The sequence below is a fragment of the Equus caballus genome, chromosome 10 (assembly GCF_041296265.1).
Source record: "Equus caballus isolate H_3958 breed thoroughbred chromosome 10, TB-T2T, whole genome shotgun sequence".
In the NCBI taxonomy this organism is placed as follows: Eukaryota; Metazoa; Chordata; class Mammalia; order Perissodactyla; family Equidae; genus Equus; species Equus caballus.
Window position 1 is genome coordinate 28,642,206 of NC_091693.1, and position 133,659 is coordinate 28,775,864.

Sequence of the window (133,659 nt, forward strand, 5' to 3'; positions counted from 1 at the left end):
AATGAATGTTTTGGTTTTGTGTAGAGATAATAAATAGTAGTTAATTGCAGAAAACAGGATCATTAACCTTATGCTCTATAGAATGGAATGCTAATAAAAATTCTTGTGCTCGCTTTGTACTTCCTTATCTCTCTGAGAATATTTGTAGAGCTATTTCTGTACTAATCCTGAAAAATATAAAAATGACACTTGTGCACAGTAAAGACAGACTTGAGTGCACCGACTCAAGTCTCACGTCTCTTCCTTCACTGCGCCGACTCCGTCCCTCCCTCAGGAACCTGGACTCGGCTGGAGCAGGACTCTGGCAGTTAATCAGGTTGCTTATATTTCTTATTATAATTTGTTGTCTATTTCGTTGTTTGTTTTCCACATGTCAACAAAGTTTCACCTCCTGGACCACTTCTCATCAAATGATTCTCTCCTCTCCAGAGGATCTGTATACCTTGTCAGCCTTGGACTCCACGGGCACAATCTTCCAGTCCACTGAACTTCTTGCCTATACCCCTATGGCCCCATTTAGGGACAGCACTATGACCTTGTACAGCTGGAAGTAGTTACAGAAGATTGACTATCATGGAGCTGGCCCCGTGGCCGAGTGGTTAAGTTCGCGTGCTCCACTGCAGGCAGCCCAGGGTTTCATTGGTTCGAATCCTGGGCGCGGACATGGCACTGCTCATCAAGCCACGCTGAGACAGCGTCCCACATGCCACAACTAGAAGGACCCACAAGGAAGAATATACAACTATGTACTGGGGGGCTTTGGGGAGAAAAAGGGAAAAAAATAAAATCTTATAAAAAAAAAAAAAAAAGAAGATTGACTATCATCCATATCCCCAAAGGATTTCGGGGCCAAATGGGTTCCGGGGGGGTTATGATGAGGATCAAGGCTGCCCCAGGGAGAGAAGCCCAAGGCGTCCTGCCCTACATACTGATCTATATCATCCTCTGGGAAGCATAGGACATCCTGACTTAATCTGATCTGATTCTTATCTAAAGTTCTAGGACCACCCAATAACCAGACCCCACCTGCACTGATACCATTTTAACGATTTTTTCATGATCTTTCCTTTGTCTTGTAAAGAAATAACTCACATATCTATGTCTGATAAAATTAGCTCTAACCCTCAACACATTGCAGCTCTTACTGACCATGGGTCCTGTCCCTATGCTACTCCACCCTATTCTCTGAATAAAAGAGCATTACTGTCAGACCTTGAGAGTCCAAGAAATCTTTCTTTCAACTCTCCACTCACCAAGCCCGCATCACAAGGGTAAGGTTGTGTTTTTTTTTTCAAATATCATGTCCATTTCCTCATGTTTCTATTTTTTTAATTTTTTTTTTTTTAAGAAGAAGGTTAGCCCTGAGCTAACATCTGCTGCCAGGCCTCCTCTTTTTGTTGAGGAAGACTGGCCCTGAGCTAACATCCATGCCCATCTTCCTCTACTTTATATGTGGGATGCCTGCCACAGCATGGTTGGCCAAGTGGTGCCATGTCTGCACCCAGCATCCGAACCGGTGAACCCCGGGCCACCAAAGTGGAATGTGCGAACTTAACCGCTGAGCCACCGGGCCGGCCCCAAGGGTAAGGTTTTCATGCAGATTTAAGTCACTGTCTTCTCCACCGATAAGAGTTTCTAGACACTGAGTCAGCCCCTTCTTCCTGGTACATCAAGGGAGACACCCTTACAAATGGAGATTTCCCCTATAAATGTAAACATCTTTTACAAAAGAGTAAGTTCTCAGTTTTCAGAGCTTCTCCTATGTCTACAGTTTCTTAAAAATAATCAGCAAAATAACCCTTATGCCAAAAAGACATATTTTGGGGTGGCAAATTCTGCCCCCCTACATTTGTAACAGTGGTAGAGCAGTGCCCGGCACACTTCAGCACCATGCAAGTGTGTACTACTGATGAGTAAATGTCTAGCAACAGGGCACTGGAGTAGATGAGGAAGCCATTGGTCTAAAAGTAATGCAGCCTGACGTTGTTTTTCCAAAAGGGCCTGATGTGGTTGTTGAGCATACATTGTACATTTGCTTTAAGTATTTACTGTGTCCCAAAGACAAGAACCATACCCTTAAAGATAGGGATGTAGCTTTGAAGACGGTGCTGCGGCTTACTGTAAATATTCAGTAAGATTCCCTTCAACTTTGTTATGAAAAGAAATTAATCTTGTCAATTTGCTGTTTTCCTGTTTAACCTGAGGGGTAACTCAAGGGTCACAAGGATTTCTGAGCTTGTTTTACAGACAAAAGAGAATGCTTTCAAGGATCACCAGATAACAAGTCCTGAGCTGTTGATGCCCAGAAGTCAGATTGTCCAGGGGCTTATCCCAAGTGAAAAAAACACCGATTACCCCTTTGTTACTCCGAAACTCCTCCTGCTCCACCCCTTAGCTCTATAAATCCCCCTGCTTTCTTCTCTGGTTAAAGTGTATTTGAGAGAACACATGCTACCCTGACCCTAACCTACTCCTACCCCTAACCTAAAAATAGCAATAAACTCCCGCCCGTTATGCTTTGTCCTTAGTGCTGTGCGCTGGGGTCACTTCCCGGGACCTCAGTTTCGTTTTTGCACCTCCAGAGTTTAGCTTCGGGGACCGCGTGGGTGGCGCTGGAACCCGAGGACCCCGCGCGCAGGACGCCCAGCCTGGCGACCCGACCCGTTCGCACAGCAGCTGAGTTACGGCCAGCGGACTCCCGGCGCCCGGCGCGCTGATGCTTGGTGTTGCCGTGGAGATCCGGAAGGGCACCAACTACCGCGCCGGAAAGCAGGCGGGAACTACGTTTCCCAGAAGGCTCTGCGTGTGCGTCTGCAGCGCGCTTTGGGCCAATGAGGGCTTGAGGGGGCCGGACTTCCGGCGTCCGGGACTGTCACTTTGCTGCCGGGCTGCGGGCCGCAGTGGCGTTGGGGGCCGGCGAGCGCGGGGTCGTGGCGGTTTCTCCCGTAGGCTCCAGAGACCCGAGGCGGGGGCAGCGGGGACGGCGCGGCCTGAGGGCCTGCTGCGCGCGCGCGCCGTGGCCGCGGGCTGCCGGCGCCGGCGCTCCAGCCGCGGTTTCTCCGGTGCGGCGCGCGCGGCCCCGGGGGGCGGTCGGGCGGCGCCCGAGCCACGTGCTCTCCGCCCTCTGGGCCGCCCCGGAGCACCGCGCGGGGCGTCTGCGCCCTTGACGGACGGGGAGACGGAGGCCGAACCCGGCGCGCGGGTCGCCCGCCCCAAGTGCAGGCTCCGATGGCGGCGGCGGCGCTGACAGACCGGGCGCAGGTGAGTAGAAAGTCCCGACCCCCACCCGCCAGATTCCAGCTCTTGGACCCTAGCCCCGACCGAGGGAGGGACTCCACCCGGACGTCCTGTCTTCCCTCTCGGTCCGTCCCGGGCCCCGGTGTCCACGCATGGGGCGTGCGCATGTGGGAGACTCGCTTCTGGCGGCCGTGGGGCTGAGTGTGGAGGGAGGTTCCAAGGGGAGGGTCCCGCACGCGCGGAAGCCGGGAGGGCCGACCGAGCCAGGTGCTGACGGACCTGGGCTGCTCGGCGTGGAGCTCGGGGGAGAAGATACATGGGCCTGAAACGCAGGCCGAGGAGTTAAGCTTTGTCCCGAGGGCCCTGGAGCCCTGGAAGGTTTTGAACAGAGACTGGACATGCTTTAGTTGGGATTTTTAAAGTGTCCCACCGTTTGCTGAGTGGGAATAGACGCAGAGGGGGTGGCGGCGGTGTGCAGGAGGAGGCCACTGCCTCAGTTGGGCAGGTGGCAATGGCACCTGAACCAGTCTGGGGCAGTGGAGGTGGGAAAAACGCTTGGATTCTGCATGGATCTGCTGATGCATCAAGTGTGGGGTGTGAGCGAGTGTCCTGAGCGAAGGACTGTCCCAAGTTCTTCGGCCTGAGCACCCAGAAGAATGTAGTTGCTGTAGACAAACAGGAGTTTGAAGGGAAAGTAGGTTTCAGGAGAAAATCAGGAAGAGTCTACAGTGTCCCAGAGTGGAGGGATCAGGTGAACCTGGAATCGTAGATGACCAAGGACAGAGTCCTGGTATCCTGAGCCGAGGCAGGATCTGGAAGTCAGACTTAGGAGGAGGGGCTCTCATGGACTCAGCCAGGGTTGCCACTCTCTGGGCCTCTCCGGGCAAGTCTGGCAGGTGGCTGAGGGAGGGAACGGTGGCAGCCAAGAGAGAAGGGAGTAGAGGGGCCATGGCTATAGAGGCAGGAGGGAACTGGCTTCCTGAGTGCCCCCTGGATCCTGGGGGCCAGCCCTGTGGTGACTGGAGGGGATCAGCCAGTCTTTCAGGCTGGAGGAGCAGCTTTGAGATGTCAGGCAAATCCAGCAGGGGAGAGCATTCCTACAGGGATGGGTGTGCCCTGGGGGGGTCCATAGTTGGGACTTGTATAATTGCTTATTGCAAGAGCAATAAAGGCACATCGGGAGAGGATCATCTTGTGTAAAGGCTGCAGCCTGAGTGGATGCCTGGGGCTGCTCTTGGGGTGGCTTGTGTAGAGTGGCCAGTGGGGAGGCCGAAGAGGCATCTATGGCAGGCAGGTGAGGTAAGTTCCATCTGCAGAGCTCCGGCGGAGGAGGGTGAGCATCTGAGGGACATCAGGAGAGGTAGCCACTGGGACAGGGAGCTGCACCCTGGGTCACACGCTCATAGCTTAGATGGTGTCGTCTTCCCCTGCCCACTTTTGTAGGGTCTGATGGCCTTTGAGGACGTGGCTGTGTACTTCTCCCGGGAGGAGTGGGAGCTTCTGGACGCAGCCCAGAGGGCCTTGTACCGCCACGTGATGCTGGAGAACTTCTCACTCGTGGCCTCGCTAGGTAAGGCTCTGGGTACTCCATGGGAAGTTCAGTTGTTGCCAGGCTGGGCTGCCAGCACTAACTCCTTATCTCCTGGTGGCCCCTGAGCAGCCCCACACCCACTGGCTGAGTGTCCCTGTGCAGCTACGGCGCCTCTGTCCCCAGGCTCAGTCCCTTTCCTCTGGCCCTGCCAACATGATTCTCCTCACAGGGACCACTGAGCTGTTCCTGTGAGCCCTACCCTGTGGTGGAAACTTCCGGTCTTCTCGGTTGCACAGATGATGTTGTCTATGTCCCAGGAAGCCCTAACTCCTGTCCCCTGTTGGGTGGTGGGTCATCCTGAGCTTGGGCTGGCCCCTTGCTTATCTTTTCTCACAGGACTCTCTGCCTCCCGACCCCGTGTGGTCATCCAGCTTGAATGTGGCGAGGAGCCCTGGGTTCTCAGTGGGATGGATGTGACCCCAGTCAGGAATGTCCAGAGGAGGCCCAGCCTTGGTGAGTCGGGGCTCAGGGTGGGTGAGCTTGCTTGGGGCCAACCTATGGCCAAGCTTCTGTCCCCCCTTCCCCACCCTCATGGACACTCCTTTCCTGCCTCCCACCCAACTCCCTTCTGTTCTCCTTTCACCATTAGCCTCTTCTGGAGGCAGTGGCCTTGGCTGTCCCTGAAGGGGGAGCTCTCAGGGCACCCCCAGGCTTGGTGAGACCTGCACAGGATCCCACCCTCAGCCAGGCTGTGTGGCCTCAAACCCTCCTGTCTTGCCTCACCCCCTCACCTGTGTGTGGGGCCATTCCTTCATTCGTTCATTCATGTCTTCATTGTTTCTTGAGCACCTGTGATGGTCAGGCCCTTTCCAGGCACTGGGGACACAGCCTTGACCAGGATGTTCCTGGTCCTGCTTTTCTGGGGTTGACTGTGCTGGGGGAGAAGCAGTTGGTAAACAGTTCATAAGTAGAATCTATAGTATCAGGTAGCCATCAGAGTAAGGAGTAAAAGCAGGCTGGGGAGTACCCCCGGACGGGAACCATGTCTGGCCCCTGCTTTTCTCCCCAGCCTCACACACCCAGTCCTTGGGGTCCCCCTTGCCTGCCGACTCGGCCTGCCCTGGTCATGCCCTCCTGGCCAGGATGACCTAGGCATCCACAGTTTTTGTGCCTTCAGGTTGCCACCGTCTGGCAGAGGACAGAGATGTTTCTGGAGAAGCAGCATTGCCAGGGGCCTTCCGGGATAACTCCCCTCTGGCACCTACTAGGATTCTTCCCACCACTGGTGCCTCTGAACGTGGGAAAAGCCTGCAGGGTTGGCGTGGCGCCTCTCCATCTCAGGAGAGAAAACCCACGGGGGTCTCCGTGATCTACTGGGAAAGGCTCCTGCTGGGCCCAGGCAGCGGCGAGCCTGGCGTCAGCCTGCGGCTGACCTCCCCGCTGAAGGCTCCGGAGGGTGGCGCCCCCAGGGAGAAGGCTCTCACAGACCGCCCTGCGCCGGCCAAGCAGCTGCGGGTATCGGAGCGGCAGAAGCCACAGGCGCGGGAGGCTCCTGGGAGAGCCTTCCCGGGCGTCCTAGACCTCCAGGCCGCTCACGCTGCAGGGGAACAGGGAATGGGCGTGGCTTGGCGCGAGCTTCCGAGACTCCCCGCCAGCCAGGAGCCCCCGACCTGGGATGAGCTGGGCGAGGCCCTCCATACCAGCCCCGTCCTCCTCCCCGGGGAGAAGCCCTTCGAGTGCAGGGCGTGCAGCAAGGTTTTCGTCAAGAGCTCCGACCTGCTCAAGCACCTGCGCACTCACACCGGGGAGCGGCCGTACGAATGCGCACAGTGCGGCAAGGCCTTCAGCCAGACGTCGCACCTGACGCAGCACCAGCGCATCCACAGCGGCGAGACGCCCTACGCGTGCCCAGCCTGCGGCAAGGCATTCCGCCACAGCTCCTCGCTCGTGCGCCACCAGCGCATCCATACGGCCGAGAAGTCCTTCCGCTGCGGCGAGTGTGGCAAGGCCTTCAGCCACGGCTCCAACCTCAGCCAGCACCGCAAGATCCATGCGGGCGGCCGGCCCTACGCGTGCACACAGTGCGGCCGCCGCTTCTGCCGCAACTCGCACCTGATTCAACACGAGCGCACGCACACAGGTGAGAAGCCCTACGCCTGCGCGCTCTGTGGCGCCGCCTTCAGCCAGGGCTCGTCGCTCTTCAAGCACCAGCGTGTGCACACGGGCGAAAAGCCCTTTGCCTGCGCGCAGTGCGGCCGCGCCTTCAGCCATAGCTCCAACCTCACGCAGCACCAGCTGCTGCACACAGGCGAGCGGCCCTTCCGCTGCGGGGACTGCGGCAAGGCCTTCGCCAAGGGCGCCGTGCTGCTCAGCCACCGGCGCATCCACACGGGCGAGAAGCCGTTTGTGTGCACACAGTGCGGCCGTGCCTTCCGTGAACGCCCGGCCCTCTTCCACCATCAGAGGATCCACACTGGCGAGAAGCCCATGCGGCGGCCTAGGGCGGGCCTGCGCCTCCAGGCGAGACCTTCGGGGGCGTCATCAGAAGGCACGCTGGGGAGAGAAGCCGGGCCCACTCCCACCTCGAGCCCAGCTGCAGCTCCGAAGCCGGCTGAGGCCTGAGGTGGCAGCTCGGACCTTCGCTGGCCTGTCATGAGCCCCTTCCACGGATAAAGGCCGTTTCCGCTGCACATTCACACTTTGGAGAAGCCCTGTGTGTGCACTGCCATCCTATCTGCATGTGGTCACAAGATTTGCCACTTCAGCCACAGCTCACGCCTCCATCCCCAAGAGGTCATGCTCCAGAAAGATCAGGGGGATGGACACGAAGGCTAGGATTTTCGTGAGTCAGAGCCTTGGCAATCAGAGCCAGTAGGAGGTCAGCACGGTGGTGCCACTTCATGCCTATTGTGACCAGGCGCTAAGGTGAGGAGGGGTGGTGCAGGGATGTGGTGGAGGTGGTCCAAAAGTTTCTGACTTCCACACATAAACTGGCCCCGGGGTGGACGCTCAGGATGCCTACTCACTCTACCCCCACGCTGGGCCTCAGTTCATCCTAGGCTTCCTGGGAGTGAGCCCAGTGGACAGGAGGTCATGTGGGGGTCGGGTGCTGGCCTCAGGCAAGTAGCTGGGCTCTGAGCCTCAGCTGCCTCCTCTGGAGAAGAGAAAAGACAGATTCAGTTCTGCAGAGGGTATTTGCAGCACCTTGACAGGCAGTATCTTGATAAGGACCAACACATGCCAACTGCCAGCCGCTGTTCTGAGTGCTGCAAAGTGTCTCCTGACAGCCCTGTGAGGTGGCTAGTATCCTCACTTCTCAATGAGGAAACTGAGGCACAGAGAGGAAATGTAAGTTGTACACAGCAGAACCAGGACTTGAACCCAAGCCTCTGGCCCAGCATCCAAACAGCTCACCACCACACCCAGATGCTCTAGTCTGCCAACTGTGAGCGCTGAGTGGGGCCTGGCCTGGCTCCCAGCACATGGCAGATTTACAGGAAGTGGAGGAGGTGGAGGTCATAGGGAGAAAGCCAAAACGATGGCTCCCCAGCCATGCTCGTTTATTCAGGTTCTCATCCAAGCCTCAGCATTGGTTGTGTCCTGTCGTTACCAAGGTCAGTGGTACAGGAGCCTTTCCCTCCCCACTACCCTGACAAGAGGTGACATAATAATAGATATCAGATGAGACAAGATGGGGCTGCTTGATTCTGCCAGGTCCGGTGGCCATGTGCCCACCTATTCTCTTCCCTCACTTGGAAGGAGGACTTGCCCCAATGGGACTCGCTGTTACCAAAGGCTGTGTGTGGTACCTCCATCCACCAGTGTGACACCCCCACATGGTGGGGACACTGCAGCAGACGCGTAGGGTGGGGTTCTAGTTTGCTGCCTGTGGCCCTCAGCGGACCAGGGCCCATCTCGACCTCGGGCCTCATCCTAGGGAATTTAATGGTTGGTTTACTGTGGGGGGGGAAAAAAAAGACTAGTAGTTAAAACTTGGAATGGACATACATTGTAAATTGTTGCACAACACTGGAAGGCCTCAGCCTCTGCTTCCAGGTCATGGTTCAGAAAGTTTTAATAACACGAGTCCAAAGAGGCTCCTTGATAAAGGTTTCTTTTTAAAATGTGTGCTGACGCCTCTTTCATCCTAAAACAATGCAGACATGCCATCGAGGTGTGTCATTATCATAGAGCTCTGGGGATTTGGCTTCAACCTGGGTCCCGTTGAGAGGCCATAGGATAGAGATGCAGCCTGTCTGTGGCCCACAGAGAGGCTGAGATACCTGTGTCCCCTTGGCAGCCAGAGGTGAGTAGGGGACAGCCAGGAGACCTAGGCAGGGTGGATGGGGTGGGTTTGCCCCAAGCAGCAGCTCTACTAGATGAGCCTGTGGATCCAGGCTGTGGAATCTGAGGCAGGGGTCATGTGAGATGACCTGAAAGGTTGACCCCAGGCCCAGTGGGTTCTCTAGGCCCATTACCTCTAAGACTTGGCAGCCATCTGCCATACACAATAAGCTCAGACATGATGCCCCCACTCCCCACCTGCCAGCAAGGCCAGACGTAATCACCTGGCCCTGAAACCTTATAAGTTCCTGCAGGGAGGAGAGAAATGGAGATGAGGAGAGGAGTCATGCAGAACCTTCAAGAGCAGGTCATCCAAGCCATTGTCCACTCCTCCTAGACTCATCTTTCCTCTGCTCCGGTCCACATGCTGGCCTCACCCCCATCTCGCCTTCCCCCAGGCTGACCTACAAGAGGGAGCCTTAAGAAGGCTCATCAGCCTCGGTCTGCACAGCTGTGAAATGCAGACAGCACCACCCCCCCCTCGCCCCGGCTGACAGAGGACTCTTCTGGGGACCCCCATGGAGTTTAGGAGCAAAGACATTTATCAAGCAGCAAATGGGTACTGAGTCATATGCAACCTTTTCTGCACCTTGAACAGAAACTCCTGGAGCCCAGTTCTCACCTTGAGCTCTCCTAGTCCCTCAAGCTGGACTGATGCCCTATCCTGCCTCCTATGTCCCCTTCGCCCCCCTGGCCGCCTCCCTGCTTCACTTAGCCTCCCACCTGTGTGCTTGGACCACGCTATCCCTGAGTTCCTCCACCCTCCTTGAATCCACAGGTCCCCATCCCAGGACTGGCCAGTGACCCCCCCCAACCCCTGTTTCTATGGGAACACCAACCATGAGCACCTGCCTTCCCCCACATTTTAGCCCCTAAGTTGTCCTCCCCCAAACCTCTGTGGTCATGTTGGGCCCTGTCCTGCCAGGTTGGCCCTTCTGCTTTTAATCCTGAACAGGCTGTGACTATAAAAGTGTCCCTGTGCTTTCTGGATCAAGATGATGAAGGAGGAGTCGACAGCAATAGCATTCTGAAGCTAGGAGGGGATGGGGAGCTGTGACTGATTTAGGGAAAGCCAAATACTGAGTTGGCACTGGGAGAAGTGGAGGAAGGTCCCACCAGGCTTACACTGCAGAACTCCAGGAGGCTTGAAAACCAGCAGCCCCCTGGGAGGGGAGACTTCAAACAAAGATGGCTGGGGAGAGCTACTGGAGAAGCTGTTAGAGCCCCAGCTCTCTCCTCACACAGTGGATGTCGGTAGAGTCATTTCTGGGGCATCCCCACAGTCCCAAAGAAAAGACCTAAGCCCCCACAAAAAAAAGCCCAATCTGATGATGTTACTGGGAAGAGGACAAGCCCCAGCCACGCACATGCTCAGAGCTTCCCATCAGTGTTTAAGATCACTGCTCTTCATCAGGAGCTGGCAGCCAGGGATTCCTAGGCATCCAAAGAAACCAAAAAGGCAGATGCAATTTAGGATTGAATAAGTCATGGTTCAGCCACTTGATGTTTGGAAGCAAAACTGAGCCCGTCCTACAGTCAGATTTTAAAAACGATAACACTGCCTATGGAGATAATCTAAAAATAAAAGTCACCCTTACTTGTTCTGGTCCCCAAAGTAAATGAAAGCTTGAGCACATCCCATAAACCTAGACCAAAACCTGCATCCCTCACTTTGCAATACTGATATCTGAAGACATGTCTGAGATTCTGAGGGTATAAATAATGGGACAGTCTCCTCATCAGTAAATGGGTGCCCACCCGAGTCTCTGTGTCCCAGCAAGTCCGCAGGGGGCTCAGCAGAGGAAGAATGAAGGTCCCCAGCACCCTCCTCACTAGAGAAATTCCCGGAGATGGAGGAGGAAACCCACGGATCAGGCCCGCCTTCCCGGCCAGACGTCGCTGCCTCCTGGGACCATGTGGAGGCGTCTCGAACTACACTACCCAGGCAGCCACTTCCGTCCTCCCTGGCGGACAGGGCTACGCTCCGGCCGTTGCCTTGGAGATAGCGAGAGGCGGGCGGATGTGCTCTGACGGTTACCAAGGGGACTGCTGGACGAAGAGAAGGAAGCCTCGGGAAGAGCGTCGAGGGAGGAGCCTCGGCGGAGTACCAGCTCTGATTGGCCGAAGGGACACGGTACTCCCCACTCCTCCCCTCGCCCGCCAATAGGAACCGGGTCCGTTGTGCACATGCGCAGGATTCTAAGGTACCGTCCATCACGGCAGTCGGTGAGTCGAAGGGCTCGGATATAAAGAAAAAGCGGCCACCAGTGAGGGGAGGGAAATCCCCAAACTCTGCGATTCTGCAGGCTCCTCTAAGAGGGACGGAGCGCCTCTCAGTCTTGAAAGGCCTCTCAAAGCGACCGTCCGCTGGCGGAGGCCACGACTGTCCTTGCTTGCTGAGGCTCATGGGAAACGTAGTCCAAGGGTGTGTGTGTGTGTGTGTGTGTGTGTGTGTGTGTGCCTTCGGAGGCCACGACTGTCCTTGCTTGCTGAGGCTCATGGGAAACGTAGTCCAAGGGGGGGGGGGGGGGGGGGGGGTGTGTGTGTGTGTGTGTGTGTGTGTGTGTGTGTGTGTGTGTGTGTGTGTGTGTGTGTGTGTGTGTGTGTGTGTGCCTTCTGCGCAGGCGCATGATTGGCCAGGGCGGTGTCGCCAGGGCAACGCGCGGAGGGGCGGGCCGGTGCGGTCTGCGGAAGGCGGGCGAGGGGGTCGCGGTGCCACTCACCGGAAGTGGCCTCAGGGCGCCGGCGCGGCGGTCCAGGTGAGCGTAGGCCTCGCTGGGCTGGGCGCGGCCTTTCCGACCCCGGGACCCAGTCGGCCCTGCTCCCTGCGCTACCTCTCGACGTGCTCTGTGCGCCCGGCCGCCGAGCCTTTGCCCAGGCCCCTCCTCCCGCCACAACACTATTCCCCCTCCTCCGGGAAGACCTCCTCCCTCCCTTTCCTTTGGGAGACAGACTCTAGAGGTCAGGCCTGGTCCAGTCCGTCTGACAGTCCCCCAGGTGGGCGCGTTTCACTCCAGACCGTCTTCGGGCTCGGGACCCAGTTGTCCACTTACGCGTCCACGCAACTCGTGGCTTCCGTATTGTTTTGCTTTTCACGTGCACGGTCCGGACGGTGTGAGTCATCCTCGGTCCTCTGTGGTCAGGCAGCGAGCAGGTTGTCCCAGGGTCCGCATCAGCCCTTGCCTCCACCCACGGCGGAGAAGTGCCTGTCCCTGCAGCCAGCCGTTCGGTGCCCCGTTTCAGTCAACATGTGCCGGAGACCTGGGCACAGACATGCCCCGCCTGGCCCCATGTCCTGCTGCTGACCTTCCCGTCCTCATGGCTCCGCCCATGAGATCACAGCCCCACCGCCTTCTGGCTGTCCCTCAGCCTCTTTCCGGATTACTGCTTCCCTCCCTGCTCTGCTGGGCGCCCTCCGTGGCTCCTCAGCCTGGACGCCCGTGATGACTCCCCTCACCTACCTCTCCACCGTCGTCTTCCAACAGTCCCTTGTTGTACCCAAATGTTTGCAGTTTCCTGGAAGCTCCACTGGGCAACTTGCTTCCAAGAATTCGTCCACAAGGCTCCCTCCTGCTCTGTTTCCTTTAGTAGCCAGCTCCTGTGACCCCTCCCTCCGTGAAGCTTTCCTGGCCTCACCCATCCCCAAGCAAGGGTCCTCTCTGTCCTGGTCCCAGCCCCCTGGGGCTGGGCCTCTGCACGTGTCTGCCTACCTGGCCATGGTCTCTTGGCCAGTACCCTGATCCTTCCTTTTCTGCAGGTCCCTCTTGGTGGCTCCAAGAAGACTTCTGGTACAACAATGCCATCCCCACTGGGCCCCCCATGCCTGCCCTCCGTGGACTCCTTGGCCACCCTGGAGGAGCCTGAGGCAGCACGCCTGCGTTTCCGGGGGTTCTGCTACCAGGAGGTGGCGGGTCCCCAAGAGGCCCTGGCCCAGCTCCGGGAGCTTTGCCGCCAGTGGCTGCAGCCAGAGGTGCGCTCCAAGGAGCAGATGCTGGAGCTGCTGGTGCTGGAGCAGTTCCTGGGCACCCTTCCCCCTGAGATCCAGGCCTGGGTGCGGGAACAGCGGCCAGGCAGCCCTGAGGAGGCTGCAGCCCTGGTCGAGGGCCTGCAGCATGACCCTGGGCAGCTGCTGGACTGGGTGAGTGTGGCTGGTGTTGGTTTCTTGGAGGAACACAGCAAGACTAGAGCCCCCATGACTTGCCTCTCCCCCTCAGATCACAGCCCATGTCCTGAAGCAAGGGGTGCTTCCAGCAGCACAGAAGACAGAGGAGTCTTTGGGGAGCCCCCCCACTTCAGGGACGGTGGAGGCCCTCAAAGCAGCCTCTGGCGAGGAGCCACAGGACGCCCAGATGGAGGGATCTGCCCAGCTCAGCTGCAGCGTGAAAGAGGAGCCTGATGCTGATAGGCAGGAGATGGGTGAGAGGGGGCCACAGTGGGGTTGGTGGGCTCCTGGAGGGAGTGTGGGCATCCCCTGATAGGGTGAGGATCCCAGGAGATGCTGTGCTGGGACGGGGGACAGAGGGGGGGTGTGCTCCTAGAGGGAGTGTGGATGTCCCTAGGTGGGATGGGGACCCAGGAGGGTCTGCAAACTGCAGACCCTCCCCTCTTGGGTCCCCGGGTGGTAGGAGGAAAGGGTTGGCTGGCTGGCTGCCTGTCATGTGACTGGTACACATGGTGGCCTCCTGCCTGCTGGCCAAGGAGGACCAAGGCTGCACCACCAACACTAGCTCCTCACCTGCCCTGGCTCACATGGGCAGCCCCTGACTCCCATCTGCCTCGCTTCCTAGCACCCTCCAGTCCCCCAAATCCAGCCCCATCCCATGAGGGGCGCCTTGAACACTGGGAACTGGCCTCTGCGTCCTTCCACCCACCCAGGATTCAGGTGAGCAGTCCAGGTGGGAGGTACAGGACCCCAGTGGGAAGGGAGTGTCCCTGGTGGCCACTCTCTGCCTGCCAGTTTTCCAGTCTCCTTGGCTAGTGGTTCCTGTGCTCTTTGCTGCCCAGAAGTGGAGTTGGCATCAGGGTGCCCCTTGCAGGTCCTAGGGGACAGAGGAACAAACCAGTGGTTTCTTTCTGGTTGGGAAGGATTTTTGCCTCAGGCCATGGCTTTAGAGTGACTGGAACCATGAGGCTTGGCTTCCTCACTTACAGAGAAGTCTGGGGAGAGGGTGGGGTTCCAGCTCCCAGCAGTCCTGAGCTGGCACCTGGGGATTTGAAGCCTCATAGGCAGGTGGGGAGGGGACAAGATGACCAATGCTGGCAGGAAGCCTGAGCTCCACACAGCAGTCTGGTCTCCCCAACACACCTGAGATCAGAATGGAGATGCTCTTTGTCAGCAATGCCTGCAACCCCCTTTCTCCCAGGGCCTTCCTCAAAGGCCAGCCTGCCCCAGCTGCAGCCAGCTGGCCATAGAAGCTCAGCTGAGGCCCCTGCTATCTGGAGCGCATGTTCCTGAGTGTGGGGAGCAGGAGGCCTGTCCTCCCCTAGCAGCTCTGCTCCTAAACCATGCCACTCAGGAGCATCCCCGGCGGAAGAGCTGGTTGAGATATGCTTGGAGGCTGAGAAGTCCCCCAGGCTCCCTCTACAGCCTGATGGCACAGAAGGAAACCGAGGGGGGCAGGAGGCCACATACCCTCCAAAGCCTCCTCTTCTCCAGCAGCACCATCCGGGCTGTGGCTCTGTGTGGCTGCCGCCTTCCTGCCCTCCTTCCTGCCCCTGGAGTCACTGTGGCATGTCTGTCAGGATTATTTTTCCCAACCCAGCAAAGCCAGATGATGGGATTTTGGGAGGTGAGGAGGGCAGACCCCACGGGCAGGGAGTGAATCTCTTGGTGAAGCTGAAAGGTCCTGCGACCACAAAGCCTGGGCCCAGCTCACCCTCTGGCAATAGGTAGCAGCCAACCCACGCACCTGGTCCCTTCCTGGTCCCTGTCCTGAGCTGTGTGGCCACACCTCCTGACTCCAGTGCTCCCTGGTCCCTCCACCTCCCCATCTCCCCACAGCCAGGTCCCCACCTCCAGGAATGCTGAGGCCCTGGGAAGCTCCCCAAGGAACATCTGTTACTCTTGTAATGTGGGCTTGGCGAAGAGGTGGCTCGGGTCTCCTCGACTTCCCTGGCCTTTTGTTCTCGGTGCAGCACAGATTATTCAAGGCACAGGAATGGGGTCAGCACATCTGTTCTTGCCTCAGCCGCCCACAAAACCCATCCAGGGGTCCTCACTTTCAATCTGTCCGGCCAGCATGTGGGGTGGGGCAGCTGAGGGGACTGTGCTGGCAGCATGCTCCATCCAGGTGAGCTGAAGGACAGCTCTCTCCCCGGCCCTGCTTCCCCAACAGCACACAGTCTCATCTCAGCTTCGTCTATAGCCTTAGATAACCTGCCCGCGCCCCCAGGCCGTAAGGGTGTGACCACGAGTCCGAGGGGCACGCGGGTGATGGGCCGCGTCCCCGCAGGAGGAGTGGGGGCTGCTGGACCCGTCTCAGAAGGAGCTGTACTGGGACGCGATGCTGGAGAAGTATGGCACGGTGGTCTCCCTAGGTGAGGACCGGCCGCGCCCCCAGGCCCTTCCCTGTGCGCCTCCAGCGCGTGTTCGCGTTCCCCCGCCTTCCCAAGGGCGCCCTTGCCACTGGCCAGTGCCCCGACCCGCCCCGGCCGGCACTGGCGCTGACCGCCCCGCCCGGCAGGGTTGCCGCCCCCGCGGCGGGAGGCGCCGGCCGAGTCGGAGCCGCGGGCGCTGAGTGCGGGGACCGAGGGCCCAGGAAGCCTGCGCACGGGTGAGTGCGGCTCAGTGTGAGCGTTCCCGGGGGCGGGGGCGGGGACAGGGGCTGGGCCCGCCCTCTCGCGCCTGGGGGAGGGACTGGCCAGTGTCGCGGGCCCGGGGCCACCCGGTGCCGCCTCTCCTTCCCCAGGAGACGAAAGCGAGAGCCCCCGCGAGGGTCCGGCCGGCCGCCCGGAGGCCCGGCCGCTACGGGGCCCCGCGTCTGGCGCCTGGGAGGGCCCGTCCGGGGCCGCCGCGCCCGCCCCGCTGTCGCCGGGGCCCGCTGGCCGGGGGATGCCCCCGGCGCGCTCCGCACCCGCGGCCCCGGGGGCGCGGCCGGAGCCGGGCGGCCCGCGAAGGAAGCCCTACACGTGCGAACAGTGCGGCCGCGGCTTCGACTGGAAGTCGGTGTTTGTCATCCACCACCGCACACACGCGGGCGCACGGGTGCCGGCCCTGGCCGGCGGGGCCTCGGAGAAGCCGCCGCAGAGTCCCCGGGAGCCGGGCGCGCCCCGCCACCCCCGGCGCGCGCCCCCGGGCCCGCGGAGCTACGCGTGCGAGGAGTGCGGGCGCAGCTTCAGCTGGAAGTCGCAGCTGGTCATCCATCGCAAGAGCCACGCCGGCCAGCGGCGCCACTTCTGCGGAGACTGCGGCCGCGGCTTCGACTGGAAGTCCCAGCTGGTCATCCACAGGAAGAGCCATCGGCCCGAGGCCCCCTGAGCCTCGCCTCAGGGGCCCGCTGCTCGGCCTCAGTCTGGGAGATTGGACTCAATCAGAGTTCCCGGGGGTCCCCTGCCCCTGGCTCAGTCTCCCCCAAAAAAGCCACCTGGGTGCAAAGAAAAGAAGCGCCCCGCCCCCCCTCCCAATCTAGAGTGAGGCCTGGGTTCAATCCACCGCTGACCAGTGGCAGCCAGGTGACTTCCAGGCTCCGAGCTCCCCACCTGTGACATGGTGCAGGCTGACGACTCTCCCTGCCCCTGGGACCTCCCTGGCCCCTGGTGGATGCTCAAAAACTGCCCCTTCCCACACCTGAAAGCGGCTGGGCCAAGGTCTGTGTGTGGAAGGTGCCGGAAAACCCTGGAGAGCATGGCCTGCTTCTGTTTGCAGGCAGATGGAAGACTAATGGCCCTCTATGTGCGTTTTAGATTTTTAGCAAATACCACTTTTATAATGAAGTTTTTGCATAAGAATCCTCATTTCTGGCTTCTGCTGATCACAAGATCAGCTGGAACCACAGAGCAGCCATACCCACAAGAAGGGCCCACAGTCCTGGACCCCCAGCCTACCTTGTTCCTTGGTTGCCCACGTCACTCCCTGGTGTTCTCTTTTGACCTCTCAAATCCCAGCTTGAGTGGACACTAAGGGAGCTTCCTTTCCAATATGGATGGACAAGGGTGGCCTCTGAGAAAAGGGGCCATAAACGTGTCACTTAGCCATGCACGCCTGCGTGAGGGCTGCACCCCCACAGCCCACGCAGTTGGTCAGTCGGTCACAAAACAAGAGAACAAAGGATCAGCTGCCTACTGCCCACAGAGGTCGGTCTGGATTTCTGGGCAGTTGTTTGGGACTTTGGCCAATGCCCTGTATTAGTTTCCTATTGTTGCTCTAACAAACATGGTGGCTTGAAACAACACAAATTTATTATTATGTTACAACTCTGAAATGGGTCTCACAGAGCTAAATCAAGGTCTCAGCAGGGCTGGTTCCTCCTGAAGGCTCTAGAGAAGAATCCATTTTATTGCCTTTTCTAGCTTCTAGAGACCACTACCTTCCTTGGTTTATGGCCCCTTTGTCCATCTTCAAAGCCCAACAGTGAGTGGTCAAGTCTGTCTTAATGCTCCCATCTCTAGCTCCGACTCTTTTGCCCCCTCCTTACAAGGTCACTTGGGGTCACATTTAGGGCTCACCTGGTAGTCTGTGATAATCTCCCTGTCTCAGGGTTCTCCATCACATCTGGTCCAGTCCCCACCCTCACACTTGATCTCTTCAGCAAAATTCCTTTTGTGTCTGAGATAACATATTCATGGGTTCTAGGGATTAGACCATGGATGTCTGGGGGCCGTTATTCAGCACCCTTCCCCATCTCCTTTCGACTCTAAAAACTAGGGACATTTTCATGAAGGATGGTTTCCAGAAACAGGTGCACACAACGAAGGAGCCCTCTGCAGCCTCGGGCACACGCATGAGGGGAGTGGGTGTTGAGGGTGGCTGTGGCCATGGCTACCCAAGCAGGGGAGGGGCCGCCTAGGGGGATCACCTGGCTGGGGGTCTGGACATTGTTGCAGCCTAAAGCTGGGAGGGATAAGTCTCCATGGGGTTGGGGGGAGAGGGGGCTTGTCCCCAGTCTTCTGAGGACCTACTCATCTGTTGCTTGGGGAAGCATGGCCAGACTGGAGGTGGAGCTGGGGGCAGGTGATCTGGTAGGTAAGCAGGAGGTGAGATCCGTGCTGGGGACATGGAGGAAGAGGATGGAGCAGTGCCCATGGGTTCAAGCCACACCCAGGCCAGAAAGGAAAGTGGGGTGGGGGGCATGGCAGGTGGTGAAGGCTCTGAGAGGGTGCAAACCCCACAGGGAAGGCGGAGGGATGGAGGGGAGCACTACACTGAGGAAGAGTGGGCAGGCAGTTGTTTAATAATGTTTTTCGTAACTAAAAGTAGTTTATATTCACTTAGAAAAAGTTGAAATATACCAGAGAGCAAAGAATATCATGAAAATGGTCCCTAATTCCACTGCCTCATGGCAGTGCTCATTCTAGGTGTTCACACTCAGGGTGTTTGTCTTATAAAGCTTCCAGAGAGACTATGTCATTTTGAATCATGCTCTTCTCACTCCCTCATTTCCCTGTGTTATTAAAAACACAACATGTTTTTTAATGCCTGGGTGAAAAATTCCATTTTCTCGCAGGCACTGTCACTTCTGCCGAGCCCATATAGTTCCTTGTTCCCCCCACCCCCACGGTGCCCTGTGCTGTATGAATGCTCCTGAGCACACATTTCGGATGCAGCTCTGGCTATTTCCTCAGAATAAGTCTCCCAAAGTGGGATTGGTGAGTTTAAGGGAGCATGGGGTTTTTCTTTTTAATTTTTGTTTCTGCTGTAAAACGACAAATTATTTCATAGTTCTGGAGGTCAGAAGTTAGACAGTCTCACTACGCTAAAATGGAGGTGTCGGCAGGGCTGCGTTCCTTCTGTAAACTCCAGGGGAGAATCCATTCCTTGCCTTTGCCAGCTCTAGAGTTGGCCTGTGTTCCTGGGCTCATGGCCCCATCCTCCGTCTTCAAAGCCAGCAGCAGCCAGTTGACTCTGTCACACTGCATCACCCATCACCCTGGCACTCTTCTGCCTCCTGCTCCCATTTTTGAGGACCCTTGTGATGACACTGGGCCCACCTGGATACTTCAGGATAATCTCCCTATCTCGAGGTCAGCTGATAGGGCATGGGATTTTAAAATTCTCGATGGCTACATCAAAGCATTTTCCAGAAACATGGGGCCAGTCTGCCTCCCCTCCAGAATGACTCCCCAACAGTTAAGACACCCTAGATTCTTGTTTTCTACTGTCCTCTTCAGTTCCGGAGGCAGAACATGATTGTAGTGTTGTTTCTGTGGATGTGGTCAGGCTGAGCCCTCCTTCCCACATTCGCTCATGTTGCCTCCTCCTCCACGAAGAAAAGGGTATGTGCCACCCCATTTGTCACTTCCTTGTGCATCTGGTCATTAGTGGCTTGAATTTTCATGTATTATATCTGTTGATGTCTTCCATTGCTTTTCTTAGACAGTTTGCCCATTGCGTTCACCCGAGCCAGCTCAGCAGCCTGTCAACTTCCAGGATAGGTTCCAGAATTTACCTCTTCCCATTGGAACTGGGCCAGGCCACCCCTACTGTGGGACCCACTTGCTGCTTCCATTCCCTGGGCTGAGACTGGGCAAAGGCCTGGGGGAGGTGTCTGCCTGTCCCATTCCAGCTGCTTGGGTCCCCGTCGCATCTTATCTGATCCTCATGATGACCTCAGGAGTCTTTCCTCCTCCCCACCTGGGTCTTCCTTCAGGCCCCTTTAACTTTTTTTTTTTGAGGAAGATTGGCCCTGAGCTAACATCTGTTGCCAATCTTGCTCTTTTTGCTTGAGGAAGATTGTTGCTGAGCTAACATCTGTGCCAATCTTCCTCTATTTTGTATGTGGGATGCTGCCACAGCATGGCTTGACGAGTGGTGTGTAGGTCTGCTCCCAGGGTCTGAACCCATGAACCCCAGGCTGTAGAAGTGAAATTAATCAATAAGCCACTGGGCCAGCACCCCCTTTACCTTCTTTAGCCACTACCCCTTGGTTAAGCCTACTTGGGGCCAAGACACACTCCACCACCCTCAGCCCCAGAGATGGCCTGGTGATTAAAGAGCCAGGATTTGACCTGGGTCTGCCTGACTCTGGAAGCATCTGTGGGTGTAGTGTCTAAGGGCTAAAATTAAGGCCCAATATTACGTGCTGCCTTAACACCTGAAACCAGGAGAGTCTCGAAGGGCAAACAGCAAACTCCCCTCCCCACCTTGCTCCTACAGAGAAGAGCCCCATGTCAAACAGCGCTCCTTGGCCAAGGGACTGGGCGCAGTTCCTGCTTATCCCTGAGCAGCAGATTTCAGTTCCCTCTCAGCCTGAAGAATTATTCAAACAGGCTAGTCACATCCTGCAGCAGGAACCAGGGGCCACCTTGGCCTCTTGTTACTACAAAGCCTGCCTCCTGTAGTCTGTTCACTTGGTTCCCAAATGCAAGCCCCCTATGACCCTGCATGGCATGAGGTGTCCTCTTCCCCAGGCTGTGAGTTCATACATCTAATAGACTGCTGTCCATTTCATCTGTCCAAGGTCACGTGTCGTGTATTCATCCATCCCCAAAACCCTAGGGCCAGATGAATAGGAGGTATTATAATGGTGGGCCCCCTTGGTGCAGGCTGACCACTGTGGGAGCCATGATACCAGATGAAGGCACTCCAGACGTAGGGCACCACATGCCCCAAGGTTTTGAGCAGGGCTGGAGCCTGAGTGAGGTAAGCAAGGCACCGCCTGAAGGGATGCCAAAAAACTCAGCCATCAAGACAGATAACAGTTTAGTGCAACATTCTAAAAAAAAAAAATTAATGCAAATATCATAAAATGTTAAGTTTTAACGTAGAGATTTTTTTTTTTTTTAAAGATTGGCCCCTGGGCTATCAACTGTTGCCAATCTTTTTTTTTTTTTTTTCTGCTTTATCTCCCCAAATTCCCCCGTACACAGTTGTATATCTTAGTTGCAGGTCCTTCTAGTTGTGGGATGTGGGATGCCGCCTCAATGTGGCCCGATGAGTGGTGCCATGTCCGCGCCCAGGATCCGAACCCTGGGCCGCTGCAGCGGAGCGCGCGAACTTAGCCACTTGGCCACGGAGCCGGCCCCTAACGTAGAGATTTTTAGCAGCTTTATAGAGATATAATTCACATATCATACAATTCACCCATTTAAAGTGTACAATTCAGTGGTTTTTAGTATATTCACAGAGTTGTGCATCCACCATCATAAATTTAGAACATCTTCTCACAACTCCTCCCAACTTACACCTATTAGCAGCCATCCCCAACTCTTCCTCCCCTCAGCCCCCGGCAACCACTAATCTCCTTTCTGTCTCTGTAGATATCTCAATGTTTCATTCTTTTTTTTGTTGCTGAATCATATTCCATTGTATGCACTTTCCACATTTGTTTATACATTCCTAAGGTGATGGACATTTGGGTTATTTGCACTTTTTGACTACCGTGAATAAGGCTGCTGTGCACATTCCCGCAGACGTCTTTGTATGGACATGTTTTCATCTCTCTTGGGTATAAACCTAGAAGTGGAATTGCTGGCTCAGACATAACTTATGTTTAATCTTTTGAGGACTGTGTTCCAAAGCAGCTGCACCATTTTACATTCCCACTAGTAGGGTACAAGGGTTTCGATTTCTCCATATCCTCCCTAACTCTTGTTATTGTCTGTCATTTTTATTATAACCATGCTAATGGATGTGAAGTATAATGAAGAGATTTTATGGGATCCACCTTTCTAATCATAATCCAATAAATTTAGAAATAAGATGACAAAAAAGTAAACTATTTGACAATCAAGATAGTCTCCTGAAAAGAACTCTGGATCAAAGAAGGGTATCGATATTTCCCTACAAATTGACTCTTGCCAGGTGAATTTGCCAGGCCAAGAAGAAAATCCCAAATTAGACTGTGTCTTGCTGTATAATCTATTTGCTGGTTTTTGTCTTCCTGACAGCCAAAATTGAGTCTTTTGGGAGCTACAGAATTTGCTTTTTTCTCTTGTAAATGTATATTAGGGCTCTCAGGCCCAAGTCAATTTTAGGGTGTAGGAGACATTGTAGTAAAAGCCCAAAGTCATGAAACAATGGCAGAGTGAAGATGAATGTGGTTCCTAAATCATGTTGCCCAGCAAGTTCTCAGGCCTTTTCCTCTCAGAGCGAGGTGAGCTCAGTGGCCCATTGAGTGGAGAGCCTCTATGGACCCCATCTCTCTCCCAGCTCTGGCAGCTTGTTAATGCAGAAGTTTCCACAGGCAGGGACAGTACACAAACTTAAAAGCCCAATCCATGGGTTGGCTCCGTGGCCGAGTGGTTGGGTTCGCGCGCTCTGCTGCGGTGGCCCAGGGTTTGGATCCCGGGTGCGGACATGGCACCACTCATCGGGCCACGTTGAGGTGGCATCCCACATCCCACAACTAGAAGGACCTGCAACTAAGATATACAACTGTGTACAGGGGGAGTTTGGGGAGATAAAGCAGAAAAAAAAAAAAAGCCTAATCCAATGACACAGAAAACAAAAGACCCAAAATCTAGCACTCTGAAAAGACCAGTAAATAAAATAGATTAAACCATTTTGCACCTGAGTGAAGAAATGAGAGCGGATGCTAAAGCATATGAGTCTAAGAATGAAAAAGGAGTAATATGTACCCACTGAAGAGATTTACATCAGAGATATAAGAGATACACATTCATTTATATTATGAGCAACTCTATGGCAACACATTTAAAAATCTAGCAGAAATACATTTTCTACAACAGAAGCCCAAGGGATACAGAAATCCATCTAGTTATTTTATGAAGCTGGGATAATCTCATGTGACTACATAAACTCTGATTTCTGTATAGCAAAGAGATACATAAACAAGATCAAAAGAGTCTGCAACAAATCTGTACATACACCACGGTTAATATCCAAAAAAAGATAAAGAACTCCCATAAATTGATAAGAACAAAGCAAATGTTCAAAGAAAATTGGCAAAACACAAATGGACAAGTCACAAGGAGGAACAACCAATGTCCCTGTCACTTGAAGCCTAGACATGGGATTTAAAGTGGCCATGAGCTGTGACTCTACCTGACCAGGTGGCAGAAAATTGTAATGGCAGCAAAACTCCTTGCTGGCATTGACAGTGGACTGTGACCTGCTGCAGCCTTTGGGAAAGCAAACTGGTGGTACCTGTTAACATTTTTAGGTTAACTGACTCTCCAATCTAGCAACATTTCTTGGACTGTATCCTATTGAAATACATCAGTACAAAAGGATGTATTCAGGGATGCTAACTGCGACCTGGTTTAGAAGCAAGAAAAGACCCAACTTAAAAAAGAAAAACACCTGGGGGACCGGCCCCCTGGCTGAGTGGTGAAGTTCGCACGCTCTGCTTCAGTGGCCCAGGGATTCGCAGGTTCGAATCCTGGGCATGGACATGGCACTGCTCATCGAGCCATGCTGAGGTGGCATCCCACATACCACAACTAGAAGGACCCACAACTAAAAATATACAACTATGTACCAGGGGGCTTTGGGGAGAAAAAGGAAAACTAATATCTTTAAAAAAAAAAAACAAAAACCTGAATGCCACCTTTATAGGAATGGCTGTTTAATTGGCGGACAGCTGCACCTTGGAATGTCATGCAGCATTTAAAAGGACTCGGTCTAGATCTAATGAGTTAGAGAGGTTCCCTTAAGATATGATATTCTGTGGTCCAATTTTGGGAGAAACAAACAAATTCTACATATTATATAAGTATGTCTGTTTGTGATTGTCAGGCCAGAGAGAAAGAAGTGGCATGGCACACTCGCACTCATTTGTTAAGGAAATAAAGGGATGAGAACAAAGGGTGCAAAGGTCTGTGTACACTGCAGGTGTTGTTTGTGACGGGGGAAGAAAGGACAACCCTAAGTGTTAAGTTATAGGAATTTCACTAAAATGATTACAGTACTTCCTGTACAATGAAATCATTGGCAGCCTTAAATGACAGTCTGCAAGTGTCACAACAAGGAATGCGCATAAAAGACCTGACTCTCTGGAGCCATATAGTATGTTCATGGATCAGAAGATGCAATATTAAATATGTCCATTCTCTCCAAGTCAACCTATAAATTAAGTGCAACTCCAGTTAAAAATCCCATAGGGTTGGGACCAGCCCAGTGGCACAGCAGTTAAGGTTGCACATTCTGCTTCGGTGGCCTGGGGTTCGCCAGTTTGGATCCTTGGTACGCATCTACACACCGTTTGTGGACCCGTGCTGTGGCAGGCATCCTACATATAAAAAAGTAGAGGAAGATGGGCACAGGTGTTAGCTCAGGGCTAATCTTCCTCAAAAAAAAAAAAAAAAATCCCATAGCGTCTTTTTTTAAATATACATAATCCAAAAAAATGAATCTAAAATGCATGTGGGAGAGTCCAAGAATTGCTATGACAATTTGGAAAAACATGACAAGTAGGGAAGGCTTGCTTTACTGGGTAAAAACATTGTTAAGTTACATAATATTAAAACAGTGTGGTATTGGTGCAGGAGGTGGACAACTAGACCAATCTAGAAACAAACCCTTTGGAATTTGGTGCATGTGAAGACAATCAGGGAAGACAACGTAGACTTTCACTAAATGTTGGAACAATTGGCTTCCCATATGGAAGGAAAATAGATTCTCACCTCACACACTCAAAACTAAATTGCAGATTTTTTAAATACCAGGATGTTTTTAATGAGATATATATATATATTCTAAAGATTATTTTTTCCTTTTACTCCCCAAAGCCCCCCGGTACATAGTTGTATATTCTTCATTGTGGGTCCTTCTAGTTGTGGCATGTGGGACGCTGCTTCAGCGTGGTTTGATGAGCAGTGCCATGTCCACGCCCAGGATTCGAACCAACGAAACACTGGGCTGCCTGCAGCGGAACGTGCGAAATTAACCACTCGGCCATGGGGCCAGCCCCACTTTTTTGGGTTTTTTTAAAGATTTTTATTTTTTTAAATGATATATTTTTTTAAAGATTTTATTTTTCCTTTTTCTCTCCAAGGCCCCCCAGTACATGGTTGTGTATTTTCAGTCGTGGGTCCTTCCAGTTGTGGCATGTGGGATACCACCTCAGCATGGCCTGATGAGTGGTACCATGTCTGCGCCCAGGACTTGAACCTGCGAAACCCTGGGCCGCCGAAGCGGAGCACGCAAACTTAACCACTCGGCCATGGGGCCGGCCCCTAAAAATGATTTCTTAAACAAAACACAAAAAGCACCCAGATCACTAAAGAAATAACTGATAAGTTTAACAAATTAAACTTAAATGTGAGAAAAGATACTATGAACAGAGATAAAAGATAAGAAAAATACTGGAGGAAAACATTTGCAACATAAACAAAAAAACAAAATATTTTTTAACTCCAGATCAATAGTAAAATGACTAAAAACCTGATAGAAAAGTGGAGGAAGGCTATGAATTGGTAATTCACATCAGAAGAAACTTGGCTGGCCGACAAACCAGTGAAGACACACATGCTCAGAAGTAATCAGGGAAACACCTGCACAGTGAAGGCAGGGCCTGCCTGCCGCGTTCACATACCCCGTTCCTGGCATTCTGCTCAGTGTTCATAACATGGCCAACATGAGTAAGTATGATACAAATTAAAACAACGTGAACGGGGCTGGCTCCGTGGCTGAGTGGTTAAGTTCGCGGGCTCCGCTGCAGTGCCCCAAGGTTTTGCCGGTTCGGATCCTGGGCGTGGACATGGCACTGCTCATCAGGCCATGTTGAGGCAGCGTCCCACATGCCAAAACTAGAAGGACCCACAACTAAGCTATACAACTATGTACAAGGGGGATTTGGGGAAATAAAGCAGAAAAAAAATAATATTTAAAAAAAAAATGTGATGTATTGCTCAATCTTAAATAGCAAATAAAACCCCAACAACAAGCATTGGTGAGGAAGTTTGGAATTGGGACCTGTGAAAATGACCAGCTATCATTCCTGTGATTAAGTTATGTTATTTGGCATAATTGACCTTAAAAGAAGGGAGATGATCTGGCCCGGTGGCCTAATCACATAAGCCCTTTCAAAGCTTGGTGTATTCTCCGGCTGGTTGCAGAAAAGGAAGTCAGAAAGAATTGCACGAGAGGGATTTGATGCACCATTGCTGGCTTTGAAGATGGAGGGAGCCACAGACGGCCTCTAGAGGGTAAGAACAACCCCTGGCCAACAGCCAGCCAGGGAACAGAGACCTCAGTCCCACAACCACAAGGACCTGGAATCTGCCAACAACCTGAATGAGCATGGAAGCAGATTCTTCCCTGATCTTCCAGATAAGAGCCCAGCCCTGCCAAAGTCTTGAGTTCGCCCTTGTGATATGCTGAGCAGAGAACCCAGCTGAGGTCTCCCAGACTCCTAACCTACAGAACTGTGAGCTAACAAATGGCTGTGGTTTCCAGCCACTGAGTTTGTGATAATTTGTTACACAGAATAGAAAACTAACACAACCACATATTGTTAATAGGCTTAGTATTGTTCATGGCCCAAAGCATAAAACTGGCCTGTAGGTTGTGATGAATGAAATGTGATAGACAGTTTTTCAATAAAATTATTATAATAAGAAATGGAGTAGGGGCCGGCCCTGTGGGCAAGTGGTTAAGTTCATGTGCTCTGCTTCGGCGGCCCAGGGTTTGGGCGGTTCAAATCGTGGGCATGGACATGGCACCACTCATCAGGCCATGCTGAGGTGGCATCCCACGTACCACAGCTAGAAGGACCCACAACTAAAATATATACACCTATGTACTGGGGGGCTTTGGGGAGAAAAAGGAAAAATAAAATCTTTTATAAAAAAAAAGAAATGGAGCAAATAATGACTTTGGGAAACTTTGACAGTATCTACTAGGCTAAACATATGTACACTCTGACTCAGCAATTCCACTCCAGGGAATGCACCCAACAGAAACGAGTGCTTATGTGCACCAAAAGACATGGCAAAATGTTTACAGCAACTATATATAAAAGCGAAAAATCTGAGAACAACCCAAAGCCCACTGCATCAGTTATCAATTTATTTCCTTTCAGTTCCATGTCTACCCTTGTTACCTGCTCTGTGGTAGTGGGCTGGACCCTGCAGGCATTTCTCCCTTGCAGTCAGCACATCGTTAGCTTTGTCAGAAGACGGCACCAGAGGGAAACCACAGGAGAAGAGAGTCTTCCTGTTTCTCTTCTCTTCTTCCTGCTACTGCATAACAGCAGCAGGGCATGTGGAGGACGTCCAGAGGTGCTCTGGCCAAAGCAAGCGTTCTCTTGCAAGCTCGCAGTCTTGGCCCTGGCCTTGTAAGAGCCTCACTGCAGCCCTCCTGACACAGATACTGTGCACCCCAAGCTGCCCTGCTGGTGAGCAGGTTCCTAATGGCCTCCCATCAGACACATCATGCTGTAGGCCTTGAACCTGCAGGGGCCACCTTAACTCCCTCTGCAGGCCTACGTCTAGCCTGGCCCACTGCCACACCAAAGTGGCATTTTCTGCTTAGCCTGGGCAACCCAGAGAATTTCTCTGCCACCCAGTGTGCTGCAAACACACCTTCTGAACCCCAACCTTGAGGAAAGAGCTCCCACCTTTAAAGTTTACTCCTACCTTGGGCACTCTCTCTCAGCATTAATTCCCCTGTTATAATTAATAGTTATAGTTAATAACTTCCTATATCAAATTTACCCTGTTCAAATTACTGTGTGGCTTCTGCCTCCTGACTGGACACTGACTGATACACTTACCCAACATGGATAAATAAACTGTGGATATCCATGCAGTGAAATACCACGCACACAGCAATGACAAGTCACTGCTATGTGCAACAACACTGTTGAATCTCAGATGCAATAGTCCACACTGTGGAATTCCATTCATAAGTTCAAAAACAGGCAAAAGTAATCCATGGTCAGAATAGTGTTACTTTTGGGGGATACCAACTAGAAGGGGCCCAGGGAGTCCAGAAGTGGGTTAGGTGGCTGGAAATGTGTTCTATCTTGTTCTAGAGGTTGGAAGACTCCTCTGGGATTAGACAAAGGACAGAGGCAGTGAGGTGGGGCTGCCGCTGGAGAGAAGTGAAGACAGGAGGGGGCTTCAGGGGAGAGGGAAGGATGCCAGGGCCTACAGGTGCTGAGAGTCTGGGGACAGCTATGGTGGGAGGTACCATCTCAGCTGGAAGGGGAGGTCAGAGCCTTGAACCTCCTGAGTGATTTATCTTGTAACAGGTGAGCCTACCCTTTACACATTTATTTATAATAAATAAGACCAGATTTGTCTGGTTTCAGTTTGGGCATCTTATCCTACCATAGTTCATCAATTCTAAGACACAGATTGTATCACGTGTTTTTTTTTTTTAAAGACTGGCACCTGAGCTAACGTCTGTTGCCAATCTTTTTTTTCCTTCTTCTCCCCGAAGCCCCCCAGTACATAGTTGTATATTCTAATTGTGAGTGCCTCTGGTTGTGCTATGGGGCACGCCACCTCAACATGGCCTAATGAGCGGTGCCATGTCCGCACCCAGGATCTGAACCAGCAAAACCCCAGGCGACCGAAGCAGAGTGTGCAAACTTAAGCACTCAGCCACAGGGCCAGTCCCTGTATCACGTTTTAACATCTCTAAGATCTGGATGTAGTTTAGGACCGAAAGTGTGTCCTAGATTAACTTTCTGCCCCTCTCAGTGGTACCTGAAACAACAACAAACCGTCTAACCAGCACGTCTCAGTGTGGCAGAATAGTGTGCTTGCTTTCTGGTTTTAAGGTATCTTTTATTACTTTTATCCACTTTGTGGCCTATGTTTTGTTCTTGTGGTTCTTATTCTGTGTTTGGGTTTTCCTTGTAATAATTTGGAAGATACATGGTCCACTTCTCCCAGTGGATACCACCACAGACTTTCAGAAGCCAGGGTGATGATAGCAGATGGAGAGCAGAGCTTGGAGAAATTGAGCCTAGCCGGTTCAACCAGTCACCCAGCGTGCCCAGGTCTCTAAGGCCATCCTCAGGCTCGATAGTTCACTAGAAGGAGTCACAGGACTCAGAAAAGCTATTATACTCATAGATATGGTTTATTACAGTGAAAGGATACAGATTAAAAGTTAGCAAGAGGAAAGGTGTATGGGGTGAAGTTCAGGAGAAAGCAGGTATGAGCTTCCAGGTGCCCTGTCCTAGTGGAATCTCACAGAGAGCACTTAATTTTCCCAGCAATGTGTGACATGTGCAAAGTGTTGCCATCCAAGGAAGTTCACCTGAGCCTTTGTATCCAGGTTTTGCTGGGTTCAGTCACGTAGGCATGGAGTGTTGCATGGCTGACCTTAGTTATTTAGTTTTAAGCTCCCCATGCCCAAGAGTTCACACTGATACAGCCCAAGGCTTCAGGATACAAAACACTCTTATCAACAGGTTACCCAGGATCGTGGTAAGGGCACCAAGTGGAGGGAAAAGTACCTGCAAAGGGCCAGAAGCAGATGGTGGTGCTGCAAGCCTGGAGCCCAGGGCAGGTGCCTGAGGAGAGCGAGCAGGCTCAGAGATAGGCAGCCAGGTCCACACGGCACTTCTGTCCTCCATCCTTGGGACCTAGAAGCACAAAAAGCCCCCTGACCTGCAGAGCCAGCTGCTCACCCACTACTTGTTTGGGAGACCATGAGAGGGTGTGAGAAGATAATCACCACATCCACCAGGTACAGAGTCTCTTTCCAAGCCTGTCAGCAAGACGCAGTCGTCAGAACTCAGACAGATGAAGAAACCCAATGCAACTGACAGAAGAGAGAGCCCAGCCATGGACTCTCACACAAGTGGGCTCTTTTTTTTTTTTTTTTTTTGAGGAAGATTAGCCCTGAGCTAACTGCTGCCAATCTTCCTCTTTTTGCTGAAGAAGACTAGCCCTGAGTTAACATCTATTACCATCTTCCTCTACTTTATATGTGGGACGCCTGTCACAGCATGGCTTAGATGAGCGGTGCCATGTCCGCACCCAGGATCCAAACTGGCGAACCCTGGGCCGCCAAGAAGCTGAACGTGCGAACTTAACCGCTACGCCATCAGGCCAGCCCCTACAAGCGTACTCTTGTCCTGTGCCAGAGTAAGCCCTGCAGAGCTTGAGGAAGGAGCAGCTGTTTCATAAAAGGGACATCCACATAAAGAGTTAGGTGTGAAAGGAAAACAATGAGGCCTTTCATGGCAACACAGGAGGCTACCTTCATGATCTCAAGGTGGAAAAGAGTTTTCCTAGTCAGACTAACACTCAGCATAAAGGGAAAGCTTGATAAATTGTAGTGCCAAGAGTTAGGAGCATCTGTTCATCAAACGTAAACAGAGTGAAACAGGCAAGCCAGAATGAGGGAGAAGATATGCACAGCTAGCATCCAGAGCAAATAATAATTCCTACCAATCCATGAGAAAAGGCAGGTACCCCAAGAGAAAAATGGGGCAAGACTTTTACAAAAGAGGAAATCCTGATGACAATATGCACATGAAAAGGAGCTCACTATCATGAGTCATCATGGAAATAAAAATAAAAGCCACAATGAAATGGAAAAATACTACTAGGCACTGACCAGAATGTATAAAATTTAAAAGTATGACAATACCAAGTGTGGGTGAGGATGCTGAGCAACTGGAACTCTCACATATGCCTGGTGGGAATGTAAAACAGGACAGCCCCTATGGAAACTGTTTGCTGTGTGGATAAAGCTGAAGACAGACACAGCCAATGGCCCAGGACTCTACTCCTAGACGCAACCCTTGAGAAACACCCATGCTCCAGGAGAGGCAGGCAAGTGTTCATAATAGCCCCAAATGGGAAACAACCCAAATGCCCGTCAACAGCCAAATGGGTGGACCAGCTTGGGCTAGCCCTACGATGGAACACTGTATAGCCACACAGGGGACAGATTCCAGCTCCACGTGGACAAACTCCAGAAATGATGCTGAGCAAAACAGGCAAGAGAGAAAAGAAAGCATCGGGGCTGGCGCCATGGCCAAGTGGTTAAGTTTGCGCGCTCCACCACAGGCGGCCCAGTGTTTCCAATCCTGGGCGCGGACATGGCACTGCTCATCAAACCACACTGAGGCAGTGTCCCACATGCCACAACTAGAAGGACCCACAACGAAGAATATACAACTATGTACCGGGGGGCTTTGGGGAGAAAAAGGAAAAAAAGTAAAAATCTTAACAAAAGAAAGCATCAACTATGATTCTATTTACATGAAGTTCAAAAAGAAGCAGAAGCAAACCATGTGGTTTGGCTTCCTATAAAGGAAAGGAAGGACATGGTTATCAATGAGCCACAGGGTGCCCAAGTAAGACATTATTTCTGTCTCTGGGTGTGTCTGTGAGGCTGTTTCCAGGTGAGATTAGGATTTGAATCAGTGGACCCAAATTGTCAAGCAAATTGCCCTCCCCAATGTGGGTGGGCATCATCCAATCCATTAAGGGCCTAAATAGAACCAAAGGCCTTGAAAGGAAGAATTTGCTCCTTCTCCCCTGCCTCACAGCTTAAGCTGGGACGTCTCCTCTTCTCCTGCCCTTGCACTGGGATTTACCCCATCCTCTGCCCTGGTTCTCAGCCTTCAGACTCACACTGAGTTATACCACCAGCTTTCCTGGGTCTCCAGCTGGCAGATGGCAGATCATGGGACTTCTCATCCTCCATAATCATGCAAGCCAATTCCTCCAAATCAATCTCCTTTTATGTATAAGCTATTGGTTGTGTCTCTGGAGAGCTCTCATACAATCACAGAAGTCTGGAGCTCGTTTCCTGAGCAGAGAAGGCTGGGCTGTTGGGGCAGTGGCAGGAGGAGGCCCTGTTCTGTCTTAACCTGGCAGGTGGCCATGGGTATTTGCTTTATGATTATCTATTAACACGAACACAGTATTTCTTTAGACTGTGTGTGTTTTATTTTTTAAATTTTTTTTTTTTTGAGGAAGATTAGCCCTGAGCTAACTACTGCCAATCCTCCTATTTTTGCTGAGGAAGACTGGCCCTGAGCTAACATCCGTGCCCATCTTCCTCTACTTTATACGTGGGACGCCTACCATAGCATGGCTTTTGCCAAGCGGTGCCATGTCCGCACCCAGGATCCGAACTGGCAAACCCTGGGCTGCCGAGAATCGGAACATGCACACTTAACCGCTGTGGCACTGGGCTGTCCCCTCTCTGTGTTTTAAATAAATGCTCCTCTGCAGCATCATCTACAGAATCGGGAGGGGAGTGGCCATTGGCCTGACCACTGTCAGGCCCCTCTGCTCAGTGTCCCTAATCCCGTGTGCGTTGCCATCTGCTCACCTGTGACCGGTAGATCTAAGTGACTGAGCTCAAGATGTGGAAGTAAACTAGGAAAATGCCCCCACGAAGGCCAGGCTCTCAAGGGTTAGCTGGGACCTCAGGGTCACCCACGCTTGCTGCCACCTCTGAGAAGACCCTGGTCTTCCTTCCTCCTGGGTCTTCCTCCCTGATCCAGTTGGATTAGGGGCTCCCTGGGAATGGGGCCCATGTTCTCATTTGTCTTCATAAGGGCCTTGCCTGTCAGGTTTCCCTCCAGCTTGAAGTCTCCTCTCAGACTCTGCAAACCTCCCCTCTAGGTGTTCTGAGAAATCAGAGATGGAAGTTCTGACTTGTGTCCCTGCCCTGCCACTGACAAGCTGTGTGATCCAGGGTGAGTGTGTTGGGGCCCCTGAGACAACCCCAGGTTTGGTGATTCATGAAGACTGCTCCCAGGACTCAGCATAGAGTCGTCCACACGGCTTTGATTTACTACAGTGAAAGGACAGAGAAAATTCAGCAAAGGGAAAATGTACATGAGGCGAAGTCCAGGGGAATCTAGGCATGAATTTCCAGAGTTCTTTCCCAGTGCAGCTGCGCAGAGCACATTTAATCCCTCCAGCAATGAGTTGTGAAAACTTATGTGAAATGTTGTCCAGCAGGGAAGCTCCTGAGAGACGCAGCACCAGGGTTTTTATCGTAAGCTCGTCACGTAGGCACTCACTGCCTGGCAGAGACCAAAAATCCCCCACTCCCAGAAGGAATCAGGTGTTCGACATAAGCTATGTTTGCACAAACAGTTTGGGCTCAGTGAGCTGCTGTTAAGTGTTCAGGAATAATGGGAACCCTCCCAAAATCTAAGCGAGCCAAGGGCCAACGTGCAAGCTAGCCCCTCTAAGTTTCAGGCCTGCTGCATTAATTCTGCACAATGAACAATTCAACCTTCTTGAACCTCAATTTTCTTATCTAAAAAATAGGATGGGCTGGCCCAGTGGTGTAGTGTTTAAGTTCACACATTCCACTTCGGCAGCCCAGGGTTCGCTGGTTCGGATCCTGGGTGTAGAATTATGCACCACTTGTCAAGCCATGCTGTGATAGGTGTCCCACATATAAAGTAGAGGAAGATGGGCATGGATGGTAGCTCAGGGCCAGTCTTCCTCAGCAAAAAAAAAAAAAAAAAAAAAAGAGGAGGCTTGGCAGCAGATGTTAGTGCAGAGTTAATCTTCTTCAAAAAATAAAATAAAATAAAAAATAAATTAGAAAAAGGGAAAGGTCACAGTAAAACTTGCTGGTTCATAGCACATGGTTACAGATGGATCCATGAATTCATGACAGAGGCTGCGCTTTCAGCCATGGAGAAAAGGATTCCAGTGGCTCTCATGTTTGGCTCTCAGGCCATGCAGGGACTCAGGCCTAGCCCAGCGACCAAGATTGGCTGAGCCCCCATGCCTCAGGCCCCTAGCCACGACTCTGGGAGGGAGGGCCCGGTCTCCCCCAGCAGCGCAGGGCCCCTGATCCAGGGTGTTAATAAATAATCATAAAGCAAATACCTACATGGCCTCTCCAGACTCACCTCCCAGGACAGGGTCCCCCTGGGCGGCCTCCAGCCACCACCACTCCTTCCTGGTGAAGGTCACAACTGTGTCCTCTGTCCACTGAAATAGTGTCTAGGTGATGTTTGTGAAGGAGTTTATTCAGTAATCTGCGTGAGGAGTTTGAATCCCCGGAAAACAGTTCAACAGAGGGCTCTGAGGAACTGCTCCGAGGTGTGTGAGTTTAAGTGCAGCTCATCTCTCTTTCACAAAACAGTGTATGTGCAGGGAAGAGGAAAAGAGAAAAAAAACTTACAAGTAGATTTCAAATATGTCAGAAAAAGAAGAACTGTGTACATCTGGTTTTTCTCTAGATTATACATTGAAGGTAACATAAACAAGAATTCCTGGGGCCAGCCCCGTGCCTGAGTGGTTAAGTTCTCACACTCCGCTGTGGCAGCCCAGGGTTTCGCTAGTTCAAATCCTGATCGTGGACATGGCACCGCTCATCAAGCCATGCTGAGGTGGCATCCCACATGCCACAACTAGAAGGACCCACAACAAAGAATACACAACTATGTGCCAGGGGGCTTTGGGGAGAAAAAGGAAAAGAATAAAATCTTTAAAAAAAAAAAGAGGGGCCGGCTCCGTGGCCGAGTGGTTAAGTTCGCGCACTCCGCTGCGGCGGCCCAGGGTTCGGATCCTGGGAGCGGACATGGCACCGCTCATCAGGCCACGTTGAGGTGGCATCCCACATCCCACAACTAGAAGGACATGCAACTAAGATATACAACTGTGTACAGGGGGGGTTGGGGGAAATAAAGCAGAAAAAAAAAAAAAGAATTCCTTGGTTATACATCAAACAAGTTCAGAGATGCTGATGTTATCTATGTGAAGAGGGAGGCAAGAACCAGGGTTGTTAATTATTCCCTCAGTCTCCAAGAAGTGCAGCTGTGGATGTAGGAGCTAGGTATCCTTTATCTTTTCCCATTGCTGATGTCTCCAGCTGGCGCCTTCAGTCATGAGGTATGGAGTTGCAAGGTCATTTGACACAGGCTGACAACGGCCTGCACGGCTGCTTCATGGAATAGCATGGATATTATTGTACTGACTTAAAGCCTATGTGGTTTGCTTGCTAGATCGCCTGTTAGACCAGGGAGAGGGGTCCCAAAATCTGTCCACACTTCAAAGGTCACAGAGCTCTGGGGCTACAGACATGCCTGCCCAGCCCGGCGTGGTCATCTCCTCTCCATCCCTGCTTTGAGCAGACTCAGGGTAGGGGCCAGGATTCCACAATGCCCAGGGCTGAGAGACACCCAGGCCCAAACCCGGAGTCCATAGGAGAGTGGACACACGTCTCCAGGAAGCCCTGGCCCCACCTGGAGCTGCACGACTGCTCCACTCCATGTGTGGATCTCTTCATTCCTTACACCTGTTGGACTTTCCCTGCCATAGGGACACTCCCTTCCCTCTCTTCTCTCTGGCCGGCCCTCACACCACAGTCATGTCACCCTCAGCTCCTGGAGCCTATGGCCAGCTGCCCCTCGGCTCCCCACTCCGGAGTCTGCAGGCAGCCTAGACTTCATTGGCTCAATGCTATCCCTCTAGTTGCTTCCTGTCTTGCTCAGTGGTGACTCCATCCCTCTACTCACTCAGAGCCGAAACCAAGGGGCCCCCCATAATCCTCATCTTGGGTTCCAGAATGAGGAGGCTCCACTCCTCACCACTCCACTGCCACCATCCTTGTTCCCCTCATCATGGCCCTAGCCCCTTAACTGAACTGGTATCCCCCCTCATCCTCCCCATGGTCTGTTTGCCCCACAATAGGTAGAAGGATTCTGCTAAAACTTCAGTCAGCACTCTGGTATATAACCCAAAGGACTGAAAACAGGTACAGTAGTCCCCCCCTTATCCCCAGTGGATGTCTGAAACGAAGAACAGCACCGAACCCTATATATACTATGTTTTCTCCTATACAGTACAGTGTGGTTACCCGGGACAAAGTGTGATTCGTCTCCCAGGTGAGATGGAGCAGGATGGCATGAGATTTCATCACACTACTCAGAATGACGAGCTAAACTTATGAATTATTTCTGAAATTGCCCATTTAATATTTTTGCACCATGGTTGACCGTGGCTAACTGAAACCATAGAACGTGAAACTGAGGATAAGTGTGGTCTACTGTACTCAAACAAGTACATGTAAAGGAATGTTCACACTCACAGTAGCCAAAAGGTGGAACCCAAATGTCCATCAAAAGATGAATGGATAAACAAATCCTAGAATACCCATACAGTGGAATAGCATTCAGCCATAACAAAGAACAAAAGACTGACACATGCCACACCAGGGCAGATGGCACCCCAGTACAACCCACATGCCAGGCCTGCTCTGGGTGCTACAATTGTCCCCTCCTCTCCCCCACACCACGAGCTTGACCATCCCCTTGACAGATGAAGAGACAGAGCCCAAGAAAGGCCAGGTCTCCTGTGTGAGGGCAGCCACCTAAACCACACCGCGCCCTAGACCACAGGACCCACCCCTTCCCCTTGGGGAATCAGGTTTGCTCTTGACATTTCTATTTCAAAAGATTCATACATTAATTTTAAAGCAAACTCCACATCATGCAATAAGCAAATAAACAGTGTGTTTCAAGTCACCTTAAAATAGATAACTTCTAAATTAACAGATGTTCATTCACATTCGCCACCTGGAACCACACCTGGGAAGTCCCACCCACCCATGTCCATCACCAACTCCAACTCCACTCAAGCCAGCACCATCTTTTTTGAGAACTGAGGCCTTTACTGCACAGGCCACAGCCTCCTCTCACAATGGCAGATGCCTGCGGGTAGAACTCTCATCTAACCAGTCATTGGTGTTGGGGGGGTGGGGGTGGGGGGCAGTTCACATTCACTTTCACACAGGACTTGTGTTTTCCGTGGTCTTGGCAACACCAACCCATGTCTGCTCCATGGCTTTCTACTCCTCTGTGAGCTGTGCCCCCAACAACCCCTCCTCAGGGCTCCCCAATGGAGTCCTGACCCTGAAATGGACTGTCTGGACCAAGTCTGCCTATCCCACTCCCCAGCACCAAAAGAGCCCTGGGGACCTACCCTCTTGCCACGCCTGCTATCCCCTCAGATCTGGCCTCGCTCTCCCCAAAAGGTTCCCCCCACACCATACTCTTCCCAGAAGGTCCTCCCTGTGGGCCTCCTGTCATCCAACCTCCCACAGCAGAGACCTGAGCAACAGCTCCAGACCATGAGGCCCTGCCCAGCTCTCCTTGGATGGAGGGGAATGTGAGGAAACACAGAAGACTCTAACTCAGTGGGGGTCTGGCTGCAGGACAGCCAGCAGCCATGGTCACACCTCCTCAGAGCGCCATCACCAGGGACAAGAAGGGTCTAGAGAAAGGAGCTCATAACCATCATTGTTTATCATCATGACTCATTTATTGAACGAGAAAAACTCATCTTGAACCATCAAACCTGAAAGCATAGGCCCAGATGGGGAAGGGGTGAGGGTGGGGCACTTAACATGGGGCAGACAGGGAAAGATGGGACAAGACCCTGTGGACGTGGTATTCCTTAACAAACTTCACCATCAGAGCTGCCACTATAGTATCTGACTGTATCTTGAAAACTCACATGCTATGTGCTAGGCATGATTTATTCCCTAGGCCAACAAGGGCTGTTGTTCGTGGGATTTGCTGGTCCTCCCAAGAAGGCATCCCCTACCCACTGCAGGGAGCCCTGCACCAGCATCCTCCCTACAAGAACAATGATAAAGCACACTGCTCTCCACCACCTTTCACTTCTCTTCCTAACCAGTGTGTTTTGGGAGGAGGGAAGGTAGAACTGCAGAAGAGTTCTGACACATGACTAGTGTTATGGTATGAATGTCTGTGTCCCCCCAAAATTCATATGTTGAAACCTAATCCCCAACGTGACAGTATTTGGTGCTGGGCCTTTGGGAGGTGATTAGGTCATGAGGGCAGAGCCTTTAAGAATGAGATTAGTGCTCTTATAAAAAGAGATGAGAAAAACTTCCTGTGCCTCTTCTACCACACAAAGACCCAGTGAGAAGACAGCCGTCTACAAACCAGGAAGTGGGCTCTCACTAGACACCAAATCTGCTGGCACCTTGATCTTGGACTTCACAGTCTCCAGAACCGTGAGAAATAAATTTGTTGTTTATAAGCCACTGAGTCGATGGTATTCTGTTATAGCAGCCCAAATGGACTAAGAGAACTAGCTAAGAATGTTTTGAAATAAGAGTAAAGAGAAGGAATTCTTTATTGGATATTAAAACATTACTAAAAGCTATGCTAGTTAGAGCAGTGTGGGACAAGAAGAAACAGAAAGATCAACTGAATGAAATAAGAATAAAATATGCATGTGATATATTCAATAAATAATAATTCACCGAGTTTCTAGTCTAGGGGGAAAATAAGAGAAGTACACAATTATGTTTTAATTCTCGCCAATGTAATAGCAAAATGTGTGAATGCCCCCAAGGTGGCTGGGGCTTGGGGAGGCAAAGATTTGTATAAAGTGCTAGTGAACCTGTAAACTTGTGTATCCACAGTGAGATCTTTCTATAACATCTATGGCCCCTATGTGACACCTGCAACGACGGGGTTGGCTAAATAACTCACGGTTAAAGCACCTCTCAACCAGGGTTTCCTTGACCATAAAGTGGCAACGACACTACAACCCACCCTGAGACTCGATGAGGATGAGACAGACCGTGAAGAGAGAAGTACCAGACTTGGCCTGGCCCCAAGGGAGTCATGAGGGTTCTTAGGCACAGTTTTATTTCTGTTGCTGTTGACAACGATCCCTTCCAATGACACTTCAAGGTGGGGTGGACATGCTCACTCTGCAGATGAAGAAACAGGCCCTCATTGACAGCCAAAACCAAGATGCCAATATCAGGGACAACAGGTAACCCTCTGGGGGAATTTCCCCAGCACTCTTCTGGTTTAATCTCCACAATCACTTTCAAGGTGGGCACAATCATCAGCCCCATTTTAAAATGAAGGAAACCAATGCAGGGTAGACAGGTGGTTCTAGGGACTTGCCCCAGGCCACACAGCATGTAAGTGGCCACCTCTCACGCCACACTGCAAGCTCTGGGATGCAAAGAACCGGGTTTGAGTCCAGCACATGTCCCTGCACCCCTCCCCCATGCATCTCTGGCCCATGGTATTCTGTTGATTGAGTGAATTTTTTCTGTTCACATCACAAATGCTAGCTTCGTCTGTTAGTAAGAAATGCAGTGACATAGCCTCGCTGGTCAGAGTGGGCAAACAGGAATGCAATGTTCCTCATCAGGAGGACAGCCACAACTTAACACCCACTCACAGTATGGTACATGCAAGAGAAGTGGATATACTGGCTTAGGCTGGCACCTTGGGCAGCTTGCCAAAGGAGCCCATGGAAGCCTGGAGAGCAGGGTCAAGCAGGTCTTGCGCAATGGTTATAAAACATGGCAGGAGCACTTGGTCACACTGGGGGTGGCCAGCTCCCGCCTCTGCTGCTTCATCCATGCAGCTCCCTTCCAGGCAGGTCTCTGGTCCCAGAGAGTACAAGGGCCTTAAGGTAACAAGGACCTACTCTGTGCAGGGCAGGAAAATGAGCCTCAAGGCGGGGGTAAGCCCAGCCTCTGCTGCTATGTGCCAGCTGTCAAATGACATTGGACCTACTGTGTGCACGGGGGGGGGGGGGCAGGGCTGGACAGCCTGGGCCTCTGCTGCTATGTTCACACAGCCCCCTTTCCTAAGCAGGGCAACTCCTAGAAGGAAGAGGCGTGTGAACCAGCCTGATGACCTACTGTGTGCAAGGGACGAGGACTGGACTGCAGCGGGCCCGGATCCAAGCCCAGCTGTGCACACTGGTGTGTGGGGAATCAAAATTTGCCGCCCCAGGGGGCCAGCCTGGTGGCACAGTGGTTAAGTTCCCACATTCTGCTTCAGCAGCCCAGGATTCACCGGTTTGGATCCCAGGTGTGGACCCAGGCACTGCTTGTCAAGCCACGTTGTGGCAGGCGTCCCACATGTAAAGCAGAGGAAGATGGGCACAGATGTCAGCCCAGGGCTAATCTTCCTCAAAAAAAAAAAAAAAGAAGAATTTGCCACCCCAAAATGTGTCTCTTTGGCTTATTTTCAAGAACTAGAGACTCAAAGACACTTTGACCTTCCCCCAATTGCCTGAAAGAATTTTAGGTAGAAGACCTGTCCCCGCGACAGGCCATCATCATAGGTAATTCTAGGTGTGGTAGACAGAGGCTTTTAGCAAGGGCCAGTTTATCAAAAGATCTCTTCCGGATCCCCTTGTTTACAGACGGCCAAGAAAACACTCGTTTACCAAACATTTGCTTTTCCATCTCCATATGAATTGCCTCCCCGCCCGCCTCAAGACCCACACCACTACCGCCAACATCCTCCTTCCTCTTTAGCTGAAGATGGTATTTAAGGTAGCAGCTTCAGCCATTTTGGCGAGTTGCTCAGTTTTCTTGGGTTTCTCCCATGTACACGTTATCAAACTTTGGTTTTCTCCTGTTGTTCTGCCTCACGTCAATTTAGTTCTTAGATCAGGCAGAAGGACCTAGAGGGTAGAGGAATAGTTCTTCCTCCCCTACAGGTGCATTGAAGGGGCTGCGGTTTCATGGGAGGCTCATAGGGCTCCCTCAGCCCCTGGACCGAGAAACAGAGAGTGACAACAAGAATGACTACTTTGTGAAAGCCAATCCCAGGGACGGCCTGCGGCGCCAGTCAGCTGTGCTCAGGCCGCCGCCACCGCTGACGGAGATTCCCATGGCCGAACCGGCGCTAAAATGCCCAGGGACGCCGTGGGGGTACCATCCCCTCGCAGCAGAGTAACCGGCACTCACCCCACCTCGGGGGCACAGCCCGGCCCCAGGGACTACAGCTTCCGCCACCTCGCCTAAAGCTCCTACGGATGTGCCCAGGGGGCACTTCCGGGCCCTGCGCGGACTACACTTCCCAGAGGCCTCAGCGTCCGCTAGCCTCTGCCTACAGCTCCCACGATGCCCCAGAGACACTTCCGGACCCTGAGTGCGTGCGGACCGCGCTTCCCCGTCTCTGCAACCACGTGTGCCTGCCTACAACACCCGTAACGCCCAGGCAGCGCTTTCTGCCCTGGAGACAACAAGGACCACACTTCCTTGAGGCTTCCCGTCCGCGGGTCCTACAACGACTGAGCAGCACTTAGAGCCCCGGACACGGAATAGACTGCATTTCCCAGAGGTTCGGCGCCCGCGCGTTCCTTTTACGTCTCCACAATGCCCCAGGAAGCCCTTCCAGCCCTGAGACAGCGCACACTACACTCCCTAAAGGACTCGGAGCTCGCGGCTCCCCCTCCTTCTTCCTTCTGCCCCTAGCCTGCAGATCTCACAATGTTCAGGCAGCATTTAAAGCCCCCGACACAATGCGGACTCCACTGCCCGAAGACCAGCGCTTGCACGCCCCTCCCCACAGCTCCCACGATACCGCGGAGAGCACTTATGGCCCCCAAGACGCTGCGGAGTCCATTTTGCAGAGGGCTCTTCACCCGCTCCCCCACCCCTATTGCCCCAGGGCCTTTACACGTGCACTGTGCCAGGAAGGCTCCTCTCCTGGTTACTTCCTGCTCTCTTGCCTCTCAGTTCAATGCCCTCCGGCCCTTGTCAGATCGCCCATCACTGCACTTCTCTCCACATGCTGCAGACCACATCCACATCTGCTGGCCTGGGCCGGCCCCGTCAGAGGCCACAGAGACCCACAGATGGAGTCGGTGCTCTCATCTCTCCACCCTGCAGTGGCTGCGAGGCTGCTGGCGCCTCCCACACCCCTGGCCTTACCCAGACAAGACACTCCTCAAGGCTAGCTGAGGCCCTTGGTGAGGAGGCATGGGGAAGTAAAGTTTCTGGAGGGCACTGGGCCCTGCACTCCTCGCTTGTTTCTCCATCCGCACAGACATTTGTGTACATCCAAGTTTATTCTCACTCTGCTCCTGGACTCAGTGTTGTCCCACCCTGTGCAGGGGATACGGCCGGGCTGGGATTCTTGAGATCTCGTGCACGTCTCGGGTGGAGGTAACACTGCAAGTGGGGGTGGTTGTCAGCGTTGAGCCCGGCCCCTTTGGATGTCCAGATGTGGAATGCCAGGTGGTCAGAGTCTCCAGGTTCCCTCGCACACAGCCTGATACGTGTCCTGTGTCAGGGGCCGGAAAGCCTGCGCCTGATTGTCCAGCACAAACAGGGGGTCAGCAATGACGCCCACATTGAAGCCCTCACGTACTAAGCGGGACTTCACCAGTTTGAATGTGCTCGTGATCTCCAGGGTGTCCTGCAGGGACAGAGACCATAACCCCGATGGTGACTCCCTGGCCTCGGTCTCCCTCCTCCCACCCACCTACTCCTGCCACCCTGAGCTCACCTGGATACGGACGAAATGGGGGGCAGCGTAGGCAGGAAGCCAAGAACGCACGTGCTGGTACAGCCTCTGCCCATCGAAGCTCTGGCCGGGGGCCAGCTGCACGGCAGCCATGCCTACCTTGCCCTCACACCCTGGGAAGCACAGCGGTCACTCTGGGCCGGCCTACCTCACAGTGCCCAGGGCTGACCCTCTCGCCTGGCCCAGCTCTGCTCACTGACTGTGCCCCAGCTGCTCCCCCACCTGTGAAACCGGGCAACAACCCTCCACCCATGAGGTGAACCCTCCGCACCTGGCACAGACACACCGTAGACGTTCACCTCCTGCAGGAAGTCAACAAGGGCCAACACGCCCTCCACCTCCCGCGTGGACACGTTCTCCCCCTTCCATCTGCGGTATGGGACCCGGCGCTCGTGACCACGCCCCGGCACGGGGAAGCCCCGCCTCTCGCCCCCCCTTCCCCCCCACCGCGGGAGCCGAGGGCCCGCCCCGGCCCTTCAGGATCCAGAAGCCCCGCCCCCCGGTCCCGCCCCGAGAGGCCCCGCCCCCTACCGGAAGGTGTCCCCGAGGCGGTCGCGGAAGTAGAGGAAGCCTTCGCAGTCCATGGCCAGGACGTCCCCCGTGTTGTAGTAAACGTCGTTCGGGCGCCGCACGTTCCGCACCAACTTCCGTTCCGACTGCTCTCGGGGCCCACGGTAGCCCAGGAAAGGGTGGCGGCCTAGCACCTGGGTCAAGAGGAGCCCCGCCTCCCCTGGGGGTAGGGGTAGTTGGGGCATTAACCACGGACCAGGCCTCAGGAGCCCGCCAGCCCCCAGCCGGAGGTTTCCAATAGTGGACTCTTCGTCACCCGGGACCCCGCCAGAGACCCAGAGATACAGACAGGGAGATCAGAAATGAGAGCCAGGCAGGGAGACAAAATGAGACACGAGCGAGAAGGTGGCATCGGGGAGACCACCAGAAATAGGAAAAGGATGGCAAGGGATGGACGAGGGGCAAAGACAAATGGTGGTGGGAAGAGAGACCGCCAGGACCTTGCAAAGCCCCGGGAGAGAAGCCCCTGGATGGTATGGACAAGAGACTGATGCCTAGGAGGATGAGACTTCCGCAGAAGCTCGAGAGAACAACTCAGATGGACACCCAGAGACCCCGCAGAGCAAGAGACTGAGGCTGGGGAGCCAGGTAGAGCTGAGGCTGAGGGTCCCAGACGGCCAACAGATGGGCCGGGGACTCAGGGTACGGGTGAGGGCTGCAGACACCACCACTGGGCACCGACTTCAAAGCTTCGGGCAGCTTGTTCTAGCCAAGGAGGAAACTGAGGGTCCCTACCCTTCCCACACCCAGAAAACACTTTCCAGCCACAATACCTGACCCCACAGGGATGCAGAAGCCCCGATGGTCCCTCACAGGCTCCTCGGCCTCCATGTCGAACTGTACCAGCTCAAAGGGGGACAGCATCTGAATGGAGGGTGAGGAGGTGTCAGCAGAGGTCCTATGGGCTCAGCCTCAATCAGGGCCACTGCCATTTCCAACCCACTCACTCGAAGGAGGCAGCTTGTCTTGCCCAAGGCCCCACAGCGCCCTGGATAGTTGACAAAGCCACCGTTGCCTTCCGTGGAGCCGTAGGCTTCCAGGATCCGAATGGGGCCAAAGCGCTGCTGGAAAGTCTCCCACACATCTGCTCGGAGTCCATTGCCCATCGCCAGGCGCACTGTATGTGTCCGGTCCTCTGGTCGCTGCAGGTAGATCCCAAGAAAGGCGAAGAGAAATCCTTACCTGGGAGGGCTATCTTGGGTCCTTACCTGAGGAGATACCTGCGAGGTGATGGGGGCCTATACCTAGAGGATGTACCCGGGGTTCTTACTTGCAAGTAGTACCTGGAGTCTGTATCTGGAGGGTTACCTGCAGGGGAGTTACCTGGGGGCCTTTTCTGGAGCAATACCTAAGGATGACTGGAGGCCTCATCTTGGGTCTTACCTGGGGGAAATATCTGGGGTCTTATATAGGGGTAATTACGTGAAACTTTTACCTGGGGTGGGGGGTGAGGAATTTACCTGGAGGTAACCTGGGGAGTGACTTGAAGCTTCATCCTGGGGAGTTACCTGGGGCCTTACTTGGGGGTAGTTTGCTGGATCCTTTCCCTGAGGGGTTACCTAGAGGTCTTATCTGGAGAGGTACCTGGGGACCTTGCCTGGAGATAGTCACCGGGGGTCCATACCTCACTGCTCTGTAAGGATGAGGTCAGCTCACATCTAGTGAGTTTGTCCTGAGCCATACGCTGTTTTAGGCACTTTACAGGTGTTTAATTCTCACAATACCTCCTTGAGGTATTGTCCTCGTTTTCCAAATGAGGACACTGTGGCTGAGGGAGGTGAAATCACCTGCCCAAGGTAGCACAGCTGATCATCGAAGGAGCCATGACTGGAAACCTTCTGTGGATGGGGCTGGCCCGCTGGCGCAGCGGTTAAGTTCACACATTCCACTTCTCGGTGGCCCGGGCTTCGCCAGTTGGGATCCCGGGTGCGGACACGGCACTGCTTGGCAAAAAGCCATGCTGTGGTAGGCATCCCATGTATAAAGTAGAGGAAGATGGGCATGGATGTTAGCTCAGGGCCAGTCTTCCTCAGCAAAAAGAGGATTGGCAGTAGTTGGCTCAGGGCTAATCTTCCTCAAAAAAAAAAAAAAGAAACCTTGTGTGGGACTCATTATCTGTGGCTTTTGCCAGGGGTGTTTTACCTGAGGGACGTTGCCTGAGTCTTGTACCTGAATCTACCTGAGACCTTTACCTGGGGTGTTCACCATGGAGCCCTAATCTTAGCACCTCACCTGGGGAGTGTTACACAGGTACCGCAGGACCTCGCCCACATAATGGATCACAGTCACACCATGCTGCCGACAGTCATCCCAGAAGCAGGAGGCAGAGAACTTAGGGGCCAGGACACAGGTCACTCCTGGGAGGGAGGAGAGGAAAGAGTTTTAGGTCATGCTTCCAAATCAATGTGAGAAACTGCTTTGATCACCTAACTATGGCCCCCTGAAGTACAGGATGATATTGGGCTCATCTCTGTGTCCCTGGCCCAGCCAGGACTGCCCCCATTAGAAGAGCATAGGCTGACCTAGGGTCAAATCTTGTCTCCAGAATGTGTGGAAAGCTCGGTGCCTGCTACAAAGTGAGCACTGCTAAATAAGGGCTGTGAATATTAATCTTTCTTGATTATGATAAATGTTTTATGAATGTCTTGCTGGGTAGATGGATAGAAAGGTGGATGAATGGATGGATGGATGGATGTGTGGACAGATTTTTGGGACCCCTCTCTCTGATCTAACAGGCGATCTAGCAAGCAAACTGCATAGGCTTTAAGTCAGTACAATAAAATCCATGCTGTTCCATGAAGCAGCTGTGCAGGCCATCGTCAGCCTGTGTCAAATGACTTTGCAACCCCACACCTGACTTAAGGCACCAACTGGAGACAGCAGCAACATGAAAAGATTAAGTGTACCTAGTTCCTACATCCACAGCTGCATTTCTTGGAGACTGAGGGAATAATTAATGACCCTGGTTTTTGCCTCCCTCCACACATAGATAATGCCAGCATCTCTGAATTCATTTGATACATAACCAAGGAATTCTTGCTTGTGTTACTTTTAATGTATAATCTACAGAAAAAACAGATATACCCTATCTTTTTTTGACATATATGAAATCTAGTTGTAAGTTGTTTTTTTCCCTCTTCTCTGCATGTGCAGTGTTTTGTGAAAGAGACATAAGCTGCACTTAAACTTACACACTTCGGAGCAGTTCCTCAGAATACTCTGTTGGACTGTGTCCTGGGATTTGAATTCCTCACCTTGATTATCAAATAGACTCCTTTAATTAACCTTTACCCAGACTCTTTATTTCAGTTGACAGATGGGTGGATGGATATATAGATGTTTTTAAGGATGGACACATGGATTAATAAATTTTAGGGGCCACTACATCACCCCAGGAGAGTGATCCCTCCTTTTCTGATTACCTCCTCTACAGCTGGCTCTATGGAAGGTACACACCCTACCTCAAGCCTAATCCTCAACAAAGCCTGACAAGCTAAATATCATCATCCCTGCACCCAAAGGGACAGTTACTCATGTGCTTGGTGAGGTAGCAAGTGTTTGTCTTCTTTGAGGCTGTATTTTTGGCAGAGAGGTAAAATATAAAGCCCTCTCTGTGAAAATAGATGCCAGTCCTTGAAAGCGACAGCTTTGTTTGCAACCCCTAATGACACGCCTGATTCTGGAAAGGTCTTCAAGAGCTGGTAAAACCAGGGGGACGGGGGCGAGTGGTTAAGTTTGCACACTCTGCTTTGGCGGCCCAGGGTTTCGCCAATTCAAATCCTGGGTGTGGACATGGCACCACTCATCAAGCCATGCTGAGGCGGCATCCCACATCCCACAACTAGAAGGACCCACAACTAAAAAATATGTAACTACGTACCAGGGGGCTTTGGGGAGAAAAAGGAAAAATGAAATCTTTTAAAAAATAAAAATCAGGGGGAGGGTTGATAGGGAGTTTTCCGATTAAAGCTTCTGAATTCATGTTAGCCTCCCTAAGGTAGGATAACAGTTATGAGCTGCCTCCAATGTGACGAATTAGGAAGCACAATGCACCCCACCAAGGTTCTTGAATAATTGAACTGAATCTAACAACATCTCTAGAGGGAATTTCCAGTCTGACAGGAAATTTGGGGGAAAGAGGAGCACAGACCAAACAAGCAAGTACAATAAGGAGACTTTAACTGTAAAAAGACAATTAGAGAACTAGGGAAATTTGAACATGAAGTGTACATCAGATGATTAAAGAGCTACTGTTGATTTAGTCAGATGTGACAATCACTATGGTTTATAGTTTTTAAGTTCTTATATGTTAGAAATACCTACTGCAATATTTACAAGCTGAAAGACAGAGTGTCTAGGATTTGTTCTAAAATAATCCAGAAAGAAAGGAGAGTACATATGAAGTGAAATTGGCAGGACGTTAACAATTGTTGAGGCTGGGTGAGGATATGTTAGATATAATCAAACTATTTGCTTACTTTTTTCTATGTCTGAAGTTGTCTATGATAAAAAAAAAATTTAGGGGGTGGCCCCACGGCCTAGTGGTTAAGTTCACATGCTCCCCTGTGGCAGCCCAGGGTTTCACTGGTTCAGATCCTGGGTGCGGACATGGTACCACTCATCAAGCCATGCTGAGGCGGCATCCCACATGCCACAACTAGAGATATCCACAACTTAAAATATACAACTATGTACCAGGGTGCTTTGGGGAGAAAAAGGAAAAATAAAATCTTTAAAAAAAATTATATTAAGATCTGAGAGTAAAAAAGACAAGTGGAAGCGGAGGAGGAAGTGATAAATGAAACAAGTACAGCAAAATGTCGATGGTGGCTGAAGCTGGGTAACCTATGGGACCTTCTAACCCTGACAGCCCCACTCTGACATCCCGTCTAGAGGTCCTGTGGGTTGGAGGGGTCCTCAGGGAAGGGCTTACCGAGTTCCAGGCAGCCGAGGACTCCAATGACAAGCCCCATCACGTGGTACAGAGGCAAGACTGTGTAGACTACGTCATCAGCTCTCACCCCAGACAAGGACAGCATCCTGCACATCTGTAGCAACCGCTCATGTGTGAGGATGGCTGGCTTCGGGAGCCCTAGGAAACAAAGGAGTGGGAAGGGTGTGGTGGTGAAAGGACAGCACAAGAGGGATCAGCACACAGGGGTGTGTCTCCATGGTCAGGGGTTTGAGGTTCTCAGAAGGGGGTCAAGTATGCGAATTTGTGGGTGGGTTCAGGGAGGACAAATTGGATTTGGAGTTCAGAGGCTGAATTCCAAAGTTCAGTTAGGGTTTCAGTGGCTGTTTACTGAGCAGAGGCAGGGTTCTGGCACAGACCACTCAGATCACATTGGGGGTCAGAGTTCAGGCCAGGTGTCACAATCAAAGGGCAGGGTTTCAGAGGTCAAGTTTGAGGCACAGATCAGGCCTGGGGTCAGGTCAGCAGGAGAGTTCAGAGGTTGGGACTAGGGCTGCCAGGCGCCCTCACCAGTGGTCCCTGAGGTGTAGATGAACAGGGCAGGGCTTCGTGGTGTGATCCCAGCACGCACGTCAGCAGGCACGGGGTCTGCAGGTGCATCCTCAAGGGCAGCCACCAGAGCCCCCACCCCTTGCGTGGGAGAGGAGTGGCTGAGGTAGAAGCAGCGGATGTTCTCTGCCTGCAGCTCGGGAAGGACCTCCTCCAGGTTCTCCTGGAGGTCTGCAAGGATGGTTCAGAGGAGAAACTGAGGCAAAGCCCACCTTCAAGTTCTCAAGAGAGGACTTGAGACCCACAGATGGAGAAGAGCCCACTGCCAGCCAGAGGAAGCAGCCAGCAGAGAAGCTTCTGCATTCCTCTGTCAAGAACCCCCAAATTAGTATTTTTTGGCAAAAAGAAATGAAATAGCCATGGTGAAGGAAAAAACAAATTCTGCTGCTCTCAGAATTATTTTCCAGCAACTAAGTTCTGACTCTAATTGCCTGTGAGGGTGGGTGGGGAGGAAGGAGCTCCTTGCCCAGCCCCAGGACCCTTGGACTAGTGGTCCTCTGTCTGTTCCCTGCTCCTGTCCCTGCCCCCTTTTGTCGTCCGCTGGCCTCTTGGGTCCTCACCTGGGTCCACCACCAGCACCTGAGCCCCAGAGCTCAGCACCGAGTGCACCAGGGGTGCCCTCCTGCCGTGCGGATTGATCCAGGCCACTGGGCAGCCCAGCTTGGCCAGCCCCAGCCACAAGCCCAGGGCAGGAATGGCCTGGGAGGGCAGCATCAGAAGGGCAACAGTCTCCTGGGCATGCGGGCCCACAGAGCCACCCAGCTTGGCCTTCAGGGCCCACGCCGCATGGCAGGCCCGGGCATCCAGCTCCCCAAAGGTGACTGAGCAGTCCCCTGGCCCTGTGCACACCAAGGCCGCGTGACCCGGCTGCGCTCGTGCCTGCCGCTCAAAGGCATCCACAAAAGTGTCGGGCGGCTGGCGGCTCAAACGCGCCCTGACGTCCAGGCCCAGGCGGAGGATCCTGATGATAAAGGCCATATCAGCAGGCAGCCAGCGCAGGCCGGGGGGCAGCTGTGTGGGCAGCAGGGCCAGTGTGAGGGCCCCGGTCCCCAGACTCAGCCAGTGGGGCATCCAGGGACCAAGCCAGGGCCAAGCCAGTAGGGCCAGGCCAAGCAGCACACAGCAGGTGGAGTCCTCTAGGAGCCAGCGCAGTGCCAGGGCCATGGCTGCAGGCCATACCGGCTGCCCCAGGCTTCGAAGCAGGAACAGCAGCAACAGCAAGAAGGCCAGTCGCAGCCTGACGCCCATTGCACCTGCTTCGCCCTGAGAAATGTCCATGGAATGCTCACCTCTTCCCCGGGTGACCTGGCCTGGAACTCTGGACCCCCAGGGCAGCCCATCAGCCCCGCCCACTGGCAGTAGCCCAGAGATGTTAGCAGTGCTCTGGCCCCAGGACTCTGCCCCCAGCCCTTCACCCCACCTGTTTGTTTCTCATTGCCTGGTCCTCTGCGTGGCTCCAGCCCCTCCGCCTCTGTCACCACTGGCTGTGGGCCAGGCACTGGGGAAACAGGCAGAAACTCCTGCTCTCAGGAAGGTGATGTTCCAGTCAGGCCAACTGCAAAACCAGCAGGATAGCAAGGGAAATCTCGCCGCAAGCACTGCTTGCTGCGGGGTCCCATGACACTTGCTGGCCAGCTGCCCAGTGGGCAGCCCAAGGGTCCAGCTGCCACTCCCCTGCCCCCTGAACTTGCCTGGCAGGGCAGGTATCCTTAGGCTCAGATCCCCTCATGGCACCCTTGTTCCAAAGACCCTCTAGGCCCCCCCAAAACTGAAATGCCAACAATCATGCCCATCAGAACAAGGGAGAGCAAGTTTTAAGTCCAAATGGCCTTCAGAGTCTGGCTGGAAGACTGGAGGGAAGGGCCTCGAAATCTGCATCTTGGATAGCAGCAGCGGGGATTGTGGCCCGGGGGTTCACACATATGGCCTCCCTCTCCTAGACCCACCTCAGATGTGGCTAGCCTGTACCTCTCCCCATAGAACTGAGGGTTCTAGATGACTCAAGCACCAGTCATATGCACACCCCATTCCCACCCAGAGAACAGAGACATGAGATGACGAAGCAAATTGTCCTGTCCCTGCCCAAGGGAGCCCAGGGTGGGGGCAGGGGTGCTGCCCAGGGACGTGGGTGCTGAGCTTTGACCCCCACAGCCAGCCTGTGACGGCGAGGAATGCACGGGTCCGGGAGCTCAGAGCTTCCGGCTTTGGGCTCCACGGCCCATAGTCCTTTATTACAGAGCGCGGGTCGCAAGGCCCGGTCCCAGTCCATGATGGGCCCACCTGAGCCTCCTTAGGCTTCAGATGAGGGAAGGGTAGCTCGGAGTGGGGAGCCAGGGACCTGGCCCAGCATGACACTGGGGCAGAGGGAGTAGGGTGCGAGGCGAAGTCCAAGCCACGAATCCTGAGCCCCGGCTCCAACGGTGTGAACGCCCAGTTCAGGCTGGGGATGATCCATTTCTCAGAGCGGGTCGAGTCCCTGACCATCCCCAGCCACAGCCAGCCACCACCGGAAGGGTTCGAGTAGGCAGGAGGATAAGAGTAAGGCGGGCTGGGCCACTGGTCAGGTCTGGAGGAAAGGGTGGAAGCATGGGGAGGGCCTGCGCTCCGGGGAAAGTGTGGTCTGGTGGCGGGAACGTGGTGGAGGCACCACAGCGGGTGTGACTCCGCTGGGCAGGGACGATGCAGTGGGCGTGGCCTAGCCCCACCGGGTGTCCCAGACCCCTCAGAGGGGGAGGCAGACGGTGGGGGGCGTGGTCAGTCACACGGCGGGAGTGGCCAGGCCCCAGGCCCGGATCAGGGCGCCGGGTGCGCAGCCAGGTGGCGCTCGAGCAGCGCACGGTGCGAGAAGACCTTGCCGCAGGCGGGGCAGGGCGCGCGCTCGGGCCGGTGCGTGCGCATGTGCACGTTGAGCGAGCTCTTCTGCGTGAAGCGCTTGGCGCAGACTGCGCACTGGAAGGCGCGCACGCCCGTGTGCGTGACCATATGCTTGAGCAGGTAGTCGCGCAGCGAGAAAGATCGCCAGCACACTGCGCACTGGTGGGGCTTCTCCCCTGCGGGCGACAGGGCGGCCACGCACAAGTCAGCTGGGAAGGAGCCCTGGGGCGCCTTTGCCGGGCAGGGGCTCCCCTCCACTCCCAGGCCAACCAGCAACCACGAATCCTCTTGCCCGGCAGGGACACCCCCTCCACTCCTGGACTACCCCTCACTCCCGTACCTTTCTGCCTAACAGGGACCCCCACATATATCCCAGTATGGGACGCCCCTCTCTCAGACCCTTACTGTCATACAGGGATACCACTGCCTGTCAAGGTCCCCCAACTCCCACAAGTACTCTCCCAGTTGGGAACCCTTCCTGTCTGGGACATCGTTGCCCAACGGGACTAACCACTCAGGTCTCCCCCTACCTCCAGGGACTGCCCCTCCCCCCGCCCCAATCCACACGGGGCCTGGCACAGGGCAGGGCCTCCCCTTCCCCCATTCTTGGCATGCCCATAGAGCATTCTGAACTTATCCTTGGCCACCATTCTGGGGACAATCTGGCAAGGCCCAGCACCCTTACACTGGAAGAGACCTAGGCATACCTTCCCCCCTTCCTCCTGGAAGCCTCTTGTTGCCCAGGACCCCTGCCTGCTGGCCACTATAATGTTCCCGGGGTAACAAAGCAGGCTGCAGCCCCCATCCTGGATCAGAGAAAGGGAGGTGGGCTGTGTTGGCCCCTAAAGTCATCAGGTATTAATAAAAAGTCTCTGTCAGCGGCAGGGGGCTGCAGGGCAGTGCCTGGCAGAGGGTTCCCCAGACCAACCAGGCCTGGCACCTGTTCAGCACCTGGCACCTGTTTGGCTAAGGCCAAACAAAGCTTGCAAATCTTGACTGGTACCCCCCTGGCACCCCCTGCCCTCTCTCCTTGTCCGAAAGGCAGCCAGGTGGAGCTTTGAAACTGTAAATCACACCTCAGTCACTCTCCAGCTCACAACATTGATGATGCCTTCCTCACCATTCACAGTGAAATCCCACATTCCTGGCCCTGCAGAACTCCCCACTCCACTCCCACTGGCCTGCCAACCAAATCTTCACTTTGCCTAACCACATGCAGCTCCGTACCCGTGTCATCCACCTCAGCCCCCAGGGAGCACCCTGCACCCTCCCTGCGACGACACACCCAGGACCTGCCAGGCACCACCTTGGGCCCTCGCTCCACAACCCCCAGCACACCACCCGGGCGCACTCTCCACTTCTCCCCCAGCCACTGAGGACTGGAGCCACCTCCCTGACACAGCCATAGCTGAGGTTCGAGGAGGCCTCCCTTTCCTTCCCCAGCAGCTGTGGGGTCCCCATACTGCAGCTCCATCTCCCTCCTCCAGCCCTGATCAGGCCGCCTCTCTGCCGGCTCCCCCACGCTTTCTCTAGGCCAGGGAACGCCCCCTCCCTTCCTTTGGGTCCGTTGGCATTCGGGAAGACCCAGGAGGTTTCCTGAAGCACTGCTCCCCAACCTGGCCACATCTCCCCTGCCAAGACTCCATCCCTCCTGCGCATCCCACACTCCATCGTGATGACCAAAGGCTCCACCACCAGCTTTCCAAAGGTTCTGGGCTGATTCCTGCTCCCCAACGCAGCCTTCAGATTCCCCCTGCCGCAATAAAGCGAGGTAGGGGGGCGGCAGGAGTGTTTGCTACTCCATGTAAGGGGGCTTTCCCCACCCCTACACGCGTCATACTCGGGGGCTCAATTTCCAGACTGCCCTGGGGTCACGAAAGAGCAACCAACCGCGTCAGTGCCCGCTCCCCCTCACGTTTGAATCTCCAATGACCAAGGGGCTGAGGCCCACCCCGGCTCACCCGAGTGGATGAACATGTGCTTGGTGTAGTTTTTCCGCGAGCTGAACGTCTTGCGGCAGTGGCTGCACTCATACGCGGGCGGCTCCGCACCCGGGGCGCGCGCAGGGGTGGCCGACGGGGCGGCGGGCGGGGCCGGAGCCTCCCCGAGAGGCGCGCTGGGGGCCGGGTCCGGCTGGAGTGGCGGGTAGAAGGTGGGCGGGTGCGCAGGGGCCGGCCCGGAGGGCGCAGGCGAGGGTTGCACAGGCGGCCCGGGAGCGCCCAGATGAAAGGGGAAAAGCGCGACGGGCGGCCCCGGGGTCTTCACACCGGGCGTGCGGGGTCCCGACAGGACGCAGTCGGGCGGGGCCGAGGTCTCGGCTGGACAGCCTTCGGCGGTGGTGCCGTCTTCGTCTTGCCAAGCGGAGACGTAGCTGTCGGGGAACATGTCCTCGGCCGCAGAGGCCCCCCGAAGGAAATCTCTCCCGGCGCCGCCGTAGTCAGAGAGGCCGGCGGGCGCAGGCGGCTCCTCGCGCGCGCTGTCACGGGCTGTGCTGAGGAAGCCGGCGGCGCAGTCGGGGAAAGCAGGGGGCGCCTGGCCCTCGCCTGGGCCGCCGCCTTCGCCCTCCTCGCCTTCGGTCTCGTCATCGGTCTCCTCGTCGTCGTCGTCACAGCCGTCGTCTGGGACCGCGGGCAGGGTGGGGTCAGCGTCCGACCCCTCCGCCTTGGCCGGCACGGGGGGCGCGGGCAGCTGCAGGCGCGCGGGTTGGCGCTGCTTGCGGCTATGCGCGACACCCAGGTGGCCTGGGGGTCGCGCGGCCAGCAAGTGGCGCAAGCGGTGGCGCAGCTGCGCAGGTGCGAGCGGCGGGGGCACGGGCGTGGGCAGCGGCACGGGCGCAGGGGTGCCTGCGGCGGGGGCGCGGGCACGGGCAATGATCTGCGTACACTCGTCTATGACGGTCTGGATGCGCAGCACCGACGCGGCCGTGAGCACCTGCAGCGCTTCGCCCTGCGCCACAACCAGCGAGCCACTGTAGAGGAACTCTACGAGCTGGCGCACGGTCTGCGCGGGCACTACCGGCGGCACGCGGATCTCGGAGTGGCCAAGCAGCAGCTTGTCCTGGAAGAAGGGCGAGCCGGCGGCCAACACGCAGCGGTGAGCACGCAGCGAAGCCTCGCGGATGCGCACTGTCACGTCGCAGAAGTGGCCACCCAGCCGCTGCCCGTTGAGGGTCTCAAGAAGCGAGCGAGAGAAGTTCTGCAAGTGGATGTGATGCACCGCCTCTGCTGCCGCCATCTGCACTGGACGAGGGGGTGTGGGTGGGGGGAGGTCAGCCCAGGACCCCCCTCTGCCCCAGCACTGATGTCCCTCAGCCCTTATCGCAGGACAGGGCTCAAGGGCACACCACACCACCAGGCTTTCAGAACCCCAGCCCTCCCTAACCGCCCCTCGAAGTCCTTGGTCCCAACACACAGGACACAGCAGGACTCCCCCTACTCCAGGACTTCTGTAGCTCCCTCCACCTCCGCAGCCCCCAGCGCACCCCTGGGAGACCGTTAGGGATACTACAGGTCTGCCCCCGTCCAGGGCTCAGCTTCCCCTATGGTAGCCTACCCACCCACCCTTCCCCTAACTCCAATATCCATAAGCCTTCCTCATGTCCTACTCCCAGGGAGGCAGGGACCCCTATCCAGAACTGGCTGCCAGCCTCATCCACATCCCACCCGGCTAGCTGTGACTCCCCGACTCGAGGCTTCTTTTGGTCACCCTTTGCCATATCCCTCAACTTTAGAGCATGCAAGGCCCTGTGCAGAACAGGTCTGCTGCCTCAGAACAGGGTTAGGTTGACTAATGAATACCGAGGTCTTTGCAGGGGTCGGTGGCACTACCTGTCTCCTGGGCTTAGCGATTCAGGGTATGCATAGTGACAAGGGGTTGAGAGTGCATTCAGCTTTAGCCTAGCAGGTACCCCACAGGAGGAAAACACATGGTTTCTGGCAGACCCCAGCACGCAGGGAGGTGCTTTTTGGATTCTCAGTGGGACCTATGGGACGCAGGGTGTGAGTGTAGCATGGAGGAGGTTTGTGTGGACTGTGCAGGGGTGTGTAATTGGGTAGGCACGAGTGGAGCAGCAGCCGCCTGGAGGTCAGCATGGCTGAGCAATCCTGACACTTCTCACCAAACTGTGGCCTTGTAATCTGAGCACTGCCCACTCTCTGGGACAGGAAAGAGGAGGGGTGGGGAAGCTGAAAAGCACCAAGCTCACTGGGCCTGTTTCCCCTCTATCAAACAGGGATGGGAGACCTGGCTCATCCTCCACCCAGGCCCCACACACCTCCAGTCTACGGGAGGAGAGTTGGGACATAGGATGCACCCTGGGGCCCACCCACTATCCAACAGCCTGGCTCAGCTAGGGTCACTCAGCCCCAGAGTGAGGCCTCTCTTAATCTTCAGGGTCTAGTGGGGTCTCAGACTCACGCCCTCTGACTCTTTATGCCCAAATCGCCTTTCCCTTGCTAGCGTCAGACCCATCCTTTTCTTGCATGCTCCACTTCTGACTGCTCAGACCACTTTGCACACCTCGCCCGCAGCGGTACCGCTGGCCTACACTGATGCAGGGCCCCCCTCCCGCGCAGTTCCCCACGCGACAGCCAGGGGGAGCCTCTTCAGACCTAAGAGACCTGAGAGATGGGGACCCTCTGCTCAGACCCCTCCTTGGCGAAAGTTAATTCTTGGCAATTCCTCAAACGAGCCAAGTCTGCTCGTGCCGTTACTCTGCCACAAGCACCCTCCCCGTCTTCATTCACCAGCATCCAAAGGCCTCCGATCCGTGCCCGGGCGATGGGGACAGAGACCTGCGCATCGACCTGCAGGGCTGGAGCCCTTCTCCGACCCACCGCGCCCTGCTCCCAGGCGGGCTCCGACTCCTGTCCACACCAGCAGGGCCTTCTTGGCGCCTCAGAACAGGCCCACCCTCCCAGGCATGGCGCCGCATTCTCGTGCCACGCCTTCACCTGCGCCATGCGCTTGGCTCGGAGCACCCTCTCCCGTACCCTGCGCCACTGCTCACGCCCTGCCCGAGCCCACAGCCCGCTCTCCGACCCGCTCCGGCTGCACCGCCCCGGCCCCGGCCAACCTATTTCCCGCCTCCGTGCCCTTGCCCGCGCCAGGCCCACATCCTACAGCGCCCCCTCCCGTCCGCAGCATGCTTTCCGAGCCTAGCACGGGCGCCCCTCCCCTGGCACGCCCCGGCCTCCCCGCGGGCCCTGCTGCAGGGGGATGCCCGCCCGACCCCACCTCCGGCTCCTCCTCAGGGACCAGGCCGCGCCGCGGCCGTCTCCCGCTCACCACCTCTAAGGCCGCACTTCCGGGCCGCGACGCCCACGGAACCAAAGTGCTCAACCCCTGCAGCGCTAGGTAGCGCTAGGTCGGAGCACGTTTCCGGTGTTTCTATAGAGATAAGCCGCCGCTGCCCGCCCGCACTTCCGGTTCTGGTTAGAGTCGGAACCAAATGCACAGAGGCTGGGGCCTCCTGGCGGCGAGGAAACTCCGGCTAGAGCACGCTTCCGGCGCGGCCATAGAGGGAGGCGGGGGCGGCGCCTGTGTGTCTGTCCGCGGGCAGCGGAGGCGCGGTGGGGAGTGCGCGGGCGTGGGAGAAGGGCTCGCCCCCTGGCCCCTCGGACTCCAGCCCCGCATGGACGCAGGCGAGATACCCCACCGGCGTTTGCGGCCGGAGTGCGGGAGAGGATGCTACCCTCCCCGAGCCTCGGTCCCAGGTTAGATGGGCGGCAGCCCACCCCTCCCCGCCCCTGCCCACCTGCTCAGGGCGAGTGGTGACCACGTAAATAAACGGATACTGAGCTGGACGCCGTCTGCACGCCACACTCGGGGCCGGGGCTCAGAAAAGAAAGGGCGGCGGGGGTACCTCTGCCAGGAGGGTAGTGAGCAGCCGGCCTCCAAAGACCAGAAGTCACTGTAGGGAACGGAATCTGTGGGAAGTGCTGTTGGGCAGAGGGAACAGCCTTGGTCTGCAAGGGCCTTGAGATGGGGCTGGCTGTCTAGGACGTTCATGAACCGAGCCTTCTAGATGGTGAGGCTGGAGTGGCCTGTTGGCCTGGCCTTATGCTCTACTCGGTGGCTGGAGAGAGGCACCAGGGCCTGGACCTCAAGGTCAGAACATCCCCTGGCATCTCAGCGGACCCCTATGCCTTGTGCGGCAGGTGTGGAGTCCTACTTGAGGAGGAGGAGAGGTCTGACTTCTTAGCCTCCAGTATGGGGACACAAGTGCAGAGTGCCTGCCTCCCACCTTGGCTAGCTGTGTTGTAGATGTGTTGAAGGGAGTGGGGGGAGGGGATTTGCCTGGTGGGGAGCCACCATCCCCATCTGATGGCCCATACCCTGAGGAACCTCATTAAAACCGAAGTCTAATGGCCTTATTGTCCTTGTTCAGAATCTAGGCCCCTGGCAATGGCCTACCTGGCTCACTGGGTCTGCTCTATCCAACTTCAATGACCCCTCTCCTCCCCAATTCCTGTCACTGCTCATTTCTCTCTGGCCTCAGGCTCTTTGCTTTGCCCACCTCGAGGCCAGCCAGTACAGTTCCATTTGTAGCACCCTCTCACACAGCTGAGCTGCCACCACTTCCCCTAGGGACCCTCCCTGACCTCAAGGCCCCCCATCTTCTATCACAGGGCCAGTGAGGGTGGGGGTTCATCTGTGTCCTTCACCTCGACAGACAGCTGCTGCTGCTACAACCCAAACAGGAATGGAGGTGCCAACAGCTGCTTCACCCTACCCTGGGCCTGATTCCATAGGATTCTGGGCATTGTAAATCATCTTGTTGGGGGGGGGGGCAGAATTCTAAAAATCCCCCCTGTGAAATTCCATGCCTTAATCCTCAGAACTTGTGAATAGTTATAGTACATTGCAGATAGAATTAAGGTTGCTAATGAGCTGACCTTAAAATAAGATGATCCTGGATTGTTTGGATAGGCCCAAGGTAGTCATAAGGGTCCTTAAAGGCAGAAAAGGAAAACAGACTTGAAGTAGGAGGAGGACTCCAGGGTCTTTGAAGGTGGAGGGGGCCATTTGACAATGGATGGGGGGGCTAGAATCTGAGAAGAGCCCGGGACAACAGTCAGCAAGAAAACAGGGACCTCAGTCCTACAACTGCATGGAACTGGATTCTGCCAACGACCTGACTGAGCTGGGAAGCAGATTCTTCCCCAGAGCCTCCAGATAAGAGCCCAGCCCTGCCCACAACTTGATTGCAGCGTTTGTGAGACCTGGAGCAGAGGACACTGCCTGGGCTTCTCCCCTACAGAAGAGTGGGCTAATAAATGCGTGGTGTTTTAAGCCACTGAGTTGGTGGTAATTTAAGTAGCAGTAGAAAATGAATACAGCTGCCAGAGACTGGGGGCCTCCACACAGTAAGTGTGTGATAAATGCCACTGTTTTCCCATCTGATGAATACCCTCCCACTGCTTCTCTCTTGCTGAATGCCTAATTTCTGCCTTACTAGCATTTATCAAGCACTTTGGTGGTCTCATTCCCCCATCCTACAAGCAGAGGGATTGAAGGGGTGAGAGAAGAAACCAACTGTCCAGACATGGCTGGAACAGCATCAGGGTAGGTAGAAAGGCATGTGTGAAGGCTCTGAGGAGGGACGGTGAGGCAGATGAGAGAATTATGAGGCGACTGCTGTGAGGATTGCAGGGGTGGCAGCACATCTGTGTGTTTAAAGAACCACAGGGAGGATAGTGGACCTAGTGGGGTAGCAAAAGCAGGAGGCCCAGAAAGCAGCAATGGCTGCTCAGACCTTGGCAGGAAAGGCCAGAAGGAGACAGATTCAGGGTAGGAAGGAGAGGACATGAGTGGCTTCAGAGAAGGTCTCAGTGGATGAGGATGAGATGGAGGACCTGGCCCAGAAGAGATGTGGGAGGCAGGAGGGAAAAAATCCAAATCCTGACCCTTCTTAGGCTGCAAGAGAGGGAGGAGCTGCAGCCTCCAGCATCACGAGAATTGAGAAAACATCTATTTAGCTTTTCTCTCCAAAGACTGTCACAGTGGTTGAGGGCATTTCAAGGAATAAATAGTGTAGCTGAGGACACAAGTTTAATAAACCAGAGAGGGCCAGCCTAGTGGCATAGTGGTAAAGTTCGCACAGTCCACTTCAGCGGCCCAGGATTCGCAGGTTCAGATCCCAGGAGCAGACCTAGCACCGCTCATCAAGCCATGCTGTGGCAGCATCCCACATAAAATAAAGGAAGATTGGCACAGATGTTAACAGTGACAATCTTCCTCAAGCAAAAAGAGGAAGATTGGCAACAGATGTTAGCTCAGGGCCAAACTTCCTCAAAAAAAAAAAAAAATAATAAGCCAGGGAGTGTCTGATGTGGCCTGCAAATATTGAAAATTCCAGGCTAGGTCCAAGAGTCTTGGAGGCTGTGGAGGATGAGAAAGGGCAGGCGACACTGGCTGCCCATGGAGGAAAGAACCTGTAAGGTCACACTGATCACAGACACATGAAAGGAGCAGAAATTGAGCTCCTGAGTGAATGGGCCTTCTCAGCTGGCCCAGGTGGGACCCCACCCCACTCCCACCACAGGTCAGAAGTCAGAAGGTTCAGCTGCTCCCAGCTCAATGAGAGTCCCCAAACTCCCTCCACCCTCCATTACTACTCTGGCATCTCATGCAGGGTCCCTCTCTGTGGCAGCCACTCTCCATGGGTAAAGCCCAGTGCTCAGGTCCCAGTGTCTACAAGTGCAGCCCCATCCGATTATGTCTGGGCTGTGCTAGATGTGGGATGCACGTCCACAAACCCAGGCACACACCTCAGTCTGCCAGGAACCCCAGGGGTCAAATACTAAGCATGTCCCCGGAAAAATGCTTCCCCGTATAAGGTAGGTTGGTGACTGAGGGAGGCCCCTGGCAAGGCAGGTACCAGCAGTGGAGAGTTTATAGCCCTCCTGACAGGACTGAGAGGAAATGGGCAGACCTGTGGGATGGGGGAGGGGCAGTGGCCAGATCTCATTTATGTACCAGAAAGGCCTCAGAGGCCGAAGCCTGGGGAGGGGGCTGGAGGGGAGCCCTGACCCAGGCTCTGGTGGAGCCTACAAAGCAGGTAGGAGCAATGGGTGGGACCAAGCAAGGTGCCTTCAGGACTTACCAAAAAAGAAACATCCGGACAGGGATCAGGGACTGTCTACAAGGGGGTGGGGGTGGAGTATGGAATATTTGCAACAGAGAAGAGAAGAGATTTAATTTGCTTTCATATGTAAAAGACAAAACATCCTTCTAGCCTCATGGACAAGGTCTAAGGAAATCACTAGGGAAGGGGGAGACCTAAACTGAAATAATAATCGTAAGAACGCAACCACCACTGTCATTTCTCTGGGTCCCCGCAATCAAGTGTACTGGGCTCTTGGAATAATTTTGAAAAATTAAAAAACCCAAGAAACACGTAGAACAATTTTGCAGCCACTGGAGCACTCACGTCCCCAAATTAGCAAATGTTTTGTCCTTTTTTTGGTCCTGTTTTTAGTACACTGAAAACAAAATTTAAGTTAAAAACTTTTTTTTAAGTAAAGCTTGTAGGCAAAGGGGAAAGCCCTCAAGATGGCACACCTGGACAGTTCTGTTCCTTAAGGCCTCTTCTTCCATCCCCGGTTTAACCCATCCACTGAAGCCAGATTAAAATGTTGGGGTTTTAAAAAAAAATTTTTTTGATTGGCACCTGAGCTAACATCTGTTGCCAGTCTTTTTTTTTTTCTTCTTCTTCTCCTCAAAGTCCCCCAGTACATAGTTGTATATTCTAGTTGTAGGTCCCTCCAGTTCTGCTATGTAAGACACCACATCAGTGTGGCTTGATAAGTGGTGCTAGGTCTACTCCCAGGATCCAAACCAGTGAAACCCTGGGCTGTCAAAGCGGAGCGTGGGAACGTAACCACTGGGCCACGGGGCTGGCCCCTAAAATGTTTGTTTTAATTAATGTTTCTCAGTCACTTCCTCTCACATCCACTGCTCCTCCATGACATTCTTGCCACCCTGGTCATAGGAGTTGGTGTGGGCTTGACACCAGCAAGTTTATAAGGTTGTAAGGTTGCCTTACCAGCTGGGCAACGGACCCAGTACAGCCTTTCCCCACTCTGGACACCAACTCTCATATAATTCTCCCATTTCAAGATACATACAATCCAACCATTTTTAGTAAATTTACCATGTTGTGTAACCCTCAGCACCCTCCTCTTATAGAACATTTCCATCATCCCCAGTGAGATCCCTCCGCTCATTCACTGTGAGTCCCCATTCCCAGCGCTGTCCTAGGCAACTGCTAATCTAATGTCGCTGCAGACTGGCCTGTGCTGGACATTTCATATCAATGGAATCACACAATATGAGGGAGGTCTTGGCCACTTTGCCTCAGGCTCCCTTGCCACTCAGATGTTGTGAATTTTGTCTGGTTAGATCATTCATTGTCCCTCCTTTTAAGGTAAGGTGAAATTCACATAACACAAAATTAAACATTTTAAAGTGAACAATTCTGTGGATTTTAGTATAGACACAATGTTGTGTAACCATCACCTCCATCTAGTTCCAAAACATTTTCCTCACTCCAAAATAAAAACCTGTACCCACTGGCAGTACCTCCTCATTCCTCCCCCCGCCCCCCAGCCTCTGGCAACCACTACTCTACTTTCTGTCTCTATGAATTTGCATATTCTGGATATTTTACATAAATAGAATCATACAATATTTGTCTTTTGTGTCTGATTTCTTTCACTTAGCATATTGTTTTCAAGGCTCATCCAAGTTGCAGCACTTATTAGTGATTCATTCTTTTTTTATGGCTGAATAAGACTCCATTGTATGGAAATACAACATTTATTTATTCATTCATCAGCTGATGGACATTTGGGTTGTTTCCACCCTTGGCTATTGTAAATAGTGCTGGTATGAACATTTCTGTACAAGGATTTGTTTAAACATGTTTTCTTTTTCTTTTTTTCTTTTCTTTTCTTCTCTTTTTTTTGAGGTAGATTAGCCCTGAGCTAACATCTGCTGCCAATCCTCCTCTTTTTGCTGAGAAAGACTGGCCCTGAGCTCACATCCATGCCCGTCTTCCTCTGTTTTATATGTGGGATGGCTACCACAGCATGGCTTGTCAAGCGGTGCCATGTCCACACCCAGGATCTGAACCAGCGAACCCCAGGCCTCCAAAATGGGACGTGTGAACTTAACCTCTGCGCCCCCGGGCCAGCCCCCATGCTAACATTTGTTATTGTCCTTTTTTTAAAAAAAAATAGCCATCCTAAGTGGGGTATGGATAGGTATTTCATAGTGGTTTGATTTGCATTTTCTTAATGACTTCATAGGCTTATTGTCCAGACCATTTGCATATCTTCTTTGGACCTTCCCTCCTTTTTTAACAGTTGTGTTGAAGTATATATTTATATGCCATAAAATACACCCATTGGGGCCGGCCCTGTGGCTGAATGGTTAAGTTCAAGGGCTCTGCTTCAGGCGGCCCAGGGTTTCGCAGGTTCACATCCTGGGTGCGGAGATGGCCCCGCTTATCAAGCCATGCTGAGGCGGCATCCCATATGCCACAACTAGAAGGACCCACAACTAAAAATACACAACTATGTACTGGGGGTTTTGGGAAGAAAAAGGAGAAATAAAATCTTTAAAAAAAATATACCCATGGCAGGTACCCTTCAAAGATTTTCCCCCTCCCCTTAAAATTTCCTCTGTGCAGTATGCATCCATTTCTGCTCCAGCCCCAGCAGCCACTGATCTGGTGTCTGGCTGGAAATTTACAGTCCCTTCTAAGAGCACTGGTAGAGGATGGTGGACCTGGTTTCTGGCAGGACATCAGCCCTTCTGGATGGGCACACTGGCTGCTAGTCTCCCTCCAACATCCCCTGTAGTTCCCGTGGATGGGAAGTTAGATGTAAAGACTTGTTGGGGGCCGGCCTGGTGGCACAGCAGTTAAATTCGCACATTCTACTTCGGCAGACCAGGGTTTGCCAGTTTGGATGCCGGGTACAGACCTATGCACCACTTGGCAAGCCATGCCATGGCAGGTGTCCCACATATAAAGTAGAGGAAGATGGGCACAGATGTTAGCTCAGGGCCAGTCTTCCCCAGAAAAAAGAGGAGGCTTGGTGGCAGATGTTAGCTCAGGACTAATCTTTCTCAAAAAATAAATTAATTAATTAAATAAAGACTTGTTGGGTTTCAGGCCAAACGTTCTTGGCTAGAACCCCTCACAAGGGGTGTTGAGTGGGTCCTACTGCATTCCTTGGGGGATCTCCACGTCGTTGACCCTAATGGTGGCAGTGGCAACCTGACTGTCCACTACCCACTCACGTGTCCCTCCTCAGACAGCCACATTGACAACACTCCCTCCATTCACCTCATAGTGTACACGACAGATAATCCTGGCCAGCTTAGGAATCTCATTACTGGTTAGGAAATGTTTTCCGAATTCTAACTTTTAATTATCTAAGCAAGAACTGGTGCCATACGTTCCTCTGAAATACAGTTCCCCTTGGGAGGGCAGGATCAGTGCTGAATCCTCAGAGTGAGGGGCTGGCTTAAAAGCAGCATCATATGGTGACAGATGGCCACCTTTTTCTGGCTCTCTCTTTTGAGAACCCTTAAGGACTCATGCATAGAGTGGATTCATTGTGTGTCAGTCAATGACAGTCATTGTTTTTTTTTTAAGATTTTATTTTTTCCTTTTTTCTCCCCAAAGCCCCCGGGTACATAGTTGTATATTCTTAGTTGTGGGTCCTTCTAATTGTGGCATGTGGGATGCTGCCTCAGCGTGGCTCGATGAGCGGTGTCATGTCTGTGCCCAGGATTCAAACCGATGAAACACTGGGCCGCCTGCAGTGGAGTGCGCGAACTTAACTACTCGGCCACGGGGACGGGGCCAGCCCCAGTCATTGTTTTTTCTGATGCTTGAGTTATATACATCATCAGGCTTGGCTTCTGTGTCCTTCTAACACATTTCTCTCATTCTTTGGGTACTACTTACTTTGGGGCATAACAAGGTATTCCAGGCTCACCTGGGAGTTTCCCCTGTATAGTCCTGGAATCAGTAACGTCTCCCAGAAGCCCTGGTTTCTCTGCAAGGAAAGGGATGAAACTCTGGACTCTGGATGCCTCCTGTCCTTTCCCTGCCTGCCCTCCCTGGGGGCCACAGATTCCCTCGGGAAGGCAGCAGATGGAAGGGGCACCTGCCAAGCCCAGGACTGGGTTGGACACATACAGGCTGTGGCACTCTGGACAACTCCTTCTACTCTCTGGGGATTGGTTTTCCCATCTGTGAAAAGTGGACTGCAGTAGGCGGAAAAAGGGCCCCCAAAGATATATACACCCTAATCCCCGGAACCTGGAAGTATTACCTTCTTAGGAAAAAGAATCTTGGCAATTGTGATTAAAGCTCTTGAAATGGAGAAATTATCCTGACTTATTTGGGTGGACTCAAAATGTAAATTCACATGGATCCTTATAAGAGAGAGGCAGAGGGAAATTTGTCAAAACTGTCTTAGTCTGCTCGGGCTGCCATAACAAAATACTATGGAGTGGATAGCTTAAACAACTGAAATTTACTTCTCACAGTTCTGGAGGCTGGGAAGTCCAAGATCAAGGTGCTGGCAAGGTAGATTTTATCCTGAGACCTCTGATCTTGTCTTGTAGGAAGCTGCAATATTGCTGTGTGCTCACATGATGTCTTGTGACCACAGTAAGCTCTCTGGTATCTTAACAAGACACTAATCCCATCATGAGAACTCCACCCTCATGACCTCACCTAATCCTAATTATCTCCCAAAAGTCCCATTTCCAAATACTATCACATTGGCAGAGCTTCAACATATGTATTTGGGGGGGTGGGATGATACAATTCAGCCATAGCAATAACACACAGAGGGAAAGGCAATATGAAGTTGGAACACAGATTTGAAGACGTTGGCCTTGAAGATTGACGTGATGCAGCCACAAGGCCAGAAACCCCTGAAACCACCAAAAGCTAGAAGAGGCAAGGAAAGATTCTGTCCTAGAGCCTTCAGAGGGAGTGTGGCCCTGCCAACACTTTGATTTCAGAACTCTGCCCTCCAGAACTGTGAATTAAATTTTTGTTTTAAGCCACCAAGTTTGTGGTAATATGTTACAGTAGCCATAGGAAACTAATGGAAGAGCTACAGTGATTTTGAAGGGTATTTAGAGGATCTAGTGCCTTTTCTGCCTGGCTTGCCAGGATGCTTATCTTCTGCTTTCCATCTCCCAGCCATCCAGTCCCTGCCTGAGACCCTTGAAATGGGAATCAGATCATGCCATCTTCTGCTAAAACCTTCCGCTAGCTCATTACAATGAAAGAAAAACCCAGCCAAAAGCCATGTATGGTGCAGCAGCTGTGTTCGTAACAGCACAGGCAGGAGGAAGTCCCAAGCGCAGTCAAGAAGAGAATGTGTAAACAAATGCAGGGTATTTGTCTGACGGTGCCCTACACAAGGACATGGGAGGAACCAAGGCCACACAGCCACACGGATGTGCACTCAGAGAAAGAAGCCAGACACTGATGTGCAAACCCTGCGTGGTTTCGTGAGTAGACGAAGAAAGCTTGTCTGCAGTGGGAGAAGTCAGGATGGCGGGGACTACAAGGGGCATGAAGAGGTTCTGGGAGCCAGAGATGTTCTGTTTTTTGCTATCAGAGCTGGTTACCCAGGTTGCTCATTGTACGTATGATGTGTGTGCTTTTCTCTACATATTATAAGCATTATATTATATAATTATATATCATATCAAAAGGTTGAAAAGTCCATAGAAACAGAAAGCAGATTAGTGGTTGCCAGAGGCTGGTGGGAGAGGGAATGGGGAGTGAGTGCTGATGGCTACAGGGTTTCCTTTTGGGGTGATGAAAATGGTCTGAATCCAGACAGAGGTGGTGGTTGCACAACATTGTGAATGTATGAAATGCCACTGAAGGTACACTTTAAAATAGCTAAAATGATGAATTTGATGTTATATGAATTTTAACTAAATTTTTAAAAAGTTTAAAAAGTAATAGAACTCAAACCTCATCTTGTAGCCTATAAAACTGCCAGGGTCAAGATAGTCATCATCTCCATGAATTTTACACATTTACTGAGTGCCTACTGTGAAGTGGGCCCTGGGCTAGGCATGGACGATGCAGCAGTGAGCACAAACTGTTTGGAAGTCATGTCCTTGTGATTCACTCTAGTTGAAATGTGAAGGAAGAGAAGGAGCCAGCCAGAAAGAGGTGGGGAAGAACATTCTGGGGAGAGGGAACAGCAAGTGCAATGGGAACAACGGGTTGGCCTGTGTAGCTGTGTAGCTGGAGCAGAGCAGTGAGATCAAAATCAGCAGGAACAGACCCCATGACTCTCATCAAAATCTGATTTTTATGTGTGTGGTAAATTACACATAAAATTTTTAATTATTTTGAAGTATACAATTCAGTGATATGAAATACTTTCATGATGTTGTGCAACTATCACAACTGTCTACTTTCTGAATGAAATTTGTGAACATGGAGCAAGAGATTGGAATGACACAGCCACAAGACCTCTCCAGGACGTGGCTCTGGGGGTGACACCCGAAGTTGGATGGAGAGCCAGGTGCGGGTGTAGAGTCTGGGGAAGGAAGAGAGAGAGACGGTGGCTGTCTGCAGGCAGGTGCCCCAAAGGGGCAGTGGGCAGGCCTTGGCTGGCCTGGGTGCAGTCTGAGTGACTCCGACGCTTTGTTTTACCTGGAGCCCCGACTGCAAAGCCAGCATAGAGGCAGTTTCCAGTGGTCCAGAACTCGGAAGGGTGAGATGCTGTAAAGGGCAGGCAAGGAGCACAGGGGATGAGAGTATAAGGTGACACTGACTTTCAGTCTGGCCTACCTTGGGGGCAGAGCCAAGAGGTACTCATGTCCTGCTGTATACCTCTGGACCTGTGAATAGGCTGGCTCCTAAGAAAGGACCTCTGAGAAGCTGGCCCCGTGGCTGAGTGGTTAAGTTTGTGTGCTCCGCTTCAGAGGCCCAGGGTCTCACCAGTTTAGATCCTGGGTGCGGACATGGCACCACTCATCAAACCATGCTGAGGCGGCATCCCACATGCCACAACTAGAAGGACCCACAACTAAAAATACACAACTATGTGCCAGGGGGTTTTAGGAGAAAAAGGAAAAAAAAAAAAAGACCTGTGAGCAAGGGTTCTGCCCTGGCCTTGCCCTCCTGTATGTCCACTGTGGCCCAGCCAGTCCTAGGATGCCCCCTTATGCTTCCCTGAGTCTGCCTGAGCCTGGTTTCCAGTTGATCCACCTCCCCCATTGCTGTCTTGGCACTTCCAGAAGCCTTGGTTTCCCCAATTGGACAATGAGGCTGGCAGTGGCCCAAAACCTGGTGGTAAGGGGACACTCCAAGGCCCGCTACTGGCACCTGGTAAGGGGACACTCCACACCCTGTTTGTGTGGCTGCCAGGTACTAGGAAGGAAGGTCCTGGGCCCAGAAGGAGAAAGGAAGGACTGTTTAGAGACAAGAGCATGGGCCTTAGCGGGCTGTTGAAACCAGTTGCCAGAGTCTAGTGAAGGGCCTATAACCAGGGGCAATCAGAGGACGCAACCTATCCGCAGCTAGCTGTCCAGCAACCTCTAGGCACCTCCCACTACTCCTCACTTCCCTGCTCCCTATGTGCCTGGTCTGCCTCAGGGCCTTTGCACTTATTGATTCTGCATGAACTGTCTTTCCTGCAGGTATTTGGGAGCCCCAAGGAGAGTCCTCTCCCACACTCTGTACCATCACCTAGTTATTTTGACTGTCTGGCCCCTCACAACCCCGTGTCTACCTCAGGGGCCAGGTAAATATGGTCACTCCTCCCCACCTCCCTCGGTGACTTTGGGGCCCTGTGTGTGTGGAGGGGGTCGTGAAAAGTGAGCAGGATATATTACTAAAGGAGGCCACACCTCACCCCGCTTACTGCCAGGCAACACTTTCCTTCCCGATTACCAGAGGAAGGAAGCAAGTGTCGGCGGCCAGGCCCCGGGGAAACGACTGAAGGGGCGGGCCCGGCGGCGAGGGGGCGTGGCCCGGTGGAAGCACCGCCGCCGAGGGGTGGGGAGGGGAGCCGCGGGGCGGGGCCGGGCCTCGGGGGCCGCGCCGGGGCTGGAACAAAGGCAGGCGCAGAAACAAAGCCCCGCGGACCCCCGCTGGCCACGAGGGCCACACCCGGCCTGTAGGGCTAGACTCTTCTCGGCCGCCGCACGTGGGCGCCTAGGGGGCTGGGGCAGGGGGAGGCGGCGCCCCGCTTGTCCCGCAGCCCCTATGTGTGCGAGGCCTGGAGAGGTAGAGGCAGGTCTTAGAGCTGGACGCGCCGGCACTCCAGGCTCTCTGCGTCCTCTCAAAAGCTGTTGCCCCGAGCCTCATCCTGGCCTGGCTACCTCAGGACCGAGGAGCCCGGCACAGGGGGCCAAGGCCCAACGCAGGGACCAGCCCCGAGGCACTGGTCCCTCGAGTTTTCTCCTAGTAACCTCAGACAGGATCTCTTCCCACAGACCCTGCTCCCACCTCAGACACGATCCCCTCCCATAGACCCTGCTCCCACCTCAGACACCATCTCCTCCCACAGACCCTGCTCCCACCTCAGACACGATCCCCTCCCATAGACCCTGCTCCCACCTCAGACACCATCTCCTCCCATAGACCCTGCTCCCACCTCAGACACGATCCCTGCCGAGACTCTGCTTCTCCTCAGACAGGATTCCCACAAAACCGCCATGTTTCTTTCAAACAGGATCCCCCCCACCCCCCACAGGCCTGCTCTCCCCCATCTGACAGAATTCTCCCCAAACACTCTGCTTCCTCCCTCAGACAGGGCTCACCTGCCCCCCCATCCTGCTCCCCACTGAGGCAGGATTCCCCTCTTTACAGATCCTGCTTCCTCCGACAGGATTCACTCCCCCGCACCCTGCTTTCCTCCTTAGAATTCCCCCACTGTTAGGTTCAGTTCGCCCACCTGGAAAAGTATGTCAGCGCAGCGGCTGGCTGAAATATGGGAAGGGAAGGCTTGGGGGGCCAGGTGACTCGCTGTTCTGTAGTACTTGGGATCTATTGGACTTAGGCAAGTTTCAGTGTTTCTCATGTTAAACAATAAAAAGGTTAAAACCCAAAAGTCAGCCTCCCGGCTCAGAAGGGCACTTCCTCCTCCAATAGGGACCCTCCGTCCCTCTCCCTAGGCTCCGCCCTCTCTCCTGGACGCTTGTTGACGCAACGACAGATGACTTCTCTTGGCCGGCCTAAGGGGCAGGTATTGAGCTGGAGGAGCGGACCGCTAATACGCATGCGCCGTATCGCGGCCTGGCGAAAGGGTTGGAGGGGGCGCACGCTCCAGTAACGGTGCGCGCGCCCCGCCCGCGACCTAGGTTGCGGCAGTGGCGTCACAGATGCCGCGCTCCTGCCGCACGCTGTGGTGGTGTAGGCGGACCCGGCTCAGGCGCTTGCGTATTCGCGGCTTCTCCAGCGGCTGCCGACCCGGGCCCCGCCCCCGGGTGCAAGGCGCCTAGCGCGCATGCGCGTTGGCGTCGGCGCCAGTTATTTCTGTCCCGCCCCCCAACCGCGGCTCTTTCTGCGAGCGGGCGCGCGGGCGAGCGGTTGCGTGTGTGGTCCGTCGTGTGGGTCTCGGCGGCCGCTGAGGAGGAAGCGCGGGCGTCGGCGGCGGGAGGCGAACAGGCAGCGGGCGGCCAGTAGTCGGCAGCGCCCCGCGCGCAGCGGGCGGCGGCCCAGGCGGCGCGTGGCGGCGCTCGGCCTCGCGGCGGCGGCGGCCCAGCCGTTGGCGGCGAGTGCATCTGCGCTTGCGCGGTGGGCCCCGCGCCCCTCCTCCTCCCTGGGCGCCCCCGGCGGCGTGTGAATGGCGGCCTCGGCGGCGGCGGCTTCGGCGGCGGCGGCGGCCTCGGGCAGCCCCGGCCCGGGCGAGGGCTCGGCGGGCGGCGAAAAGCGCACCGCCACCGCCGCCGCCGCCTCGGCTTCGGTTTCGGCTTCGGCCTCAGCGTCGTCACCCGCGGGGGGCGGTGGTGAGGCCCTGGAGTTACTGGAGCACTGCGGCGTGTGCCGGGAGCGCCTGCGGCCCGAGAGGGAGCCGCGCCTGCTGCCCTGCCTGCACTCGGCCTGCAGCGCCTGCCTCGGGCCCGCGGCCCCCGCCGCCGCCAACAGCTCGGGGGACGGGGGTGCGGCGGGCGACGGCGCCGGTGAGTACGGGCCGGCCAGGGCGGCCCCGCCCCCCGCCCCACAGCGTTTGTCCTAGCTCGGCGCAGGGATTGGGGGTCTTCTCTGCGCGTCGATGGCTGGGGTCGCCCGGGCGAGAGACGATAGGGACCCGGATAGTGCTTGGCTGGATCGGGTCTGAGCCGTCGGGCGCTGAGATGGGGCGTCTGCTTCGAGTTCGATGAAGGAAGGATTTGGGTCCTGCCCCGGGAGCGGGGGTCTGGCCTGATGTGGAGGTTGGGGCCCGGTAGGGAGATGGGGTTATAGTTTGGACGTGAACATGCAATAGTCTTATTTCTTCCTGTTTTTCACAGTGGTGGACTGTCCTGTGTGCAAGCAGCAGTGCTTCTCCAAAGACATTGTGGAGAATTACTTTATGCGGGACAGTGGCAGCAAGGCTGCTACCGACTCCCAGGATGCGAATCAGGTATGTCTTGCTCCATCAACCTTCAGGAGGCCTCGGGCCATGGGGAGGCGGCACCAGCCCAGGAGCATGGTACCAACTCCAGATTTTATTCTCCCCACACTACGAGGCTCTCGTAGGCTGCCTAGTTTAGGTAAAGGCTTAGTTCAGGTTGTGGTTCTTGAGATGTGAATATGCGCCTATTTGGTGGTTCTGTTTTTTTTTTGACTCTTTGTTTGCCTAGCAGTGCTGCACTAGCTGTGAGGATAATGCCCCTGCCACCAGCTACTGTGTAGAGTGCTCTGAGCCGTTGTGTGAGACTTGTGTGGAGGCACACCAGCGGGTGAAGTACACCAAGGACCACACCGTGCGCTCCACTGGTACGTAAGGCTGAGGGAGTGGTCCAGGCTGCCTTCCTATATACGCCCTTAACTGCTTATGGTGCAGGTTGCAAATGGTGGATGCGTCCCAGGGTGCTTCTTTAGGCAGTACTAACAGAAGGGTCTGAGGGCAGAACTCAAAAATGGGGAGGCTGGGGCTGTGGTGTGAGTTTCTGTGGGTCTAGGTGGTCAGAGAAAGGCCACAGGCAGGGGACTGGGGAGTGCACAAGGGACCTGAGTGTGCCGCAGGGGATGTATGAAGAATTTGAGGAAGCTCATCAGGGAAGCCACCAGGCAGGGCATAGGCCCCAGTTTTGGAGGGACCCCTATGTACAGTCAGGGAAACAGGTATTTGGGAAAGGATGTGAGGGGCCTTCTGGACCTGGAGTTCTCTGGCACTTGGTTTAAGGCTCTGTAGGGGAAAGTGACGCCTCTGGGTCACTGTCTTAATAAGCTATGAGGGCCCTTAGAGCATCACTGAGAGTGAGTTCTGGAAGTGTTTTATCTTTGGGTTGTAGGTGTTTTACTCGAAGATCAAATAGGCATGTCCAGATATTTTTGTGAATGTGCTGGCAGTGGTACAGAGAGGGGTTTGGAAGCCTTCTGAGTCTAGCCTGGTTTTCGGTCCAGAACTCCCTGTGAATGGGTTTTTGGTAGTTACAGTGTGGCTCCTTCAGCTCAGAGGTGGGAAGATGAGGATGGAGGTGGTGGCTGTGGAGCATGAGGAGTCAGGAGGGAAGGGCAGAGGTCTGCAGGGTGTCTTGTGTTCCAGGCAAAATTCAGGGTTCAGGAGAGGGTAGTATTGGAGAAGCCAAACACTGGCTGATCATATCTGACTGTAGTGTCTCGGGCTGGGTTGGTGCAGCCAGGTCATGATTGGGATTGGGGAGGAAAGAAGGACTTGTTCCCAGACAGCTTTCTAACGGGGACAGGCGCGGGGGGTGGGAGTCAACATGGTATATTGGTTTTTGGTGGTATTATTCTGAGCACCAGGATACTCCCCTCAAGAGGGGGCTTGATACCTTTCCGAGGGTTCTGGTCTGATGTCTTATCTCTCCCAGCTTGGGAAGGCTGTGCAAGGCCTCTTGTGGGTTGTAAGAAGTCCATGGTCTTCTCTTAGCAGAGGAGAGAGGGGAGGTCACCAGGCCCGGCTCCTGAGGAAATTGCCTGTCTCTAGGCCCTGATTTGCTTTCTCTGCCAGAAAGCAAACATTCTGCATGCTGGGATGCCACAGTAGTCAGAATCCCCTCCCCTTCTTGGACAGAAGCTGCTGTGAGTGGAGGAGAAAGGGAGCCCACTGGGGGGTTTGGAGGAGGATCTTTCTTGAATGTCCCTCTGGAGAAGATTCTAGTAGAAGGAACAGTAGAGGGGAGGTCTCTCCTGGTAGAGGTCATCATTCTTACATTTTTTTGTTGTCACTACTAGAAGCTGAAAGGAGGGGGGGGTTCTCTTGGCCATACTGGGGCAGAGGGTTTTGAGAGCAAGGATCTGGTCTTGTAGGCCTGTGCTTTCCTGGCCACTGCTGCAGGGCCCTCTGGGTTTTCCCAACAGACAGCCCAGGACAGGCAGGAAGTGAGGCCCCAAGCCCTGTCTGCTCTCTGAGTGGCTGAGGATAAGCTCCAGCCTCATGGTTCCTGTTCCTCAGGGCCTGCCAAGTCAAGGGATGGTGAGCGCACCGTGTACTGCAATGTGCACAAGCACGAGCCCCTTGTGCTGTTCTGCGAGAGCTGTGATACACTCACCTGCCGGGACTGCCAGCTCAATGCCCACAAGGACCACCAGTGAGTCCTGAGGTAGGGTGGGTGAGTGGGTGGGTGCTGCCTGTTGCCACGCACAGTGCACAGGACCATTTCTGTCTCTCATCAGATACCAGTTTCTGGAGGATGCAGTGAGGAACCAGCGCAAGCTCCTGGCCTCGCTGGTGAAGCGTCTGGGGGACAAGCATGCAACATTGCAGAAGAACACCAAGGAGGTTCGCAGCTCGTAAGTTGTGGATGCCAGGGTCGTGGAGGTTCCCTGGGTGACCACCTGCCTGACAAGACCTGAACTGACCCACCCTGACTTTCTTCCAGGATCCGCCAAGTGTCTGACGTACAGAAGCGTGTGCAGGTCGATGTTAAGATGGCCATCCTGCAGATCATGAAGGAACTGAACAAGCGGGGCCGCGTGTTGGTCAATGATGCCCAGGTACACTCTCTGTGAGAGGGAGGGTTCCTGGGCTCCCTCTGCTGCCTGCTGATGCCATCCTTGCGTGGAGGGGTCCTAGTGCCTTCTTCTCTCCTCAACCCTGTTGCCTTTCCATCCACAGAAGGTGACTGAAGGGCAGCAGGAGCGCCTGGAGCGCCAGCACTGGACCATGACCAAGATCCAGAAGCACCAGGAACATATCCTGCGCTTTGCCTCATGGGCCCTGGAGAGTGACAATAACACAGCCCTACTGCTTTCTAAGAAGCTGGTGTGTGTTGTGTGGGTGGGCACCCAGGTGGTGGGTTCTAGACGGGTGCCTCCCAGCAGCCTGGATCCCTGTTCACTGCATGTGTACTCAGGCACTTCTCCACCCCCAGATCTACTTCCAGCTGCACCGGGCCCTCAAGATGATTGTGGACCCTGTGGAGCCACATGGCGAGATGAAGTTCCAGTGGGACCTCAACGCCTGGACCAAAAGTGCGGAGGCCTTCGGTGGGTCCTTCTCTGTCCTCCAGCTGTAGCTTGCCACCATCCCAGGCAGTGTGTTATCTTATGCTTATTTTATTGCCTTCCTGTAGGTAAGATTGTGGCAGAGCGTCCTGGCACCAACTCGACAGGCCCTGCACCCATGGCTCCTCCACGGCCTCCAGGGCCCTTGAGCAAGCAGGGCTCTGGCAGCAGCCAGGTGAGCAGGGGAGGGGGACTATGGAGGGAGGAGAGGGATGCGGGGTCCTGTGGGATGCTTGCCCACTGAGGCTTGTTCAACTGTTTTGCCTACAGCCCATGGAAGTGCACGAAGGCTATGGCTTTGGGTCAGGTGAGTGGGTCTGCCTGTTAGGTGGGAGAGTTGCAGTACTCTAGGTCTAGCTCAATCTGCCGTCTCCTCTGTCTTGAGCAGATGACCCTTACTCGAGTGCAGAGCCACATGTGTCAGGGGTGAAGCGGTGAGTGTGGTTATCCTTTGATGGAATGGGGTGGGCATAGGGATGGATGCTCATGCCACGCTGCACCCACAGGTCCCGCTCAGGTGAGGGTGAGGTGAGTGGTCTCATGCGCAAGGTGCCACGGGTGAGCCTGGAGCGCCTGGACCTGGACCTCACGGCTGACAGCCAACCACCAGTCTTCAAGGTCTTCCCAGGCAGCACCACTGAGGATTACAATCTCATTGTTATTGAGCGGGGTGCTGCAGCTGCTGCTGCTGGACAGCCTGGGACTGCGCCCCCTGGCGCCCCTGGGGCCCCACCCCTGCCGGGCATGGCCATTGTCAAGGTGAGCTTGCCCCAAGTGACCCTGGCAGGGAAATGGATGATGTCTGCTGTCCAGGCCTTTACTCTGCTGAACACGCGTCGTCACCTTGCAGGAGGAAGAGACAGAGGCTGCCATTGGAGCCCCACCTGCTGCCACTGAGGGCCCTGAGACCAAACCTGTGCTGATGGCGCTGGCAGAGGGTCCTGGTGCTGAGGGCCCTCGCCTGGCCTCACCCAGTGGCAGTACCAGCTCAGGCCTGGAGGTGGTGGCTCCAGAGGGCACCTCAGCCCCAACTGGTGGCCCAGGTGCCCTGGATGACAGTGCCACCATCTGCCGCGTCTGCCAGAAGCCAGGCGACCTCGTCATGTGCAACCAGTGCGAGTTCTGCTTCCACCTGGATTGCCACCTGCCTGCCCTGCAGGATGTGCCAGGGTAGGAGGCTATGTGGGGTCTGTGTGGGGTGGAGGGCAGGGCCATGTCCTGTGCAGCCCCTCATTCTTTTTTTCTTCCAGGGAGGAGTGGAGCTGCTCGCTTTGCCATGTGCTACCAGACCTGAAGGAGGAGGATGGCAACCTGAGCCTGGATGGTGGTGACAGCACTGGCGTGGTAGCCAAGCTTTCTCCAGCCAACCAGCAGGTGAGAGCAGGGGCCCACTCCCTTGGGGGTTGCCCAGCAGTTTTACTGCCCTCAGCTCACCCTATGGCTCTTGATGTTTCTTGTAATGTTTATAGAAGTGTGAGCGTGTCCTGCTGGCCCTGTTCTGCCATGAGCCCTGCCGGCCCTTGCACCAGCTGGCTACTGACTCCACCTTCTCCCTGGTGAGTCCTGGGACTTGGGAGGAGGGGAGGGCCAGGGGCTGCCTGGTCTCAACTTTGGCCTGTGTCCTTGCCTACAGGATCAGCCTGGTGGCACCCTGGACCTGACCCTGATCCGTGCCCGCCTCCAGGAGAAGTTGTCACCACCTTACAGCTCCCCCCAGGAGTTTGCCCAGGATGTGGGCCGCATGTTCAAGCAGTTCAACAAGCTCACAGAGGTGAGCCTGTGGAGAGTGGGGTTGTGGGCAGGGGGAAGGGAGGTGGAGCGGGGAGAGCTAGGACCCACCCATCGAAATCTGCTTGCCCAGGACAAGGCGGATGTGCAGTCCATCATCGGCCTGCAGCGCTTTTTTGAGACTCGCATGAATGAGGCCTTCGGTGACACCAAGTTCTCTGCTGTGCTGGTGGAGCCCCCGCCACTGAGCCTGCCTGGTGCCAGCCTGAGTGCCCAGGAGCTGTCCAGTGGCCCTGGTGATGGCCCCTGAGGCATGGGCCCCCTGGGCCAGTCCAGCGTGGCTCTATTCTCTGTCCTGTCAGCCCTGCCCCCACCATCCTCTCCCTCTGGTGGCCTGGCTCCCACTCCTTGGTGGCCCCATCCCCCAGCTCCTCACTATATGGTTTTTACTTCTGTGGATTTAATAAAAACTTCACCGGTTCCTCAGGCCTTGGTTGGTGGGGACAGTGGTCCTGGGACCTAGTCTTTGTTTGCATCAGTCTCCCAAGCTGTGATGGGCTGAGTAGGGGTGGAGGCACTTTCCCCTAGCCATGTGGGTGTCCAAGAGCATCCCTCCTGGGCCCTTCCTGATGTTGGGGGTTCCTTGGGTGGGTGGGTGGGAGGGTCACAGGGTGCACACACTGGAGGCTGTTGGGTGCCGTGTAGGTAGGCAGCAGATAGGGTGAAGTCCCAGGTATATTGTTACATGGTGTCCACACTTCCTCAGTGTTTCTTGGAGTTGGGTGTAACCATTTTTCCTTACCAGATAGGGCATCACAGTGAACTAGGTGGGCAGAGACTCCCATTGGGGCCAAGGTGAGCTGGGTACTGGGTACTGTATTCCTGGTGGATAGGACCGCACTCCCAGGATTCTACCCAGGGTATCAGGACCTCACCAACTTGGGGGTGATGGTGTTGAGGCCAAGGCATTGGAGGCCCCAAAGGGGTGCTGAAGCAGGGCCTACAGCTGACCTTCAGCTCCCAGGCCCTGAACATCCTGGGTGGGCTTGGCCTGTCCACCCCTGTACCAAACTGGGAAACAGTCCACCCTTCCCTATCCCATAGCCCAGCTGATCTGGTACTTGTCCCTATGCCACCCAGGGGCAAGTGACTCCTGTGCCAAGAGACACTTGCTCTGCCCACATCAGGCCAGTCACACAGGGCCAGGAACTAGTGTCCAATCTCTTTTTATTACAGGAAGGAGACAGTGAAAATGCTGGGTGGGCATCCACTGGTCTCCTGGGGTGGCATGGAGTGGTCAGTCCCTCCGCAAGTTCTTCAGCCGCTCCTCCAGGTCTGCATCAGCATCGACTAGGGCTGATGCTGCGGCCTCTGCTTTCTTCCCACTGGCAGCCACACTAAGTGAGCCTCCAGTGGAAGGGAGGTCTGCAGAGAGTAGGGATTAGGAGAAGAGCCCCCATGGAGAGTAATGCTAGGAGAGGGAGGATCAGGGGCTATGGCTGGGCTGTGAATGGGACAGGGACCAAGGCTTTGAGTACTCACTTGACAGCTCATCTGTCAGGCTCAGTCCTAGCTCATCCAGGACCTGGGACACGACAGCATCACTAGGGAAGAGAGAAGAGGAACTCTATTAGGGCAAGGGACATGGGAAGGTCAGGTATCCATCCACACACTCCCACCTAGTGTCCTCGAACCTCTCCTCTTCATCTTCCTCATCACCCATAGCATCATCAATGGCATCGTTCATCATCTCCTCCTTCATGTCCATGATCTCTGCCTGCCGTTCAAACTCCATCATGATCTTCTGGATCTGGGGCAGCTTCAGCTGGAAGTGGGGGGAGGGTGAGTCATCCCTGAATCAGAGGGGGGACAGGGAGGGGAAATCGGGAGAGGCACACCTGTCTGTTCATGGTGCCCATGGCCTTGGTGACGCCCTTCATGGCTTGTGCCATTGAGTTGTTAGACTTGAGTGTCTGGATCTTGAGAGAGACAGCCTGGATGTTGGCCCGCATCAGTACAAATTTGCGCACGTAGCGCCGTGTGCGCACCAGGTCTTTTGCCATGATGCGCACAGCATCCTGAGTGGACAAAAAGGTGGCAGAGAGTGGGCCACGTGAATATGCTTGCTCCCATCCCACCATTCAAGTTGAAGCTTTTGGAGACTTTTCGTATGGCTAAACTCAAGTGGTCACTGCTTCCTCCCTCCCAACCTCACCCTCCAATCCTCTTGTGGAGTGGTCATCACTCCACAAGCTCCTGTGTAAGGTTCTCACCTCTCAAATGCTGGAAGGCAGGGCTCACTCTTTGGGGGTCCTTTTCCCCCCATGTCTAAAGTCACTCCCTCAACTTCACACCCTCATTCAAGCTTTTTATCTGAAATCACATAAAAACCTATCCAAAACTCAGCTTTTGACTTCCTCCCCAAACCTCTTGCCTTGCCCATCCCAGGAAGTGGGACCTTCTCAGCCCAGCTGCTAGGGCCAAGGCTCTGTCACCCATCAGAGGGTGACATCTGCTCCCTACTAGTTCACGCTGTCTCCATCTCTTCTCTCACTGGGCTCCAAGTCAAACTGTATTCCAGGCCAAGCCTCTTCCAGTAAACCCTTCGACTTAGCTCCCACTGCGGTCCATGATTCTGAGTGCTCTGGCCTACATCCACTTCTCTGAGGTCACCTATCACTCCTTCACTTAACATATGCCACTCCATCTGCTTGATAACATTTGCTGCTTGGATCTTCAGAGGCTCTCTTCATTACTCAAGGTTTACTTCTGACAGCACCTCCTTGGAGACAGCCTCTTTGGAGCCACCAACTAAGGAAGCCCTCCTTACCCTTCACTCCATTTTCCCTGAAGCATCTATCTGTTGGTGTCATGCTTGCTGCAGTCACAGCAGTGCCTCAGTGCCTGACCAAGCCACAGCACCTAGCCCTGTGCCCCAACCCAGCTCACCATCTGGCCCTGCTTGGCCATCTTCTTGATGTCCGCAATGATTTTCTTCTCCTGGGTCTCTAGCTTCTGTCGCTCACGGTCCAGCTCTCGCATGGCGCGGTTCAGGGCCCGCTGGTTCTGCCGCAGCAGCTCTTCTGGCGTCTTCCGGCGCCCAAACAACAGGTCCATGGAGGCAGAAGCCTGCTAGCGGGCTTGCGATAAATGCGAAGCCTAGATGTGGGGCAGCGGGGGATCCAGAAAGAGGGGAAGAGGCAGAGGCAGGGTCACTGTGTGTGTGGCACAGGCAGAAGGCCTGCAGAATGGGAAAGGGCAAGCAGGGAGAGGAGGCGTGAATGGAAAGCCAAAAGATTGCAGCCTGGAACATCAGGGTAGCCCCAAGTGAAGACTTAAAAGTTACTGACAATGTACCCACTCCAGCCCCTCCTCCATCACAGTACCCCCAAGGAGGTTCAAGGCTTCAGCCTCCCTCTCCAGACGTGGGGGGTGAGGCCTTGTAGTCTCTGACGGACTGAGACTAGAGGTGTATGCGCGTGGGTGCAGTGGGGCATTTGGGACCCTCAGCGCCAAGGAAAGGGCAGTTGTAGGGGTACTTGAGAAGGGAGGGCAGGATAATTGGAGGCCCTGAGTGCCAAGAACAGGGCCGATATAGTGGCTCTGAAGCTAACAGCGTATGGATGGCATTAGGACTGGGGGGGAACCTGGGTGCAGAAGATACAGGTGGGGGGTGTTGGGGCACCCTGTACACTAAAGACGCGATGATGGACTTTGGGGCGCCCCGTAGACCCAAGACAGGGTCTGGGGTCGTCGGGGACCCCTGTACACCGAGGACCGGATGATGGGCGTTTCGGGCGCCTTGTCCACTCAGAATCTGGGGGCGTCGGGGCTCCTGTGCATCGAGGGCAAAGCGGCGTCAGGGGCCCTGATAATGAGGCCAGAGTCCCAGGGAAGGGCGAGGCACTGGAAGCTCCAGCGAAGCCCTCGTTCGCCACCGCCCACTCTCCCAACCGGGACCCACAGCCGGGCAAGGGCCACTCACCGGAGCCGTGACGGGGGCCTGCTTCCGCTTCCGGGTCACGCTACTCTCGCTCTGACAGCGTGCCGCCCACCAACCACAGCCCCTCGGTTCTGTCGCCTCTACCGTCGCCGCCGTTTCCGGATTAAACGACCTGACGTCACAGGCCCCGTCGGCACCGGGAATGCTGGGAGGCGACAAGAGCGCGCGTGCGCAGGCGCTCTGGCACAGGGAGACGCCCAGGCGCATGCGCAGTAGCTTCTGTTTCTCGGGTGCAGCGAGGATCTTCTACAGGTTCGACTGCCGCCTAAGGGAGTGGAGCCACACCCGGAGCCCCGGCGGGGTTGCTGTAACTTCGGGTGTCTTCCGTCTAGTCCCCTCAGAAGTGTTGCATTCCACCACATCACCCACTAGAGGGCCCTGCTCGTCCGAAGGACCCTGACATCTCCCTGATGTTTCTGGACCTCAGGCACCTGGTAGCAACCGGTAGCACCCACCAGGGTTCTCCTCCGCGGGCCCACCCATGGCATAAGGGAGCAGAGCTGGAGACGGCGCGGACTTTCCCCTATGTTGGCTTACCGGCCTGGAAGCCAGCGGTTATGGGATCCTGCCCCTCCCTCATCCCAGACTGGGATTCATCCCACTCAACCCAAGGCTTGGAGCTTGGTCCCCCCCATTAGCCCGAGGGCTGCCCCAGCCACTGGGCAGCCTGCTAAGGGGTGCCCAATGCCACCTGTGACCACACCTCCCACCACTCTTGCCACAGGAGCCCTGGTGGACATCACCTGTCCCTCCCACCCAACAGAAGGAAGAGGCAGAGGCTATGCAGTAACATTCCCCTTTAATAGCCTGGTGGAACCTCCAGTGGTGGAGGGGGAGTTGTGCCAGGGCCCCGGCCATCCAGTCCCCTTGGCCACCCACCCCAGAGCCCAGAGTGGGGGGCTGGACAGCACCCAGCAGGGGGCTAGACAAGCCAATTCATTTCCCATCGCTGAGTGGGTCGGGGGAGGCTGTGCCGACCTTAATCACATGGTGGTTAAAAAAAAAAATAGGAGCGGGTGGCAGGGAGGGGAGGCAAGGCCAGGGCATGGGATTTCCCCACCGGCCGCCCCATGCCCCCCACCTGTGGCCCCCAATAAATATTTGCAGGGGATGCCGGGGCTGGTGGCCCTGGCAGGGGTGGGTGCGTGTGCCAACCCTATTTCAGGCAGCGCTCGAAGTAGGTAGAGCCGATATAGCCACCCCGCATGGAGCGCTGCACGTTCTGCTCAAACAGCCGCCGGTTGTTCTGCAGGACCTCGGCGGCCTCCTTGTTCAGTGGGTCTTCAGGGTTGGGCTCCTGTGGCCGGTATGGGTGGAGGTCAACAAGCCCAAGGAGCAGAGGGCCAACCTCCCCCTACCCACCCACCCACCCCTACTCACCAAGAAGAGATACTGCAGGCCATAAATTATGGAGTTTATCGTAAGGACTGGCTTCCAGTCCTCTCTGTGGGCAGAAAGTATAAGGGTCAGGGGATTGGTGAATGGGAGGCTGTCACAGGCCCTGTGGGGACTGGACAGGTTAGACCCAGCGCACGGGACAATGCAGATGTGAAAGACTAGGTGGAGGGCACAGAGCAGGACAGGTCAGGGACAAAGCCAAGATCAAGCCATGAGAAAGAAAATATGGAGATGAAAAGACAGAGGGATCAGACCACAAAGGAGAGAGAACGGGGGATGGAGACCGTTGCAGTGCAAGGCCATGAGGAGGGCCTGGCAGGCAGGGCTAGGGATAGCAGTGGAGGGCCAGCGCCCTCACCTGAGGATGTTGAGGCAGACGTTGCCCTCGAGGTCAATGTTGGGGTGATAGACCATCGTCTCACACTTCACCTTGGGGGGGTCATGCGGGTAACCCTGGCCCACCTGGCTCCAGGAAAAGAGAGGGGAGGTGGATAGGTACCCTGGCAGTTGCCTCCTCAGCCCAGGGGGCCACCCCTGCCCACCTGGGACTCACCTTAAAACTGAACACAAACTTCCCGCTTTTGTAGAAGCCCTGTTGGGGAAGAAGAGAGGAGGGTGTTAGGGCTGCATCCTGCAGGGCCCGACAGGTGAACCAGGTCTCCCTACTTGAGGTGAGGCCTTTCTCAGGTCTATGCCTGGGAATCCAGCTGAGTGTGCCCTCACCTCATCAGGACAGATAACCAGCTTGAAGTTGAGGAGGTCGTCCGGATCTGAGAAGCTGATGTCACACGTTTTGGGCAGGTTCAGCTCGTTTATGTCTGCATTTGCACAACAGAGAAGGGGAACAAACAATAGAAAGGGAGATGGAGGAAGCTAAGTCCAAGTGTCAGCAGAGCCCCCATGGCCTCCTCCAGGACTCCCAGGGCTCTGTCCTGGGCTGTGCCCCACATCCCCAACCCTCTCCCTGCTTTTTCCACTCCCTAGTCTCCAGGCAGGCTCTTCTGGATCCCCAACACACCCCAAACATGCATCTTCAATTGTGGCTCTGCTCTAGCTCCCGGCCCAGGGTAATCAACAATCCTTTTGAATGCACAGCACCAAGTCCCAGCACCCAACAGCTGGGTCCCCTCAACCCAGCTCCTAAATGCCCCCACTCCCATGTGGCCCCCAAGAGTCTCTGACTACCCTAAACCCCAGGATCCCCAGCCATGACCTCGACTTTATAGTGGACACTGCTGGTCCCCATCTGTCCACCCAAACTCAAGGACCCTGCCCCCCATACCATAAATCATCCCCTCACCAATCCCAGGCCCCCGTTGTCCCTCCTCTTCTCTCTCTGCTTGTTGTCCCAAATCCAGGTTCCCATCTGATCTCAGACCTGTGAGTCCCCAGTCTCCCTACGCTATACCACTGTCTGACTCTAAGATTCCCAACACCTCCAGCACAATAGGCTAAATCCAACCCCACTCCTGTTTCCAATTCCTGGAACGCATTATCCTCTCTCCTCCACCTGTCACCCCAAACTCCAAATTGCCAAGTGACCCCCCAAAGACCCACGATTCCTAGGCCCCAGAATCTACTCCACTCTATCTGACTCCACCCAGTGACCCCAACATAATACACTAAATCCTCTCCCACTACTATCCCCAATCCCAATATCATCTCTGCCTGTCACCTAGTTACTATCTGACTCCCAGACTCTGGAGAGTCCCAGGCCCCCCACCCCCGCCCTCCACCGCCTGACCCTCAAATTCCCGGTCCCTAATACCAGATGCCTAGTTTTCCAAATATCCTAACTGCCCCATCCTCGGTCCCCCGTCTCTGAGCCCCTGGTGACTACATTACCCTGCCTCTCATTTCCCCATCCCCCCCAACCCCTAGGCTCTGACCGCCGACCCCCCACATCCGCGGCCTCCCCGTCTCTGACATCTCTGATCCCCGGTGACCGCATTATCCCACTCATGACTCCCACATCACCCCACCCCAGGCCCTGACCATTAGCTCCTACCTCCATCCCCTAACCCCTTACCCTTCTGGATTCGCAGCTGCGCCGCCGACGCCTTCTTGCTGCTGCCCTTGGTGCCGCCCGCCGACTCCTCCTCCTTCTTCTGCTGCTTCAGCGAGAACAGCTTGATCATCCTGCCGCCGCCGCCGCTGCCGCCGCTGCGGGGCCCGGGACCCCGGCCACCCGGCCCCCCGCCGCCGCCCCCGCCGCCCGCGCTGCCTCTGCCACTCGGACTCGCCGCCGCGGCCTCCTCCGCTGCTGCCGCCGCCCGCCCGGCCTGCCGCGCCGCTCCGCGCCCACCGCGCGGCCCGCGTCGGCTCCCGTAGTCCGGCTCTGGCCTGGCCCGGCGCCTCGGGCTCCCTCGGCGGCGCTCGGGCCGACTCGGCTGTTCTCGGACCCGCTCGGCCCCGCCTCCACAGGCCGCTCCCTCCTCCCCCTCGCCCGCTCAGGTCTCCTCAGGCCCAGCTGAGGCTACGGACGCGGGCTCCTGGGGCCGCGCCGCTTGCTTGTTCACTCCCTCCCTCTGCAAGGAGGGTGCAGCTCGAGGTGGAAAGAGGAGGCGGCGGCCGTGTACTGGAGGAGGCTCGGTTTCCGCGGCAGCAGCGGCTGCAGCGCGGGGTTCTGCAACGGCCTCGGGCGCCCCACCGCTTCGGATATTTCCGCCGCCTGCCCGCTTCGGCTCTTCCCGCCTGGCCTGCGTTCTGCGCCTGCGCAGCCACCGGTGCCTCCGCTCCGCGTTGCTGAGCGATGGGGCTCGGGGTTCGGGTTCTTTCGGCTGGGCTCGAGTATTTCCGATCATACAGGCCGTCCCACGGTCACTTCCGGGGAATCTCGCGGGTCCAGGAAGGGGGCGGTGCCGTCCCCATCTTTAAGTGAGGCAGACGCGAGCCGCTCCGTGCGCGGTCCGGCCGCTCAACTTGCGCTTGTACTGATCGAGGCGGGTTTCGGTCAAATGAGGTCCTTGCCCCCCCCCCCCCCGGAGGTGACAGAGGCAGGGTGATCACGGCAGGCTAGATCCTGGGCGACGCCAGGGGCGTTGTCTAGAGGGTGTGGGGTCGAGCACCCTTGGTGTCCCATCGCAAACCCAAAGAACCCGCTCGCGGAGACTCTGGTTGAGGTAAACAACAATTAAACTTGTATTGTGCCAGAGAGTGGTAAGCACCAAGGAGGTGTACACGGGTGGATATTTGGGGGACGGGACTTGGGACTGGGCCTCTCGGCATGGGTCCTGAGTTCCAGCGGAGGCGCGCCACCATCTTCCGCCGTCTGCACTGGCAGGTGTGAGCGGGCCCAGCCTTCTCTCCAATCACAGCTCTGCGTGCTTCGAAGGGCGGGAGGAAGCGGTGCCGGGAGGTTCTGCGACTTCCGGCTGTCACCACGGAAACCGTCAGGCGGGTGAGCGGCGCAGAGAGGGCTGGCCAGGGCGGGAGGCCGGGCCGGTGGGGGCTGCCGGGGCTCTGCCGCTCAGCCCTTGCGCAGCCAAGTGCTGTCGCCTCCCGGAGCTCTGGGAGAAGTGGGCCCGCGCGCGGTCCGCCTGGGCCTGCGCCCGGGGCGTGCTCGTGGGCTCCTCTCAGCCGTCGTCCCGGCCCGCACCCGCGGTCCTCGCCTCGGCGGAGTGGTCCTGACGCCCTCAGGCCCAGCGCCTCCTCGGACCCGTCCCGGCGTCCACCCGGCTCCCACCCTCACCTCAGGGAGTCGCCTCCGCCTCTCCGTTCCTTGGTCTGGCGTACATGCGGCCCAGTCTTCTCGGAGGCCCTGCCCCATGCGTGCCCGGTACCCTTGGCGCCCTTGGGCTCCGTGGGCTGATCCCAGCCGTGTCTCTGCAACCGCTCCCCCTTTCTGCCCTTCCGTTCTCAACGCCACCATCCCAGACGCCCCCTTCAGCCCTCTGATGGTCCCAGCCTCATACTCCCAGGATCCTTTCTTGACTCCCTCCAGAGCTGAGTGCTGGAGAGGTGCCGGGGTGAGGATGGGGGCTCAGAAGTATCAAACAGCTCAGGTTTGGGGCTGACATGATTGCAGCTATCCCGGTGTTCTCAGGCTTCAGACATGGCTGGTCCTGGGACTCGGAGGGCCCCTCCAGACTCAGTCTCCCTCTTCCGCTATCCCTTTCTCTCTGTTCTTCTCAGCCACTCTACTCTTGGTGATTATTTTCACACAGGTATCAACTTGAGGGTTGATGACCATCCTGCTGTTTCCAGCCAAAGTCTCAGGGGTGCTTCATATTGGCCAGCCTGGTCCACGTGTCCATGCTAAGGCCCGTTGTTGAGGCCCATCAGCTGGGGGCCTATCTGGGGTTATGGTGTTGGTTCCCTGGACAGGTGATGCTGGAATAGTCAAAGCTGGACTTGTTGGTCTCTGACCTTGTGGCTTCCCCACCATCCAGTGGGGAAGACTTGACCATGCAACAAAATGCTGGGAAAAGGGGGTCATGCGGTCTGGACCAGGGAGGAGGGATGTCTGAACTGAGGCAGGGGGCTGAAAAGTGGTGTAGTTGTGTCTTCCTTGTTACCCTCATGGCCACCCAAGTGGCAGAGGGGCACAGGTGGTTTGTGTAGCAAGGGTGCCTGTAGCTCCTGGTGCCTCTTGAGAGGCAGCACAGGGCTTGGCATGTGCAAAGGCCCTGAGAGAAGGTGGGGCCAGTGTCTTGGAGGGACTGGGTAGAACATAGTGGGCAAGGAAGTGAGAGTGGAAGTGCACTGGGGGTGTTAGCGTAGCCTTTGGGAGCTGACACTGGGAAGATAGGGTCCATTTTGGGAAGGAAGGGGCAAGAGCAGGCTGGGAAGGGAGGCTGAGTGCTGTGGACCTTTAGGCTGGAGATTGGTGGCTGGGATCAGAGCAGTGCTTGGGGGTGGAGAGAAGTGGACAGATTTACAAGGTTGGGGTTGGGGTGAGAATAACTGGATGGATGTGGCATGGGGAGGCTGGGCTTGGGAGCAAACAACAATGGCCTCAGGTACAGACGATCCATGGACAGGCTGGCTTGGCACTGTTGTAGCTTCACCAGATGACCAGTGCCTTGGGGGTTCCTCTCCTGGGTTCCTCCTGTGGCTCTGGCCAGGTGGGGCCAAATAGTTATTCTGTCCAAGCCCTCAGTCTTGCTGATGGTATGGAAGCACTTGCATTCTCAACCTGCAGCCACACGGCCAGGTTGCAGGGGTCTCCCCAGCAAACTGCAGAAATGGCCTTTTGTGGAGGGTTCTCACTTTGCTTTTCATGTTTCTTCTCAGTGGGCTGGTTCGGCAGACTTCTCATGGCTTTGGGCGTGGGACCTTGGCGTGATTTATCCTAGTCTTTCATGTTTGTCATAATTTTTCCTGTGCAGAATTTCACATTTTTATGTAGTCATATCTGCACAGATTTCCTTTCATGTTCTTCACAACACCAAAATAATCAAAACATGAAAGAGAGCTTTCTTGTTCTCTTTGTTTCTGATTATAAAAGTCACACAGGGGCCGGCCCTGTGGCCCAGTGGTTAAGTTTGTGCACTCCACTGTGGCAACCCAGGGTTTTGCCGGTTTCGATCCTGGGCGCGGACATGGCACCGCTCGTCAGGCCACACACCAGAACTAGAAGGACTCACAACTAAAATATACAACTATGTACTGGGGGGCTTTGGGGAGAAAAAGGAAAAAATAAAAAGTCTTTAAAAAAAAAAAAAAGATTTTACTTTTCCTTTTTCTCCCCAAAGCCCCCCGGTACATAGTTGTATATTCTTTGTTGTGGGTCCTTCTAGATGTGGCATGTGGGACGCTGCCTCAGTGTGGCTTGATGAGCAGTGCCATGTCCGCGCCCAGGATTCGAACCAACGAAACATTGGGCCGCCTGCAGCGGAGCACGCGAACTTAACCGCTCGGCCACGGGGCCAGCCCCGGAAAAGTAAAATCTTAAAAGTCACACAGGCTTGTAAAAAAATCTGTTACATGATTTATAAAGCTTTGGCAACATTGCTCCAACCTGAGACCACTAGCTACCTCAGTGTTTGCCTGCCTTCCCTGATCTGACTCTCCCAGCCTTTGCCTAGGGCCCCAGTGACCACCTTCCTCTCCGCTCTGATTCTGCAGATCCCACACCAGAGTCCTGTTGGAGAGGACGGCGAGTGTTGCTCCAGGACCCAGGAGACACTCCTTTCCTGACTATGCCACACAGGAGTGCCCCTGCATGGGGAGCTGCTGACTTTGCCAGTATGGATGCCAGAGTGGCCCTGGTCTTGGCTGGGGCTAGGCATCTGGGGAGATGGAGAGGGCGGGAGGATGAGGGAAGGGGAGAAAGGGGGCAGGAGCAGGGAGCACACCTTTTCTAGCATGGCCATTGAAAATGTCTGGCCCAGGCTGGTTTGTCTTCTTTCCCTGATACCAGGGCCCCAGTCTTGTGAGGGTCATGGTGACTCAAAGCAGTGAAGTCCAGCTGTACCTGTCTAAGAAGCTTGGACACACAGGCCTCGAAAGGCTGGTCCTGGAATCCCCCTGGCCAAGGCCAGGCTGACACCCACCCAGAGTAGGGTTTAGGTCCCAAGCCAGACCCTGTTGCATGAAGTCCTCTTCTTTGGCGCTAACTTTTACTCCTTGTTTCAAGCACCCAGTGCACACACTCGTGTAGTGGGGGTTATGTCAAGAGCCTGGGCAACGGGATGGAAGGGGAAGATAGGGCAAAAGAGGCAATGGCATGGGAAAAGGCTAGACGGTTCCAGAAATGCCAGCCAAGTCTGCAGAACGTTGAACCCACACTAGCAGTGTCTGTCCACTTTCATGTAAGCTGCTGCCAGCCATGTTTCTTGACTTGCTGCTGAACACACTCCTGATGGTGACCTTCCAGTGTGGGGAAGCCCTTGGGGGCTGTGCAAGGGGTCAGGGTGGGAGGAGGCTGTGGCCCATGGTACCGGGATGATCACTAGAGGCTTGGAGAACTGGCCTGGGGCCTGCAGCCCACTTCAATTCCCAGACTGGCTGGGGTCCCCCCCAAAGGGGCCCCCATCCTCAACACTTGGTGGTGGTGAACATACTGGAACCAGAGAAAGGTCCTGAAAGAATCTGGATTTACAGATAAAACCTATGGCTTCCTAGCTTTAAAAGCTTACAAATGCTCATCCCCAGGCTGTCTTTGGCCTTCTGGGCACATTTTCTACCTCTGCATCTGATGATCGTCTGGCTGGGGAGAACTGGGCCGCTTCAGGTACTCACCTGGCAGCTGGCTTGGCCTGTGGATGTGTGGGTTAAAGGCACGATGGGCAAACAGTATAGGAGCCTTCGTACATGGGGGCACCCTACAGCCGTGGGCAGGTGCTGTTAGAAGCCACCTGGCAGGGGGCCATGAAACCACACTGTTGTAGAAGTAGTGGTGGATGGGTGAGGTGGGCAGAGAGGAACTCGCGCAAGTGGGGAGGCACTGAGTGGGTAGAGACCCAGACCCAGGTTCCATCTAATGTTTATTGAGCACCTACTAGGGGGTCAGGCCCTGGGCGGGTCTGCTCGTACCGAAGCGATTGCAGGCCTCACAACAACCCTGTGAGGTATGTGTTCTGCCCGCTCCCACACACAGGACCAAGGTGGAGCAGAGAGGGGGTCTAGTGAACACTAGCTACTCCGCATTGTGGACGTGCTGGTGCTGGATGAGCTTGGTGCTTTGGTGGAAGCGGCGGCCACAGTCCTGGCAGGCGAAGGGCTTCTCGCGCCGGTGGGTGCGCAGGTGCTGCGTGAGCGTGGGCCGCTGGCGGAAGGCCTTGCCGCACTCGGGGCAGGCATAGGGCCGTTCGCCCGTGTGGATGCGCCGGTGCTGCGTGAGATTGGCGTGCTGCCGGAAGCTTTGGCCGCACTCAGGGCAGGTGAAGGGCCGCTCGCCCGTGTGGATGCGCTGGTGCTCGGTAAGCCGTGAGACTTGCGTGAAGCCCAGGCCGCACTCGCTGCAGTGGTACGGCTTCTCGCCGGTGTGTGTCCGCTGGTGGCGCGTGAGCTTGAGACGCTGGCTGAAGCGCTGGCCGCACTCGGGGCAGGCGAAGGGCTTCTCGCCCGTGTGCACGCGCAGGTGCTGCGTGAGCGTGGGCCGCTGGCGGAAGGCCTTGCCGCACTCGGCGCAGGCGAAGGGCCGCTCGCCCGTGTGGATGCGCCGGTGCTGCGTGAGGTTGGAGCGCTGCCGGAAGCTCTGGCCACACTCGGCGCAGGCGAAGGGCCGCTCGCCGCTGTGTACGCGCCGGTGCTGCAGCAGCACCGAGCGGCGGCCGAAGCGCTCGCCGCACTCCACGCAGCCAAAGGACTTGTCGCCGGTGTGCACCGCCTGGTGCTCCAGCAGCACGGCGCGCCGCGCGAAGCTCTCGCGGCACTCACTGCACGGGAAGGGGCCTGGGGGCTCGGGCGCTCCGGGAGGTGTGGGGGGCGCAGCACCGGGACCCGGGGGGTCACCGTGGATGCGCTGGTGCTGCAGCAGGTTGGAGCGCTGCCGGAAGCTCTGGCCGCACTCAGCGCAACGAAAGGGCTGCTCGCCCGTGTGCACGCGTCGGTGCTCCTCCAGGCGTGCGCTGCGCACGAAGCCCTGGCCGCAGTCGCCGCACACGAACGGACGTTCTTCGGTGTGCGTGAGCTGGTGGCGCAGCAGGTGTGAGCTGCGGCTGAAGCTGCGGCCGCACTCGCCACACACGAATGGCCGCTCTCCCGTGTGTATCTTCTGGTGCCTCAGCAGGTTGCTGCGTTGGCTGAACACCTTCCCGCATACGTCGCAGCGGCCACCTCGCACGGTCCCGGCGCCTGTACTGGGCCGACCCCTGCCCCGGCTCCGACCCCTGGGGGCGCGCCAGCGGGCGGTGGCCAGCATTGGGCCCACGCTTTGGCGGGGATCCTCGCCCGTGAGATCTTGCTCACCTCCCGGGTCACTGTGGAGGACGAGCGCGTGCGAGAAACTACTTTCTCGGCAGGGTGACCGGAGTCGGCTAGTAAGGTCGGGTACCCCGAGGTGCCAGGGAATGTGGAGGTGGGGGCTCACAGTGACTGGGCCAGCAGAGACGTTGTCCATCGGGAGTGCGAACCCTGCATTGCACAAGGAGATCCACTCATTCGTGACAGAGAACCCACTGTGTACCCGGACACACTGCAGTCTGGGGGAAACTGTGAACAGAGGGATCTGAAACTGACCCAACGAGGCAGTCTGAGGTGACATGGGCAGGTGCAGGGATTCTGTCTGTGCGGGCTTCCCCAAGGAGGTGACAATGGACAGAACCTTGCATGAGGAGGAAGAGTGAGGAACTGAGGACAAGCTTCCTAGGTCTGACTGAAGTTTGCAAGAATCTCCTTTCTGGAAGGGCTGTAGGGCAAAGTGGGGCAGGTGGCCATTGCTCTGTCCAGGTGGGTGATGATGGTTTCCACAAATGTAGATAAGTGGGTGGGTGAGGGAGGCTGGAAGTAGAGCCAATAGAAGGGATGGGGGAGGGGAGGGAGGGAATGCAGGTGCCAGGACTTTGGTCTGATGTACCTTGCTTGAGATGTCTGTGGGGTGTCTGAGGGACAGAGACTCCAGCAGGGTCAGGGGTGCTGGAGTTAGGGGCTCAGTGTGCAGGGAAATGTGCACATGGGTGTTGTGGCATATGCATGGCACATAGAGCCCTGGCTTGCATGTGATCAAATAGGGGTGGGTGTCTATGGAGAAAAGGAGTAGGTCCCAGCCATGCTGTGAGCACTCCAGCATTAGATGCTGGGTGAGGGAGGATGTGTGAGCAAAGCAGGGGTGGGAGAAGGAGGAAGCCCAGAAGAAGTTAAATCAAGGAGGCAGTAGCAAGGGCCTCAGTGGGTGACAGAAAATCAATAAGCTGTCAAAGAAAAGTCAGATAAATTATACTGCATCAAAGGAAGTCATTTGTGCATAGAAAAAACAACTCAGTGTCAAAAAACAAATGACAAACTGAGAAACTCTCCAGAGGCAAAGGGCTAATTAACCTAAGAAAATAGCTCCAATGAATCAACAAGAAAGACCAACGACCTGACAAACATGGGCAAAGGATGTGAACAGGAAAGGAAATGTAACTAATGTTTAAATCTCATAAAATATGCTTAATCCCCTCCTAATAAGAAAACTGCACATCAGAGCTGTACTCATCTACCATTTCCATACCCTTACTGCAGGGACCCAAGTGTTTGTGTGCATTGCTGGTGATCATGAATGGGAAGCCAGTCTGGCAAAATACATCAAAATGGCAAATTTCCCACAATTTGATCCAGCAATTCCACTTTCAGGTACTTCTCCTACAGCTGTGTTCCCCTGTTTGAAATGACCTACATATGAAGTTTCTCATTTTATCACTTAAAAGTGACCCAAAGGATTGTCAGTAGGAGCCTGCATGGATAAACATGTCCACAGTGGGGCTCTACGCAGCGGTCCAAAGACAAGAGCACTTGCTGCTATGTGTTAAAGTGGGAAGGTGCACAAAAAATGTCAGGTGTAGAACACAGTGGAGATTAAGCATCCATGTCTGTTTTAAAGAAGGGAAATGAGTATGCACCTGAATTTGTGTCTGCTCTTCTAGGCAGAGAATCTTTCTGAAAGGACACACAAGAAACTAGTAATGTTGGCTGATGGGGAGCAGGACTGTGTGACATAGGCAAGGGAGGGGCATTCCAGTGTATACTCCCTCGTGCCTTTTAAATTTTCTAACGTGTGAATGCATTAGCTATTCAAAATAGTCTCATGATGAAAACACTGGCTGCACAGAAGATGTTTAGTTGAGAGACAAGGGAAACAGCCAGGAGACCTGATGGAGAGATCAGTGTCTGATTCAGAGGGGAATCAGTGTCTGAAGCTGGGAGCTGAAGTTGTCTATGGGGAGTGCAGCCTGAGGAGAGAATGGGGGTGCTGCAGAGAAAGAACATACCAAAGAGCCTGAGGGAGTGCTGCTGTGTGGCTGGAGAAAGCCAAGAGACTGGGGTTGTGAACTGAGAGAGAAGCAGACCCAAGCTGGAGAGAATGGTCAGCCACACAGCATGGGCTGAGCCCAGCCAGCCAGCTGAAAACTAAAACAGCAGAAGGAGCATGTGCTAGATCCTACTCTCTCTGCTCCAACATGCAAAAATGACAAAACATAAGAAGAACAACTTTAAAAATACCTTGGGCAGCTCCAAAGCAAGAAAGGACAGTTGGTAAGATTCAGGAATCCAGAGCCTGGTACAGTAAGCTCTAAAGCTCTAAGACTGTGGAAATCCAGGGACTAAAACCAGGCTCTGTCGTGAAGGTAGGGGTTGGGGAAATGGGCTGCGTTAGCATAGTCTACCCACAGACCTGGCCAGGGATAGGTTGCTTGCTTTTGGCTGGGCTACAGAGGTATCTTCACTGAATGGCCTGGGTTATGATGGACCCTGTGGCCCCCTCACTTAGGATGATGCTTAGGGCAGGGACAAACAAGAAGCTCCTAGAGCTGTGAAGGGCAGGCTGTCAACAATGCAACTAGTGGGATAACTCACACCTGAGGAAACAGAACTTACTAACCAGTCTAGAAAGGACACTAAAGTATTTCCAAATCCTCAAAGGTAGGATCAGTATCCATGAAACAAGGAAATTATGAAAAAATTAATGAGTTGGGATCCTTATTGATAAAAAAACCATAATAAATTGGGACTTCTGGGTAACCATGGCATCTATTTAAATTTTTTCTACCTTGAAACAATAGTAAAAACCACAATGTTCTTTTTTTAGGCATAAAATCCACAAAGATGAACAGAAGAAAAATAAGCCAACAAACCAACCCCTGACATTTTCTAGTCTGGAAAGCAGATGGGTAAATGGCAACTGTGGGGCAGACTAAAGGTGAACACTAAGCCAGCAATGGGGAAAATTGAAAAAAATCAACTCGTTTTACCCCAAAGAAGACTTGAAAAGTTCAGGACTTGGAGGTACCAGGTACCTCAGGTTGTGCATGTGAAGCGACAGGGGCACCAAGCAGGCTGGGGAGGCTGTGTCAGAAACAGAAGCTGGGCATGGCTAAAGCACAGAACAGCCCTGGGCTCTGTCTGCACAGAATCCTGAGTAAATGGTGGGCACTGCTGTAGCTCGCATCCCTGGATCTCTCTTTCCCATCGTGGCAAAAGGCTGGGTTGAGGATGGGAGACCATACTGAGGAAGTCAAGAGATTAAGTGAAGTCACACTGGGCACTAAGACACCAGCCTCTCTCCTGGGATGCTTGCAAGATGCTGGATGTGCCCTCTTGGAAGACTCAGAGGAAAGACCCAAAGATGTTCACAGCAATGGGGTGCCCCCAAATGGCCCAGCCACATTGCCCTATGGATCCTTTAGTAGCGTCCATTTATACTCCACCCACCCGCTCACATCCCCCAAGAAGTGGGTCTCCTTGACTAGTGACGCCCAACATTCCTTCCAGCCCTGGTTTGTTGTCATGGCTGATAAGCTTCTCACCTACCTGCTCAGAGCCGCCAGATCTGTGGTCCCTCTGAGACTACACTGGGAGAAAAAACTTAAATTATTGCAATCCTCAGAGAAATGAGGAAAGATGTTATGTTACAACTGTAAGAACAACAGGAAGTGGCTATAAAAATGAACAGCAAATGGAAATACTCTTGGAAATTAAAACTATGCTAGGAAACACAAAAATCTCAACAGAAAATCTGGAAAATATAATTAAGGAAATTTTCTGGAAAATAGAGCAGAAAGAAAAGGATGGGAAATCGGAGTGAAATGAACATTAGAGGACCTGCCTCAGAGGCCAATAGGCAAGTATCAGGCATTCCAGAAACAAGAGAACAGAACAATGGAGGGGAAGGAAATCAAAGAAACAATTCAAGCCAATTTCCCACAACTGAGATGTGAATTTCATCTCATCAACAATGGTGGTAAAAAATGTTTGAGACTGAGTTAATAAAAAGAATTCCTCATCCAGCCAAACTTCAGTCTAACATTGAGTGTTAGACAAATGTGCTTCAGATATATAACATCTCACAACTTCACCTCCCACACCAGAGTTTCACAGTTCACAGGAAGGTCCACCAGAACAAGGGAATAAACCAAGAAAGAGGCGGGGTCCAGGGAACATGGAGAAAGAGGAGGTGGGAAGCGTGGATGATGGCAGCCAGAGGGCGGTGTGGCTGAGATGGACAACAGGGGGCCTCTTGCCTGAGATGCCTGGACTATTGGGCAGGATCCTGCTCTGTCCTATTTGATACCCACCCTTTGTCAAGATCCCTCCTGCCTGCCCACCCTGTCCATGAACCTGCTGTCTTTGCCAGATCCCAACCCTTCCTTCCCTGCCACTCAATCAGTGGGATGCAAGCCCAGAATGTGGGAGAGAATGTGGGGGTGGGGAACACAAGCTCCGATCTTGGGAGGATCAGCTGGAGGGGTCATGAGGTCAGTGGAGGGCTTGGCTTTGGAGGGTAGGATGTTGAAGCATGCTGAATGCTGCCATGGATGGTCCACGGAAGGGGAGAGCTTGGGGATGCTGGAGCTAGAGGGCCACCTGAGCAGGGCCAGGAGTGGGATGGGTGATGTCCATGAAGAGGGCCCAGCCCCACCACATCTCGTCTTACCTGGGGAGAAGACTCCTCCACGTTCCTCCTGCCACAGGGCTCCAGGGTGCTCCCTCCATGAGGGCCCCTCAGGCCCAGTCTCGCTCTGGGGAGGGACCTGTTCTAGCACGATCCTACAGCCCTGAAACCACAGTGCTCACTGCTCAAGTGTGCCAATATAGGCCCAGGGAGGGACATACCTGACCCCCACCCATTGACGCTCCCGGGGTATGGAGAGGGCATGGCTTGTGTGGGGCTCACCTGGGCCTCCTCAGGCAGGAAAGTGGAAGGGGCCTCCTCGGGGTTGGCTAGAGGCCCAGAAGCCAGAAGCTCTGCAGAGAAAGGGTGGGGTTAGGCAGTCCAAGGGTGTCCCCACTCCACTGCCTTCTTCAGTGGTGTGCTAGATGCTGGGATCCAGGTGTGGTGACACCTGGGTGCAGGCTTGGGGCTGGGCATAGCACAGTAGCTCGAAGGGCCCAGCTGGAGGGTGGAGCAAAGCAGGGACCCCTGGAAGGCTATGGGAGGAGCTGCAGCAGGACAAGGCAGGCTCAGGTCAGTGCCCTGCACCCCTGCGTGAAGCCTGTACAGGATGGCCAGTGAGGCCAGGAGAGGGTCGTTGCACAAGGGCCCACACAGGAAGGGCGGAGAGTGTGGGTGGTCAGCTGTAGCACCTGTCTGGAGGCATACAAAGGAGAAGCATGCCCCCCAGCACTTTGGAGTTCTTTCACCCATACTCCAGCCTGCTGTCTGCTCACCAGCAACGGGCTCATGTCCCCCAGTGGATCTCCTTGGGAACCCCACGTACCTCCCACATACGGAAACCCCAACAGTCTGCTCCATGCCAGGGGAAAGCATGGAAACACAGCTGTGACAGTCAGGCTTGGCATGCGAGGGGTAGTGACGGCCACTGGGTGAGCAGAATGTGGGAGCCACCAGTGCATGGGAAGAGTCCCATCTGGCAGATGACCAGCCCAGTGGGCTTCAGGCTGTTCAGGCCAAGTTCCCCTCATCCCATCCAATCAGGCCTTGGGTTGTGCCCACCTTGCCTGCCCTCACCTGGGTTCTCTGTAACCTCGGGCTCCTCTTTCACCTGAAGGCCCAGTGGCGACTCCCGCGTGGCCCCAGGGGGTATCTCAGGCCCAGGTTCTGGAGTCCGAGGCTTGGTTTGAGGGAGGGGCTGGAAGTCAGAGGGCTCCATCTTCTCTGATAGCACCTCCTGGCCCTGCACTTGAACTGTGACCTGGGGAGGCGCACCCCCCACCATTAGGGGCCCAGGCAGGAAGTTGGGCTGGGCGCAAGCAAGGGATTCCTGGGCATCCACCCCACTGTGAGACCCCAGAGATCCTGACTGACTAGGTTCTCCAAGCACCTACCTTCCCCTGGGAGGGAGCAGGGAGTGAAGGGACCACCTGCAGTTGCTCTCCTGCTGCTGACACCCATGGCTGCCCAATGCCCTCCCTCTTCCCCACTCTGTGTCCCTTCCTGTGTCCATGACTCAGGTGAGGCAAAGCTGGAAACTGTTCCAGCCTTGAATCCAGCTAAGGGCCACTGACTCACCCATCTCCGGGGCCCTCCCGGCTCTGGGCGCAGCTCCTCGACCAGGGCAGCAGCCTCCTCAGGGCTGCCTGGCCTCTGTCCCCGCATGCGGGCCTGGATCTCAGGGGGCAGTGTGCCCAGGAACTGCTCCAGCACCAGCAGCTCCAGCATCTGCTCCTTGGAGCGCACCTCGGGCCGTAGCCACTGGCGGCACAGCTCCCTGAGCCGGGCCAGGGCCTCTCGGGGACCCATTGTCTCCTCGTATCGGAAGTGCCGGAAACGCTGGCGTGCAGCTTCCGGGCCAGGATCCCATGGGGCTGCCTCACCGTCCTCCTCAGAGTCCTCCAGCTTCACCATGACAGGTCCCTCGTGTTCCGGGGGTGCATGGCCTGGGGATCCCAGTGCTGCGGGCCTCATTGGAAAGACCGGGCTGGACCTCTGAGACCAGTGTCTGCCCCTGGGGGAAGAATGGGAAGAGGCTGCTAAGATGAGAACAAACAGTGGCAACGAATACTTATTGAGTGGCTACTGTATGTTGTGCTGTTTGATCCTCAGAGTTACCCTGAGTGAAAGGAATATGAGGAAACTGAGGCATAGAGAGGTGCTCACATGCCAGGGAGCTGTGGGGCTGTTAAGCCCTCAATGAATCACTCGTATCCTTGGTCTCTAGCTAGGCCTATGCAGTCTCTGGTAGTCCCGTTCCAAACACAGGCTGCTTTTTAGGTCCAGAAGATACCTTCGCTCTCCCTTAAATCCTGCTCTTCTTCTGTTCATACCACTTCATCCCTACCCTATAGGTGAATGACACCTACAACACCACCACCTGGGCATCAGTACCACTACTCCCCACTTCTAACACCAGCCCATCACTACACTATCCATTCTCCCTCCCAGTCCTTCAGACTATTCCCCTCCCAGCTTGGTTCCACAGGGCAGCCTATCTCCACCTGTTCCCCTCTTCTCCACCTGTGCAAGGTCGTCTGTGTGTCCCAGCCCCCAGGCAGCATCTTCCCCCCATTCAGCCCCATCCTCTGAACCCAACTTTTCACACCACACAACGTCCCATCATTTCTTCAGCTTCCTGATTTTAAATGCTGCTAAAAGGTGATGGGGAGTTTCCAGGGGGCGCACAAAGGCCCTGAGACCACTGCACCAGGAGCCTGCAAGCAAGGTCGGGAATTTTGATCCAGTCGATTTGCCACGTAACCTTGGCAGGTCGCTGTGTCTCTGTGAACTTGTTTCTTCATCTGCAAATGTGGACGACCTCCCCCCTTCCCCCACCCCCTGCTGCTCCTTCTACAGCTAGGGTTAAGGAGCGAGCTCTTTGAAGCAATCTAATTAAGATTTCGATTTGGATCCGATTTCGAGGGCCGCCTGATTCCAAATCAAACCTCTGCTCCTCGATTCCAGGTCATCCTGAAATCCTGGGAGAAAGCTTCGCCAAGCCGGCCCGCACCTGTGGAGGTTCCTGAACTACATTTACCAGAAATCTTGGCAGGCAACTTCCCCGCGAGGGAGCCCCGGCAGGTCCTGGTGCCGCCATGGCAACCAGGAGGCGGGGCTCCCAGAGCCTGTCACCATGGCAATACGCAGTGATTGACGAGCCTCGCGCGACAGCACCGGGCCTGCGTGCATAGTACCCAGGTCCCTGCCCCGCGATACTGGTCCCGCTGGGCAGCCAGAATCCACGAGTCCGCAGCCGCTGCCCTGGACCCCGCCCGAGCCTTCCCAGTCGAGAGGCTCCGGCCCTCACCTCGGCGCTCAGCAGGTCGCTCCGCGCTGCTGAGCATGCGCAATTGCCGACTTCCCCTCCCCGGCCGAACTATGTCTCCCAGAATGCTCCACGCACCAGCCCGAGCGCCTCCTTGCCCTTCCCCCACCCTCGCCTCTGTTTCCACCCTTCTCCCCCTGTTCCCCGGGGTAGCGTTGTTCACAACGATCAGGTCACATTCCCGCCGCCTCTTCCCGCGCTCCCGGCCTCAGATCCAGGCCTCTGGGCCCCCGTCAACGTGCGCAAGCTTCTCAGGGGGCAACCGACACCAGCACAGCCTTCCAAAACGCGCATGCCCCCCACCACGTTTCCCTCAATTCTCTACGGGCCTTCCGGGGGCAGGGTTCTGCACCAATCACTGCCCTCGCTAGGACGCCGTCAGCCCGCGTCTCCATGGCAACCCCCTGCTGAGGGGGCGCTCCTCCTTCACCGTCCGCCGGGACAGCAAAATGGAGAGAGGTTCGGCCCGGTGCTTCTTGGGAGGTGTAGTCGGCCAGGTCCTCCGTGCGCGCGTGTGCGGCGAGACTTTCCTTTGTGCTCGCAGGCAGTAGGCGGGCCCGGGCGTCTCCATAGTAACCGGTTGGACCGACACGGAGGTCTCCAAGGCAACCCCAGGGACCTGGCGGGCGTCTGAAAGGCGATAGGAGAGGTAGGGTGAGGGCGTGGGGAGGAGACTGGGGCAGAGATACCGAGTAAGAGACAGTGTGGAGAGAAAGACAAACAAACCCAGAGACTCAGGGACAAGGAGAGACCCAGAGCCTTCTAGGGCAGAGACTCTGGGGCAGAGAGAGATGTGAGGAGAGACTGAAAGTAAGTGAACAGACAGGAGACAGAGACACGGGTAGAAAAGAAGAATACCGGAGAGAGATTTCTACCCTCAGAGACCTAGAGAATGTGATAAGCTAGAGTGTCAGAGAGTCAGGGACGGAGAGACAGGTGTGTCAGAACAGATAAGAGGGAGAGAGATCAGGAAGGGATGCAGATGAAAGGAGAGGGAAAGAGGGAGAGGGAGAATAGATTCACAAAGACAAGAAGGGCAGATTACGAGACTAAGGGACAGACAAGGATACAGGAGTACAGAAGCAAGAGGGGAGAAAGGGACAGAAATTAGAGATAAAGTAAGATGGATTGAGTTTTCAAAGAGTCAGAGAAGGGTGACAGGCAGCAAGAGAGACAGAGAGTTGGAGGGAGATTTGTTAGAAAACCTTATCCAAAACTTGACAATAAGACAAAGAAGCTGACTGGGAGCCCTCTCTGAGTTCCCTAGCATGTCTCTACCAAGCCTGCTTCGGGTCACTTGACTCTCTAAGCGAAGCAACTCTTTTTGACTTTACTTTTTATCAGAGTCCAGATACTGTGAAGTTAGATGCTAACTTGTAAAAGGTTGAAAGGTTGCAAATGCTTTCTGTCTGGTAGAAAAGAGTGCCCCAAGGGTTATAGTTGTGTGACCCTGTAGGACACTAAACAGGATACTAAGACTCCCGGGCCTGCCCACTGCCCTATAGGGCACTAATCCGACTTTGCACTTTTATTTCAGTGTTTGTTCTTTCTTTTACTCTATCGCTCCTTCTCTCTCATCTTCCTGGAACCACCTACGTTATCCTACTAGTTCCCTCCATGAGGTAAATAAATCTTTGACACGTTCTGAGTTTAAGTTTTTTGAAAATTCTGTTTTGACAGTCTGAAGGGAACCAGTTCTCCGGGATGGGGAACAGACAGGGATAATGAGAAAACAGTGAGACAGAGACAGGAAGGGAAGGAGGTAGGGATGATGATGGAAAGAGAAAGTAGGCGGCGGAAAAGATACGAGAGAAAAATTAACCGTCGAGAAAACCAACCGCCAGCAGAGACAGCCTCGGGCGTCCCCGCCTGGACTCCGCGCGTAGGGGGCTCGACGCTGAACTACATTTCCCGGTAGGCCCGGGAGCGCCGGGCGCAGGGCCAGAGCGCCGTCGGGGGCGGGCCCCACGCACCCTCCTCCAATCCTGGCCGTCGCCCGACAACTTTCGGCCTCCTCTGGCAAGATGGAGGCTGGGCTCGGCCGCTTTTGGGAATCGGCATTGTGAGGTAGGAGTTGGGGAGGGGCGGCATCCCGACCTGCCCAGCTGAAGCAGCCGGCTCGCGTCGCGGTCCGGGGGTGAGGACTTTCGGCCTCGCTGGGAACCGGGCTCCGGGGGCGGGGGCTGGGGCGCCCTTTCTTTCGGCTCCGGCCAGGGGGAAGGGAACGGAGAGAGGCCGCTGCGCGCGCAGCCGGGGACGCGCGCTAGTGGGCCAATCGGAGCCTTCGGCTGCTCCATGGCTGTCTGGGACATGTAGTCTCGAGGGTCGAACCCTGTCTTTCACCCAGACTGGGCGGCGAGCCTTCCTGGTGGCGGGCTTGGGGTCTTTGTCTCGAGATGGGGAGGGAGGAAATGAGTGAATATATGGGTGAATTAATTTGAAATTGTGGGCTCGCAGGCAAAGGCGTGGATATCGGAGAGAGAAGGGTGGGCGCGTGAGTGGTTCAGAATTCGGGGCCTCTTCCTGGTCAGGAGCCTTCCCCGTGGCCACTTACCTTTTTCTGCCTCCCCGGCTCGAGGGCTCTGTGGGCTCTTTCAAGCCAGGTGCAGCCCGTGGGTCCCTGAAGGTATTCGTCCTAGGTGCCATAGATACGCCCCAAACACAGACCCGTCAGGCATTTGTCCTTCCCTGCTTTTCACACCCACTCCTTCAAAAAAATCTTAGTGTTTTCATTAGGTGCTACTTTCACGTGGTTTAAAATGCAAAAGGGATGAGGTGAGAACCCTGCCTCCCACCACTGTATTTCGTTTAATAATTTAGTCAGCCAGCGACCACTGGATGCCTGCTAAGTGCTGGGCACTGTTCTTGGGCCTTGGGATGCAACAGAGAGCTCAGCAGACTCAGCTCCTGCCCTCAGGCAGCATGTGACAGATGCACAATAAAATATAGGGGGAGAGGGCCTCTCTGATCAGGTTACATTTGAGCAGAGACTTGCAGAAGGAGAGGGAACAAGCTATGCAGATAACAGGGAAGAGCGCCGGCTCTGGGCCAAAGGAACCACAAGAGCAAAAGCTCTGAGTCAGGAACATCCTTAGTCTGCCCTGAGGATGTGCTCAGGAGTTAGCAAAGGAGAGAAGTAGGCCTTGAGGCCCTTGATGAAGCTGATGAGAACTGTGGCTTTTACTCTGAGAGAGGTGGGTAGCCTGGAAGGGCTCTGAGCAGAGGGGGACAGGACCTGACTTAGTGAATCATTCTGGCTGCTTTGTGGGGAACCACCTTCCTCCTCTATCCCCAGGTACACCACAGTGGTGGCATGAATTAGGGAGCTTCCCTTCTGTGTTAGTTTCCTATGACTGCTGTAATGTATTACTACAAACTTAGTGGTTTAAAACAACACAGGTTTATTATCTTAGAGTCTTAGAGGTCTGAAATCTGAAATAAGTTCACTGGGTTAAAAACCAAGATATTGGCAGGGCTGGTTCCTTTTGGAACCTCCAGGCTTCAGTGGTCATATTGCCTTCTGAGTGAAGAAGTCTCTGTCTCTTTCTTACAAGGACCTCTGATTACGTTTGGGGTCCACTCAGAGAACCCGGGATAATCTCCTCATCTCAAGATTATTAAGTTAATCATATTTGCACTCTCCTTTTTGCCGTGTTGATAATTTATTCATAAGTTCCTGGGATTAGGATATGGATGTCTTTAGGAGCCATTATTCAGCTTCTCACACTGACATTTGATGTCTTTGAGGGAGAAGCATGGAGATGGGTAGCTCATCTGCTCATCAGTGTTTGGCAGGGTTTCTAGACTCTCTTGACTTTCTCTTGTGGTTGCAAGGGGTTTGCTGGGGGGAAGAGAGTGAAGTCTCCCAACAGATCTCTCTTTTGATCTCATAAGCTAAAACTAAGTGACATGTTCCTCCAGATGCAAAGAATGCTTGGAAATGAGCGTGCAGTGTTTTTAGCAGTAGAGAGAGAAAGGACTGGGTGTACCTCTGAGGCAGTGGTCAGCGGGGCTGGGTGATCTGTGTCAGATCATGGGAAGGCTGGGCAGTGGTTGGGACTCCCATGTGCTCACACATTAATGCCCATGTTTCCTCCTCTCACAGGCAGAGGCAGGCCTGGCAGGAGAGGCCAAGAGGCTGCCTTCGTGGGCACTGCAGTAGCTACCGTGGATGGGCAGTGGGGAGAGAGCTTGTCCAGGTGCATGGCTTGGGGAGGCGGAATGAAGACAATCCCCCACCTGCAGGTATCAGGGAAGGCGCCCCTTGGTGGGATTGGCCTCCGTCCCAGTGCCAGGCGGGACCGGAAGTCCATCACCCTGCATATGAAGTTGGAGGTGCTTCGGAGGTTTGAGGAGGGTGAGAAGCTGACACAGATTGCCCGGGCCCTGGGGCTGGCCACCTCCACTGTCGCCTCTATCCGTGTCAACAAGGACAAGATCCGTGCCAATTCTCAGGCAGCCACACCTGTCAGTGCCACACAGCTCACCCGCTGCCGGGGTGTGGTGATGGGCCACATGGAACGCTTGCTGAGCCTGTGGATTGAGGAGCAGAAGCGGCAGAACCTGCCTGTCAGCACACTGCTTATCCAGGACAAAGCACGTCGGCTCTTTGCGCAGCTGCAGCACGAGCAGGGTGATGGCACCCAGGTCGAGACTTTCGGGGCCAGCAATGGCTGGTTTGCCCGTTTCAAGATGCGCCACAATGTGCTGTTGACAGATGAGCCAGCTGTGGCTGATGCCCAGGCTGCAGCCCAGTACCCCCCAGTGCTGCGCACCATTCTGGAGGAAGGCCAGTACTCACCAAGCCAAGTCTTCAACGTGGATGAGACGGGCCTGTTCTGGAAGCGGCTGCCTGAGCGCATGCTGCTGGCACTGGAGGGGGCAGCTGGGCCTGGGCCCAAGGCCTCTAAGGACCACCTGACCCTGCTGCTCGGTGGCAATGCAGCTGGTGACTTCAAGCTGAAGCCCCTGCTAGTGTACCCCTCAGAGAACCCACGCGCCCTCAGGGGCTGCTCCAAGTCCAGCTTGCCTGTGGTCTGGCGCTCCAACCGCAATGATTGGCTGACGCCCAGCATCTTCCAAGAGTGGTTCACTGGCTGTTTCTGCCCTGCTGTGGAGAGCTACTGTGCCAGCCACGGCCTCCCGCACCGTGCCCTGCTGCTCCTGGATGGTGCGCCCTGCCACCCTGCCCACCTGGGTGGCCTCTCGGCCCATGTGCGTGTCGAGTTCCTGCCCAAGAACACATCAGCCCTGATCCAGCCCATGAACCAGGGCATCATCGCTGCCTTCAAGGCCCATTACCTGCACCGCATGCTCAGCCAGCTGGTCCAGGAAACGGCTGGTGAGGACCGGCCCTCTGTGCGGGAGTTCTGGCGCAGCTATACTGTCATAACCGCTGTAGACAATATTGCCGAGGCCTGGGCAGAGCTGCAGCCTGCCACCATGAATAGTGCCTGGAGGAAGCTGTGGCCTGAGTGCGTGCCCACTGGTGCCCCTGAACCTAATGCTGTGCCCCAGCTCCACCGCAGCATTATGGCACTAGCAAGCCATGTGGGCCTTGGGGACGTGGCTGAGGCTGATGTCACCTGCCTGCTCCAGGCCCATGGGGAGCCCCTGCCCCGGGGCATCCCTCAAGATGCAGAGGATGGGGACGCCAGTGCCTCTGAGCTGCCCTGGGAGGTAGGGAAAGGCCTGGCCTCCAGAAGACCAGAGCCAGATCTTACAGGGGCTGTGGTTGGTGCAGGGACTAAGGAGGAAGCTGGTGTGGGTGCACCGAGCCCCGAGCACCTGGCCCAGGCCCTCTCCCACTTCGCTGCTGGCCTGCGGGTCCTCACAGAGAATGATCCCAACCGGGAGCGCAGCCTGCGTGTGTCCCGGGGTGTCCACTGTGCCCTTGCCCGCCTCCGGGAGCTGCACCGGGAAAGGAGGCGACAAGATCAGGCAGCTACATCCTCAGGAGGCCCCGTGGTGTTGGCAACGAGGGAGTTGGCTGGAAGCCTGCACTCACCCCAGGTGGGGCCCACAGGGTGGACCAGTGGCTAAGGGTACAGGTGCTGAAGGACAAACCTGTACGGCTGTCCTGCATGATTTGGGGTTTGGGCCTGACCTCAGATGGGCCCTGTCTGATGACATTTTGTTTCTAGAGGGTGGACACTGTCCCTTCTCTCCCATGGTTCTCATATCTCATGCCCTCTGGTCTTTGTACAGTGGTACACACAGTGCCAGGCTTGGGGAACTGGAGGGTGGTGGTCTCTGATTTGCAAATGAGCTGCAGGGCCCAGGAGTGCTCACCCATGAGAGAGACACACCCCGTAACACAGTAGTTGCCCAGCACAGCCCCTCAGGGTGGCCTGCCTTGTAAGGAGTGTCAACCTTAAATAAAATAATTGGCAGATTATTAAAGTTGATCTTATTTAGGAATAGCAGAGAAATTGCAACTTGGGACAAGTAAACTATGGTGAACCGTAGGAAAGTCTGAAGAGACAAAGGGAAGGTCAGCTTTTATTAGGTTTTAGGAGGAAATTGGAGAGGGTTCTTTTGAATAAAAGTTCATAGGGGAGGACATGAGTTTGAGGTTGTGGAGGTTTCTCATTGGCTGCAAGTGGTGGTTAGTGTGTTGCTGCTGGGGTGAGGAGGGATCTTCCTTCTTCCCTCACTAGTTATGTAGGCTTTGACGAGTGGTATGTGCATGAGAGCTCTGTCTTCATGGCTTCCTGACTCCATTTTGAATAAGGTTTTCTTTATCACTTTTCACAGGGGCCAGGGCAGAGACCAGCCTCTCCCATTTACCAACCTTGACCTCTCACTCCTTGCACCATTGTGACCCTTCCTAGCCAAGTTTAGATGAGGGTTTCCTGCTCTCAGCGTCTCCTTGCTCGCTTTCCGTGCCATCGTTGTCCCCTTGTGGTTTCTGTGGCCTCTGTTGTCTGAGGTCTCTGGTACCCTCCCTGTGCCCAAGCCCATGGGCACATATTGGTCCACTGTGGTTTTTAATACCAGGGACCACGTCTTTGGTTTGGAGATGTTCTCTTTTCTGGGTTTCTGTGGTTGTCATGGTTGTCTTGGCTTCCCTCCAGCCTCAGAGGCTGAGCCTTTTATGACTCTGATGGTTTCCTGTGTCTGGTGCTCTTTGGGAAATCCCATCCACTTATGAGGGCTCAGTGGCCACCTCAGGCTCAGCTCCCAGTGCACTGGCTGCAAACCAGCCTCTCCCTGAAGTTAGACCCACACCTCTGATTCTGATGGATGGGCTCCCTGGACAGTCTTGTTATCTCCCCTCATTCCAGCTTGTTCTGTTCCCCAAACTCTAACACCAGGCACCCTAGGGTGTCCGCCTGATTCTGCAGACGCACCACATGGGCTGCCAAAACACAGTCAGCAAGGGAAGATGTTCCTGTGCTCCACCTGGATGAGCCATAGGGGATGGAACAGGGATGTCTGGCCTCCTGGACTCCTTTCAGCACAGGTACCTGCATGTGCCTGCACACATGCGCATAGACTCTCGTGCCAAGAAATAAAGATGGGAGAAAGGATTTCTACCACCTCTGTCCCAGCCAATACCTGCAGTGATGGGCCTGCAGTCAACACATCACAGAGACTGGGGCCAGGGAGGGGCTTGAGGGCCCACTCTTACTGGGAGAAAGGTCAGATGAGGTCGTTTGTTTGTGTTCTGGGGGAGAGTGGCAAGAGGAGTGGCAAGGAGAAGGGAAGGAGCTTTTTTCTTAGCACCCTGATGACTGACTGGATTAATTGCACCAATTATGAGCACTTGGGCTAGGTGTTGGGGAGACCAGGGTGAGTGAGACTGGCTTCAGGAGCCGTCAGTCCAGAGGTTGTTACATTCTGTGTGACAAGGTCTGTGACAGGCGACTTGGAAGGGACCCCAACTGAGCCAGGGGCAGAGGACAGGACACGATAGGGGAGGCTTTCTGGGGAGGTGGTGTCCTAGCCTTCGGGACGTTGCTGACAATCAGTGGATTGGTCACTTCAAAATGCCACCGTCAGAGAGGGGCTTGTCAGAGGCGCCCCAGCATGATGGGGTGGTTGGTAAAGGCCTGAGGCCCGGAAGGAAGGAGTAGCCCCGATGGCAGCTGAGCGCCGCACAAGAGATGGAGGAGGCCAGGGGACCAGGCAGGAGTGGTTGAGGCCAAACTCGGAGGGGTGGAAGGAATAGAGAGGCAGGTGAGCGGCAGCCGGGCACAGCCACCGCATGCTAGCAGAGCGCACGGAAGCGACTGCAGTTGCGGTCACGCAGGCCGTGCGTGGCGGAGACCACATGCACGTGGGCCCGTCCGGCTCCAGGGCTCGTTTCCTCGCAGCTAGGGACGACGCCTGGTCCTCCCCAAGCGCGCAGCGGAGCGCCCCGGACGCGTTCAAGCAGCGCCCTCTCGCGGGCCCCTGAAGAAGTACATTTCCGGGCGGCACTGCGTCTGCTCCGGCCCCGAGCGCGGGCGCCCGCTGCCTTCTGGGAAATGTAGTGTCTGCAGCTGCGACCGTCGAGGACTACGTTTCCCAGGGAACTTCCCCGGCCGACCATGTCGCATGCCTTTCACTTCCGGGCGCGGGCCGTTGCCATAGAGACGCAGAAATCACTGACCCGTCAGCTCTCCCCTCTTGGCGCGCCTGCCTGGAATGTCGGGTGTTAGTGTGGGTTGCGCGTCAGGGGCGGGAGAGAGAGGGTACAAGGCGCCAGAAGCAGTTCTTGGTGCTCCTGGAAGCGCCCGGTCCTCGGGCCCCAGGGTGGTTGGTCGCTGTTCCTGCGCCTCGGTGCCGGTCTGCCTGGCTCCCGGGGGCGGAGAGCGTGGGCTCGTTGCGGCCAGAGGCGTCGGGAAGGCCGGAAGTAGAGTGTGCAGCCTGCCGGAGGGTGGCGGGGAGGCGGGGCAGAGAAGCACCACCTGTCTCCCAGGAGCTCCTGCGAGTCCGCAGGGAAGGGCGGCGCGGGGGCCACTGGGACATGGAGTCCGGGGGGGCGGGGCCTGTCCCAGCAGCGGTTCCGGCTCTCAGCCGCGGACTTGCGCCGGTCCATCCTCCGCGGAAGCTCCTGGCCTCCCTCCGGCGGTTCCCGGTTCCGTGCAGACTCCGTTCGCATTCCCACTCAGCTCTCCGTAAACTCTTCTCACCTCCTCTGGGAAGACTCTGGATTTCCGCAGCCCAGGCCTGGGTCCCCTCTTTGATCTCACTGCACCTGTGCGCTCGCCCCTCCGTGAAGTGAGAGCGCGGTGCAGGGGCCCTCGCCGCACTCGGGATTAAACCGGAGATCCTTAGCCGGCCCGAGGCTCTACCGGATCGCCCTGGCCACACGGCCTTTGCCTCTGTTGATCCGCTGCCCAGAATGTCCTGCTCTCTAGCTGTCACCTTCACAGGGCACCAGGGGGTGAGGAGCCCGAGGTCTCGTCGGGGGAGGGATGGCACCGCCCAGGTCTGGGGAGTCCTGACGAGCCGTTTTAGAAACATGCGCTGGCATTGACAACAATCTTTATTGGTTTTTGAAGTTGCTACGGTAACAAATGGCCATTGCAAAAGAAAAAAAATCACAATAATCAGAGATCTATAAAGGAAAACGTGAATGTCCTCCAAATTCTTTCCCAAGGATTGCCAGCTGGGGATTTGTTTTTCAGGATCGTTTTCTGAACATTTATAACGGCAGCTCCTGTGTACACACAGGCATATACGCCCGCAGAGGTAAGTTCTAAAATTTTAACACTAGTGGCATCGTGTCGAGTGAGGAGGTCTACAGCTTACTTTCTTGTGTGGCATCATAGAGTGGACATCTCTTCCTGTCCGTTGTTGATCTTGGCTAGTTGAGCCTCTCAAGCTCTGTAGTAGTCTGCCGTGGAGGAAGGAAGGCCTCCCAGGGCGGGAGCCAGCTGTTGCTCTCCCTCCACCTGGCCCACTCTGGCTGCACTGCAGCTGTCATCAGCTTCCACCGTCCCCTTCCTGTCTGTTCTCTACATCACTCTTCCAAGTGCCCCTCAGACTGCATCCTTTGCTTGCTCAGACCCTCCATGGGCACAGACCTTCTGCTAGTTCCTGCCAGCACCTCTGCTTGGCTGCTGTGGGGGTTCTTTCAGTTCATTGAGATACTGGGTTTGTTTGCATCCATGTCCCTAGGAGCAGCCATTTTACCTTGGCCCAGTCTGGCCTGAGCTCCCGAGAGCTTCCCTGTAGGGCTTGGCTCACTATCCTCTTAAGTGGATTTCCACTGCCAGCTGTCCTCCTGAGGGCACAGATGGGGAGGTTGAGGCTGGAGGTGTCCCCTGCCAGGTTGCCAGCTGGCCAGGTCTGGGGACAGTTTCCCCAAAGCAAGTGGCCTTGGAGGGTGTGGGTAAATGAAGGGGTGTGGGTGGTCCGTGGCCCTGACTGGGTGCATGTGTGTCCCAGGAAAACAGTGAGTGCGGCCTGAGTGAGGGCAAGGGAGGCCAGCTTCCTGAGGTCTTGCCGTGGCAGGTGACCCAGCATCTCTTGATCAGGAAGAGCTCGTGATCATCAAGATGGAGGATGAGGCCACCCCATGGTATCCTGAACCCCTTTCCAACCCTCAGCTCCCAACCCTGCCGCCTGGGCTTGGTAGGGACCCCTAGCAGCGCTTCTGTAGCTTTTGCTATGAGAAGGCAACAGGGCCCTGCAAGGCCCTGGCCCAGCTACGAAAGCTGTGCTGCCAGTGGTTGAGGCCCGATGTGTGCTTGAAGGAGCAGGTGCTGGAGTTGCTAGTGCTGGAACAGTTCCTGGGTGTGCTGCCACCTGACGCCTGGGTCTGGGTGGAGTCCCAGTGTCCTGAGAGTGGTGAGGAGGCTGTGGTGCTGCTGGAGGACCTCGCTTAGATGTTATGGGAGTCTAGCGAGCCACAGGCACCTAGGGGCTGGTCAGGAGGCCTGGGGGTCAGGGAATGTGCAAGGGGACACAACCCAGGAACTTGAGGCCTGAATGCCTGCCCGTACTGCCCAGGCCCTCAGTGTTCTCATCACTGGGAACGTGACTGAGAAGCTGCCACATGCTTGGAGCCTTTTCTGGCCTCTGAGCCTTGCAGAGGTGTGAGCTTGAGGTTGGTATGACATGTCACCCTCTTGGGGTATACTGGGCTTCCTTTCTCTTCCTTTTCTCCTTCCTCAAAAGGTCACTGAGTGCATGCTAGGTGCCAGGCCCTGTGGGTTCAGCAGGGAAGGAGACAGGCAAAGTTCCTGCCCTGTTGAAGCCTAGTCTGGTTGGAGAGTTGGACATTGAGACCACCAGTCACAATTAGGGTATTCTTCTTTGGAGGGGTTGGGGGCAAGAGGAGGTGAGCAAAGAGGTAGACTTGGCCAGGGGTGGCTTTGCACTTCCTGCCGTGTGATGTCTTCACCTTGGGCCACATATGCATCTATACACCTGTGAGGAGATGACAGCCATGAAACAGGTAGGAGAGATGGTCAGTTACAATGTCACTTGTCCTGGCATTTGTTGACTCACATATTCACACAGATCTATGCAGAGCCTTTGCCTGTTGGCCCTCTGCATCAAGAGATAGAAACCATAGCACTTAAAAAAAAAAAAAAAAGCACTTTTACTAAGCTGTAATTCACATACCAAGAAAGCATACAATTCTTGGGTTTTAGTGTGTTCACAAAGTGTGCAACCACCAGCACTGTCTAATACCGTAATTTAATTACCTCCAAAGAAACTCCGTGCCCATTAGTGGTCACTCCCCATTCTTCCCTCTCCTAATGCCGTGGCAGCCAGTAATCTCCTTTGTGTCTCTCTAGATTTGCTTATTCTGGACATTCCATTAAATGGAATCATACAGTATGTGGCTTTTTATGACTGGCTTCTTTCATTGAGGATAATGTTTTCGGTGTTCATCTATGTTGTAGCATGTCAGCACCTCACTCATTTTTATGGCTAAATAACATTCTGATGTATGGATATATCCCATTCTGTTTATTCATTTATCCATTATTGGATATTTATGTTGTTTGCACCTCTTGGCTGTTGTGAACATGTATCTATGTGTTTTTGCGTGGACAAATGTCTTCATTTCTCTTGATTGTATACCCAGGAGTGAAAGTGCTGGGTCCTTTTGAGGAACTTCTTTTAAAGACTTTATTTTTTTCCCCTTTTTCTCCCCAAAGCCCCCTGTGTACATAGTTGTGTATTTTTAGTTGTGGGTCCTTCTAGTTGTGGCATGTAAGACGCCGCCTCAGCATGCCTTGATGAGCGGTGCCATGTCCGCACCCAGGGTTCAAACTGGCGAAACCCTGGGCTGCTGAAGCGCAGCATGCGAACTTAACCACTTGGCCACAGGGCCGGCCCCTTTTTGAGGAACTTCTAACATACCACTTGTTTTAACAGAGGGAATTTGATGTAAAGAATTTAACGTAGGTATTGAAGGAGTAAAAAAGGACAAAAAGAACCCTCAGGTGTCATGGTGGTAGGCACTGCAGGGGACACTGCACTTCTAGAGCTGTGGGAACAAAGGGAAAAGGTTGGAGTTATGACAGAAACTCAAAGGAGGGGCTGGGACCCAGACCTCTGAGGAGGGGCTGCCGCTGGATGGTGCTGGGGTCTCGAGGAGGACATGATGAAGCTGGTTCTACACTTGCTGGAAAAGCTGAAAACTGGATTCAGCTACTGCTGAGGAAAACCTTGAATACACATGACTGGTTTTCACCGAGGCCTGAACCTGAGGTGCAGGTGAGACATCTTGGATGCGTGTGTCTGTGGTCCTCATGGGGTGTTGGGTTGTACTGCTGGGCTCTTTTCTAAGCCCATTGCCAGCGTTTTGAGGCAGGCTATCTCCTGAACAACAGCAAGCATTTGCCTCCTCCTTAGAGGTTTTACCCCGGTTCCAGTTCCCAGCTTCCCACTGAATCGATGCTTAAGTGACACACACTAAAAAGAGACTTTGCATTGTAACGATGTGCATGTTGGAACAAGAGCCTACTGGTCACTGAATGGGCTCTGGCCTGGTACTCATGTGGATCCTGTGGGGCATGCTTGGTTATGTCCACTCAGCCTTGAAATCCCATGGTTTCCAGTTCGCCACAATTCACATTTACATCAAGACTCCTGCCTTTGCTCTATGTCCTTACTTAATCTTGGCCAGATCCCTGAGCTCTTCCTTGACTGTCACTGTTGCGGTGTGTTTGGGGGTCCCCAAAACCACCATTAGGCTCAATGATTTGTTAGAAGAAGTCACAGAATTCAGCAAGATTGTTATACTTATGATTATACTTTCTTACAGTGAAAGGATATAGATTAAGTTTAGCAAGGGAAAAGGTGCATAGTCTGGGAGATCTCAGGCATGAGCTTCTAGATGTCCTTTCCCAGGGGAGTCATGTGGACGGTGCTTAATTCTCCCAGCACTGATGTGTGACAACACACACAGGGTGTTGTCAACCAGAGAGGCTCACCTGAGCCAGGTGTACTGACTTCTTATTTGGGTCAGTCACACAGTCATGACTGACCTAAGTTACTCAGTCTCAACTTCCCCCAGAGGTCACACTGATACAGTGTGGCCCAAGGTCACTACCTTAAGTCACCTTGTTAGCAGAATCTATCTGGCCCAAGGCCTTAGGTAAACAAAGATACTCTTAACAGGCAGAATATTCCAGCAGTTAGAGATACCTCCCAGGAGCAGGTCAAGAGCCAAACCTTTGGAATGTTAGGATTTGGACAACCCAGGCCTGCTGAGTCAACCCTTTACTGCACACCTGGCTGCAGGTGAAGGAAGCTTCTAATGACTGTTTCCTCGTGTTTCAATGACTTGGGTTCAGGGGCCTTGGGTGTACTCTTGAGGTATGCGTATGTATGTGGCCCAGAGTGGGGCTGCATGCCAGCCAGGGCAGGGAATTCTGTGTGATATAGAGGGCAGGCCCATGTCTTGTCCAGCTCAGTCTCAGGCCACTGGCCAGCCCAAGCTGGTGCAAGGAACACTTGAGGACACTGGCCATATGTTGACTGCCTGATTGATTGATTGCCTTCGGTGCTGACCCCTGTGTCCTCAAGGTGGAGCTGAGGACACTGACTCCCCTCTCCCCTCAGTGTTGGCCCCTCCTGAGGACCAGTGTTCTGGTGACCTAGCAGAGCCAGCCGAGCCCTTCACAGATGGAGCTGAGGTGAGCTGTGAGTCCTCCAAAGTCAGAGATGCCACATCCTGCTGTCCATGTCCCCAACCTTTCACCACCACGGGCCATGGAGGGTCACATTCAGTAGCTGTGTCCAGCAGCTCCCCCAACACACCTCCCTTATCCTTAGGCCTGACCCAGGAGCCTGCCCTGTAGGCTCCCCCAGCTCATGCTTCTGAGAGCCAGGCCTCCCCAGGCTCACACTGCCTGAATAGTGGAGTAGGTGCTTGTCCCCACAACTCAGGACCCCAGCGCCCAAACCCACAGGCACAAGAGTGAGGTTGGGGCCCAGATAGATTGGTTGCCTGGTCTCTTCTGGCTGTGGACAGACAGCAGTGCTGCCAGAAAAGCCATAATCCAGGTTTTATCCTTGGCACCCAGTTGACTATTTATTTATTTATTTAAAGATTGGCACCTGGGCTAACAACTGTTGCCAATCTTTTTTTTTTTTTTCTGCTTTATCTCCCCAAACCCCCACTGTACATAGTTGTATATCTTAGTTGCAGGTCCTTCTAGTTGTGGGATGTGGGACGCCGCCTCAACGTGGCCTGACGAGCGGTGCCATGTCCGCACCCAGGATCCGAACCCTGGGCCGCCGCAGCGGAGCACGCGAACTTAACCACTCGGCCACGGAGCTGGCCCCCCAGTTGACAATTTAAAATGGCATCAGATAGCCCCAGAGGACACAGACTTGTGGGCAGGACTGACCATACCAGCCTGCAGCGAGGCCTGGGCTTCCTCTCCTGTCTAGGGTGCCTCGGCTGTGCCTCCTGGGCTGTCTCTGATCTTGGCTTTGCTTCTCTCAGGCTCCTCCCCATCTCACTGTCCACCCCTGGGCTCTGCCTGACTTTTCAAAAGTGGGTTTTCATTTATTAGTTTAGTTGTAGTTTCTCTTGCACAGAGGTAGAAAGAAATATGCTAATCTTGTCTGTCCTCTCACTTTTAAAAAAATTTCAAAATATATGTGCATTATAAGTAATTCAAACGTTAACAAAAGTATGTAAAATTTCAAGCCTCCCCCCTCGTCTGCCTCTCTGAGATGGCCACTGTTACCCGTCATGTGTCCTTACTCCCTTCTCTCATGTATGCACATGTATGTGTGTTGAGCAGTACATAGACGTTTCCAAAGAAAGCCCCGTCAGTGCTTTGCACCCCGTTGTTTTCACCTGGTTTCATGTTGGGGGCCCTTCCACTCTCACAAATGTTTTTATTTATTTATTTATTGAGGAAGATTAGCCCTGAGCTAACATCTGCTGCCAATCTTCCTCTTTTTGCTGAGGAAGACTGGCCCTGAGCTAACATCTGTGCTCATTGTTCTGTACTTTATATGTGGGATGCCTACCATAGCATGGCTTGCCAAGTGGTGCCATGTCTGCACCCAGGATCTGAACTGGCGAACCCCAGGCCGCCGAAGTGGAATGTGCGAACTTAACCACTGTGCCACTGGGCCAGCCCCTTTCACAAATGTTTTTTTATCAGCAAATAATTTATTATCTCAAGTGAACTCAAATACATGGTTTTAAAAGCCTTGATGAATTCTCAAGTGTGATTTTATTACATCTTGGGCCTCTTGGAGCACAGTGTACCCAGTTTTTTAGTGGAAGCCCATGAGAAAGCCAGGCTTACTGTGCAGCACCCTGGGCACGGTGTCCCTGACACCTGCTCACTGTACTGAGCTCTTCCTGTGTTCAGAGGTGGGGCTCGCGGAGCTGGGTGGACATCTAGTCAGGAGAGGGGTTCCACTTGTTTTCTGGTCCTCTCACCCTTCAGCTGGGCTTCAGGCCCTGCAGACAGTAAGGGCTGACCCCAGAGGGGCCTCCAAAGAGACTCAGGGATCCAGAGGGTGGGCCTGGGTGGGAGGATTGCCTGCCACACACCTTTCTGTTCTGTTCCTCTGGGGCCCTGGATGCTTGTCACCCTGTCCTGTCCTCTGAAATGATGCTGTGCCCCAGCTGACTGGATGGGCAGAGGGAGCAGAGACTTCAGCCTGTGGTGGGTGAGCTAGTGAGCACTCACCAGGCCTCCCAGCATCCTCATGGTTGCACGCACTCTCTGGCCAGACCTGGGTGCTAATTCTCCCTCTCCCCTTGTCCTCCCCTCTCCCTGGTCTCTCTGGCCTGCACTCTCTCTCTCTCCCAGTTTCCATTTGACTCCTACCATGCCCCTTTGACTCTCTTCTTCCCATGGACACGGGCTCATTCCAACTGTTGGTGGCGCTTGGAGACCAGGCCCTGCATCCCACATGGGAAGACTAGGGGCCACATGATGCCCTGCAGAAGGAGGCCTGCAGGGAGGTGACCCATTTGGGTAAGGATGCGGGTTTCTGGGTGTGGGTTGGTCTTATTGTAAGATACACAGGTCCTCAGGTGAGTGGTCCCTGTTTCCAGCCATGGGCCCCACCTAGAGGAATCCTTTACCTGAGCCTGCCTGCCTCCTGTGGGATTTGGAGGGGCTAGCCCAGGGGTTTGGTCAAGGGCTAAACTTGGCCTCAAGGTTTTGCTTGAGAGCTCAGGTGCCCACATATCTTGCATCTGCCTGTCATACACACCTGTGCACACCTGGCTGAGGTGTGCCCAGACCCAACCTCAGATCACACACATGAAATGAGGACTGCCTGCTGGCTGGACCTCTTCCTATTTGGGTGTCTTTGCCATTCGTTGTAGAATCAGAGTCAGATGAGAGCCTGACTTTAAACACCATTTTTGGGCATATTAATCAGATAAGGGAAGAGTCACTTGACCTTAGTTGGCCGTGGGATGTCTGGCACCTCTCCATCTAGGAGTCCAAGCCTGCTGGTTAGCGTGTGCCCAGCTGCCGTGGTGGGGACACCTGGTTGAGTGTTTTCAGTAAATGGCCTTCCCTAAACCTTCATTAGTTTCCAGCTGATACTGCTTCCCACTGTTGTCACAGCTCCCAAATACATCCAGAGAGAACCTCAGGTATGATGCTAGTTGACACTTTTATCATTGCTTTAACCGTTTACTGTCTAAAAAGAAGGCAATTCTATGTATTTCACAAGTGACAAGTACAGTGAGATAGTCAAACGAGTGAAAAATGCCAAACTAGAAAAGAGGAAGTCTTCCCTCTCACTCCACCGACTGAAGTGATTTGATGTTGTGTGCATCAGGAACGAAGACATACTGATCATCCCTGTCAGAAGGCAACACCAGCTTTCACTATTACATCAAAAATGAGAACATGGGGTGGGCTGGCCTGGTGGCACAGTGGTTGAGTTCGCACATTCTGCTTTGGCAGCTGGGGGTTCACTGATTCAGATCCCGGGTGCAGACATGACACCGCTTGGCAAGCCATGCTGTGGTAGGCATCCCACATGTAGAGTGGAGGAGGATGGGCATGGGTGTTGGATTGGGGCCGGTCTTCCTCAGCAAAAAGAGGATTGGTGACAGATGTTAGCTCAGGGCTAATCTTCCAAAAAAAAAAAAAAACAAAAACAAAAACCGAGAACATGGGAATGATGTCAGTGTCATGGTGGAGTGAGCTTGCCTGGGACATTCTCCGCTCCAAAACACAAGAAAAAGGAGCAAACATATTTGAACAGAAACTATCCTAATACCACAGGAATACTAGGGAGAGTCACAGCAGCCAAACGACAGGGTTTAGGGTCAAGAGTCAGGGTCAGGGAGTTAGGGTTAGGGTTAGAGGTTAGGGTGAGGGTTAGGGTCAGGGTCAGGGTCAGGGGTCAGGGGTCAGGGTCAGGGTCAGGTTAGGGTCGGGGTTGGGGTTCGGGTTGGGTTAGGGTTAGGCTTAGGGTTGGGGTTAGGGTTAGGGTCAGGGTCGGGGTCGGGGTCGGGGTCCGGGTCGGGTTAGGGTCAGGGTCAGGGTCAGGGCTAGGGCTAGGGCTAGGGCTAGGGGTTAGGGTTAGGGTTAGGGTTAGGGTTAGGGGTCAGGGTCAGGGGTCAGGGGTTAGGGTTAGGGTTACTGTTAGGGTTAGGGTCAAGGTCAGGGTCAGGGTCCGGTTAGGGTTAGGGTTAGGGTTAGGGTTAGGGTAGGGTTAGGGTTAGGTTAGGGTTAGGGTTAGGGCTAGGGCTAGGGCTAGGGGTTAGGGTTAGGGTTAGGGGTTAGGGGTTAGGGGCTAGGGCTAGGTCTAGGGCTAGGGTTAGGGTTAGGGGTTAGGGCTGGGGCTGGGGCTGGGGCTGTGGCTAGGGGCTCGGGGCTAGGGGCTAGGGTTAGGGGTTAGGGTTAGGTTTAGGGTTAGGTTTAGGGTTTAGGGTTAGGGTTAGTGTTAGGGTTAGGGTTAGGGTTTAGGGTTTAGGGTTAGGGTTAGGGTAAGTGTAAGGGTTAGGGTTAGGGTTAGGGTTAGGGTAAGGGTAAGGCTTAGGGTTAGGGTTAGGGTTAGGCTTTAGGGTTAGGGTTAGGGTTAGGGCTAGGGCTAGGGCTAGGGCTAGGGCTAGCATTAGGGCTAGCGTTAGGGCTAGCGTTAGGGTTAGGGCTAGGGTTAGGGTTCGGGTTAGGGCTAGGGCTGGGGTTAGGGTTAGGGTTAGGGTTAGGGTAAGGGTAAGGCTTAGGGTTAGGGTTAGGGTTAGGCTTTAGGGTTAGGGTTAGGGTTAGGGCTAGGGCTAGGGCTAGGGCTAGGGCTAGCGTTAGGGCTAGCGTTAGGGCTAGCGTTAGGGTTAGGGCTAGGGTTAGGGTTCGGGTTAGGGCTAGGGCTGGGGCTGTGTCTGGGGCTGTGGCGGGGGCCGGGGCCAGCGTCGGGTTAGGGTTAGGGTTAGCGTTAGGTTTAGGGGTTGGGGCTGGGGCTGGGGCTGGGGCTGCGGTTGGGGTTAGGGTTAGGGTTAGGGTTAGGCGTTTGGGTTATGGTTAGGGCTAGGGTTAGTGGGTTAGGGTTAGGGTTAGGGCTAGGGCTAGGGCTTGGGCTAGGGCTAGGGGTTAGGGTTAGGGCTAGGGCTAGGGCTAGGGCTAGGGCTAGGGTTATGGTTAGGGTTAGGTTTAGGGGTTAGGGTTGGGGTTGGGTTTGGGGTTGGGGTTGGCGTTAGGGTTAGGGTTAGGGTTACATTTGCCTACAGCTGCCAGGCCGAAAGGGCTGCCTTGTTTGCTAAGAGGCAGAGAGACCCCAAAGCATCTTGCTTAGAGCTCTTTGGGAAGCTAAGAAACAGCTGGCTCTGCCCAGTGCTCTAACAGCCTACCGGCAACATCTCTTAGAGAAGCCTGTGAAACGCAGTTTCTTGGAAGGCCTGATCTGGCTGAAGCATACCTTCTGCTTTGGGTGTGCTACATAGGCATAGAGCTGCCAGACCCAATGGGTTGCATTGTTTCCAAATGGGGAGAGATTCCCCATACATCTTGCTTCCAGCTCTTTGGGAAGCTAAGGAACAACTGGCACTGAACAATGCTACCACAGCCTACCGGGAACATCACTTACAAAGGCCTGTGAAACGCAGTTTCTTGGCAGGCCTGATCTTACTGAAGTAGAATTTCTGCCTGGGTGTGCTACATTTGCCTAGAGCTGCCAGGCCGAAAGGGCTGCCTTGTTTGCAAAGGGGCAGAGAGGCCCCAAAGCATCTTGCTTAGAGCGCTTAGGGAAGCTAAGAAACAACTGTCTCTGCCCAGTGCTCGTACAGCCTATGTGGAACATCTGTTACCAAGGCTTGTGAAACGCAGTTCTTGGCAGGTCTGATCTGGCTGAAGTAGAACTTCTGCTCTGTGTGTGCTACATTGACCTAGAGCTGCCAGTCCCAAAGGTCTGCCTTGTTTGCAAATGGGCAGAGAGGCCACAAAGCATCTTGCTTCCAGCTCTTTGGGAACCTAATAAACAACTGGCTCTGCCCAGTGCTCTTACAGCCTACCGGGAACATCTCTTACCAAGGCCTGTGAAACGCAGTTTCTTGGCAGGCCTTATCCGGCAGAAGTAGAACTTCTGCTCTGGGTGTGCTACATTTGCCTAGAGCTGCCAGGCCGAAAGGGCTGCCTTGTTTCCAAAGTGGGAGAGAGGCCCTAAAACATCTTGCTTCCAGATCTTTGGGAAGCTAAGAAACAACTGGCACTGCACAATGCTACCACAGGCTACCGGGAACATCACTTACAAAGGCCTGTGAAACGCCATCTCTTGGCAGGCCAGATCTTACTGAAGTAGAATTGCTGCTCTGGGTGTGCTACATTTGCCTACAGCTGCCAGGCCGAAAGGGCTGCCTTGTTTGCAAAGAGGCAGAGAGACCCCAAAGCATCTTGCTTAGAGCTCTTTGGGAAGCTAAGAAACAACTGGCTCTGCCCAGTGCTCTAACAGCCTACCGGCAACATCTCTTACAGAAGCCTGTGAAATGCCGTTTCTAGGCAGGCCTGATCTGGCTGAAGTAGAACTTGTGCTCTGGGTGTGCTATGTTGGCCTAGGGCTGCCAGACACAAAGGGCTGCCTTGTTTGCAAAGGGTGAGAGAGGCCCCAAAGCATCTTGCTTCCAGCTTCTTTTGGAGCTAAGAAACAACTGGCTGTGCCCAGTGTTCTTACAGCCTAGCGGGAACATATCTTACAGAGGCCTGTGAAACGCAGTTCCTAGGCAGGCCTGATCTGGCTGAAGAAGAACTTCTTCCTTCGCTGGGCACCATTGGCCTAGAGCTGCCAGGCCCAAAGGGTTGCCTTGTTTCCAAAGGGGGTGAGAGGCCCCAAAGCATCGTGCTTCCAGCTCTTTGGGAACCTAATAAACAACTGGCTCTGCCCAGTGCTCTTACAGCCTACCGGGAACATCTCTTACCAAGGCCTGTGAAACGCAGTTTCTTGGCAGGCCTTATCCGGCAGAAGTAGAACTTCTGCTCTGGGTGTGCTACATTTGCCTAGAGCTGCCAGGCCGAAAGGGCTGCCTTGTTTGCAAAGGGGCAGAGAGGCCCCAAAGCATCTTGCTTCCAGCTCTTTGGGAAGCCAAGAAACAACTGGCTCTGCCCAGTGCTCTTACAACCTACCTGGAACATCTGTTACCAAGGCCTGTGAAATGCAGTTTCTTGGCAGGCTTGATCTTGCTGAAGCAGACCTTCTGCTCTGGGTGTGCTACATTGGCATAGAGCTGCCAGGCCCACAGGGCTGCCTTGTTTCCAAAGTGGGAGCGAGGCCCTAAAACATCTTGCTTCCAGATCTTTGGGAAGCTAAGAAACAACTGGCACTGCACAATGCTACCACAGGCTACCGGGAACATCACTTACAAAGGCCTGTGAAACGCCATCTCTTGGCAGGCCAGATCTTACTGAAGTAGAATTGCTGCTCTGGGTGTGCTACATTTGCCTACTTCTGCCAGGCCGAAAGGGCTGCCTTGTTTGCAAAGAGGCAGAGAGACCCCAAAGCATCTTGCTTAGAGCTCTTTGGGAAGCTAAGAAACAACTGGCTCTGCCCAGTGCTCTAACAGCCTACCGGCAACATCTCTTACAGAAGCCAGTGAAACGCAGTTTCTAGGCAGGCCTGATCTGGCTGAAGAAAAACTTCTGCTCTGGGTGTGCTACATTGGCATAGAGATGCCAGGCCCAAAGGGCTGCCTTGTTTGCAAAGAGGCAGAGAGACCCCAAAGCATCTTGCTTAGAGCTCTTTGGGAAGCTAAGAAACAACTGGCTCTGCCCAGTGCTCTAACAGCCTACCGGCAACATCTCTTACAGAAGCCAGTGAAACGCAGTTTCTAGGCAGGCCTGATCTGGCTGAAGAAAAACTTCTGCTCTGGGTGTGCTACATTGGCATAGAGATGCCAGGCCCAAAGGGCTGCCTTGTTTGCAAAGGGGCAGATAAGCCCTAATGCATCTTGCTTCCAGCTCTTTGGGAAGCTAAGAAACAACTGGCTCTGCCTAGTGCTCTGACAACCTAAGTGGAACATCTGTTACCAAGGCCTGTGAAACGCAACTTCTTGGAAGGCCTGATCTTTCTGAAGCAGAACTTCTGCTCTGGGTGTGCTACATTGGCATAGAGCTGCCAGGCCTAAAGTTCTGTCTTCTTTGCAAAGGCGTAGAGAGGCCACAAAGCATCTTGCTTCCAGCTCTTTGGGAAGATAAGAAACAAGTGGCTCTGCCCAGGGCTCTTACAACCTACCTGGAACATCTGTTACCAAGGCCTGTGAAATGCAGTTTCTTGGCAGGCCTGATCTGGCTGAAGCAGACCTTCTGCTCTCGGTGTGCTACATTGGCATAGAGCTGCAAGGCACAAAGTCCTCCCTTGTGTCCTCAAGTGCAGTCAGGCCCCACAGGGAAGGGCTTCCAGCTTTTTGGGCAGCTAAGAAACAACTTGCTCCGCATTGGTGTTTTACAGCCTACAGGGAATGAGTCTTACAAAGACCTGTGAAACGCAGTTTCATCCCAGGACTTATCTCACTGAAGTAGAACTTCTGCTCTGCCATGTCCTACATGGGCCTAGAGCTGCAAGGCACAAAGTCCTGCCTTGTTTCCCCAAGGGGAGACAAGTCCCTCAGCGTCCAGCTTCCAGCTCTTTTGGCAGCTAAGAAACAACTCGCTCTGCATAGGGCTCTTACAGACTACCGGGAACATGTCTTACAAAGGCCTGTGAATGCAGTTTCTTCCCAGCCCTGATCTGGCTGAAGTAGAACTTCTGATCTGCCGTGTCCTACATGGCCCAAGGGCTGCAAGGCACAAAGTCCTGCCTTGTTTCCCCAAGGGGAGACTAGTCCCTCAGCGTCCAGCTTCCAGCTCTTTGGGCAGCTAGGAAACAACTCGCTCTGCATTGGTGTTTTACAGCCTACCGGGAACAGATCTTACAAAGGCCTGTGAAACGCAGTTTCTTGGAAGGCCTGATCTGTCTGAAGCAGACCTTCTGCTCTGGGTGTGCTACATTGGCATAGAGCTGCCATGCTCAAAGTGCTGTCTCCCTTGCAAATGGGTAGAGAGGCCCGAAAGCATCTTGCCTCCAGCTCTTTGGGAAGCTAAGAAACTACTGGCTCTGCCCAGTGCTCTTACAACCTACCTGGAACATCTGTTACCAAGGCCTGTGAAATGCAGTTTCTTGACAGGCCTGATCTGGCTGAAGCAGACCTTCTGCTCTGGTTGTGCTACATTGGCATAGAGCTGCCAGGCCCAAAGGGTTGCCTTGTTTCCAAAGGGGGAGAGAGGCCCCATACATCTTGCTTCCAGCTCTTTGGGAAGCTAAGGAACAACTGGCACTGAACAATGCTACCACAGCCTACCGGGAACATCACTTACAAAGGACTGTGAAACGCAGTTTCTTGGCAGGCCTGATCTTACTGAAGTAGAATTTCTGCTCTGGGTGTGCTACATTTGCATAGAGCTGCCAGGCCGAAAGGGCTGCCTTGTTTGCAAATTGGCAGAGAGGCCCCACAGCGTGGGGCTTCGAGCTTTTTGGGCAGCTAAGAAAGAACTTGCTCCGCACTGGTGTTTTACAGCCTACAGGGAACGAATCTTACAAAGGCCTGTGAAACGCAGTTTCTTCCCAGGCATGATCTCGCTGAAGTAGAACTTCTGCTCTGCCGTGTCCTACATGGCCCTAGAGCTGCAAGGCACAAAGTCCTGCCTTGTTTCCCCAAGGGGAGACAAGTCCCTCAGCGTCCAGCTTCCAGCTCTTTCGGCAGCTAAGAAACAACTCGCTCTGCATAGGGCTCTTACAGGCTACCGGGAACATGTCTTACAAAGGCCTGTGAATGCAGTTTCTTCCCAGCCCTGATCTGGCTGAAGTAGAACTTCTGATCTGCCGTGTCCTACATGGCCCTAGAGCTGCAAGGCACAAAGTCCTGCCTTGTTTCCCCAAGGGGAGACTAGGCACTCAGCGTCCAGCTTCCAGCTCTTTCGGCAGCTAAGAAACAACTCGCTCTGCATAGGGCTCTTACAGCCTACTGGGAACATGTCTTACAAAGGCCTGTGAAAGGCAGTTTCTTCCCAGCCCTGATCTAGCTGAAGTAGAACTTCTGCTGTGCCGTGTCCGACATGGCCCTAGACCTTCAAGGCACTAAGTCCTGCCTTGTTTCCACAAGGGGAGACTAGTCCCTAAGTGTCCAGCTTCCAGCTCTTTGGGCAGCTAAGAAACAACTTGCTCTGCACGGGGCTCTTTCATTCTACCTGGAACATGTCTTACAAAGGCCTGTGAATCGCAGTTTCTTCTCAGGCCTGATGTCGCTGAAGTAGAACTTCTGCTATGCCGTGTCCTTCATCAGCCTAGAGCTGCAAGGCACAAAGTCCTGCCTTGTGTCCTCAAGGGCAGACAGGCCCCACAGCTTGGGGCTTCCAGCTTTTTGGGTAGCTAAGAAACATCTTGCTCCGCAGTGGTGCTTTACAGCCTACAGGGAACGAGTCTTACAAAGGCCTGTGAAACGCAGTTTGTTCCCAGGCCTGTGCTTGCTGAAATAGAAATTCTGCTCTTCCGTGTCCTACATGGGCCTAGAGCTGCAAGGGACAAAGTCCTGCCTTGTGTCCTCAAGGGCAGTTAGGCCCCACAGCGTGGGGCTTCCAGCACTTTGGGCAGCTAAGAAACAACTTCCTCTGCACTAGTGTTTTACAGCCTACAGGGAACGAGTGTTACAAAGGCCTGTGAAACGCAGTTTCTTCCCAGGCCTGATCTCGCTGAAGTAGAACTTCTGCTCTGCCGTGTCCTACATGGGCCTAGAGCTGCAAGTCACAAAGTCCTGCCTTGTTTCCCCAAGGGGAGACTAGTCACTCAGCGTCCAGCTTCCAGCTCTTTGGGCAGCTAAGAAACAACTTGCTCTGCAGAGGGCTCTTCCAGCCTCCCTGGAACATGTCTTACAAAGGCCTGTGAAACGCAGTTTCTTCTCAGGCCTGATCTCGCTGAAGTAGAATTTCTGCTATGCCGTGTCCTTCATCGGCCTAGAGCTGTAAGTCACAAAGTCCTGCCTTGTGTCCTCAAGGGCAGACAGGCCCCACAGCGTGGGGCTTCCAGCTTTTTGTGTAGCTAAGAAACAACTTGTTCCGCACTGGTGTTTTACAGCCTACAGGGAATGAGTCTTACAAAGGCCTGTGAAACACAGTTTCTTGCCAGGCCTGTGCTTGCTGAAGTAGAACTTCTGCTCTGCCGTGTCCTACATGGGCCTAGAGCTGCAAGGGACAAAGTCCTGCCTTGTGTCTTCAAGGGCAGATAGGCCCCACAGCGTGGGGCTTCCAGCTCTTTGGGCAGCTAAGAAACACCTTGCTCTGCACTAGTGTTTTACAGCCTACAGGGAACGAGTGTTACAAAGGTCTGTGAAACGCAGTTTCTTCCCAGGCCTGATCTCGCTGAAGTAGAACTTCTGCTCTGCCGTGTCCTACATGGCCCTAGAGCTGCAAGGCACAAAGTCCTGCCTTGTTTCCCCAAGGGGAGACTAGTCCCTCAGCGTCCAGCTTCCAGCTCTTTGGGCAGCTAGGAAACAACTTGCTCTGCACAGGGCTCCTCCATCCTCCCTGGAACATGTCTTACAAAGGCCTGTGAAACGCAGTTTCTTCCCAGGCCTGATCCCGCTGAAGTGGAACTTCTGCTATGCCGTGTCCTGCATCGGCCTAGAGATGCAAGGCACAAAGTCCTGCCTTGTGTCCTCAAGGGCAGACAGGCCCCACAGCGTGGGGCTTCCAGCTTTTTGGGCAGCTAAGAAAGAACTTGCTCCGCACTGGTCTTTTACAGCCTACAGGGAACGTGTCTTACAAAGGCCTGTGAAACGCAGTTTCTTCCCAGGGCTGATCTCGCTGAATTAGAACTTCTTCTCTGCCGTGTCCTACATGGGCCTGGAGCTGCAAGGCACAAAGTCCTGCTTTGTTTCCACTAGGGGAGACAAGTCCCTCAGCGTCCAGCTTCCAGCTCTTTCGGCAGCTAAGAAACAACTCGCTCTGCATAGGGCTCTTACAGCCTACCGGGAACATGTCTTACAAAGGCCTGAGAAAGGCAGTTTCTTCCCAGCCATGATCTAGCTGAAGTAGAACTTCTGCTGTGCCGTGTCATACAGGGCCCTAGAGCTTTAAGGCACAAAGTCCTGCCTTGTGTCCTCAAGGGCAAACAGGTCCCACAGCGTGGGGCTTCCAGCTCTTTGGGAAACTAAGAAACAACTTGCTCTCCACTGGTGTTTTACAGCCTACAGGGAACGAGTCTTACAAAGGCCTGTGAAACGCAGTTTCTTCTCAGGCCTGATCTCGCTGAAGCAGAACTTCTGCTCTGAGTGAGCTACATTGGCATAGAGATGCCAGGCCCAAAGGGCTGTCTTGTTTCCAAAGGTGCAGAGAAGCCCCAAAGCATCTTGCTTAGAGCTCTTTGGGAAGCTAAGAAACAACTGGCTCTGCCCAGTGCTCTAACAGCCTACCAGCAACATCTCTTACAGAAGCCTGTGAAACGCAGTTTCTAGGCAGGCCTGATCTGGCTGAAGTAGAACTTCTGCTCTGAGTGTGCTACATTGGCATAGAGATGCCAGGCCCAAAGGGCTGTCTTGTTTCCAAAGGGGCAGAGAAGACGTAAAGCATCTTGCTTCCAGCTCTTTGGGAAGCTAAGAAACAACTAGCTCTGCCCAGTGCTCTTACAACCTACCTGGAACATCTGTTACCAAGGCCTGTGAAATGCAGTTTCTTGGCAGGCCTGATCTGGCTGAAGCAGACCTTCTGCTTTGGGTGTGCTACATTGGCATAGAGCTGCCAGGCCCAATGGGTTGCCTTGTTCCAAAGCGGGACAGAGGCCCCATACATCTTGCTTCCAGCTCTTTGGGAAGCTAAGGAACAACTGACACTGAACAATGCTACCACAGCCTACCGGGAACATCACTTACAAAGGCCTGTGAAACGCAGTTTCTTGCCAGGCCTGATCTTACTGAAGTAGAATTTCTGCTCTGGGTGTGCTACATTTTCCTAGAGCTGCAAAGCCGAAAGGTCTGCCTTGTTTGCCTAGGGGCAGAGAGGCCCCACAGCGTGGGGCTTCGAGCTTTTTGGGCAGATAAGAAAGAACTTGCTCCGCACTGGTGTTTTACAGCATACAGGGAACGAATCTTACAAAGGCCTGTGAAACGCAGTTTCTTCCCAAGCATGATCTCGCTGAAGTAGAACTTCTGCTCTGCCGTGTCCTACATGGCCCTAGAGCTGCAAGGCACAAAGTCCTGCCTTGTTTCCCCAAGGGGAGACAAGTCCCTCAGCGTCCAGCTTCCAGCTCTTTCGGCAGCTAAGAAACAACTCGCTCTGCATAGGGCTCTTACAGGCTACCGGGAACATGTCTTACAAAGGCCTGTGAATGCAGTTTCTTCCCAGCCCTGATCTGGCTGAAGTAGAACTTCTGATCTGCCGTGTCCTACATGGCCCTAGAGCTGCAAGGCACAAAGTCCTGCCTTGTTTCCCCAAGGGGAGACTAGTCCCTCAGCGTCCAGCTTCCAGCTCTTTGGGCAGCTAGGAAACAACTCGCTCTGCATTGGTGTTGTACAGCCTACCGGGAACATATTTTACAATGGCCTGTGTAACGCAGTTTCTTCCCAGGCCTGATCTCGCTGAAGTAGAACTTCTGCTCTGCCGTGTCCTACCTGGGCCTAAGCTGCAAGTCACAAAGTCCTGCCTTGTTTCCACAAGGGGAGACAAGTCCCTCAGCGTCCAGCTTCAAGCTCTTTGGGCAGCTAAGAAACAACTCGCTCTGCATTGGGCTCTTACAGCCTACTGGGAACAAGTCTTGCACAGACCTGTGAAACGCAGTTTCTTCCCAGCCCTGATCTGGCTGAAGTACAACTTCTGCTCTGCCGTGTCCTACATGGGCCTAGAGCTGCAAGGCACAAAGTCCTGCCTTGCTTTCCCAAGGGGACACTAGTCCCTCAGCGTCCAGCTTCCAGCTCATTGGGCAGCTAGGAAACAACTCGCTCTGCATTGGTGTTTTACAGCCTACCGGGAAGATATCTTACAAAGGCCTGTGAAACGCAGTTTCTTTGCAGGCCTGATATGTCTGAAGCAGAACTTCCGCTCTGTGTGTGCTACATTGGCTTAGAGATGCCAGGTCCAAAGGGCTGCCTTGTTTCCAAAGGGGCAGAGAAGCCCTAAAGCATGTTGCTTAGAGGTCTTTGGGAAGCTAAGAAACAACTGGCTCTGCCCAGTGCTCTTACAACCTACATGGAACATCTGTTACCAAGGCCTGTGAAATGCAGTTTCTTGACAGGCCTGATCTGGCTGAAGCAGACCTTCTGCTCTGGGTGTGCTACATTGGCATAGAGTTGCCAGGCCCAAAGTGCTGGCTTCTTTGCAAAGGGGTAGAGAGGCCCCAAAGCATCTTGCTTCCAGCTCTTTGGGAAGCTAAGAAACTACTGGCTCTGCCCAGTGCTCTTACAACCTACCTGGAACATCTGTTATCAAGGCCTTTGAAATGCAGTTTCTTGACAGGCCTGATCTGGCTGAAGCAGATCTTCTGCTCTGGGTGTGCTACATTGCCCTAGAGATGCAAGGCACAAAGTGATGTCTTCTTTGCAAAGGGCGAGTTGGGCCCCAAAGCATCTTGCTTCCAGCTCTTTGGGAAGCTAAGGAACAACTCGCTCTGCATAGGGCTCTTACAGGCTACCGGGAACATGACTTACAAAGGCCTGTGAAACGCCGTTTCTTCCCAGGGCTGATCTCGCTGAAGTAGAACTTCTGCTATGCCGTGTCCTACATGGGCCTAGAGCTGCAGGGCACAAAGTCCTGCCTTGTTTCCCCAAGGGGAGACTGGTCCCTCAGCGTCGAGCTTCCAGCTCTTTGGGCAGCTAAGAAACAAGTTGCTCTGCACAGGGCTCTTCCAGCCTACCGGGAACATGTCTTACAAAGGCCTGTGCAACGGAGTTTCTTCTGAGGCCTGATATCGCTGAAGTAGAACTTCTGCTATACCATGTCCTACATCGGCCAGGAGCTGCAAGGCACAAAGTCCTGCCTTGTGTCCTCAAGGGCAGTCAGGGCAAACACCGTGGGGCTTCCAGCTCAATGGGCAGCTAAGAAACAACTTGCTCTGCACTGGTGTTTTACAGCCTACCTGGAACATGTCTTACAAAGGCCTCTGAAACGCTGATTCTTCCCAGTCCTGATCTGCGTGAATTAGAACTTCTGCTCTGCCGTGTCCTACATGTCCCTAGAGCTGCAAGGCACAAAGTCCTGCCTTCTTTTCCCAAGGGAAGCCTAGTCCCTCAGTGTCAAGCTTCCAGCTCTTTGGGCAGCTGAGAAGCAACTTGCTCTGCACAGGTGTTTTACAGCCTACAGGGAACGAGTCTTACAAAGGCCTGTGAAACCCAGTTTCTTTGCAGGCCTGATCTGGCTGAAGTAGAACTTCTGCTCTGCGTGTGCTACATTGCCCTAGAGCTGAAATGCACAAAGTGCTGTCTTCTTTCCAAAGGGCGAGTTGGGCCCCAAAGCATCTTGCTGCCAGCTCTTTGGGAAGCTAAGAGACAACTCGCTCTGCACACCTCTCTTACAGCCAACCGGGAACATTTCTTACAAAGGCCTGTGAAACCCAGTTTCTTTGCAGGCCTGATCTGGCTGAAGTAGAACTTCTGATCTGGGTGTGCTACATTGCCCTAGAGCTGAAAGGCGCAACGTGCAGTCTTCTTTCCAAAGGGCGAGTTGGGCCTCAAAGAATCTTGCTTCCAGCTCTTTGGGAAGCTAAGAAACAACTCGCTCTGCACAGTGCTCTTACAGCCTACAGGGAACATCTCTTACAAAGGCCTGTGAAACGCAGTTTCTTTGCAGGCCAGATCTGGCTGAAGTAGAACTTCTGCTCTGGCTGTGCTACATTGCCCTAGAGATGCAAGGCACAAAGTGATGTCTTCTTTGCAAAGGGCGAGTTGGGCCCCAAAGCATCTTGCTTCCAGCTCTTTGGGAAGCTAAGAAACAACTCGCTCTGCACACCTCTCTCTTACAGCCAACCGGGAACATCTCTTACAGAGGCCTGTGAAATGCAGTTTCTTGGCCGGCCTGATCTGGCTGAAGTAGAACTTCTGCTCTGGGTGTGCTACATTGGCCTAGAGCTGCCAGGCTGAAAGGGCTGCCTTGTTTGGAAAGGGGCAGAGAGGCCCCAAAGCTTCTTGCTTCCAGCTCTTTGGGAAGCTAAGAAACAACTGGCTCTGCCCAATGCTCCTACAACCTACCTGGAAAATCTGTTACGAAGTCCTGAGTAATGCAGTTTCTTGGCAGGCCTGATCTGGCTGAAGCAGACCTTCTGCTCTGGGCGTGGTACATTGGCCTAGAGGTGCCAGACACAAAGGGCTGCCTTGTTTCCATAGGGGGAGAGAGGCCGCAAAGCATCTTGCTTCCAGCTTCTTGGGTAGCTGAGAAACAACTGGCACTGCACAATGCTACCACAGCCTACCGGGAACATCACTTACACAGGCCTGTGAAATGCAGTTTCTTGGCATGCCTGATCTGGCTGAAGTAGGACTTCGGCTCTGGTTGTGCTACATTTGCCTAGGGCTGTCAGGTGCAAAGGGCTGCCTTGTTTCCAAAGGGGAAGAGAAGCCCTAAAGCATCTTGCTTCCAGCTCTTTGGGAAGCTAAGAAACAACTGGCTCTGCCCAGTGCTCTTACAACCTACCTGGAACATCTGTTACCAAGGCCTGTGAAATGCAGTTTCTTGGCAGGCCTGATTTGGCTGAAGCAGACCTTCTGCTCTGGTTGTGCTACATTGGCATAGAGCTGCCAGGCCCAAAGTGTTGTCTTGTTTCCAAAGGGGGAGATAGGCCCCATACATCTTGCTTCCATCTCTTTGGGAAGCTAAGGAACAACTGGCACTGAACAATGCTACCACAGCCTACCGGGAACATCACTTACAAAGGCCTGTGAAACGCAGTTTCTTGGCAGGCCTGATCTTACTGAAGTAGAATTTCTGCTCTGGGTGTGCTACATTTGCCTACAGCTGCCAGACCGAAAGGGCTGCCTTGTTTGCAAAGGGGCAGAGAGGCCCCAAAGCATCTTGCTTAGAGCTCTTTGGGAAGCTAAGAAACAACTGGCTCTGCCCAGTGCTCTTACAGCCTACGGGGAACATCTCTTACCAAGGCCTGTGAAAGGCAGTTTCTTGACAGGCCTTATCCGGGAGAAGTAGAACTTCTGCTCTGGGTGTGCTACATTGGCCTAGAGCTGCCAGGCCGAATGGGCTGCCTTGTTTGCAAAGGGGTAGAGCGGCCCCAAAGCATCTTGCTTCCAGCTCTTTTGGAAGCTAAGAAACAACTGGCTCTGCCCAGTGCTCTTACAACCTACGTGGAACATCTGTTACCAAGGCCTGTGAAATGCAGTTTCTTGGCAGGCTTGATCTTGCTGAAGTAGACCTTCTCCTCTCGGTGTGCTACATTGGCAAGAGGTGCCAGGCCCAAAGGGCTGCCTTGTTTCCAAAGGGGGAGAGAGGCCCTAAGACATCTTGCTTCCAGCTCTTTGGGAAGCTAAGAAACAACTGGCACTGGACAATGCTACCACAGGCTACCGGGAACATCACTTACAAAGGCCTGTGAAACGCAGTTTCTTGGCAGGCCAGATCTTACTGAAGTAAAATTGCTGCTCTTGGTGTGCTACATTTGCCTACAGCTGCCAGGCCGAAAGGGCTGCCTTGTTTGCAAAGAGGCAGAGACACCCCTAAGCATCTTGCTTAGAGCTCATTGGGAAGCTAAGAAACAACTGGCTCTGCCCATTGCTCTGACAGCCTACCGGCAACATCTCTTACAGAAGCCTGTGAAACGCATTTTCTAGGCAGGCCTGATCTGGCTGAAGTAGAACTTCTTCTCTGGCTGTGCTACATTGGCTTTGAGCTGCCAGGCCGAAAGGGCTGCCTTGTTTGCAAAGGGGAGGAGCGGCCCCAAGCATCTTGCTTTCAGCTCTTTCTGAAGCTAAGAAAAAACTGGCTCAGCCCAGTGCTCTAACAGCCTAGCGGGAACATATCTTACAGAGGCCTGTGAAACGCAGTTTCTTGGCTGGCCTGATCTGGCTGAAGTAGAACTTCTTCTCTGGCTGTGCTACATTGGCTTTGAGCTGCCAGGCCGAAAGGGCTGCCTTGTTTGCAAAGGGGAGGAGCGGCCCCAAGCATCTTGCTTTCAGCTCTTTCTGAAGCTAAGAAAAAACTGGCTCAGCCCAGTGCTCTAAAAGCCTAGCGGGAACATATCTTACAGAGGCCTGTGAAACGCAGTTTCTTGGCTGGCCTGATATGGCTGAAGTAGAACTTCTGCTCTGGGTGTGCTACATTGGCATAGAGATGCCAGGCCCAAAACGCTGCCTCGTTTGCAACCAGGCAGAGAAGCCCTAAAGCATCTTGCTTCCAGATCTTTGGGAAGCTAAGAAACAACTGGCTCTGCCCAGTGCTCTTACAACATACCTGGAACATCTGTTACCAAGGCCTGTGAAATGCAATTTCTTGGAAGGCCTGATCTGTCTGAAGCAGAACTTCTGCTCTGGGTGTGCTACATTGGCCTAGAGCTGCCAGGCCGAAAGGGCTGCCCTGTGCAAAGGGGCAGAGAGGCCCCAAATCATCTTGCTTCCAGCTCTTTGGGAAGCTAAGAAACAAGTGGCTCTGCCCAGTGCTCTTACAACCTACCTGGAACATCTGTTACCAAGGCCTGTGAAATGCAGTTTCGTGGCAGGCCCCATCTGACTGAAGCAGACCTTCTGCTCTGGGTGTGCTACATTGGCATAGAGCTGCCAGGCCCAAAGGGTTGCCTTGTTTCCAAAGTGGGAGAGAGGCCCCATACATCTTGCTTACAGCTCTTTGGGAAGCTAAGGAACAGCCGACACTGAACAATGCTACCACAGCCTACCGGGAACATCACTTACAAAGGCCTGTGAAACGCATGTTCTTGTCAGGCCTGATCTTACTGAAGTAGAATTTCTGCTCTGGGTGTGCTACATTTTCCTACAGCTGCCAGACCGAAAGGGCTGCCTTGTTTGCAAAGAGGCAGAGAGGCCCCAAAGCATCTTGCTTAGAGCTCTTTGGGAAGCTAAGAAACAACCGGCTCTGGCCAGTGCTCGTACAGCCTATGTGGAACATCTGTTACCAAGGCCTGTGAAACGCAGTTTGTTGGCAGGCCTGATCTGGCTGAAGTAGAACTTCTGCTCTGGGTGTGCTACATTGGCCTAGAGCTGCCAGGCACAAAGGGCTGCATTGTTTCCAAAGGGTGAGAGAGGCCCCAAACCATCTTGCTTCCAGCTTTTTTTGGAGCTAAGAAACAACTGGCTCTGCCCAGTGTTCTTACAGCCTACCGGCAACATCTCTTACAGAAGCCAGTGAAACGCAGTTTCTAGGCAGGCCTGATCTGGCTGAAGAAAAACTTCTGCTCTGTGTGTGCTACATTGGCATAGAGATGCCAGGCCCAAAGGGCTGCCTTGTTTGCAAAGGGGCAGAGAAGCCCTAATGCATCTTGCTTCCAGCTCTTTGGGAAGCTAAGAAACAACTGGCTCTGCCTAGTGCTCTGACAACCTCCCTGGAACATCTGCTACCAAGGCCTGTGAAACGCAATTTCTTGGAAGGCCTGTTCTGGCTGAAGCAGAACTTCTGCTCTGGGTGTGCTACATTGGCATACAGCTGCCATGCCTAAAGTGCTGGCTTCTTTGCAAAGGCGTAGAGAGGCCACAAAGCATCTTGCTTCCAGCTCTTTGGGAAGATAAGAAACAAGTGGCTCTGCCCAGGGCTCTTACAACCTACCTGGAACATCTGTTACCAAGGCCTTTGAAATGCAGTTTCTTGGCAGGCCTGATCTGGCTAAAGCAGACCTTCTGCTCTCGGTGTGCTACATTGGCATAGAGCTGCAAGGCACAAAGTCCTGCCTTTTGTCCTCAAGTGCAGACTGGCCCCACAGCGAAGGCCTTCCAGCTTGTTGGGCAGCTAAGAAACAACTTGCTCCGGACTGGTGTTTTACAGCCTAAAGGGAACGAGTCTTACAAAGGCCTGTGAAACGCAGTTTCATCCCAGAACTTATCTCACTGAAGTAGAACTTCTGCTCTGCCATGTCCTACATGGGCCTAGAGCTGCAAGGCACAAAGTCCTGCCTTGTTTCCACAAGGAGAGACAAGTCCCTCAGCGTCCAGCTTCCAGCTCTTTCGGCAGCTAAGAAATAACTCGCTGTGCATAGGGCTCTTACAGCCTACCCGGAACATGTCTTACAAAGGCCTGTGAAAGGCAGTTTCTTCCCAGCCCTGATCTGGCTGAAGTAGAACTTCTGCTCTGCCGGGTCCTACATGGGCCTAGAGCTGCATGGCACAGTGTCCTGCCTTGTTTCCACAAGGGGAGACTAGTCCCTCAGCGTCCAGCTTCCAGCTCTTTGGGCAGCTAAGAAACAACTCGCTCTTCATTGGTGTTTTACAGCCTACAGGGAACATGTCTTACAAAGGCCTGTGAAACACAGTTTCTTCTCAGGCCTGATCTCGCTGAAGTAGAACTTCTGCTATGCCGTGTCCTTCATCGGCCTAGAGCTGCCAGGCACAAAGTCCGGCCTTGTGTCCTCAAGGGCAGACAGGCCCCACAGCGTGGGGCTTCCAGCTTTTGGGCAGCTAAGAAACAACTTGCTCAGCACTGGTGTTTTACAGCCTACCGGGAACATGTCTTACAAAGGCCTCTGAAACGCTGATTATTCCCAGCACTGATCTGCCTGAGGCAGAACTTCTGCTGTGCCGTGTCCTACATGGCCCTAGAGCTGCAGGACACAAAGTCCTGCCTTGTTTCCACAAGGGGAGACAAGTCCCTCAGCGTCCAGCTTCCAGCTCTTTCGGCAGCTAAGAAACAACTCGCTCTGCATAGGGCTCTTACAGCCTACCGGGAACATGTCTTACAAAGACCTGTGAAAGGCAGTTTCTTCCCAGGGCTGATCTCGCTGAAGTAGAACTTCTGCTCTGCCGTGTCCTACATGGGCCCGGATATTCAAGGCACAAAGACCTGCCTTGTGTCCACAAGGGGAGTCTAGACCCTCAGCGTCCAGCTTCCAGCTCTTTGATCAGCTAAGAAGCAACTTGCTCTGCACAGGGCTCTTACAGCCTACCAGGAACATGTCTTACAAAGGCCTGTGAAACGCAGTTTCTTCTCAGGCCTGATGTCGCTGAAGTAGAACTTCTGCTCTGCAGTGTCCTACATGGGCCGAGAGCTGCCAGGCACAAAGTCCTGCCTTGTTTTCACAAGGGGAGACTAGTCCCTCACCGTCCAGCTTCCAGCTCTTTGGGCAGCTAAGTAACAACTCGCTCTGCATTGGTGTTTTACAGCCTACTGGGAACATGTCTTACAAAGGCCTGTGAAACGCAGTTACTTCTCAGGCCTGATCTCGCTGACGTAGAACTTCTGCTCTGCCATGTCCTACATGGCCCTAGAGCTGCAAGGCACAAAGTCCTGCCTTGTTTCCCCAAGGGGAGACTAGTCACTCAGCATCCAGCTTCCAGCTCTTTGGGCAGCTAAGAAACAACTTGCTCTGGACAGGGCTCTTCCAGCCTCCCTGGAACATGTCTTACAAAGGCCTGTGAAACGCAGTTTCTTCCCAGGCCTGATCTCGCTGCAGTAGAACTTCTGCTCTGCCGTGTCCTAAATAGGCCTAGAGCTGCAAGGCACAAAGTCCTGCCTTGTTTCCACAAGGGGTGACAAGTCCCTTAGCGTCCAGCTTCCAGCTCCTTGGACAGCTAAGAAACAACTCACTTTGCATAGGGCTCTTACAGCCTACCGGGAAC

General features: G+C 54.4%; 9 protein-coding genes and 2 long non-coding RNA genes across 48 annotated transcripts; 6 read left to right on the plus strand and 5 right to left on the minus strand.

Annotated features, from left to right (window-relative positions):
• Positions 1–2,865: 2,865 nt before the first annotated feature.
• ZNF324 (zinc finger protein 324) lies at positions 2,866–8,892 on the plus strand. 5 transcript variants are annotated; one of them, XM_005596103.4, is made up of 4 exons: positions 2,866–3,261; positions 4,681–4,807; positions 5,165–5,281; positions 5,946–8,892. In XM_005596103.4, the coding sequence occupies exons 1-4, from the start codon at positions 3,229–3,231 to the stop codon at positions 7,388–7,390; spliced, it is 1,722 nt and encodes a 573-aa protein (XP_005596160.1). In that variant the 5' UTR covers positions 2,866–3,228; the 3' UTR covers positions 7,391–8,892.
• Positions 8,893–9,040: 148 nt separating this feature from the next.
• Positions 9,041–17,044, plus strand: ZNF446 (zinc finger protein 446). Of its 4 annotated transcripts, XM_023651546.2 has the most exons (7): positions 9,041–11,871; positions 12,870–13,250; positions 13,327–13,528; positions 13,900–13,994; positions 15,565–15,649; positions 15,796–15,885; positions 16,021–17,044. In XM_023651546.2, exons 1-7 carry the CDS (start codon positions 11,518–11,520, stop codon positions 16,587–16,589), a joined length of 1,776 nt encoding a protein of 591 aa, XP_023507314.2. In that variant the 5' UTR covers positions 9,041–11,517; the 3' UTR covers positions 16,590–17,044. The 4 variants fall into 4 exon arrangements, with proteins under 4 accessions (XP_023507314.2, XP_070081214.1, XP_070081215.1 ...); XM_070225113.1 differs by lacking the exon at positions 13,900–13,994; XM_070225114.1 differs by lacking the exon at positions 13,900–13,994 and having other exon boundaries at positions 12,870–13,082.
• Positions 17,045–38,794: 21,750 nt separating this feature from the next.
• Positions 38,795–49,975, minus strand: SLC27A5 (solute carrier family 27 member 5). Of its 3 annotated transcripts, XM_001503484.5 has the most exons (10): positions 49,105–49,975; positions 48,506–48,715; positions 47,957–48,115; positions 45,256–45,380; positions 43,971–44,165; positions 43,797–43,887; positions 42,985–43,183; positions 42,725–42,822; positions 42,436–42,566; positions 38,795–42,345 (listed from the first exon to the last, which is right to left on the minus strand). In XM_001503484.5, the coding sequence occupies exons 1-10, from the start codon at positions 49,820–49,822 to the stop codon at positions 42,169–42,171; spliced, it is 2,103 nt and encodes a 700-aa protein (XP_001503534.2). In that variant the 5' UTR covers positions 49,823–49,975; the 3' UTR covers positions 38,795–42,168. The 3 variants fall into 3 exon arrangements, with proteins under 3 accessions (XP_001503534.2, XP_070081210.1, XP_070081211.1); XM_070225109.1 differs by lacking the exon at positions 42,436–42,566 and having other exon boundaries at positions 38,795–42,237; positions 49,105–49,958; XM_070225110.1 differs by lacking the exon at positions 42,436–42,566 and having other exon boundaries at positions 49,105–49,958.
• Positions 49,976–50,740: 765 nt separating this feature from the next.
• ZBTB45 (zinc finger and BTB domain containing 45) lies at positions 50,741–69,655 on the minus strand. 7 transcript variants are annotated; one of them, XM_023651548.2, is made up of 3 exons: positions 69,385–69,655; positions 53,380–54,652; positions 50,741–51,594 (listed from the first exon to the last, which is right to left on the minus strand). In XM_023651548.2, the coding sequence occupies exons 1-3, from the start codon at positions 69,508–69,510 to the stop codon at positions 51,338–51,340; spliced, it is 1,656 nt and encodes a 551-aa protein (XP_023507316.1). In that variant the 5' UTR covers positions 69,511–69,655; the 3' UTR covers positions 50,741–51,337. The 7 variants fall into 7 exon arrangements, with proteins under 7 accessions (XP_023507316.1, XP_070081220.1, XP_070081221.1 ...); XM_070225119.1 differs by lacking the exon at positions 69,385–69,655 and adding an exon at positions 56,654–56,792; XM_070225120.1 differs by lacking the exon at positions 69,385–69,655 and adding an exon at positions 56,654–56,747 and having other exon boundaries at positions 53,380–54,657.
• Positions 65,655–76,317, plus strand: TRIM28 (tripartite motif containing 28). Of its 6 annotated transcripts, none has more exons than XM_023651530.2 (18): positions 65,655–66,102; positions 68,126–68,229; positions 70,943–71,055; positions 71,279–71,411; positions 73,057–73,192; positions 73,278–73,394; positions 73,484–73,598; positions 73,720–73,866; positions 73,976–74,090; positions 74,177–74,283; positions 74,379–74,415; positions 74,497–74,542; positions 74,615–74,867; positions 74,959–75,278; positions 75,359–75,482; positions 75,578–75,664; positions 75,742–75,879; positions 75,970–76,317. In XM_023651530.2, the coding sequence occupies exons 1-18, from the start codon at positions 65,915–65,917 to the stop codon at positions 76,144–76,146; spliced, it is 2,457 nt and encodes an 818-aa protein (XP_023507298.1). In that variant the 5' UTR covers positions 65,655–65,914; the 3' UTR covers positions 76,147–76,317. The 6 variants fall into 6 exon arrangements, with proteins under 6 accessions (XP_023507298.1, XP_070081205.1, XP_023507297.1 ...); XM_070225104.1 differs by having other exon boundaries at positions 65,884–65,968; XM_023651529.2 differs by having other exon boundaries at positions 65,900–66,102; positions 71,276–71,411.
• A 729-nt stretch (positions 76,318–77,046) lies between these two features.
• CHMP2A (charged multivesicular body protein 2A) lies at positions 77,047–80,699 on the minus strand. 3 transcript variants are annotated; one of them, XM_023651553.2, is made up of 6 exons: positions 79,822–80,699; positions 78,786–78,995; positions 77,735–77,914; positions 77,531–77,661; positions 77,379–77,440; positions 77,047–77,261 (listed from the first exon to the last, which is right to left on the minus strand). In XM_023651553.2, exons 2-6 carry the CDS (start codon positions 78,951–78,953, stop codon positions 77,134–77,136), a joined length of 669 nt encoding a protein of 222 aa, XP_023507321.1. In that variant the 5' UTR covers positions 78,954–78,995; positions 79,822–80,699; the 3' UTR covers positions 77,047–77,133. The 3 variants fall into 3 exon arrangements, with proteins under 3 accessions (XP_023507321.1, XP_023507323.2, XP_023507322.1); XM_023651555.2 differs by having other exon boundaries at positions 78,786–79,671; positions 79,822–80,528; XM_023651554.2 differs by having other exon boundaries at positions 78,786–79,077; positions 79,822–79,963.
• Positions 80,620–83,666, minus strand: UBE2M (ubiquitin conjugating enzyme E2 M). The gene is made up of 6 exons (XM_001495644.7): positions 83,267–83,666; positions 81,961–82,055; positions 81,791–81,829; positions 81,596–81,699; positions 81,220–81,283; positions 80,620–81,136 (listed from the first exon to the last, which is right to left on the minus strand). The coding sequence occupies exons 1-6, from the start codon at positions 83,373–83,375 to the stop codon at positions 80,996–80,998; spliced, it is 552 nt and encodes a 183-aa protein (XP_001495694.3). The 5' UTR covers positions 83,376–83,666; the 3' UTR covers positions 80,620–80,995.
• Positions 83,667–83,693: 27 nt separating this feature from the next.
• Positions 83,694–94,115, plus strand: LOC111775471 (uncharacterized). 2 transcript variants are annotated; one of them, XR_011422535.1, is made up of 3 exons: positions 83,694–84,359; positions 84,521–84,637; positions 92,912–94,115. It is a non-coding gene; the product is annotated as an uncharacterized lncRNA (long non-coding RNA). The 2 variants fall into 2 exon arrangements; XR_002811175.2 differs by lacking the exons at positions 83,694–84,359; positions 84,521–84,637 and adding an exon at positions 91,114–91,458.
• Positions 88,650–99,933, minus strand: MZF1 (myeloid zinc finger 1). 10 transcript variants are annotated; one of them, XM_070225106.1, is made up of 7 exons: positions 99,881–99,933; positions 98,372–98,672; positions 96,293–96,728; positions 95,792–95,894; positions 94,997–95,067; positions 94,757–94,877; positions 88,650–90,258 (listed from the first exon to the last, which is right to left on the minus strand). In XM_070225106.1, the coding sequence occupies exons 3-7, from the start codon at positions 96,686–96,688 to the stop codon at positions 88,820–88,822; spliced, it is 2,130 nt and encodes a 709-aa protein (XP_070081207.1). In that variant the 5' UTR covers positions 96,689–96,728; positions 98,372–98,672; positions 99,881–99,933; the 3' UTR covers positions 88,650–88,819. The 10 variants fall into 10 exon arrangements, with proteins under 10 accessions (XP_070081207.1, XP_023507305.1, XP_023507306.1 ...); XM_023651537.2 differs by lacking the exon at positions 99,881–99,933 and having other exon boundaries at positions 95,792–95,975; positions 98,025–98,584; XM_023651538.2 differs by lacking the exon at positions 99,881–99,933 and having other exon boundaries at positions 95,792–95,975; positions 98,372–98,508.
• LOC102148457 (tigger transposable element-derived protein 1) lies at positions 98,455–104,439 on the plus strand. Of its 6 annotated transcripts, none has more exons than XM_070225116.1 (3): positions 98,455–98,691; positions 99,580–99,664; positions 102,148–104,439. In XM_070225116.1, the coding sequence occupies exon 3, from the start codon at positions 102,246–102,248 to the stop codon at positions 104,082–104,084; it is 1,839 nt and encodes a 612-aa protein (XP_070081217.1). In that variant the 5' UTR covers positions 98,455–98,691; positions 99,580–99,664; positions 102,148–102,245; the 3' UTR covers positions 104,085–104,439. The 6 variants fall into 6 exon arrangements, with proteins under 6 accessions (XP_070081217.1, XP_023507312.1, XP_023507311.1 ...); XM_023651543.2 differs by having other exon boundaries at positions 98,685–98,852; XM_023651544.2 differs by lacking the exon at positions 99,580–99,664 and having other exon boundaries at positions 98,489–98,691.
• Positions 104,440–109,245: 4,806 nt separating this feature from the next.
• Positions 109,246–113,673, plus strand: LOC138915974 (uncharacterized). Its single transcript, XR_011422534.1, has 3 exons — positions 109,246–110,708; positions 112,059–112,132; positions 112,642–113,673. It is a non-coding gene; the product is annotated as an uncharacterized lncRNA (long non-coding RNA).
• The last annotated feature ends 19,986 nt before the right edge of the window (positions 113,674–133,659 follow it).

What these genes read in the sequence shown, in the direction of transcription:
- ZBTB45 (XM_070225117.1), bottom strand. Translation starts at nt 56,379, where the DNA reads ATGGCGCAGGTGAAGGCGTGGCACGAGAATGCGGCGCCATGCCTGGGA. An exon ending in TCGGAGGCCTTTGGATGCTG is followed by an intron (nt 54,653 to 56,163) that starts GTGAATGAAGAC and finishes CGTCCAGTGCAG; the next exon opens with ATGGCGGCAGCAGAGGCGGT. An exon ending in GCACATGTTCATCCACTCGG is followed by an intron (nt 51,595 to 53,379) that starts GTGAGCCGGGGT and finishes TGTCGCCCGCAG; the next exon opens with GGGAGAAGCCCCACCAGTGC.
- ZNF446 (XM_070225113.1), top strand. Translation starts at nt 11,518, where the DNA reads ATGGGAAACGTAGTCCAAGGGTGTGTGTGTGTGTGTGTGTGTGTGTGT. An exon ending in GCGCCGGCGCGGCGGTCCAG is followed by an intron (nt 11,872 to 12,869) that starts GTGAGCGTAGGC and finishes CCTTTTCTGCAG; the next exon opens with GTCCCTCTTGGTGGCTCCAA. An exon ending in TGCTGATAGGCAGGAGATGG is followed by an intron (nt 13,529 to 15,564) that starts GTGAGAGGGGGC and finishes GCGTCCCCGCAG; the next exon opens with GAGGAGTGGGGGCTGCTGGA.
- LOC102148457 (XM_070225116.1), top strand. Translation starts at nt 102,246, where the DNA reads ATGGCTTGGGGAGGCGGAATGAAGACAATCCCCCACCTGCAGGTATCA.
- MZF1 (XM_023651532.2), bottom strand. Translation starts at nt 97,906, where the DNA reads ATGCACGCAGGCCCGGTGCTGTCGCGCGAGGCTCGTCAATCACTGCGT. An exon ending in CGAGGTTACAGAGAACCCAG is followed by an intron (nt 95,068 to 95,791) that starts GTGAGGGCAGGC and finishes CTTTCTCTGCAG; the next exon opens with AGCTTCTGGCTTCTGGGCCT. An exon ending in TCCTGCCTGAGGAGGCCCAG is followed by an intron (nt 94,878 to 94,996) that starts GTGAGCCCCACA and finishes CTGTGGTTTCAG; the next exon opens with GGCTGTAGGATCGTGCTAGA.
- ZNF324 (XM_005596102.4), top strand. Translation starts at nt 3,229, where the DNA reads ATGGCGGCGGCGGCGCTGACAGACCGGGCGCAG. An exon ending in CGCTGACAGACCGGGCGCAG is followed by an intron (nt 3,262 to 4,680) that starts GTGAGTAGAAAG and finishes CCACTTTTGTAG; the next exon opens with GGTCTGATGGCCTTTGAGGA. An exon ending in CTCACTCGTGGCCTCGCTAG is followed by an intron (nt 4,808 to 5,164) that starts GTAAGGCTCTGG and finishes CTTTTCTCACAG; the next exon opens with GACTCTCTGCCTCCCGACCC.
- UBE2M (XM_001495644.7), bottom strand. Translation starts at nt 83,375, where the DNA reads ATGATCAAGCTGTTCTCGCTGAAGCAGCAGAAGAAGGAGGAGGAGTCG. An exon ending in GCAGCTGCGAATCCAGAAGG is followed by an intron (nt 82,056 to 83,266) that starts GTAAGGGGTTAG and finishes GTGCAAATGCAG; the next exon opens with ACATAAACGAGCTGAACCTG. An exon ending in GCCTGCAGTATCTCTTCTTG is followed by an intron (nt 81,137 to 81,219) that starts GTGAGTAGGGGT and finishes TACCGGCCACAG; the next exon opens with GAGCCCAACCCTGAAGACCC.
- TRIM28 (XM_023651527.2), top strand. Translation starts at nt 70,276, where the DNA reads ATGGCGGCCTCGGCGGCGGCGGCTTCGGCGGCGGCGGCGGCCTCGGGC. An exon ending in TTTCTCCAGCCAACCAGCAG is followed by an intron (nt 75,483 to 75,577) that starts GTGAGAGCAGGG and finishes TAATGTTTATAG; the next exon opens with AAGTGTGAGCGTGTCCTGCT. An exon ending in CTGACTCCACCTTCTCCCTG is followed by an intron (nt 75,665 to 75,741) that starts GTGAGTCCTGGG and finishes CCTTGCCTACAG; the next exon opens with GATCAGCCTGGTGGCACCCT.
- SLC27A5 (XM_001503484.5), bottom strand. Translation starts at nt 49,822, where the DNA reads ATGGACATTTCTCAGGGCGAAGCAGGTGCAATGGGCGTCAGGCTGCGA. An exon ending in GGTGCTGGTGGTGGACCCAG is followed by an intron (nt 48,716 to 49,104) that starts GTGAGGACCCAA and finishes CCATCCTTGCAG; the next exon opens with ACCTCCAGGAGAACCTGGAG. An exon ending in ACCTGTGTAACACTCCCCAG is followed by an intron (nt 44,166 to 45,255) that starts GTGAGGTGCTAA and finishes ATCTACCTGCAG; the next exon opens with CGACCAGAGGACCGGACACA.
- CHMP2A (XM_023651553.2), bottom strand. Translation starts at nt 78,953, where the DNA reads ATGGACCTGTTGTTTGGGCGCCGGAAGACGCCAGAAGAGCTGCTGCGG. An exon ending in TGGCCAAGCAGGGCCAGATG is followed by an intron (nt 77,915 to 78,785) that starts GTGAGCTGGGTT and finishes TTGTCCACTCAG; the next exon opens with GATGCTGTGCGCATCATGGC. An exon ending in TGGGCACCATGAACAGACAG is followed by an intron (nt 77,662 to 77,734) that starts GTGTGCCTCTCC and finishes CCCCACTTCCAG; the next exon opens with CTGAAGCTGCCCCAGATCCA.